The following is a 121,896-nucleotide window of genomic DNA, read 5'->3' on the forward strand; positions in this document are numbered from 1 at the left end:
CTTCGTGTAAACCAGCAAATGGAAAGCGGTCTCGATGGAAGAAGTCTACTCTGTTGTTTTGGCTGGCTTTGGGTGGGTCAGTATTAAAATATATGTGCAATTATGGTCATTCTAGGTGACTTGTTGCTACTCACTATGACACAGTGATGTTGTGGTGGAGAGTCTGAGGTTTCCCACTTCTCAAAATTTGTCTGACACCTAAGTAATCAACATGGGCAGCATTTGACTATGGGACTGAGCTTTATCTACACTACTAATGTTTTTCCATTTTAAATAAAACTCATTGTGTGACTATAATTATAACCTCCCAAAAAAATAGCACGACTTTGTAGTTGCCCACCCCCAATTTTGTGGAGAAGTGTTTTATTTGATAGTTGGATCCCACATTCAGGTTTGCCATCCCTCCAGGATTTGCCCAGAGTCTGCAGGAATTAAGAGTCAGGATAGACAAAATGGGCCAAATGGCCTCTCTCTCTCTGTGCTTTAACATTCTATGATTATATGATTCTATAATTAATCTCCCAGAGACTGCAGTCAAAAACCCGGTAGAAAACAATAGGCGTTTTAGAAAATAAATTCTATGCTTTCTTTGAACAATTGTTAATTAAGTATAAAAATATTGGAGACAGGGAATGTTGACTTTCCAATTGGTTTGCAAACACAGTAAGCTGGGAGGATGGACAGGTGACCAATGGCGGGTGAGTGGAGATGCCAGGATTTGAGGTGGGAGATCATGTGATTAAAACCTCCTGGAATAAGTCCAGCTGGAGTTGGCAACCCTATGTTTAATAGGAGTTTGTTAAACTATGCCCATGCAGCAAAAAAGCAAGGAAAGGGGGGCCATTTTGACTGGGAGTAAGTGAGCTGAGGCAGAGGGAGCATCAATTGTGCTCAATGGTATCAGTTTGAGGTCCAGGCTATATTTACTTCCAGGCCTCAGTTTTTTTTCCCAAAAATATCCTTTATTTATAAAATTGGTAAAGCTACAATGTATAGTTCAAATTTGACTTTACATAAAGTGCAATACAGGTCAGTTTCTTTCAATACTGTACATGAGGTTCCTCACTACACTTACCAGGCTATATTCAGAGTGTACATGTACATCTCATGTCAAACATTTTTTGGTGCATACAGTCCAAGGCTTTTTACATGGTTTCCAACCTCTTGGTTTACTACGGCGGGAGGGTCTTATGCAGTGCCATTCCTCTTTGAGCCTTTGCACTCAGCCCCAAGCTTTAATGTAGCCCTCAGCTCGTATTCCTGGACCTTAGAATGTGCCAGTCTGTAGTCAGCTGTGGATTACTTCCAGGCCTCATCTGTATTCTGTCAATCGCCTACTCACCCAAAAGCGCATGGAAACAGCTAACTGGCTGACTTCAGATATTGTGTAGCTCAATGTTGTCACTGTCACAAGGTAAGCCATGGGAGTGCAAGGGGAAGCCATTTTCGGAGTGGGACTGAGGGGAGCACAAAGCAGCAGATATCCAGACTTTCCTTGCGGGGTCTAGAGGAGTACTCCTGTTTATCCTGGCCATATTAAATAAAGTTTTTGAATGACCTTATATGTCCTTATCTTCTTCCCCACTTACCCCTTTGACCAAGTGTTTGGTCACATGACATGTTTCCTTGGTCTCAATTTTTTTCTGACTACACTACTGTGATGTTCCCTGGGATGTTTTACTTCTTAAAAGTGCTGTATAAATGTAAGCTATTGTACTTGTTGTTTCTGTCCAGAGGTATTCGGTCAATTCAAAATCCACTGCAGCAGATTACCATTAATTCCAGAAGATTCTATTGTACAGTTCCTTACCAAAGGCTTTCTGAAAATCCAGGCAGATGATGTCTAGCGGATCCTCAGCCACTAACCTGATGAGTTCTTCAAAGATTGAATTAAATTAGTAAAACGAAAGAAAAATTAAAATATAGCGCCTTTCATAACCTTAGGACATCCCAAAGTGCTTTACAGACAGTTAAGTGCTTTTGAAGTATAGTCACCATTGTGATGCTGACTGGATTCTTTTTAAGCAACAGCTGGATTGGTTTCAGGCTGAGGCAGAGAGGACCTCCCACAGAAGGTAGGTACCAGAAGGAATGATCAGTGCCAGAGTGATCTTGTTCTGATTGCCTTAGGAGTGGGGAGGGTGGTTTGGAGAAGAATTTCCCAGATTTGTTTCCCCTAAATTAACCAGGGCTTTTATCTGTTTCTTCACCTCTCCCAGGAGATCACATGTTTTGGGGTTGAGATGGAGAGTGTATTTATTAAGATACACAAAGCACCCACAATTGTGTGGAATAGGCTAGATGGACCAGAGGGTCTTTTGCTGTCCGTCATTGCTCATTTGCTTGTCTGAATCACAGCAGCCAATTTGCACACAGCAAACGAGCAGCAAAGTAATAATGAGTGGATTATCTGTTTTATTAATGTTGCTTGAGGTAAGACTCAACCTTAGTTTTTGGAATCTATGTTGAGTGTCCCTAATGTGGGCATCTCTTCTATATCTTATTCACATGCTGCAAAGCAAACTGGGTAACTGTCATTGAAATCTGGAATTATTGTCACACTTACGTCTGCATACAAAATTGTGTTCCCAAAGCAAGCTTCTAACAAGCGGCAGATGCAATTGCATGTTCATTGGTTCACACATCATGTTGGGATGCACCACGGACATTAGGGGAACCGTTGTCTATGTTTTTCAAACTTACAATATCTCTAGGCTCTTTACTGCGAGCAGGAAGGAGGTCACACAACATGGAGAAGTTAAGGCACGTGGGATGAGGGCCTTGCAATGTTCAGACTGCTGCTAAGGAGACCTTGGACTTCAATCTCGTCCAGATCCAACATGCAGGAAGTTGGATGAGAAGATCTGATTGTGCTCAGTCGTCTGTAGAGGATTTATAACATATGCCAATGGCCAGGATGAGGAAGTTCCCAGGAGCAGGAGCTTGTGTGCAGTAGGCGCCGATGATACTGCTTTCACTCACATCTGTCCCATCCTGCTGAAATGGCTCAAGATGTGGCAGGAAATAAGCAGGACTAGGGAATCACCACAGCATCAGACATATCATGACCAGTTGCAGAGTCAGATCATGATTGGGGATATGGAAATACAGAGCCATGTCCATCTCAGGAGGCGTTCCCAACAGGCAGCTGCTTCACTTAAGTCTCACTGAGGTATCACCTACAAGGAGTGCTAAGAAATTGTGTAACTCTATGATTGCTTCCCTGACAAAGGCAGGTTTTCTCAGGTATATGCATCATACCTGAACATATTAAACTTAATTTGTCATTGTTCTACCCACTTACTTATTTCCTCCTACTCATTTTGTGATTTCTAAGCAGCATCATTAGATTGGACTGACCATCGTAGTTCGATATCATCTACAAATTTTACAAGTTTGTTCTGAGTTTCTGAATCCAATTCATTGATGTGAATTAGAAATCAGGGTAGACCCTACATCGATTCTGGAACATCCAATATCTGGACATAAATCCTTTAATGTGTGCTCATTATTTTCTGCCCTGTAGCCTATTTCTTACCCGTTCTTAAGATTTACCATTGATCCATACAGGTATAAACTTAACTAATAGACTTCCCTGTGAAAATTGGTCAAATTCCTTTCAGATGTCTAGGTACACTACATATCATATTACACTTCATATGGAGCAACGAGAAAGGGATAGTAATTCAGTCCTGACATCTAACAGTAATCTTGATGCCAGGCCTCGGTTCCTTTATGACTACAGAGCTAAGAACACCACGTGAGAAAGATGTAAATGTGGGTGAATGATAAAGAGAAGGTTGCAGAGGAAGGGAGAAAGTAAAGTTAGGATAGAGAAGGTGTGGTGCTGGTAATTCGAAACGCTTGTATACGCAAAGTAAAGGAGCACAGAATAAGACAGATGGCAATGGTCACAAAGGGGAAAGGGCGGGGTGGAAACAGAGACCACAACCAGCAAGATGATTCTTAGTGAGTGTACAAATAACAATGGGCAGGAGTTTCCCCTCGTCGGGTAGGTGGGCCCGGGAACAGCTGCGAGACCAACCGCTGCCCACGATCGGGCTCCAACCACGAATTCACACTGGCTGGCCAATTAACAGCCAACCAGCGTGAAATGTGCGCTAAGAGCCTTAGCGTTGCCGGGGTGGGGGGCTGGCAGAGTGCGAGTGCTGAAGTGTGCGCGCGCATGGGGGAGCGCTCAGTGAAAGCTCCCTGGAGGCACAGAGATATCTCAGGGAGCTGAAGAATTTTAAATACAAAAATAAACTTTTTACAAATGATATAAACATGTCCCCCACATGTGACTCAGTCACGTGAAGAGGAACATGTAAAAAAGGATGTTAAAAAATTTTTACTGTTTTTTTTAGTAACCATCGAAGACCTCATCGCGCCCGGATGAGGTTTTGTGAAAAATGCAAAGGCCTCCTGGCCTATTTGCCCACCTGACAGTTGAGCAGGCAACAAAAAATGCTACTATATTCATTTCTTAAGGGCCTTAATAGGCCTCTGAATTGTCGGCGGGCGCACTGCCACCTCTGGCACAGCCGCCGACTGAAAGATCGCCAGAGTGCGCGATGATGTCAGGACGCTCGGCCGATATCACCGTGCACTATTTCACTCCCGTTCAGGTCAGGCACATGCCTGCCCGCGGGACAAAAAATCCTGCCTAATATTTTTCTTAAGAAATCAGTGTTGGTCTCTAGTTCCATCTACAGGCATGCTTCAGTTGTGAATTATTTCCTTTAAGAAGCTACTGAATTGCTGTTTCTGACATTTATTGACACAAATTCAAATGTTTCAAAAGGTGCTCAAATTCCTTAAAATCGAGGTGTTTGGAGGTTTGCGCACTCTCTCCAATACCTCGTCTTGGCCTCTGCAGGCTCCCGATCTCCATGTGCTCGGTGCCTTCCAGTGTGTGTGCGTGTGTGTATGTGATGGTCCTACTAGATAATGCATCTGTGTCTTCCTTAATACATCTCCAGACAGCAACCTGTTTATACTGCACATCGTCCAGTGATAGTCCAGAAGCACCTCATTGGCCTGAATTTTTCAGTTGGCGGGCAGGCTCAGCGGGAGAGGGCAGGGGTGGTCAAGGAGCCGACTGCTGCCTGCAATCGGCTCCACGCCGCCATTTTACATGGGCAGGCCAACTAAGGCCTGCGCAGCGTAAGATGTGAGCCGTAGCACTTAGCGCTACCTGTGCGGGCGGGGGGGAGGAGGGAGAGTCGGGGCGTGAAAGAGCACTTCAATCTCCCTGAGGCAGCCGCACGCACACTTCTCAGTGATTGCAGCCCAGGATTGCTCCAGTGAAGACATTACGCCAAAAGCCAAGAGGAGTGCAGCCCCCCCAATTCAGTGATGTATCCCTGGAATGCCTTTTGGACACCATGGAGGTTCACTGCGATGTCCTCTACCCTGGCTCTGGCCGCAGGAGGTGGTGGCAGTGGAGGTCAGTCCCAATGCTGCACACAAGAGGTCGGCCATCCAGTGCAGAGAAAGGATGAATGATCTCATCCGTGCCGCCAAGTTAAGTCAACCATCTCATCACTCTCAACTCACCCACTCACAAGGCCATCACACATTCACTCGCACCTCACTCACAGTCAGCTTAAGGGACACCATGCAATCTGTCACTCAAATCCTCACATTTCCATCTAGCCTTATCTCCTCTGGAGATCGCCTCCTCATCCCTTCCATGCCTCCACTCAGCACACACGCATGCCTGACGTCCTTCTCATTTGGTCTGGCATGCACCGAGAGGTCCCAAACCGGGGGGGGGGTGGAGTGCAGGACATCAAGGTCCTCGCTCTGTTCGAGAGTCACGCGTTGGAGCTGGCTGAAGAGGATGTGTACTGTTCCTGCAGTGACGGTGAGGTTACCGGCAAGCATCCACGTGAGGATTCTGCACTAGATCATCCTTCTGTCAATGCTACTCTGAGTCCACTGTTCAGTGTGTTACGCGGCTACCAGCCGCTAATAATCTCTACTTTCTCTCCCAGGCACATCTGCCACATTGCCCTCAGGCAACTTTGACCTCGACCCCAGCGCCAAGAGTACCTCAGATGAGGACCCTGAGGACAGCACCATTGAAGACCCATCAAGCACTCACCCACACCCTCCACCAGCGCAGTGACACACACCTCGCTGGGACATAGATGTACAGCAGCCTCAGGATAACAATCTGGTGAGCACAGCACACAATCCGTTCCACAGCTGGCAGAGGCAGGGATATCCAGGGTTGCCGGCACTCAGAGGATGGCTGGAGGCAAGGGAATCTGCTGAGTCTGAGTCAGATGATGAGCCTCTGGACTTGGTCCTCAGTCAGTTGGTGGAGCTGCAAAGACAATCACAGGAACATCAGGAAGGGGTGTCTGGTTCACTCCTCAGATTGCAAGGGACAATGGAGGAGTCCACCCGCCTTAAGTCCGGCACCGTCATGCCCACACAACGAGGTCAACACTGGCAGGATGGTGGCCGCCATGGAGACCTTGATCCAGGACATCAGTCCTGCACAGCTATGTGGGCTGTACTCCATCACTGACACCACAGCTGGCCTCCAATAGTGTCAACGTGAGAGGGGTGTGGGGCAGCTCGATCTCACTCCAGCTTCCCCTTCTGCTCAGGGAGTCAGCCATGGGCCATCGGGCACACATAGACAGGAGGACCAGCAGCTCGACACCCCAGGACCATCCACCCAGGTGACTCCGGGAACGTTCGGCCAATCAAAACTCCTCTTCCTGTGAACCCATCATCTACAGTTCCACAGGCCAAGGAGGGTGTGCCTGGCCCACAGCAGGATACCCAAAGCAAGCCAGTGCCCTCCATGTCTTGGCCCTCCAGCGGACGCTTGCCAATGTTATCACAGACAAGGTGTAGCAGGCAGCAGACTATCTCCACTTCCATTGTGGATGTCAGGCGATCATGAAGATGTAGTGGCAGGGTTGGGAAGGTTAAGAAGATGTAGTTGCACTACGTGGGCACAGATGTTAATCACTTGTACATAATGTTCACTATTGTAGATAAACTCCAAGAGTTCATGTCATTCAGGTGTGAAACCTTGGTTTCTGCACAAGTTAAAAGCAAGTGCCTCAGTCCAGGGCCTCTACCCTGTGCAGTGTGTAACCTTCAGAGAAAAGTGATGGTCCAGCCTCACACTCCCTGGACACATTAGTGATGCCTGCACTTTGATGGTGCTGGTCATTGCTGCCAGGATGTTGTGGGCAGGCATCACAGAGTTCCGTCATTCTCTCTGTGTGCTCTCAGTGCCTTTGATGTGGGGCTGGCCCCCATCTCTCCAGCATCTGTGTCCAGTGATGGTGTGTTTCTGAAGGTGTGAGAAATGGATGTTTTTTTTAATATATTTTGGGGGAATATTGTGCTGTTCTGTAAAGAAGGCTGGGTGTCTGTGTGTGTGTGTGTGTGTGTGAGAGATGTAATTAAGCTGGGCAAGAGTTTGATAGGAGTCAGGTTGTCTGGGCATTTGGAAACATGAAAAGAATAGAGGTGTTAAATTGAGGTACTAGTGAATAGATTAGATCTAACATTTACATTTTTAGATAAATTGAGAGGTTGTTTGAACATCAAAGGGGAGTCAGAGGTAGCAAGGGAAATGTTTGCATTCTGCAGGAGTTCATAGGTTAAACAAGTAGCGGGGATATGATATTTTATTGACCCAGGACAAGGTGAAAACATGAAATAATTTATATTTGGAAGGGTTTGAGTTTCAAAGGAGCATAAGAACAATGGGGCTGAGATGAAAGGGAAAAAGGTATAATAGAGTTACGGTGTATAGCTCGAGATAGCTGTTGAGCTAGAGATGACTGGAGATAGCTGGAGCTGTTGAGATAGCTGGAGCTCTGTGCTGGGAGAGGATGCAGTTTGAATCACCCATCCAGTCAAGCCAGGAAAGTCTTGGGCTGTAGCAAGCAGTTTTATTCTGAAGTGGATTCCACCACAGAGTGGAAGAGGGTAAAGGTCATTTGGTACACCTTTATCAAAGCTACAGCAGTTTTCCTTGTGTAATATTACTGAATTTCATATTTAAACATCTATAAGGGAGTGTTGCCTGGAAATTGGTTACTTGTGGGGTTTGACCAAGTAAAGAGTTTTTGGGGGAATGTTTGGTAAGACTAACCTTAATTGTGTAATCTTGTGTGTTTAAGTTTTCTTTTATTTTTTATTAATAAAACATTTAACTTTTAAAAAAAACCTAAAAATGTTACTGGACATCTTACTGCTGAGATCAGTATGTCATCTTCTCGTTATCAGAATACAAAAAAAAAGGTTGTGGCCCATAAGCCAAGTTTCCCTCCGGGATTGGTTTGTGCAGCATTAACATCGTCTGTGGTCATATCAAAAGGTACAGCTGATGAAGGCTGCCAAAAGATCAGGTGAACTTAAAGTTTCGTGGCTGCACAATAGAGCCATAGAAAAGTTATGGTGCAGAAATAGGCCATTCAGCCCATCATGTCTGTGCCAGCCAAAAAGAGAAAAAAGTAACTAGCCGCTCATTTCAACCCCACTTTCCAGCACCAGGTCCATAGCCTTGCAGGTTACAATACTTGTCATGAAGAGATATTAATGTCTATAATGTTATTGCAAATTATTTTTTTAAGTAGAGGTTTGGTCTGTGCCTGTGAGTCTGTGTGTTAATTGGGTTAAAGCCAGCTAGACTAGGTGCTTTGATGTATAGTAGTTTGGAGATGCAAACAGTACGATATAGAGTATATTTGCATTTTGTTGAATAAACCATTCAAAGGCTGGGGGTGAAATCCTGCAACTAGCTAGGAGACACCAAGCAATATGTTTATATTACTGATAAAATTGGTGCTATGAAAGAGGTTTTATTCTTAGAAGAGGTGGAGTACAAAGGGCCTGGCGATACAATGAGAATTTACATTCAAAGGGAAAGGCTGGGTATAACAGAAAGGAGTTTGTGTATGCAGGGCAGAGGGTGTAATATTTAAGCCTGTAAGCCTACCACGGTGTCTTCAAAGGAACCAAATTGAAAGGAACCTCATTTTGAATTTGTAAGGTGAAAAATGTTTTGCCTGGTGTCTGGTTAAGTCAATTGGTTATTGTTGTCTTAATGGAGATTAATTTGGAAATTTGTTAAAAGTTATGATTGTAGTGATTTGTAGACATGGGCATGTGTTTAATACCGTGTTGTAAATTAATAAATGTTTCATTTAGTTTGATAGAAAAACCTCTGGAGGCTTGGTGGGTTAATTTCTGAATTCAGAGTTGCATCTCAAACATTTATGACAGTTGTTTAAAGTTTCTGGGATTTTAAATAACGGCCTTTACCACCTGCTGTGTCGTAACACACTTCAGGTGTAGATCCAGGTACCTTTTAAATCAGATGATTATTTCAGCCTCAACCACCAACTTAGGCAGTGAATCCCAGACGTCCACCACCCTCTGGGTGAAAAAGTTTTTCCTCATGGCCCCGTTAATCCTTTTACCAATCACCTTAAATCTATGCCTCCTGGTAATTGACCCCTCAGCTAAGGGAAACAAGTCTTTCCTATCTACCCTATCTAAGCCCCTCAAAATTTTGTACACCTCAATCAGGTCACCCTTTAGCCTCAAACAAAAACAAAAATTTCTGGTAAACTCAGCAGGCCTGACAGCATCAGTGGAGAGAAAGACAGTCAATGTTTCGAGTCCAGATGACTCTTGAAATTCCGTTGAGTTTTTCCAGTAATTTTTGTGTTTATTTCAGATTTCCAGCATCCGCAGTATTTTGCTTTCACCCTTTAGCCTCCTCTGTTCTAAGGAAAACAATCCTAGCCCATCCGATTTCTCCTCATAGTTGCAATATTCAAACACTGGCAGCATTCTTGTAAATCTCCTCTACACTCTCTCCAGGGCAATTATGTCCTCCCTGTAATGTGGTGACCAGAACTGTACACAAATTTCCAGCTGTGGCCTAACATACATTTTATACAGTTCCATCATTACATCTCTACTTTTGTATTCATTACTCCATGCAATAAAGGAAACCATTCCATGTATTTTATTGACCACCTTGTACACCTGTCCTACCATCTTCAAGGACCTATGGACATGCACTCCAAGGTCTCTCACTTCCTCAAACTTTCTCAATAACTTCCCATTTATTGAGTATTCTCTTGCTTTGTTTGCTCTTCCCAAATGAATTACCTCACATTTTTCCGGATTGAATTCCATTTGCTTCTTCACCGCCCACTCACCCAAACCATTGATATCATTCAGAAGACAACAGCTATCCTCTTCACTATCAACTTCACAGCATATTTTTGTGTCATCTGCAAATTTCTCAATCATGCTCCCACATTTAAGTCTAAATCATTAATATATGCAACAAACAGCAAGGGCTCCAATACTGAGCCCTGTGGAACACCACTGGAAACTGTTATCCATTCGCAAAAACATCCATCGACCATTACCCTTTGTTTCCTGTCACTGCACCAATTTTGGATCCAACCTGCCACCCTCTCTTGTATCCCATGAGATCTCACTTTCCTGACCAGTCTGCGATGTGGGACCTTGTCAAATGCCTTACTGAAATCTATGTAGACATCGTTCAATACACTACCCTCGTTAATCTTCCTTGTTACTTCCTCAAAAAATTCTATTAAGTTAGTAGGACACAATCTTCCCCTAACAAAACCATGCTGACTGTCCCTGTTCGATCTGTGTCTTTCTAAGTGACAGTTTATTCTGTCCCTCAGAATTGTTTCCAATAATTTTCCCACCACCGAAGTCAGACTGACTGGCCTATAATTTTCTGGCCTATCCCTCACACCCTTTTTAAATAATGGTACAACATTCGCAGACCTCCAATCCTCTGGGACCTCGCCTGTATCTAGTGAGGATTGGAAAAAGGTCCTTAGAGCATCCGCCATTCCCTCCCTGGCTTCTTTCAACAGCCTGGAATGCAATCTATCTGGCCCTGGTGATTTATCCATCTTCAAGGATGCCAGTCCTTCCAGTGCTTCCTCTCTCACCATGCTTATTGTATCTAATATCTCACACTCCTCCTGATTAACTAGAATGTCTGCATCATCCCTCTCCTTGGTGAAGACAGAGACAAAATAATTATTAAGAACCCTGCCCACATCTTCTGCAACAACCCACAAATTACCATCTTAGGCCCTACCTTCCCCTTACTTATTCTCTTACTCTTAATATGCTGGTAAAACACCTTAGTATTTTCTTTGATTTTACCTGCCAATATTTCTTCGTATCCTCGCTTTGCTTTCCTAATTTCCATTTTTACTTCGCCCCTGTACTTTCTATATTCCTCTAGGCTTTCTACAGTATTAAGTCTTTTGTGACTGTCATAAGCTTTATTTTTCTGCTTTATCTTGGCCTGTATGCTTCTGGATAACCAGGGGGCTCTAGATTTGGCAGTACCACCTTTTTTCTTTGTGGAGACATGTCTACACTATGCCCATAGAATATCGTCTTTGAATGCCTCCCACAGATTTGACACAGGTTTTCCTTCCAATAGCTGTATTCAGTCCACTCTCGCCAGCTCACCTTTCAGCTTTGTAAAATTTGTCTTCCCCCAATTTAGAACTTTTAAACCTGTTCTACCTTGTCCTTATCCATAATGATACTAAATCTAACTATATTGTGGTCACTGTCTCCAAAATGGTCCCCCACTACTACTTCACCCACTTGCCCAGCTTAATTTCCCAAGACTAAATCTAGAATTGCATCTCCTCTCATTCGGCTTGTTACATGCTTTCTAAAAAGGTTCTCTTGAATGCAGTTCAAGAATTTTGCCCTTCACAATGTTCATATCCAAATTGATACTCGGGTAGTTGAAGTCCCTAATGATTACTGCCCTATTGTTTTTGCACTCAGAAATATGTCTATATATTTGCTTCTTCTAGCTCCCTTCCACTATTTGGGGGTCTATAGTACACTCCTAGCAGTGTGGCTGCCCCTTTTTTATTTCTGAGCTCAACACAAATGGCCTCATTTGATGCTTCATTTAGTATATCATCCCTCCCCACAGCTGTAATTGATTCTTTAACCAATAATGCTACATCACCACATTTTTTATCCCCCCTCCCTATCCTGCCTGAAAACTCTATATCCAGGGAAGTTGAGCTGCCATTTTTGCCCCTCCTTAAGCCAATTTTCCATTATAGCGATGATGTTATGCTGCCATGTGTCCATCTGTGTCCTCAGCTCATTGGCTTTATTTACTATGGTCCTTGCATTTACATATACACCTTTTAACACTGCCAAATTCCTATGCTGTACACTTCTTAGCCTGTGCTGCTTCTCCATCTCACATTCCCTGCTCTGAATTTGCCCTCAGGTTCCCATCCCCCTGCCAACCTAGTTTAAACTCACTCCCTCCCCACACTCCCCCCCCCCCCCCAAAAACAGCACTACCAAATCTTCCTGTGAGGATATTTATCCCAGTCCTGTTCAGGTGTAGACCATCCAGCTTGTACAGACAGGTCCTACGTTCCCAAAATAAGTCCCAATGCCTCAGAAATCTGATGCCCTCGCTCCTACACCAGTTTTCCAGCCATGTGTTTATTCGCTCACTTGTCCTATTTCTATACTCACTTGCACGTGGGACTGGGAATAATCCTGAGATTACTGCTTTAGATGTCCTGCTTTTCAATATCCTTCCTAGCTCCCTAAAGTCTGCTTTCAGGACCTCATCCCCTTTCCTACCTAAGTCATTGGTGCCAACGTGGACCACAACCTCTGGCTGATCACCCTCCCCTAGAAGAATGTCCTATAGCCACTCCATGACATCCTTGACCCTGGCATGAGGGAGGCAACATACCATCCTGGAGACACGTCTATGACCACAGACACCCCAGTTTGTTCCCCTAACAAATCCCCAATTACCACTGCTCTGCCCCTCTTCTTCCTCCCCTCCTGTACAGCAGAGCTGCCTGTGGTGCCACAAACTTGGCTCTGACTGTACTCCTCCAAGGAATCAACGCCCTCACTGGTATCCAAAATGGAAAACCGATCGGTGAGCAGGTCCCCAGGGGACTCCTGCACTACCTGCTTAATTTTCTTGGACTGCCTCGTGGTCACCCATTCCCTTTCTGCCTCCAGGATCCTAAGCTACGGTGTTACCGCCTCCCTGAACATTCTATCCACGTAGATCTCAGCCTTGCGTATGCACCACAGTGACTCCAGCTGCTGCTCGAGCTCCGAAACCTGGAGCTCAAAGTTCTGCAGCTGGTGACACTTACTGCACATGTGGTTGTCTAGGACACTCGTAGCATCCACAGCTTCCCACATATTATAAGACACGCATTCCACACAACCAAGCTGTCCTGCCATGGCTTCAATTTACTTCCCTTGCTTTGGTTTACTTTGGTTTACTTATGCAACTTTATGTTGCCTGGCCTTGACTTAACTTTATTTCCCTATTGCTTGTGTTTCTTACTTAAACGTAAGTAGTCCCTTCTTTTAAAAAGAATGTGTTTTTCTAATTCTCAGCTACTTGATGACATTCTCTAAAAGCAGTTTCTCAGCAACCAATGAACTTGAGCTTCTCCTGTGATGTTACGTGCTAGGTGCTGCTGACTGCCTGTCCCAGGGTCCTCTGATCGCACTCTCCTCTCTCCATGACATGACCCTGATGACAGAGTGCAAGCAAACTGCCAACAGCCACACAGGAGGCAGGCGTTCACAGAGGCTATGTGAAGATCTATGGAGCGTCCTCACTGCATGTCGTTATCATCCTCCTGCAATCTAGTGACTATTAGGGCCTCCGCTGCGTCTCCATGACATGAGCCTGAGCACTGAGGGTATGTGTGCTGCCATCAGCCACACAGGAGTCAAATATTCGCAGATGCAAGGTGAGGATGTCAGGACTGTCCTCATTGTATCTCAGCATCATCCTCCACGAATCTTGTGGCTATTAGGACTTCACAAATGCGCCTGCATGATCTGGCCAGTGCGATGTCTTCATCGCTGACATCCTCGCCTTCGAGGACCTCTCATCATCATACAATCACATCAAAATGCCTATTATTTGCTCCACCAAAGTCCGGGTCATGGTATGAGCTTCATTGTACTGTCGCTCTGCTGCAGTCAGAGTCTGCCACACGGGCATCATCAGCCACGTCCTCTGTGGGTAGCCCTTGTCCCCGAGGAGCCAACCCTGCAGCCTCTCTGGAACCTGGATAATTTCAGGGATCTGAGACCTGCTAAGGATGTATGAGTCATGGACACTCCCTGGGAATTGTGCACAGACCTGCAGGATGTGTTTGTGGTAGTCGCAGGCTGGCTGAACATTCAGCGAATGGAAGCCCTTGCGGTTCACATTCTGGACTTCTTGTTGCCACGGAGATCTAAGTGCCACGCGAGTGCAGTTGATGGCACCCTGCACCTGTGCAGAACCAGAGGTTGCCGCACATCCCAGCTCGCTTGCTTCCTGGCTTTTCTGATCCCAGTCAAAATGCACAAAGATCTGTACCTTCGTGAAGGTGATGTCCATGACATCCTGGATGCACTTGTGGGTGGAGGCTTGTGTGATCCTGCACAGCTCAGCTGTGGAGCCCTGGAAGGAGCCACTGGCATAGAAACTGTGTACCACAGTCACTTGCACAGCCACTGGCAGTGGATGCCCTCCATGTCCCCGTGGCACCAAATCTTGCAGCAGGTGGCATATGTGACCGATGGCATATGTTAGCCCAATGGCAGGTGAAGGGGGCTCACTATGCAGAGAGTATGACAAGTAAGCTCTGACCTGTTTCTTACAGACACCCAGAAGGGGCCCCTCGTTTAAAGGCCCACATTGCCTGATCAAGGGACCCTACATCAGGAAGGGGGAGCCACCGAAAACCATCCCCTGCCCTTACTGCCAACCCCCTCACCCATGCACCCCGCCACCCCACCCACCATTGGTCCCCCACTTCGATCCAAAGCTCTGGCTGGGTGTAGTACCAAGGGCAGCCACTGCCTGCTCAGTGGTACTGCAGAGTACAGGGGAGCTGCTGGCTTCTGATTGGCTGGCAGCTCTCAATGGGCAGGACTTCGACCCCCGGGGTCCTTGACCCTCAGGCAAGACCCGCCGCTGGCCTGTTAAGTGTCTGAGTGGCACAAGACGCAGTGGGCCTTCTCGAAATGAGGTGATGCAGGTGGTCTCACCGACTCTTCAGCCGGCAACGGAGGCCCCTGCCGCCTTCACGAGATTCCACACTGTGATAGGGTGGAAGGCAAGAGAGATTAAATGACAAAGAGGATGATGGTGCAAGGAAAAATGAGATGCTAATGAGATAAATAAAGAAACGAAAAATAGGTCTAGAGGAGGCATAAGTGGCAATAGCAGCAGAATCAATATCAACAGGTGCTACTTGAAAAAATGTAAGTCGCGGTTAAGAACTGAAATTGTTAAACTCAGTGTTGAGTTAGGAAGGCTATAAAGTGCCCAATTGAAATATGAGGCATTCCATTGAACAGTGTCAGAGGTCAAGGACAGAGAGGTCAAAACGGGACTGGGACGGATAAGACAGCTTGAATTACTTCCTTCCATGCTGTAAATTTCCATGGTTCTGATGTCATTCCTGTAAATTGAGCAATACAACTGGACTTTAGTGAGTTCAAGTAAATATAAAAATATTAGTGTACAGCCTCAGCATTTAAAATTTGTGCACTACATCATTTGACCATTAAAACTGCTGAGCACCATAAGTGGGTTCTAATGTACTTTACAAAACTTTGTCCAGCGCATTACCTGACTTATGCAGCCTGGAGCTAGCTGGTTCAGCCTAATTGATCCATTATCAAATTTTAATTGTGGTAAGAGTCTCCGAAAATGCTGATATTCAAACTGATATGAAACGTTGTCACTTACTGAAGTAAGGGAGCTTCTATAAATGGTCATATTTAATAATACGGAAATGAAGCCAGAGAAAGGATTACCCTTGTAGCTACTATTATTAGCCTTAAGGAAACATATAAAGGACGATGGCACACAAAGAGGTCATTCGGCCCATCATGTCTGTGAGTTATCTGGCCTAAACCCACCTCTTGGTCCGTAACCTTGTAGGTTATATCATTTCAAGTGCGTACCCAAGTATTTTTTAAATGCCTCTACCACCTCTTCAGGCAGTAAGTTCCAGATCCCCACAATTATCTGGATGAAAATATTTCTCAATTCCCCTCTAAACCCTCCACCAAATACTTTAAATCCATGCCCCCTGGCTATTGGCTTTGCTGCTATGGGGAATAGATCATCCCTATCCACTCTATCTTGGTCACTCATAAGTTTATAACCTCAATTAAATTCTCCCTCTGCCTCCTCAATGCCAAAGAAAACAACCTCAGCCTATCCAATCTTTCCTCACAGCTAAAGTTTTTCAGTCCTGTGTTTTGATCCCCAGCTGAGGTTACCCCTGGACAAGCCTAATCCTAGCGTGGACCCAACTTGGTGGATTGTAGCTTTTATTTTGTTTGTATAGATATGTGGAGAGCAGCTACTGAACAAATGCACAGGAGGCAGCTGATAAACTTTTAACAAAAGAAAAAAACATTTATTCTATAAGAAAAGATGAACTATATTACAATACTCCTTTGCCCACTACTATAGCTTTACAGATGTATACAAATTTGTAAGGATAACACAAGTTACAAAAGCTATCTTATGCTCTAATTTTCACAGTAAGTACACACTCCATGTACACCTATAGCATCCTGTGTTCAGACAGACCACACTCTGAAACTAAGTGACAGATGCCACCTCAAACAGATGCTATGGATCTCTCCCCAACCCCCCCCAGGCGCTTGTCACACTGTGAGCCAACCGGTCTCACTGAACTGTGTCCTTTACATGAGGGTTTCCAATCTCCATTCTCCAGGACTTCACCTTGGAATCTTCTCCCAAACTGACGTTTTCACTCAGACACCTTCCACAAGGGTTCAACTCCAGGGTTTTGAACTCCCCTTCTGACGTTCCTCTTCCCTGGGTCACCACATGCACTCAAGCTGTCTTCCATGCACTCTCTCTCACTAACTCAGCCAAAACAGTGCATCACTGCTTCACACGCCCATAGCAAAGAATTACAGACCTTCAGTTGTCTCTTTGAACCATCTTGATTCTTGCAAGCTGTTCTCACTTCAAATCTGAAGCTTGGAGCCTTTCCCTCTGCCCCTAACTCTTAACTTCACTTAACAGGAACCTTTTCCCAGGTTCCTGTCCTTCCTTTAACTAGAAGGCCTTCTTTGGACTTTCTCTTCTTCCACTCCCCTGGACTATTGAGGTTTTTCTTAGCTTGGGACCTTTTTGTTCTTTTGGGAACTATTCAATGAACGGCATGACACTAGGAAGTCTAAGGAACAAAGGGACCTTAGCATGTGTGTCCATAGATCACTGAGAGCTGAGGGGCATGTGAGTGGGGTGGTGAAAAAGGCATATGGGATACTTGCCTTTATCAATCGAGGCATAGAATACAAAAGTAGGGAGGTCATGTTGGAGTTGTATAGAACCTTGGTGAGGCCACAGCTGGAGTACTGTGTGCAGTTCTGGTCGCCACATTATAGGAAGGATGTGATTGCACTGGAGGGGGTGCAGAGGAGATTCACCAGGATGTTGCCTGGGATAAAATATTTAAGTTATGAAGAGAGGTTGGATAGACTTGGGTTGTTTTCATTGGAGCTGAGAAGACTGAGGGGTGACCTGATCGAGGTGTACAAGATTGAGGGGCATGGACAGTGTGGATAGGGAGCAGCTGTTCCCCCTAGTTGAAGGGTCAGTCACTAGGGGACACAAGTTCAAGGTGAGGGGCAGGAGGTTTAGGGGGGGATGTGAGGAAAAACGTTTTTACTCAGAGGGTGATGACGGTCTGGAATGCGCTGCCTGGGAGGGTGGTGGAGGTGGGGTACCTCACATCCTTTAAAAAGTACCTGGATGAGCACTTGGCACATCATAACATTCAAGGCTATGGGCCAAGTGCTGGTAAATGGGATTAGGTAGGTCAGGTGTTTCTCACGTGTCGGTGCAGACTCGATGGGCCGAAGGGCCTCTTCTGCACTGTGTGATTCTGTGATAAAGCGCTGGTTTTTGGTGTACGTTTTATCATGTACACAGGTCATAAGTCCAAGCAGAGTAAAAGAAATTATAAAGGCGACAATAATATAAAAGCGAACTACCGTGGATGCTGAAATAAAAATGGAAAGTGCTGGAAAAACTCAGCCATGTCCGTGGAGAGAGAAACAGAGTCAATGTTTTGAGTCAAATCGGACTCGAAATATTTACTGTTTCTCTCTCCACAGATGATGCTAGGCTGGCTGAGATTTCCCAGCACTTTCTCTATTAATTATAAAGACAACATAGCTGTTTTCATACTTAATTTGTATGTTGTCAACTGGATATAGGAATTTTTAAATCATAGCTGTACTGTAAACACATTTACAAAATACTGTTTTGTCCCACATTTCTTCTTAATTCGCAATGTCCCTCCTTCTTCATGCTTCTTTTCCTTTCCTCAGCCACTGTTCTTCAAAATAGTGCCATGGAATCTTTTACATCCACCCGGTCAGGCAGAAATTTAGTGTCTCATCCAAAAGATGGGCCTCCAATAGTCCTCAGTGCTGCACTGGAGTGTCAGCCTAGATTTTTGCACTCAAGTTCTGGAGTGGGTCTTGAGCCCAGAATCTTGTGATTCAGAAGCAAGAGTGCTACCAAGTGAGCCACGGAGAAAAGAGTAATCGGCATAATAGAGGCGGGCATTTTCAGCACTACCAGGACACCAAATTTCTTATCAGGGGAGCAAGTGCTCAATTATTTAATGTACTCATAAATGGGTTACTGACTGCATAAAAACATGCACACAGGAATATAGTAGGAGTACAGGGACTTTCCTGGTCAAAGTCCTATCCTGTAGTGTGTAAAAAAACAAGATTTTTGCTGAGACTTAAAAGGATTTAAAAGTTGAACACTACCCCCTCAAGTTTAAGTTTAGCTGTCATCTAAAAGCTAAACATGCATAAGTCACAAAGAAGTAGATGCAAAACTGTATTTATAAAGTGTTATTTAATGAAAGATAGCATGATTCATAGAAACATTTGTTAATCTTGCAAAACAGCTTACTTTGTCTAACCCATACATTGGGTGGAATTTTATCAGCCCTGTGATTATGGGCTTGGGGGTGTAGAGGGCTAGTAAAATAGGGGGGAGACGCATCAAGACAGCTCCATCTTGCATTCCCGCTGCCGGAGAAATTTCCCATGGGTGGGCGAGGACCCTGGTCGTCTGTCTGCACCACGCAGATGAGGCAATTAAGCTGATTTTGGATCCAATTGTGCAATGGGCGCTGGTGTTTTGCCATCAGCAAAGTGGCCCCCACGCTGCATGCGGAGACCACCATCTCCATGGAGGAAACCTCCCTGCACCAGCCCAAGGGGCCACCAAGGCTCCACCCCCTAAAAGGGGGACACCAGCCAGAGGCTGCACCCTTGCCTAAACGATGCACCCAGAGGGCTTTTCCCTCTGCTTTGGGGATTCTAAGAGCTTCGCCCTAATGATTTTAACTTTAAACACATATCTCAGAGGGCACCTCCATGTTGAGGCGCCCTTGCAGTGTCCAACCTGCCTCAGCAGCACCCACCTTCCCTGGTGGACTGCCAAGGCTCCGGAGCTGCTGGTCCTCTGATTGAATCGGCAACTTAGCGAGCCCGCCCGGCTCCCTTAATGGGCCCTCAAGCGTGGAAGCGGCCAGTTAGGAGGGCCATCTCTGGGAAGGTTGCTCTGTTGGGCACACTGCTGGCAAGTGTGGGCACGGGACCCTCACTTGGTCCCACATTGGGATTCCGAAGCCCATGGGAAAATCCAGCCCATACAATCTGACCCCAAAGGATAACCTATTGTCCTGGAGAAAAGCTTTATAACTAGGATTTTGTCCTTAGTTCCAGATGTCTGCCCTTGCTTATTTGTTCTGAAGGTTATCCATTTACAAAGAAACCACTCTTTAGTTTTCTACTTTCAGAACCTTTCTTAAACAGCAGAATGATTTCATACGATTTTACTTTCATTCCCCCACACTTCAGCATGATAGTCTCTTCATCCTCTAGGACAGAATGTTCCTAGTGTGCCAATCATGTGCTTTGACCTTGTGTTTCTATCTGATTTTAAACACTGTTCTATTTTAGTTCTTCAGACTCAAGCAGGCATCGTTAAAAGATATATTACATTAACTTTTTCACCTGTAAAGCGCTTCCAAAAACAGACACTCCTTAGTCAATACCAGTTACAACCAGCTAGTCACAGACTTCAGCAACATTAAACAGCATCCTAGAATTTGTAAGACATGCACTGTCATTAAAAAAGACATCTCTGCATATATCTAGTGATACCTTACTACAAAAAAAGTCTCTAATCTTTCTATAAACCCTAACGGGGAGGCATGGGCTCTGTAGAATCAAGTGCATTCCCTTCACATTGGGTTAAAGACTTTAAAGCCCCAAGGGCATGGTGTAAAAAGGGCTACTGACTCCGTCACCTGTATTACACTATCATACAGAGTTTCAATCTACCCCAATAAGTGAGATAGAAAAAATTAGGAACAACCTCAGAAACTGCCTCAAAGGGGAAAAATTTAAATAAATTCTGTTTTTTAATTATGCAAAAAATGGCTCATTTTTAACTCTAAAAGGGGTTGGATCAGGAAGCTGTTGTCTTGGAGAATAAATTGTTCCATAAACAAAGAAGTGGAAGAAAACACAACAAACAATGCAGTAATAATAGTGTGGAGGCAAAATTCGATAGCAACTGAAAATGGGCAGAAAAATGGTACAACATGGGAGCGAGAGAAGGCTTCAAGTTATTTGAATGCTGGATGAGAGGCCTTGGAGAGGAGGTGCAAAAGAGGAGAGATGTCTTGTACCATAGAGGGCCAGGAGCCCCTCCAGTCACATGTTTAGAAGGCAATGGGAGCAGATAGACGTCAATGCCAAGAGCCAAGATATGAGGACCTGGATGCAATACTGTAAGAAGTTCAATGATCTCACACGAATGATCATGGTCAGTGAATGCATCTTCAAATGTCATCTCCTACTAAATGCACCACTAATATAAGCCACTACTCAATTTACCATGCCTCCCATCACTTAGCAACCAACAATCTCTACCAATCAGGACTCATACCTGACATTCATACACTTCATCACACCCTCACTCACTTGGCAATGCTGCAAGTATTGCAACAACCACTCACAGCTTGCACACACGGTTCAACCAGGATCACCACCTCAACCACATTGTACCGTATTCACTGACACACAAAGGTGGCGAGTCACCTGCATTTCATCAATGGGTATGACTAATTGGCATTACAATTCCCAGGCCCATTTTTGAGGGTTATCCAATTTAGCACCCCCTGTGTGCTAAATAGTATCCATCTTCTCCAGTTCTACTTCAAAACTTTATTTTTTGTTAAATTAATTACTTGCCTTATGAAGGGTTCTAACTTGTTTTGCATTAACTTCTGCTTTTATCGTTATCTGAATTTTAGTTTTTCTATTTCCAAGTGGCTGTAGGTAAGAGAAGAGCTCATTATGCAGGCACTATAAAACTCACTAGCCGATGACTATTTTGCTAGAAATTTGAACTGCCAGAATTAAATTGTGGCCATCTTCATTCTTTGAAATTAATCTGTCCCTTGTCACAGTTAAATGAGTAATGATTGCCATGTTATTATAACTGTTGTAACCCAGAAGAGTTGGAATTTCATGTGGTCTTCAGCAAATGAATGACAATATGTTATGATAAAAGCAAAATACTGCGGATGCTGGAAATCTGAAACAAAAACAAAAATAGCTGGAAAAACTCAGCAGGTCTGACAGCATCTGCAGAGAGGAACACAGTTAACATTTCGAGTCCGTATGACTCTTCATCAGAACTAAGAAATATAGAAATGAGGTGAAATATAAGCTGATTGAGGGGGGTGGGACAGGTAGAGCTGGATAGTTATGTTGTGGCTGCTTATGAGGTTTGGTTGAGTGGCTTTAAGATCTGTCTAGTATATGTTATTCCTGCACCAATTCAATCAATGGCAGAGAAATACAGATTACATTTCAGTGCTTTATCTGAAGTTTTGTACCTTGGCCCAATTTTGACTTTCCCCTTAAACTGTTCTTGCCACATGAGAACAATCTCTCTGGGCTGTTCCTCTCCCTCTCTCTTTTACTTTTGGTATTGACTGCCAAGCTCTACTGTGCAACAAGCTGAGCAAGACTGAAAGTGTGTAGGACCAGCTCATCAACAAATGGAATTTTCCAATGGAAAATCTGTAGATGCTTGTTTCTGTAAATCAAAATGATACTGGATTCCCCTCAGATCTGCTCTTAGATACTAAGGAATACAGCTGGTGGCCAAACTAATGCTATCTGCTACCACCTGTATCACTCCATTGCAGTGGTTATCAGCCTTTATAAGGAGGCCCTGTAAACACACTGACACCTCTAGGGAGAGCAGCTGACATATCTTTTAAAACACAGTGTCATCTACCCTGATAAAATTTGAAAACTTATACAACAGGCCACTCAGAAACTAGACTATCTGGTGCAAACTGTACAGGTGGCAAGCTGGCATCTTCCAACTTTGCTCTACCCTGTACAAACCCACAGAAAAAATTCTTGCATTGGACTGAAAAGGCTGCTTTGAAATAAATCTTTCCACAAAACTCTCTTTTAATACAAACTTGTTTGGACCAATCTGCAAAAAGAATGATTCTAGGATTTATTCAGGCTACAAGATGATGATTTAGGCCTCAGTGGGTATTTTCAGAGAAGCAGCAAAGGAGGAAAATCAAGGTCATTCAGGTTGATCCTTACTTCTGAGGCATCTATTGACCAAAGTAGAACTTAGGAGATGTGCATATTGGAATTGTGAGTAATTCAGGGACTGACTGACACATGCATGTGTGACAGCACACAGTTCTACCTCACCATTCCCTCTCTCAATCCCTCTGATTTGTCATCCAGCTTTTCCATCATCTAGCAGACGAGCAGAAATTTCTTCCATATATTGGGAAAACCAAAGGCATTGTCTTTGGTCCCCACCACAAACTCTGTTCCCTAGCCACCGACTCCATTCATTCCCTTGCCCACTGTGTGAGGCTCAACTAGACCCTTTGCAACTTTGAAAAAATGAAAAAAAAGATTTGCATTTAAATATCACTTTTCACTACCACTGGACAGCTCAAAGCGCTTTACGACCAAAAGTACAATTTTGAAGCGTAGTCACTATTGTAAGGCAGGAAATGTGGCAGCTAATTTATGCACAGCAAACTCTCAGAAACAGCAACTAAATAATGACAAAGATAACCTATTTCTGTGATATTGATTGAGGAATAAATATTGGGCAGGACACCAGGGATAATCCCCCCACTTTCTTCAAAGTAATGCCATGGAATTTAAAAATCCACCCGAACAGGCAGATGGGGTCTCGGTTTAACGTCTCACCTGAAAAACAGCACCTCCCACAGTACAGTGCTCCCTCAGTACTGCACTGGAGTGTCAGCCTTGATTTTTGTGCTCAAGCCCTGGAGTGGAATATGAACCCAGAACCTTGTGATTCAGAGGCAAGAGTTCTACCAATAGTTCACACATCTTTGATATCCTATTTGACCCTGAGATGAGGTTCCGACCTCATAACCTTTCCAGTATCGTGACCGCCTACTTCCATCTCTATAACATCGCCCATTCGGGCCCCTGCTTCAGCTCATATGCTGCTGAAACCCTCACCATCTTACGGCTAGACTTGACTATTCCAGTGCTCTCCTCCACAGCCTCCCATCTTCCAATTTTTATAAACTTGAGCTCATCCAAATCTCTGCTGCCCATATCCTAACTTCCAAGCCACATTCACCCATCCTCGCTGGCCTACATTGGCTCATGGTCCAGCAACATCTTGATTTTAAAGTTCTCTTCATTGTTTTGAAATCCTCCCGTGGCATTGCCCCTCCCTAACTTTGCAACCTCCTACAACACCTCAAGATCTCTGTGCTCCTCCTATTCGGCACATGCTCAGTTTTAATAACAACCCTTGGTGGCCATGCAGCAGCCCAGGCCCTAAGCTCTGGAATTCCCTCCCTAAACCTCTCTGCCTCTCTCTCCTCCCCTATGACATTTTTAAAATCTGTCTTATATCCTAGTATCTGCTTATGTGGCTCAGTGTTAGATTTTGCTTGATAACACCTCTGTGAAGTGCCTTGGGAAGGTTTCTGTAGCGTTGCCAACTCTCCAGGATTGGCCTGGAGTCTCCAGGTATTGAAGATCAATCTCCAGGACACTGCTGTGTGCAACCCTGGAGAAATATCATAGGGGCATTAAAAAAATATTTTGTTCTCATCTTCTTTGAACAGTTCTCTTTACCCAGATATAAAAATATTGAAAATGGGTAAAAAGGCTGTTTTGGCTGATAGTCAAGCATCATCCAATTGGGCAATAAGTCTTTTTGCTTTCCAATTGGCGTAGGAAGGCAGTATGTCACAAGGATGGATGTATTGGCTGACTAATGGCTGGTGCATGGGGGCAAGTCCTGAGGTGAAACCTCCAGGAATACATTTAATTGCAGTTGGCAACCCTACATTAAAGACGCTATATAAATGCATATTGATGCTGCAGGAATCATACTACTGGAAACAGCATAGCTGAATATTAATTATGACCACTTGATAAGAGTCCTGCTCGAGGACATGCTCATCAGCTGGCTGAAACTTCAATTCAGTACCGATGGAGCGCTGCTCTCTGGGAGATGCCTCCTTTTAAATGAGACTTTAAAGTCAACGTCCTATCTACCTGCTCCAGTGAATGTTAAAGATCCATGCCCTGCCTCCTCTTCTCATCTGAAGGCTGAAAATAACGTTGTTAAGCCAGTGATTAGTTACACTAATGGCTTAAATAAAACACAGAACACAAAAACGCAATAGAAAAAAAACTAAAATCAGGATATGTCATAGAGACTGCTGGCTAATTCACCTAGGAGCAATTCCTGGTTTGAAAACATCCCCTGCTGTTCTCAAAATGAATAAGGGTTACCCTGGCTAATGGTCTGGTATGGGAAAATTGGCCCTTGTCTTTTCAGTTTGAAGTAGTTTTGATTATTAAGCAGATATTGATTATGCCTCACAAAATTGACTTGTGTTTTTTAAGAAATTACTCAACTTCCAGTTGATATTTGGATTTTCAATAAATGTTCAGTTTCACATAGGTGTTTATTAGCAAAAATGTTTATTTGGTACCAAGTTAATGATATATTAAACAGTGCAAATGGAAGCAGAAAGTTGATAAATTAAATGAAAACTGTGGCAGGTGGAAATGCTCTGGCTATGAATGGGTGCAAACAAGAGAAGTTCCAGTCAGCTGGGCAATTCGGTATCAAAAGTTGCAGAAAGGTTGAGAAGGACTGGGAGGTACAGCACACCAGCCACAGCAGATGTTATTCAGACTTTCATTAGGGCAGTTTCAATTCTGTGGCAAGGGTAAAAATCTGACTGGAAATTCAAGAAAGGAATTGCAGATAATATGGGCATGGATTTGGTGGCATCACATTGAGGGACGTGAAGAGAGATGGGGGTGGGGCACAAGATTGCAAGTACAAAGGTACAGAGAGTGTTGATTACGATTTTTAAAGTGAGAGGGCAGTACCTGAGAAGTACCTTACAATGTCAGTTAGGATGGGGGCCAGGAAGGCAAAATGGATGGTCAGATTGGTGTGAATGGGATCAAGAAAATAGGATATGGATCTTGTGAATAAGATGAGCTTGAAAAGGGCATGAAGGGATATAGAAGAGAAACTTCATCTAGAACTAGATGGCTTTACAGTGCATTTGACTGAGACAACAGCACAAATAAGAAAGAAAGTTGTCACAAAACATTGGGTGAGGGTGGAGGAGAAACATTTGCATCAGCCACTACAAAACCATTTTCTTTTATCCAAAGACTGTTGCAAGTTGGTATTTGATATCTCATTATACAATAAACATAAAATATTCTCACAGAAATACCTGGAAAAACTCAGCAGGTCTGGCAGCATCGGCAGAGAAGAGCAAAGTTGACGTTTCGAGTCCTCTTGACGCTTCAACAGACCCTTCTGTTGAAGGGTCATGAGGACTCGAAACGTCAACTTTGCTCTTCTCCGCCAATGCTGCCAGACCTGCTGAGTTTTTCCAGGTATTTCTGTTTTTGTTTTGGATTTCCAGCATCCGCAGTTTTTTGTTTTTATAAAATATTCTCACATGCTGCAAGAACCACTTGTTGTCAAAAATGGTTCCATTGGCCGTTTCATTGAATCAATGGCATTAATAGTTTGGTGTCCTTAGGGAAAGTGCTCAGCAACTGTTTTTCCTTTTGAGGTAGAAACTGAGTGATACAACTCAATGATCTAGCACAAGAATGATGCACTTTTGACGATTTACTTCATCTTATTACATTTCTCAAAACATTATCACAAGACAGCATTTTTCAGCTTCTAAACTATAACTCATTATACTCATTCTAGACTATAACTCATTAACATTATAAATAAGTAAACCATCCAAATCCTTCCAACACATTCCAGCCTAACTTACTCCTAACATTATTGGTATAAATTTGTTCAAACTTTCATTTAAATTCTAGCTAGCTTAAATCATTCCAGAGTATTTGTTACTTTATGCACAAATCACCCAAACCTGCCATTTAGATTTTACCCTATAATTTACCCCGCTAGCCATTATTCTAGATTTTTTTTTTATTCATTCATGGGGTGTGGGCGTCACTGGCTAGGCCAGCATTTATTGCCCACCCCTAATTGCCCTTGTCCAGAGGGCATTTAAGAGTCAACCACATTGCTGTGGGTTTGGAGTCACATGTAGGCCAGAACAAGGCAGCAGATTTCCTTCCCTGAAGGACATTAGTGAACCAGATGGGAACCAGCGATGGTTTCGTGGTCATCATTAGACATTTTAACTCCAGATTTTTATTTCCCTATTGAATTCAAATTCCACCATCTGCCATGGCAGGATTCAAACCCAGGTCCCTATTACAAAAACAGAACAGAAATACCTGGAAAAACTCAGCAGGTCTGGCAGCATCAGCGGAGAAGAGCACAGTTGACGTTTCGAGTCCTCATGACCCTTCAACAGAACTAAGTAAAAATAGGAAAGGGATGAAATATAAGCTGGTTTAAGGGGTGGGGAGGGTTGTTAGGACAAGCAGCCAGTAATAGGTGGAGATAACCAAAAGATGTCACAGACAAAAGAACAAAGAGGTGTTGAAGGTGATGATATTATCTTAAGGAATGTGCTAATTAAGAGAGCAGGACAGACAAGGTACAGATAGCTCTAGTGGGGGTGGAGTGAAATAATACTAAAAGAGCATAAAAGGTAGAGATAAACAATGGGTGGAAATACATTTAAAAATAATGGAAATAGGTGGGAAAAGAAAAATCTATATAAATTATTGGAAAAAATAAAGAGGGGGAAGAAACAGAAAGGGGGTGGGGATGGAGGAGAGAGTTCAAGATCTAAAATTGTTGAACTCAATATTCAGTCCAGAAGGCTGTAAAGTGCCTAGTCGGAAGATGAGGTGCTGTTCCTCCAGTTTGCGTTGAGGTCCCTATTATCCTGGGTCTCTGGGTTACTAGTCCAGCAACAATACTGCTACGCCATCACCTCGCCATATAACCCATTTGGATACAAGTCCTCACTTAGTATTCCTGAAAATCACAACTTTAAGTGAAACTAATTTAAGCAAATCACGTTTTTCCATTAAAACCAATGTAAAAGCAGAAGTCTGGTTCTGTAGCCAGAAAAAACATTATACCATTTATCATCTTAAGTACAATACAAAGTACTTTACATTGCTAAATTCCTATATCAGTAAATAACTTTGAAAGTAAAATAATTTAAAAATATAAGAAATAAGGTAACTTTCTACTTACAGTACCTCCCATTCGACACAAAACCCACTATCCAACCCTCCTAGTCGCTGCGAACCGACTTGTGGCATATCCAGCTCCCAAACGCACCCTCTTACTAGCAACCTTCTGACTTGTGGCCTCATCTGCTCCAATTCACCTCATCAAATCTCCCACTTCCCTCTCCTATACCCTCACTGTGAGAAAGAGCTCTGGAGACAAGCAGCCAGAGGCAGTAGCAGCAGCTTTGACTTGAAGGAGGCAAGTTCTCTTCAAGTGGGTTTGTCATCAGTTTCACACCTTTTTGATCAGAAATCTCCCTTTCCACCTTTACGCAGGTTTTAAAGGCACCAGGAGCAGCTCCCATGTCCATAGCATGAGCAAAAGGGAGGCTTTACCACAGCAGAGAGGGGTCATGTCCCAGCCCTTTCCTGAACATATTCAGCCCATTGTTGTGTATGTTGCCTGTTGGGGGTCAGGGATCTGTTACCAGATTTCTCATCAAAAAGGGGTGATGATCACTATCCCATTTGAAGAGACCCATCAGGTCAGGTGGCCCTACATGAGAGCAGCACGAAACATTAAAATGAAGGTCATGCTAAATGAGAATGCAAGCCCCATTAACAGACCAATGTTAAAGCAAAATGCGCTGTTAAATGGGGACTTATTGTAACAAATGCCCAATTAGATTCTATGCTGTAACTCACATTCAGGGCCCACTGCTTTGAAAAAATGGAAAACTAGCCCTTTATTTAGCTGTTGAATTTGGAGCGGCATAATGCACTGCTCAGCTATGTATTCTGAAGGTAACAAAAAAAACTACCATTTAATATGCTTACTACATGCTCAACAAAATATAAGAAATCTAGCTGAGGCAGATGTAGTGAATAAGATATTAAATGTGCCAGATTTTAGTTTTGGAAAGAATAAGTATATTGGAGGATGTAAATCAATTGCTAGAGACGTGTAGAAAAAAAATTAGTACTGGAAAAACTGAAATCAAGTAGATCGCACAAGTTCTTGTTTGATTACCCAACTGCAAGAGGGCAGAAATCAGGGGCTGACCAGTTTTAAAATCCTTAGAGAACCAGAGGATAGCTGCTTTGTGGAGGATTAACTTGGTTATTACAGAATTAGTCCAACTTCAGTTTCAGACACATTTGCCTGCAATAATCCACACCAACCTGATCTCAAATGGATCAATTTTTAACAACCAGCACAGATGTGTCAAAGCCAAGCTGTATTTGAAAAATTTCAGCTTTGAGTGCCTGATTTAATTTCAGAACTTTGATAGGAGTCTCATACAATAATTTAAACAGTATTAGGAAAAGTAAGTTTCCTGTTCATGAGCCAATTATAGCCAATGGATGTTGCTCAGATTGGAAATGATATGTACAACCACGCCTGGTGGATTCACTTCTGTTTCCTGTATGTCTCAATTTGAACATGAACATCAAACACATTTATCAAAATTTTCTATTGACAATGGGTGTTAGAATACTATAAATCTGTAGACTTTTAAGACGACAGATGAAATTACTTGGTAATTTTGAGAAAGCAGGATAGTGTTACCACTTTGGGCACAATGGAAAAATTGTGCAGATTAGGTTATAAAGATTGTACTAAAATGAATTTGTATAATCCAGCCTTCCACCTAGCAGTAACCCAATTTAAAATCACTAATTTCTTAGCCATACTGAACCATTTTATAGTTCCATTGGTGTACACCTGGTCAGTTGCTTAGTAAATTATTTGATATGAAAAATTTTCATGTGCTATGCCCATTAAAATGAGCACAATTTGAAATCAGTGCAAACTTAAAACAGGAACATGGGCAGTTTTGTGGCCACACCTGATTCAGGCAAATTCAATCTTGGACCAATATAAAATGTAGTGTAAAGCAGGGTTATTTTTTTTTTAAAAACAGGATTCTAATGGAATGGGTCAAGTGGAAATAGCCCACACAATAAGTGTAACTCAGCATTGATGGGAGAGTGTTGAGAAATCAGGGATTAAGATATCATCCCATATTTTACCTTGGTTTCAACAATTCCCCTGTGGCCTGAGGCAATGGTCAACAAATTTTTATTCACTCCAAGCTAAGCACATCAACAGTAAAAATAAATTTTATTTAAGATTAATGCAACATGTCAACCAAAACCAAAAAAAAAGTGTATGCTGTTAATTTCATGGTGAGCAATTTATTTGTTATAATCATAACATGCAAATATTTTGAGATACAGTACAAGTGAAATTATCCAACCAACCACCACTGAACCTGAAGATACTCCTGAGGCTGTAATGCCAGATAAGACAGAATTTCACCAATACAACTTCACAGATGGGACAAACGAAAAAAACAAAGAGCAAGATAAAAGCACATGTTTATTCTTCATCAGATGAGTCTCTTTCAAATGTATACACCATGAAGAAAGCATCTGGTCTTTTCGGGACGAGGGGATGTCCAGGTCTCACAATCTCAAAGCCAAGAAAGCTAAATGTGCGAAGCAGTGAAGCTGAAATTTAAAATGAAAACGGTGTTACTTTTATGCAAGTGGTAATTTCTCCACTTTCACTTCTGCATGGAGGAGCAGGAATGGCCATTTTTTTTCGCAGTTGTAAGGAAGGTGAAACAGTCACTATTCACCATCATTACTCAAACTAACAGCTTGCATATGCACAGTTAAATGTGGAAATTCATTACTTGCTATCAATGAATCTCACTACTTCCGAGTGCATTGTTGAACTGTTCAGACAGAAGCGAATTAGAAATCACTGATTTGACCTGAACCTCTGCTTTTTATGCCATTGGTCTCAGTGCAAAAACCTTTGGTAAAATTGTGCCATGTTGAATGAGGTGCAACTGTTTTTAAAAAATGCATTTGATCATAATTACTGAACAACCTCCCACCCTGAAATAATAATTTTATTAATGGAACGTCAAATTTCTCCATTCCATGCTAAATTATTGCCATGTTCCCCAAAAATATATTTAAAGTTTTAATTTTCAGCTTCTACAACAATCCCAAATGTTTGTCCCAATCTTTGTTTTCTGTATAAAACGTGGAAGATGAAACTTGTTTATTACTTCCTGGTTTGCTGTCTGAGTGCTCCTCAATGAGACTGGCTGCTTTATTTACACGATAACACCATTGCGGCTGGGCAGAGATTCCTATAGCTAGCACCAGAATGAGATCATGTCAGAAAAGTTAAAATTCAGATGAGATTGCTAGGTCTTTGTGGAAAGCTTTCTTCAAAGTCAGCAGTGAATGCTATCAGTTTGCCCAACAGATTCATGGATGTTTGGATACCAAGAGAGTTAAGGGATATGAGGATAGTGCAGAAAGGGTGGAATTTAGGTAGAAAATGATCCATGATCATACTGAATGGCAGAGGATGCTTAAAGGGCCTAAATGACCTAGTCCTGTTCCTAAATAAATTCTTACAAATCACAATCCATGCTAATGTCTTTGGCTGACTTGTTATAATATATGAAGCAAAAGCTGCCAAGTTCAGTATGAAAGCATCAAACAAATTAACTATTTCACAAGTCAGTTGCATTAACCATTCACAGCTTAGTTAAGCATTAGTCAATATAAACCGTAAAAGTTTAAAATGGGACAAACACTTGAACTAAGTTGGTTCTGAACACAACATATTCCACAAGTCTTCATGCATTTATAGCTTTGTAGGGGCTTATTTCTTTCATGAAGGGAGTCCAGGCAATGATAAATGTTTTACTTCCACTCAAGCTATTCACTCGTGCAATTTAGGAAAAGGTTAGAAATTGGTTAGAAAACTTGTACATTAACCGCAAAAAGTGTCAGATTTAGGGCCAATCACAACTTTGTGCCATGTCCTAATGTTGAATATAAAGTCTGTTACAGGAAAACAAATGTTCTAACTCAGTAATTTTCTTTGAAGGTTAAGGACCAAAGTCTTTAACCTGAGTTTCACCTTTGGTATCAGCCTCATGACTCTGCACCAACTCAAGGGTGCGAATGCTTATCTTAGGTGACTAAAACCAGGCACAGCACAATGTGCCTGAACACATAGTTTGAGTACATCGACTCTGCAATCCAGTTTGGAATTTAATTTGCTTTGTTGAGTGCTAGTCTGCCTGTACAAATCAGAAATCTACCAATGGGTCCGTCAACTTGCCTGGATCAACCTACATAAGACAATAGGTATGTGGTAGTCAAGTGCAAGTCACATTCTGGCTGTTGTACTTAAACTGACCATGGATACTGCCCCAAACCTTGCTGTTCAGCTCGTTACATCCAATAAAAGGGCTGCCTTTCAGATAGATAGTTGACCATTTGCCTATTTTTGGAGTTTTAATTAGTTCCAAAGCAAATACAGCCAGCATAGAATTCACAGATCATGGCACATCAATTTAATTTAAGCTATTGAAGCCAAACTCTAATCTTACTAACCAAAATCTGTGCACTGGCACATACATAATGTATTCAGCTTCAAGCGCTTTAGCATTGCAGAATTTCTTTAACTGGTCAGGTTACAAGCCATTATCCATTCAAGCCATCACTTTCCACTGCATATCAAACAGCTAAGCACAGATTCTCTATTTCTGCATTCACGTAAGCAACGCCACAGGAACAGCCACCAGTTTGAGTTTTAAACTTGGCAAGCACCAGGATATTTGCAAAACTACTGCAGGACAGTAAGGAAGCAGATGTACACCACTTGCATTGCCACAAGGCACTTCATTTGGCAGTAACAATGTATAACTAAGGTCATATCCAGACTATGGAGAAAAGTACTGCATGACCTAGAAAAGGTCCACAGATCCATGGAGAACACCATACTACATTCCTTTGGCTCACCATAAGCAAGTGCAGTGTTACGTCTAGCTCTTTGTAACCATGTGCACTTTATAAATGGTGTCAGGTTATGTGGATTTCAATTGATATAAAGTTTAGGAGCTTTTCCTTAGACTGATAAACTGGAATTAATCAGTGAAGATAAACTTCAAGATTACAAACAAGTTCAAACTTCAAATCAATTTCAGATCTAATGACATCTAGAAATGTCACCAAGCCTCTGGGAATGTACTTGATTTTACAGCATCAAAGATTGGAATTTCAGCCAATTTTGAGTTCAACAATCAGCATGCTTTGTTTGTCACATTGAAATTTTGGATTAAGGGAAGAACTTGTTCATGACAGAACTATAGTTATTCAGTTGCATCCACCTGCTGCCCTTGTCTATTGCAATTGCAAAAGTTTAGTTAGCAGCCAAAACCAAATGCAATTTGACAAGTACAACTGCAGAATTAATGGTTTCCTTTGGTTAGTCGTTTAAAACTTGGCAAGATATTTAAAACAGATCAGGAGTCTTGCTAGCCAACTCAACACTGTTACTAGCACTTGCACCTGGACCAAAACAATAGTTGAAGCCAACAATGAAGCTAGTGCAGATATAGTCTGAGCCAAAACTCCAATGCAATCTCAAGGGAACACTATTGTCAGAAGTGTAACAATGAAACATGAAAAACTGAAACGTCTGGATTTCCAGGTTAGATGACAACACTAGAAAATACTGTTCTCAAATCAGACTGACTATTCAGGTGGTTGCTTATGGGGCAGTGGCAGTTAGAAATGGGCGCCACAGAAAAACACCTCAAGGGAAACAGATTTATCAACATTACATTAAATAGTACTACTGCACTCACTTACCTCGATCATCCCTGTTCTTGTGGAAGCAAATGAAGACATGCTCAGCTTGAAGATGTTCTTCTGCAAATTCAAGCAGGATGGTAAAACTGAAAAAGAAGTGGATTAGAATGTTGGGTTCAATGCTGGATTTCTTCTTAAACAATAAAGCTCAAACTGGTTAACAGGAAGGTGCTAATAACATTACAGTCTAGTTTGAAAGTATCCATTCGTCTTGCATAGTCAAGGCTTCAAGTAGCATTCATTTCAAAACAAACTTCATTTCAAAAATTTCACTGAGGTTTGTGGCAAGACAATCGGGCTAACTCAATGCATTAGTTGATTTTCAGCTGTAAGGACTGATCATAGGCATATTAAAAGTCAGATTATGATAAAGAGGGGTTAGAATGCAAGCCTATATTTTTATGAGCTGCTTTATCCAACACCCAATGTTTAACCATAAAAATCTGAAAAATAAAATTGGTAAAACTTTATGCATGAATGATCTGATGTACTAATTACATGCTTCACCACATACCTTTCTTTGCTTCCCTCGGGCAAGATCCCACCTGGGAGTTCAATGTACAGATTGCTGTTGTTCAATACTACTCTCCAGTGAACAATTCTTGCATCAGTAAGCTTGGACTGGAAGTGGAGAATTTTAGTCCTGCTGTTTGCACTCAAATCTTCTGTTACACTCAGCCGATTATCCTGGGAGAGGAGGTAAACGAAATATTTCTAATACCCTTTGAAGTATTTCCAAGCAATCCATCCTATTAAATTCTACACAGACCAATTGTTAAATGTGCTAGAGCAGCTTTAACACAAGCACTATTGCTGTTGTCATCTAACTTACAATCCAGGAACCCAATTGCCATGTTAATAGTAACCACTCACCAGTTTCCAAATTTTGTATTCTTTCACAGAAATTATAACTGATTGATGCCATGTGCTAGCTTCCCTAGCTTGAGCTACCCAATAATCCTATCTCCCAGCTTTTATATTTTATCTAATGCCCTTTCAAACATCATATACGCTACCTCAAAACTATTTCCCTCTGCACTGAACTGCATCTGTCACATTTCTGCTCACTAACTCTCACCCTCCTGCATTTTTCCTTAACTCTGTACTATGTATAAACAAGGAAGATTACAGGACAAATAAACACATTAAAAGTCACTCACCCAAGGAGCATTCCCATCTCATTAACCCCAGGAAAGATCCATTCCCTGCTTTCCACCACCTAGTCATGTAACTACATTCCCTTCATTCTTGTGCCATTTGAAAATAATTCCAACAGATTAGTTTCAAATTTTGCAACTTGAAAGCTCAATACTTACTGAATACAGTAAGCTAGCTGCAAGATTGTGATCCCTTTGACCATTCCCTCGCCCACCTGGGATCTTCAAGGGTGGGTGAGGGACATCAGGAACACCACAGAGGCCCCGGACCAGGGTTACGACAGCAACTGGAGGACAGCCTGGGACTGAAAAAAAATAGACGTTAAATGCGATTTCGCACATCTGGAATCAGATAAAGAGAAAAATCAGAACTCCACAGAACCTCTACCCAACTGTCTACACCCAATATCAAGTTTTGAGCTCAAACCATCTAACTAGTAACAAGATAAAGTTCAGATTAACCACAGCTTTCCACTTTCCTCTCCTGCCTCATGCAATTTTACTGATCACAGGTGCTGTATTTTCTCACTAAAGCCAGTGGGGTGTGATTCATCATATTATGAAACAGATCAAGTCAAAGGGGGTAATTAATTATATACCATGCTCAATTTTCTGTTCTATTAAAGTGAACAGAAGGAGAAAGAACTTAAATCAGTCAGGTGTACAATGGACAGCCAATGCAATATCAGAGTTGACATCAATCACCAAAAATTATAACGCATTTGGCCCACTAGGTCTTAGCACCTCAATTTGCTTTCCATCTTTCATTTACCCAAACTTTCAAAAAAGACCCACTTTAAAAATAAAAATCTGAAACACATGGATAAAATGAAAGGCACTCCTTTCCTGTCCTTCCATTTTCTCCCAAGTGCCATTAGTGTGAAAAACAGTGATTAAAAAGAGTGCAGGCCATGGAAGGAGTTAGATGTAGGGGGTGTGGGGTCAGAGAGAGGGAGTTAGATGTAGGGGGTGTGGGGTTAGAGAGAGGGGGTTAGATGTAGGGAGCGTGGGGTTAGAGAGAGGGAGTTAGATGCAGGGGGTGTGGGGTTAGAGAGAGGGAGTTAGGTGTAGGGGGTGTGGGGTTAGAGAGAGGGAGTTAGGTGTAGGGGGTGTGGGGTTAGAGAGGGAGTTAGGTGTAGGGGGTGTGGGGTTAGAGAGAGGGAGTTAGATGTAGGGGGTGTGGGGTTAGAGAGAGGGAGTTAGGTGTAGGGGGTGTGGGGTTAGAGAGAGGGGGTTAGATGTAGGGGTGTGGGGTTAGAGAGAGGGAGTTAGATGTAGGGGGTGTGGAGTTAGAGAGAGGGAGTTAGGTGTAGGGGGTGTGGGGTTAGAGAGAGGGAGTTAGATGTAGGGGGTGTGGGGTTAGAGAGAGGGAGTTAGGTGTAGGGGGTGTGGGGTTAGAGAGAGGGGGTTAGATGTAGGGGTGTGGGGTTAGAGAGAGGGAGTTAGATGTAGGGGGTGTGGGGTTAGAGAGAGGGAGTTAGATGTAGGGGGTGTGGGGTTAGAGAGAGGGAGTTAGATGTAGGGGGTGTGGTGTTAGAGAGAGGGAGTTAGATGTAGGGGGTGTGGGGTTAGAGAGAGGGAGTTAGATGTAGGGGGTGTGGGGTTAGAGAGAGGGAGTTAGGTGTAGTGGGTGTGGGGTTAGAGAGAGGGAGTTAGGTGTAGGGTTAGAGAGAGGGAGTTAGATGTAGGGGGTGTGGGGTTAGAGAGAGGGAGTTAGATGTAGGGGGTGTGGGGTTAGAGAGAGGGGGGTTAGATGTAGTGGGTGTGGGGTTAGAGAGAGGGAGTTAGGTGTAGTGGGTGTGGGGTTAGAGAGAGGGAGTTAGGTGTAGGGTTAGAGAGAGGGAGTTAGATGTAGGGGGTGTGGGGTTAGAGAGAGGGAGTTAGATGTAGGGGGTGTGGGGTTAGAGAGAGGGGGTTTAGATGTAGTGGGTGTGGGGTTAGAGAGAGGGAGTTAGGTGTAGTGGGTGTGGGGTTAGAGAGAGGGAGAGAGAGCCTGGTGGGCCTCCCAGTGAGTGATCGGGCAGTTGACAGGCGGTGTCAATGCTACGAGACGACTTCCTGTTGCATTCCCAGTCTCCAACCATCAGAGGCACCACGTCAACTCAGCAGATATACAGCCTCCGGGGGATTTCCCAGCCTCTTATCCCTGACACACAGAAAAAAAAAATCAACCCTCGGTCCTGTTTTCCACTTTTAATAGAGAAAAAAAAACCCAGTCGCCATTTTATGAACCTTGTACTCCACGTTTCTCTCTCCCCCACCCAACCCCCATTCTTACTGTGGGTTGGGACAGTAACTCACCCAAATCATTACAATAAAAAATTAATAATAGGAGATCGTTACATAAAGACTTACAGGGGGTGGGGGGGGGGGGGGAGCTTTTCACTTATTTTTTATGGAAGTAGTGGGGGGGGGGGGTTGTTTAGACACGGAAATAACTACAGCCGCAAATCAATACCCGGTTCCCAGCCGAATGGGCTGAAATGAAGAGAAAATTCGTCGACGGTTATATAATAAAAAGGCATTTTTGACCGCAACCTGGTGCTGCTGCCAGCAAAATATTTGGCCTATTGCACCCCGTGTAACGGAGAGCGAGGATATTTAAACCTGGGCCTGAGCTGAAAGACGGTGTTTTAAAGAAGAACAACAAAGTAGTAGTGAAGTCAACCTTGGCTCGCGGTTTTTTTTTAATAAATTATTATCCGAAGCGGAGAAAACCCCCTACCTTCCGGCACTAGTATTACTACTAAACGTCATGGATGGCATTTTGTTTCCTCCTTTCTCTCTAGCAAAACAGTGACTATTCAAAATGCGCTGGAGGGAGATCTTGACCATCCGGCCTTAAAAGGGTTGGGGGGAGGGTTGGGGTGGGGGGCTTTCCACCGCGGGAAACACCAGGTGAAAGGCTCTGCGGTGCCGGACACGCTGGTCTGTAAAAAAAAAAATAATAATAGGGAGAGGGGGGGGGGAAGAGAGGAAGAAACTTAGAAACACAGGAATCGCCTCCTCACACGCAACGTCTGGCAACCAGAGCGACTGTGACGCAGCTGCTGGCGAGGCGGGGCTATTTATAGACAAGGAGGGGGGAGGGGGAGGGAGGCGCGCCGCCTCATGGGAGATGGCGCTCGCGCTCCCCACCCCGCTCCCCGGCCCCTCCCCTTCAGCCGTTTAACGGCTCCTTTTTTAAAAAAATATTAATTCCGATTCAACCGACTCCCGCCCAGGGGTTTAATCCCCACCCACCCCATCCTCTCACAGAAATGACTCTCCGCTACGGTCGGTGGATTTTTAAATATATATATTATTATAATTATTTTTAATAAAACACGGTCGTGGGCCGCCCGCGTGTGGAATTGTGGGAAACACCGTGGGGGGTGTTTTTTTTAATTGTTAAATTCAACTTTTTTTTCCTTCTTGAAAAGAACCGTTTCAAATGTTAACGACGACCGTCGGTTTTTTTTTAAATATATATATTTAATATGAATTTCGATGGCGCCGTCTGGTTAATGGACGTATTGGAGCTTTTTTTTTAAGTTTTGTAGTTTTTTTTATATATATGGATTGGAATAAAATGGCTGAAACCAGGGGAGGGAGGATAAAAGCAGAAAGTGCTGGAAAAGGTCAGCAGCTCTGGCTGTAGAAAGAAAGAGAGAGAAACAAGAGGTAGAGTCATTATTAAACTCCCAATGTTAACCCTTGTTTCTCTCTCTCTCTCTCCACCTGCTGAGCTTTTCTGTTTTTATTTCACATTTCCAGCTTCCGCAGTATGAAAACACCTTCAACCTGTTTCATTTTTAAGAGCATAAGAAATTAAAACACCATCCCCACAGGGAACCCTCAAGCCTGCTTTCCCCCCCATTCAATTAATATAAAGGCCATGGCTGATCTTCAGCCTCAACTCTTTGTTTTCCTGCCCAATCTTCTGATGAAAGGTGACAGACCTAAAGCAAAAATAAAAAGCAAAATATTGCGGATGCTGGAAATCTAGAACAAAAACCTGGAAAAACTCAGGTCTGACAGCGTCTGCGGAGAGGGATACAGTAGATGATGACCCTTCATCAGAACGAAGACCTATAGAAATGAGATGACCTCTCAGATGCTGCCAGACCTGCTGCGTATTTCCCCGAGTGTTTTCTGTTTATATTTCAGATTTCCAGGCTTCCACCGTGTTTTGCTTCTGCTCAGTGACGGTCTTAAAATCCATGGATCTCAGTTTTAATTAATACTCATCCATGGCCCTCTGGGGAAGAGGAAACTGAAGATTCACAGTCCTCTGAATGAAGAAATTTCACCTTGCCTCAGTTCCAAATGGCTGTCTGCTTATCCTGAGACTAGGCACCGAGCTCTAGTTCTCCAGCCAGTGGAAACAACCTCTTCCCTTTAAAATTACATCCTCAAAAAATTCATTCAGTTCAACTTTCAAACATTTCCACCCTTGCAGTGCCATATTGGCAAAGCCCAGTTTTCCTCTACTCTCCCTTGCACCATTCCAAAGGGACCAGACTGTGTCACCCTGGTCCACTCTTCAACCATCCCCTGCACCTATTCCCTTTACTCCACACCCGCAATCCACAGCACCTTCCCAGAAAAGCCCACAAAAAAATAACCTGGCCTGCTGCAGTCCTGGGACCACCACCCTTCAGCATCACAAGCCCTTTTCCCCCCACCATTCCCCAACTTTTTCCTCAGCCGCCTGATCATGAGGCCCTCAATATGTTTGGGCACCTGACTGCTTGTCAAATTTAAGTGAAGCTCAAAATTATAGAGACCTTTTTGATGCTGGTCAGCCATACAAAAGACAAAATCATGGCAATACACCTGCCACATCCCCAACTGGATAGATACTAGATTTCTTAAAGTTACTGTTCATTTACAGCAAAGAATCCCTCTTCAAGGATGAAACAATCTGGCAACTCAGCTACTGTCTTTTTTTTTAATTCATTGGATGTGGATGTCACTGGCTAGATCAGCATTTATTGCCCATCCTTAATTGCCCTTGTTAGGTCAACCATATTGCTGTGGTCTGGAGTCACATGTAGACCATAACAGGTGATTTCAGCAGATTTCCTTCCCTAAGGGACATTAGTGAACCAGATGGTTTTTTATGACAATTGTTTCATGGCCATCATTAGACTTTTAATTCTAGATATTTACTGTATTCAAATTCCACCATCTGCCATGGTGGGATTCAAACTCAGGTCCCCAGAGCATTACCCTAGATCTCTGGATTACCAGTCCAGTGACAATACTACAACACCACCGCCTCCCCTTCAAGAAATGGTTCAAACCCCGACCTTGCAACAAATGGGATACAAACTTGTCATAACTTAAACTACAAGTACACCCTTCATCCAATCACTCTTATAAGAGGAAAAATAAATAATGAGTTTAGAAATTATTGAGGAAGAGTGCAATTGCTGCAGGCAGGGGATTTATTTGGGTCTGGAGGCAGAACATTTTATTTTTGACACTTTATCAGGTGTAATTACTGGTACTTGCCAGATGGATATCCAAAAGAGTTCCTGAGTCAATAATGATCAATACATTGTTTTACCACCACTTGCACATTGGCACAAGTGGAGTTCTTATTGGTAGCATTAGGTTTAATGGTCGCCTTCTGTGTTTTAATTGTCTATAGTTCTCTACTTCAAGGGTAATATTGGATTATCCTAGTGAAGAGCTGGCACAGACACCACACTGTGGACGTTCCTGAAAGCTAATGCCAAAACAACGGTGTCAGGGCAATTTTTAGTGCAAAGAAGGCAAATGATTTGCACCTACATTTTCTTGATCAGTAATGCCGATTCTGTGAAACCTCCACCGGAAACCTCTGCAGCTCATTTACTTAGTTCTGCCCCCTCATACAAATGTCTAGCTTACACGCATTCCCTGAATTTACACTACTCTCAGAGGGTTGTAAACTTAAGACTAAAGTTTTAGGTGCAAGAGAACCTAAAATCATATTTTGCTGCTTTATGATGTGCGTTTTCAGTGATCTTTTTAAAAATTCTCCTCACAGAGACCCAAAATGTATTTTCTATATAATTGAATATATCTGGCATCAGAATAGTTTGCATTAAAAATTGAAAATTTCAATGATTGCAATTTCTTAAACATTCTGTGGTTAACATACATGAATGATGGTTTCATGGCTTTAAACTTTTTCAATTTGGGGATTTAAAGACGTAATATGGTGTAGGTTTGGCACTTGCCTCAGGCTCCAATTGGTTTCACTGATTAACACTTATTTTATATGGTTTTTACATCCCAGGAGTTTTGGCGTAATTTGCCAACAGGAAGATCAGTGTAAATATTGGCATAACTTGGCACTTACAACATTTCAGGAAATTATAATGACCTAACAATTTTAACAAAAATCTGTCTCATTTTGTGTCTATTCTTTTGTTCTTCCATCCAATGCTATGGGACATCTTTGTTAAATACATTTGTTCTTTTCCACTAGAAAGAGTCTCAAAATTGCTTTCTGAAGCCAGAGGATATATGCTTCAACAATAACTACATCCTCAATTGGAGGATATTTCAAATTCATACATGACTCTTGATTTTTATTTCAAGCTTTGCTCAAGCCAGGTTGAAAAAATGATGGGAGCAATTGTTCAATAAATCCAGCAAATCCCACCATTTATGAAACACACTTCTTTTTAAGATGGAAAACTGCAAAGCATTGTTGTCTTTACACCAATGTCAAATATCAACTTTAAAATGATCCTGTCACTTTAAATGGTCTTCAAAACAAAACAACCAAGATAAGCTGAGTCCAGCGACTGTGCATAGTGCTGAAAGTAAGCATGACTATAGAAACCATTCGATTTGGACACCAATGCAGACTATTTCCTCAGAGCTTCCTCCACTCCACTGTATAACTCTAACAGGTTTTGCGGAAATGTTCATGCACATAAAAGTTACAATGGCAGAATGGGGGAAACACCAACCTTCCCCCACAGTAAATTCTTACCATAGCAACTTCTTGGGGGTTTAGCAATTGAACAAGCCAACTAAAATTTTCATTACAGCCTAAAAGCATTTGTATTACTCCGTAAGCATTTGTCACTTCTTCATGTCCTGCAGATGTTTGCATTGTGTATGGAGGCAGGCTTTGATGTTGTCCAGACCTTGCAAAAACCTATTTTGCCATTTCTAAAAATATCACAACAATGGTCTAGATTGCAAGAGCACTTAAAGGGATCATCTACATGGAAATGATCCTGAAAGAGTTTTCTTTGCTTTTGCAATTCATAAAATTTTTAAAGGTACATAACAGTGCAAATATCAGGATAATACAGTTATGAAATAAATTATTTTACCTGAAACATGCAGTTCTCAAATAGTATTGCTTGTTCTGTTTTATGTCTTGGAGATATGCAGAGATGATACAGCAGTTTCTATGTCTGAACAGAAGCTTTATTTTCAATGCTTTTAAAATGTCTGCTCTCATGCTAACAGCTCGTGCCTTTCAGTTTAGTTTCAGTTTCTCTGTAACCACATCTAGACTTAACTAATAGCAGAAAGTCAAAAGTCATCAGACACATATAATCAAACACTGAACAATGGAATACCACATTGCTCACGGTTAGTCTGGGTTTTGCAGCATGGCTGTAAAAATTAGCTAATGACCTGGCTTTTTGTTGTACAATCACTGCTCAGGTACTCCCTGTGGGGAAGTGACCTAAATAAGCCTGGAAGTCAGTCAGGGTCTAAGGCCTTGATAATATATCAAGGCTGGAACTGTGTAAAACCCCTTGGGTGGTATGCACAAAAAATTGTTTGACATGAAATGTAAATATACATTGTAAATATAACCTGTAATGGTAAGTATAGTGAGGCACCTTGTACTATATTGAAAGAAAATGATATTTACTATATATACTTTATATATTGTCAAATTTGAACTGTTGTGTAATGTACCTTCAAAAAATTTATGAATAAAGTACATCTTTGGGGAAAAAAGTCAATTAGGGACTAATTGTTGTTGAAAATTTCCCGACATTAATACCTGTTTGGCTTGTCTCTTTGTTATCTTAAACTCTCCAGGTTATTCCAAGGTTAGAAAAACAACAGAAATAACTTTCTTCCTCCTATTGTATATTTCTTTTACAGATTGGTCAGTTCTGATTGGCTGATGTTTTATATGGAGTAGAGACTGAAGAAGGACACCTGCATGTATGATGAACACTTTCAAGACCTTTATATAAATAGGTCATGTGTCCAAATTCTGAGTAGGATGGTGCTACCAAAACACTTTCAGAAGTACAAAAAATATTCAGAAGAAAATAATCTCCACTCAATTGATAAATGATTACTCCTCCACATTGAACGTCACTTGGAGGAAACTCCAAGGGAAGCAAAGGCACAGAATGTACTCTGAGCGGGAGACTTCAATGAGCTAGCCAAGTCCTTTGTTACAATGGGGTCAACACTTCAGTTTTTTCTAATTTCAGTGGAAAAGTCAAAATGAGTTTAAAAAAATGGTATTTCACTCTTGTTTTCTTTCTTGGTATAATTAGCTAAGTCAGGATTTTTTTCTCAATTGAACTCATTTGCAGTAGCTCAAAGCTGTTTGGTGCTCTACAAATATACCATAAAGAACATCTAGAATTTGCAATCTGGTTTCCATTTTAAGAGAATCACAAACAGAAACGAAATAGATTCAAAATCTCATTATATGACATTATTAAAATAGAAATACTGTATCTCTCACAATTAATCCCATGTAGAGATGGCTAGAATGATGGATTCACAACAGATCTGACTTTGAGCTGTAGAAATTCCTGGAAGAATTTTGTACCATTTTGCTTCGACTTAAGGATAAACTAATGTTAGTCTATAAGAAGAAAAGGAGAATTAAAATGAGAAATATATATACATATACATAGGTAAGTAGAGTAACATCTACTGGTTTTTATTGTGCACTGCTTCAAAGGATGATGGAATTGGAGATCTTACTGCCAGGAATACATACTTCAATCCCAGGCCATTCCAAGTCCCACCCGTCAATTCTAGAGTTACTTTCATTAGAGACTCTGCTGTAGATCATTATCACACAGGATTGGTTGATATTTTGATTCTACCGGAGCTGGCACCTGTTGCCTCTCATCAGTCCCAGACTGAGACAGAGAAGACGAGAGGGGTAGCCAGAGACCTCAGCACTGCACAAAATCAGGACTTTTATACACAACAGCTTTACTTCTGACAGTATGTGAGTCGCTTTCGATGATATATGTATTTTCATTTAGTTTACTAATTTATTAGTTAATAAGATTTTTACTCTTTTTTTGATTTTTATTGCCCCTGGGTTCTGTTACTATTTCTGGAAGTGTTGCGATGTAAAACTGGAGTCTGCAGATCCAGCATATTAATGCTGAGTTAAAACAATTTTGTCAAAATGAACAAGGCAATTAAAGTAAAGGAAATTAGGTTTTTTTTGTGTCTTTGTACAATTTTATTCTATTTCATATGGAAAGTAATATTTTGTATGTATGTGCGTATGTGTGCACCTATATGTATGTATGGAGAGGATGAGGATTTATCTAAGATAAACTTAGTCTTGGTCAAGGAAGCATGATTATCTTACTAAATTTAAACAGTGAAAATGACTCTTTAGAAGAAAAATCTCTATACCTAAAAGACACATGTTTGAAATATTTTACCTAAATGCTTGAATGTCATTGTCAATTGTTCAATCAAACTAGATACCTAATCTGGTTATTGTAGGTAATTGACCTCTGCAAGATTCAAAGTCCATTCACTAGAGATCTCAAGTTAGCAAAAGGTGTGTCAGTGAGTTGGTGTCAATATAAAGATCATATGTATTATATAGGTCAACATCATCATATAGTACTGCTGTTGCCCTTTTTAAAGCTAACTGATTATGTTACAGTGATTCTTTTGTGGCCTTACTTGTATCCTTTTTATTCTCCATTTACAACCAGGACATATCTATCCAAAAATGTACCTATCTGTGTAACTGAATTTCCCCTGTATCCATTTACATGTACATTTTGGCTGCCTCTCTGGACCTGAGCCTATTATTTCTATCTTTTCTTTTGTCTTTCTCTCCTCTTCACCCCTCTTGGGCTCTGCACTCCTGTTCCCTTCCCTTCCTATTATCCAGTCATGCCTCCTTTCATTTCTACCCTCTCAGGTACTTTGCCAAACACAAATCCCTGGTCCATTCTTCCTTCACCATTCTTCTGATTTTCTATTCTTGTGCTGTTGTCCCAGGTTTCATTCCTTCCTGGATGAGCTCCTTACATGCAACAGACCAGGCACCCCATCCTCCTTTCTCACCAATTTTCCCACACAGCATATCTCCTGGGGACTAACCTTGCCAAGCTCTGTTTTGTTCTGCTCACCCCAGTCCATCACTGAGCCCATTGAACAGAATCTGCTGCAATGGGTTCACTTCTGACTTCTGCACCATTACTTCTGGAGTACACCAAGGACTAATCCTTGGCTCCTAAACATTTCTCATTGGCACGAAATTCCTCAGCAACATCCGAATGCAGACACATGTATGTTGACAACACCCAGCTGTACCTTACCACAACCTCTCTTGACCCTTTCACTGTGTTGTCAGACTGATTGCCTGACATCCAATCTTGGATAAGCCACAACTCCCATAACTGAAGAAGATTGCAGACAATTGTCTTCAGCCCCTGTGCAAATTCTGTTCTACTGCCATTAATTCCATATCCCTCCCTAGCTATTGTCCCAGGCTGAACCAAACTGTTTGTAACCTCACCATCCTACTAAACCCTGAACAGAGCTTCCAGCTCTATATCCTCTCCATCGCAAGGGCAGTCTGCTTCCATCTTCATAATGTCACCTGATTTTGCTCCCAAGGCAGCGTATCTACTGCTGAAACTCTCATCCATACCTTTTTATCTCCAAACTTGACTATTTCACTGACTGGCCTCCCATTTCCAACTTCCATAAATTTGAGCTCATCTATAATTCTGCATCCCATATCTAAACCTACAACAAGTCCTGCTCATCCATCAGCCCCGTGCTCATAGACCTGCATTTGCTCCAGATCCCAGTGTTCAAATCCTTCCATTGGGTCACTGATCCCTACTTTATAACTTCTTCCACCCTTATAACACTCCAATAAATTTGCATTTTTCTAACTCTGACTTTTTGTGCATCCTCTACTCTCTTCGTCCTATCATGATGGCCTTCAGCCACCCTAGGCAATTTACTCTAGAATTCCCTTCCTAAACCTCTCCACTTTTCCACCTCTCACTTCACTAAAGGACTCTCCTTAAAATCTACCTCTTTGACCAAGCTGTTGGCCACCCATCCTAGTATCTCCTCCTTTCATTGGATCTTATGTTTAATTATGCTCTGGTGAAGCACCTTGGCACTTTTTCCTATATTAAAAATGCAAGGTTTTTTTCAATGTTAACTGCTAATTTTATTGTTACAGTTTCAAAAACATTATAAAAATTCCCTCAGTGAGTAACATGTCAACATAGCTGTTGACAGTGGCTGGCTGTTTGGTGTGCTCACGTACTTTACCAGGGACAGGTTAGATGTGAGTTAGTATTCCAAACTTCCACCTACAGTCTATTCTTGATCTTAACACTGGAGACAAGCTGAGATCAGACTCCAACCAACAGAGAAATAGAGTGAAAATCAGAGGTCAGAAGCACAATATTAACATCAGAAGTAATCATATATTAATTATCATGCTGACCTTGTAATTTATTTGCTGTGTTCTTTAGTAGTAGTGGACAATATTAGACTATGAATTAAGTATCTAAAAGCTTGTTATTAATTTTTCCATAATCTGCTATAATTGCTGTCCATTAAGTTTGATGCTTCAAATTCTCAATTGCAATGCAGTAACAATTCTATAATACTGTAAAATTTTAACTCACAAGTCAGTAAATTACGTTTAATGGCAAATTCAGGTAACAGTGTGCATATAGGAAATAATGTGGAACAATATACATATAACAAAATAAAGCAAGAGAGGAGAGAGAAAGGGAGGAAAGATCAAGCAGATAGAAGCTGTAGTGTCCTACATTATATCAGTGACTACACTTCAAAAGTACTTCATTGGCTGTGAAGCACTGTGAAGTGACAGTTTTAAATAAATACTGATAGTAAGGAAAAACAAACAGCACTTTATGGTGTCCAAAATATTTAATCAATGGAAAGTATAAAATAGTATTAAAATAATTGTTTTTACTGTAATCTTCTGATGAACATTTTGATAATGAAGATATGTAAGTTCCCCCAAAGATGTGATCTAATAAGAGTTGGCACAATTTACTATGAGGAGGTTCTTAACTGCAATCTGTCTGTGAGTGAGCTAGATCAAAGTATGTAGAGAATTTATTCTGCTATAATAAACAGATGTGACCTTAAATCTCACAAGTGCTTATTCCGGGAGTAAGAGTGCTGTATGAATTGCTAGAATTTAAAACTAAATGTAGTTTATTGTATGACTGTTGCCTAGTAATTGTTTAATTCAGTAACACTTGGCACAATATAATAGTATAGCTGAGCACTGTGCCACTGTGCATTGATGGTCATTTGTTTGTATCCACCGTTTCTGAGATGGTTGTTCGTCATGGATTGCACAGCAGCTTCATTGGAAGGGAGGGAAATATTGGAGGGTAATACTTGCAAGGATGCTCTAACATCCCCATAACGAGATTTAGTTCAGCAGTGAAAAGCCCTTGGGACATGTTACTTGAATTCCATCTTGCTCAGGCAATAGTACAATGTGCAGCATACAGGATACATTGAGACTGAAATGGAGGGGAGCGTATTTTGAATGGGACAGAAAGAATGACACAGCGTCAAAGCACACTGGAAACTCTGTGCTGCAAATAAATATGGGTTTGCAGCAGGAATTCTCTAAATGATGAGAACTATAAATCAATATTGTTGCAATGGGAGAAGTTGAGCTGAGCCTTTTGACACTGGAATGAATAGAAAATAGGTAAAGGGATAATTATTCTGAACGCTGTTGTAATAATTGGGCAATGGCACCAATGAAGGATTGAGAGCAGTGAGAGAAAACCCAACATTCTGTGTCACAGTATCATCCACCATTTTTGTTAGTTTGTAAATGTTAAAAATTTTACAATTCCCACAGATTTTCTATGATTGCATTGTAATAAATGTTATGAATTCCAGTAGTTTTACGATTAGTAGAATATATAAGGCAATTTTGTGGTAAAGTATTTTCCTCAAAAAAAGTGAGTTACCAAATCCTAACTCGAATGTTCTTCAATTGCCTAAATAGATTTTAAAAATACTGCAAAATTATTAGCAGTATTACTTTAGAGAGGTCTTCTCTTTAATAATTCAATTGGAGATTGGTTTCTTCATTACTGATGCTTAAAGCCTGGGAATCCGCTTTCCGTGATAAATGTCACTTCATGCAAACAACAGAAGAAGTTTTAATACCTAATTTAGAGTTCCTGCATAAACATAGGCGAGTCATTTGTTATATGATATTTTGCAAAAGTCACTGAGCAATTCTGTGTAAAATGGAAAAGATTATTCTTTCTGGGCCTTACAGCACTCCATAACTTGAGTCTGTAATCTAAACTGACAGTTGCTGCAGTTTTGAGGACATATAGCTTTGTTATTTGGATGTGATGTTAAACCTAGACCCTATCTACCTGTTCAGGTGGACATTAAAGATACTATGACAGTTTTCCAAGAGTTTCACCACGACTAACTTTACCCCTTAACCATTGTCACTGAGTAGATCGTAAGTCATCTCAGTGCTATGTGCAAATTGTAAAATAACCCATCGACCAGATTACTGGCAATAAATTAACCAATTTGCCAATCCATTTAAGATTTTTGTTTTGCAGCAGCCCACTAGCTCAATATTCTTACCCTCCAGATTTGTGCAGATGTAACATGATTTTTTTAAACTCCTACTATCACTGAACAAAAACATGGCCATCACTGTAGATTGTAAAAGTAACGAGACTATCATGAATCTGGCATGATAAAACACTAATCTTCATTACATGTATTAAAACACTTGAGTCACTTCCTGCTTTGTAGCTACAATGTCTCTAAGTTTGGAATCATTTGTCTGTTCTCAGGCCTTGTATTCTCCAATTAATTGAAACTGGAACATGATGCTCATAAAATAGAACTAACAAGGGAATATTCCTCATGTTCTATCATCCCCATAGATAACCATCATAATTCACTCGTCCCTTTGAAAATGTAAGTTATAGAATCATTGACAGCACAGAAGGAGGCCATTTGGTCCATCACAGAGTCTGTGCCGGCTCTCTAGAGCCACCTAGTTAGTACTTCACCCCTTTTCTTGCCCCATATTCCTGCATTTCTTTTTTAAGTATTTATCCAATTCTCTTTTGAAGGCTACTATTGAATCTTTATCCACTCCCTTGTCAGGCAGTCCATTTCAAACTCTAACCACTCGTTGTGTAAAAAGGTTTCTCCCCCATGTTTTCTCTGGTTTGGGATTTGTGAAAGTACAGCAGTAATGCCCCAGTAATAGTACAACATCTTCTGCCTTTTGCTTTGTGAAAGTTTGGTCAGTTGGAATGTTTCATTTTATTTTCAGCTTCAAGAATTGGGCTAGATTCAGATTTTTAAAGTTGCTGATTATTTATTGTTGCAATTTATCTGATCGCCCATTATGATAATCATATATCTGGTACTTTTGAAATATGCACCAAACCCATCAGAATGCCATTAAAAGGCATGAAGACAAGCCAGTTGGAACTAATTGCAACAGATTTGTAAGAGAATAAATGTCTGAAAAATGCTTCTATGATCATATGCAGTTAGTTTCTCTAAGGAGGAAACTGGCATTCAATAGAAACAGTCGCCAACATGTAGAACAAATAAATTCAAAATCAATGGGTCAGTTTCAGTAGACTCTATTATAGCTAGAAATAAGAGTAATGTTAAAAAAAAGTACCTTTCACGATCACTGGATATTACAAAGTACTTGAAGTATTTTTGAAGAGTGGTCATTGCTGTAATGTAGGAAAACCAACAGCCAATTTGCACACAGCCAGCTCCTACACATAGCAGTGTGATAATAACCAAATAATCTGTTCTTGTGATGTTGATTGAGGGATAAATATTGGCCAAGACAGGCCATGATGTCAAACAATCTCAGGTTATGTCCATGCCCAGCATTAGTTCATGGAAATCAATGAGTTATTCTGTTATCTGTTTATTCTGTTATCAATGAGTTTATTCTGTGTAACCACAGGCAGCACATCATACAGGTGAATGCATGTTATCCTGGCAGCAGTCACAGTTCCTCCATTATTCTGCTGCAGTCCTCTGTGCCCAGGGTGATCAACCTTCCTGGGTTTTCCAGGATTTTCCCAGAATTTGTTCCAGGGAGGTGTTTGGCAGGCCTAAGGGGAGGGGAAGGAGTCAGGCAGGCCTGAGGGAGAGGAAGGGGAATCCGGGGAGGGAGAGAGGGTTTGGAGAGGCCACTCTTCAGTCCCATCTGCCCCCTATCCCTGCGCCTCAGGTCCGCACACCACCACCACCACCCCCACCCCACCAACTGGCTCATTAGGTCCAGTCTGTACCCCAAACTCCCCCACCCCACTCCTCATTCCTCAGGTACAGTCTGCACCACCCCCACTCCTCAGGTCCTGTCTGCACACCCCCACTGCTCTGCAGGTTCTGTTTGTACCCAGCTCCTCTAGCAGACTGTCCCTTATCTTTTTCCCCCAGAGTTGGTCACTATGTCTGTGCCATATATGTTTGACCTGTCACAGTAAGTCAAAGACTAGCTACTGCGCAACAAGGCTCATGACTTCCCCACATTATCCCCATATCTCTTGATTCGCTTGGTGTCCAAATCTATTAATATCAGTCTTGAATATACTCCATGACTGAGCATCTACAACTCAATGCACAATTCGCCCATGGACAATTAGCCGATACCTATTCTTTGGATGCAGGCAGATTTCCAACTTCATGCCATGATTGTCGGGTGCAGTCAGCTCTAAGCACTGTTGAGTGGCTGCACACCTCATGAGGGGGCCCAAAATCCTGAGAGGCGATCATGAGTTAAAGTTAGTCTGCAATACTTAATGTCAAACTACACAGATATGCAGTATACAGCAGACCCCCAAAAAATCTTGGGACCCACTCTTTTGGCTTTTGTTCTATACACGCTGCATACATGTGTGGGTTGCACACTGGAGGCATGAGCCATTTGTCAGTGGACAGCCTTTGTCACCCAGTAGCCATCCTTTGGTCTGCCACAGTGGCTCAAAAGCAGATGACACAGCAGACTTGTGCAGAATGAAGACATCATGACTGCTGCCAGGATACGGAACATTGACCTGCATGATTGTGTATAGTCATGCACCAGCCAGATGTTGAAGGAGTGGACTCTGTTTCAGTTTCAGTATATCTCAAGTGTTTACATGCAGCACCCATAAAGTGATATGTATGCAGTCAATGACACCCCACACTACAGAGAAGCCTGTAATCCTTGCAAAGCTCCATGCTTCTTCTTTTGCTGCTCTCAGGCAAGACATGGTGAAATGTACTAAGGTCTCTTTCAATAGAGAGTCTCAGCCACCTCCCATACTCAACAGTGCACGCCAAACTGCAAAATGTAGCAAAATCTCTAAATGCAGCCTGGAAGGAGCTCGACAAGATCACCTTCACAACCACTGGCAATGTGGCCCTTGCTTTACTCTAAGGCTGCAGGTGGCAGATTTCAGTGAGAAGTTTCTTTTCTGAAGCGCAGACACTTCACATGCTGTTCCTCACTGAGGTTCAGGCAGGAGCATGCTCCCCTAGCATTCTCAGTGGATATGGATTCCTGCTAAGAGTCGTCCACCCCCTCTTCCTCCTCTTCACCCTCCCCCTCCTTCATCTTCCAACAGCTTGCCCTGCTCTGCATACCCTCTTACTCATCCTCCTAATCATGCTGCATTCCAAGAGAAATATCTATTACTCCACCCATGTCAGGGAGCAACTGATTTATGCAGAAATCCTGAAGTCTTCAGCATCAGCTACACCACTCCCTGTAGATCTTAGCAACTTTAAAGAACTCTAAAAAGCACCAAACACTTGCACAATTGTAGCAACAGTCAGTAGGAATCAATTGGCAATTAACTTGAAAGTGGTCGATACTTCATTGTGCACACTCTGACGCCCTCACCATTATGACTCACACCAGAAGTGTGCACATGCTGTGGACACAATCTTGGACCTCTAAGGATACTCGTAGCACCCAACTAAAAGGCACTATGAATCTGAATTTTGTGCCCTCGCACTTTAAAATGGGGACTGAATTACATTTGTGTACTCTGGTCCAATTAAACCCCTGTCCTCTAACTCCACTTCAACTGAATATAATACTTGCCCTTGACTTCCCTTGTGCAACACCATGAAAGATATACCAGCATTACATCTCACTGAAAAACTGTTGTCCTAATATATAACCAAAGTGAAATTTTCACCATATTCAGCAATTTCCTGAGAAGAATAAAGTTATAATCACCCATTAAGATTTTATTTATTTTGTAAATAATTCCACTCCAACCCCTTTAAAATGTTTCTCACAAGAAAGGTGATTTTCCTCTCTTGTTACCAAAATAGATATGCAGAATGAATCACCGAACACCATATTTATTTATATGGTAACAATCTCCAAGGGGTCTGTACAAGGCAATATGTGTCCAGTGTCGTGGAGGGACTTTTCACCTATGACTCAGTATTGTGCACCATGCACACAGTCAACCAGTGATTATTCAGATATTATATTTAGCTCAGAAAAGATTGGTCTAGAAGGTACAGCTGTCATTAGAATACATGTTTTACAGCATTCAGCACAGTATAAAGTGACATGCATTAATTTCAATCATTCACTTTTGCTTACCTACAAAACAGAATTTCAATCTGTGAATGGAAAGCAAACCTTAATTCTTGCAAAACTGCTTTTGATAAAAGAAGCAAGCTATCCACCAGGAGCTGAACTTTTAGTACTCACTGTGCTCAGAACTCAGAGTACTTATAATAATCATTTAGCTTACTGAGTCACCTTGGCAACTATGATATAGGCCTCTTCCTTTGTGGTTTTATCCTAAATTCTCTGTGAGGCCCAGTAAGGAGATCCGATTATTTGAAAGTTACGGCATAAATGCTTTGGGACATTGGGATTTAAAGAATTCTTTTTTTCTACTTTCAGCATTAGTATCATGATAATATTTTTCCCCACATTTTGAGTACATAACCTCCCGCAGTCATACACTGTTGAGATGATACATTAAACCAAGGCCCTAGCTGCTCTCAGGTGGAAATGAAAGATCCCAAGGCACTATTTTGAAGAAGAGCAGGGGAATTATCCTCGGTGTTGTGACCAATATTTATGCGTCAATCAAAGTCACTAAAAATAAATGGATTATCTGGTCACTATCATGTTGCAGTCTCTGGGAGCTTGCACAAATGGTTTGCCATATTTCCTACATTTCATTAGTCACTGCACTTCCCAAGTGCTTCATTGGCTGTGAAGCACTTGGGTGCTTCCTGAGATTGTGATAGGTGCTATATAAATGCAAGTCTTTCTACATTCATTCAATATATAATATCTGTGTTTTACTGTGTGATGTGCACATGCCACCGTGTAGTAAATGTATTTCAGTGGAGTCTATAGGCCAAATTTTTGCTCTTGAGTTGGGAGCACAGAGATAGGAAAATTCCTGACTCCGCGAAATTGACTTGGGAGAAAGAGCCCCAGATGTTCTCATTTTCGTTCTGGGGCGGGAGGAGGGTGGTGTGGGGTGGAGGGGTTGCGAGTGCTAACTGGAGTCAGGCCCACCACCCCTGGAAGGAGTTCGGAGGCTGCCATGGGGGCTGCCAGATGTGGAAACCATGTGTGAAAGGTCTGTCTTGGTGCTCTGGGACTTGTAAGAAAGCGAATAAAGCAAAAAGCAGCCCTCTAGCCCTGGCCCCTCATGCCCCTTATCCCCCATACAATCTCATGCTCCATCCATACCAACTCATGCCACCTCTTGCCCCCACCCACTCCCCATAGCCTCCACTTCTCTTATGCCAACGTATTCCCCTCTACACACCACCCATGACCCCTCATATCCCCTATGCCAACCTATGCTCCTCTACCCATCCCTATAGCCCTTTACAGCCCATGCCAATTCATGCCAACCCATGGCCCACACCTACCATCCATTGCTCCTACACCCTCCATCCACCATGAACAGACCTCAGGAGCCATGGTGAGATGAAATAAAATAAAGTTCTATGTGTCTCTTACAGACTTTAGTTTTAAAAAGACACTCTCATTCATAAAAACCCATTCAATGCATTTAAATTGCTTAAACTTCTTAATTCCTTGTAAAAACAAACATTTCATTGAAGTGCTTAACCAGCACATCAAAGACTTTATAACCACTTGGAGCTGTCAATCAAATTGTGAACTGACAGTCACCTCTCTATGATAATGATAGGTTATGGAATCAGTCATGCAGCACAAATCCTATAATGATAACCCTCAGGCTTACATCAACAGACAGAGTGAAATTCCAAGCATTGATTTTGTTTTTAAGCTACAGACTGTGTTTTTAATTTAAATGGCAGGAGATTTAAATGCCTTGAAAACTTGACGTTCGACTGAGCTTTTCCACTTTTTATGCACATTCAAACCTTCTCTTACCAGTCCCCACGGGCACCCGACATCCCCAAAAGGGTACCTGACCTCTCTCAAAGGCACCTTACCTTTGCAAAAGGGGTATCTGGATCCACAAGGGTACCCTACCTCTCCAAATAATTTCGGCAGCTTTAGACCTTTTCCTCAAAAGTCTAAAGTCTACCAGTTGTGTTTTAGACATCTTACTAATGAAAATTGAATCTGTTTGAAGGCAGTTGCACTCTTCAATGTGCAGTTGCCTCCGTGAATCATTGATGTGCAAAGTACAACCTTCCCCACACTCCATGCACGCATAGCCCCACACCCAGCAAAAACTGTGAGTGCTGGGTTCGGGCACCATTTTGGCTAAGCTGGAGACCCTTTCTGACCCCGCAAATGTTCCGGCCTCTATGATTTCATTCTAGGATGCATATGAGCTCACACCTTGAATTATAAAACCCACTAACAAATCTTCACATTATTTGATATGCATCTCTTCTAGATGATTTAGACGTGAAACAATTCAAAGCCATTTTAGCTGAAGTTGTTACAGAAAATAATGCAACGCATGTTCTTGATGCAATACATGTTCTCAAGCATTTTTTAAGAAGACACTTAGTTGAAAGGTATTTAATACGCTAATGGAAAGTCGCTTCTCCCAGAGACTAAACAGTAAGCAATTTGTTGGTTCGTCTAGTTGTTTAAAAATACCTCTCTCACTGTTGAAAAATAGTTTGATCTCTGTTAATCTGTAAAAGCAGAAGGATTTTTGACACAAAGTGCAAAGCTTTGAGAACCAAATAGAGACAACAAGGAAGGCAGTTGGGCTTTTGGAAACAGGATGTTGCATAGGCAGGCAGCAACAAGTTGCAAATGACAGGAGGGAGAGTAGTTATGCTCCCAGCTGTGGGAGAAAATGTAGAGAGATTATTCTGTTTATGTTAAGTAAGATGACCTGAAGTGGGAGTAGTGATGTATATGTTCTTTATTTTGTATCATGATACAAATATGAATTGTACTGATTAAACTAACAAGCTCAGATCATAGCTGGGTAACAGGATTTTTTTTATATATGCATTCATAGGATGTGGGCTTCACTGGCTTGACCAGCATTTATTGCCCAACTCTGGTTTCCCTTGAGAAGGTTGTGGTGAGCTGCCTTCTTGAACCGCTGCAGTCCATATGGTGTGGGTACACCCACAGTGCTGTTAGGAAGGGAGTTCCAGGATTTTGACCCAGCGACAGTGAAGGAACAGCGATATATTTCCAAGTCAGGATTGTCATGATTCACTGGGGATAGTGCGCTGTAATATCAGTCCCACTGTTCCCCAAGCCACGACAAATGTAAAAAAAGGTTTGATCAAACCACCAGATTGCCCCAATTCTACCGAACTGTTTAATTTAGGTTAACAGAATGTGAGAACCAGGTTTATAAACTTAATAAGTAAATAACGGTTTATTGAACAAACTGTCATTAACCAGTGGCAAAAGAAAGAAATATGAACTGCTAACTTCTAACTCTATAACCTAAACTCTACCCCTTCTTAAATCCCTATGCACACACGTACATGGTACGTAAGACACACAAAAACATGGATTTTAATGGTGGGATAAAACATTTAAATAGCACCAATTCCAGAGTACAGGATTCAATGGGTTGATTTTGATCGATGTCTTCCAAATTCTTTTCAGTTCTTGTTGATGACACGAGGACTGCATACCACATGGACTGCAGTGGTTCAAGAAGGCAGCTCACCACCACCTTCTCAAGGGAAACTAGAGTTGGGCAATAAATGCTGGTCAAGCCAGTGAAGCCCACATCCTATGAATGCACATAAAAAAAGAATACCTGTTACCCAGCTATGATCTGAGCTTGTTAGTTTAATCAGTACAATTCATATTTATATCATGATACAAAATAAAGAACATATACATCACTACTCCCACTTCAGGTCATCTTACTTAACATAAACAGAATAATCTCTCTACATCTTCTCCCACAACTGGGAGCATAACTACTCTCCCTCCTGTCATTTGCAACTTGTTGCTGCTTGCCTAAGCAACATCCTGTTTCCAGCACTTTCACTGGTTGAGCACTTGCCTTTCAATGTCTCTAACAGTGATTTTCCCCTTTGCCTCTTGACAGGGGTTTTCAGAGAGAAAGCAAGCTATAGAGATATGAGGAGGAAAAACCAGCTAGCTATTATTGTGGAATTACTGAAATCTTCCACACATAAGAGAGAGAGAGGTTTTAGGTCTTGTTCCTTTCAGGGTAGGAGTTATTCAGCTGCACTGCCATCACACAAAATCTGGTCACCTGGTCAGGAGCCAATTAAAATGTTGTTGTCAGGCAGCTTCCTTGGTCCAGGACTCCTTTCTGGCACCATCCTGTCTTTCATGGCACACTCTGATTCAGGACTGCAACATTGTATATATCTCTCATCCTGTTCCAGTGGACATTTCTTTCAACCTTCAGTCATTGTAATTCTAATCCACAGTCCAACAGAAAATAAAACTATATGTTCTTTACAACAGTCCAACAGAAATAAAAAAGATATGTTCCTTACAGGATGGTGAGTGACTTGGAGAGGAACTTCCAGATGGTGGTGTTCCCATCTATCTGTTGCCCCTGTCCTTCTCGATGGTAGTGGTCGTGGGTTTGGAAGGTGCTGCCTAAGGAGGCTTGGTGAATTTCTGCAGTGCATCTTGTAGATGGTTCATATTGCGTCAGTGGTGGAGGGAGTGAATGTTTGTGGATGTGATGCCAATCAAGCCAGCTGCTTTGTCCTGGATGGTGTCAAGCTTCTTGAGTGTTATGAGAGCTGTACTCATTCAGGCAAGTGGGGAGTATTCCATTACACTCCTGACTTGTGCCTTGCAGGTGGTAGCCTTTGGGGAGTCAGGAGGTGAGTTACTTGTCACACAATTCCTAGCCTCTGACCTGCTCTTGTAGCCACAGTATTTATATGGCTAGTCCAGTTCAGTTTCTGGTCAATGGTAACCCCCGGGATGTTGATAGTGGGGGATTCACTGATGGTAATGCCATTGAATGTCAAGGGGTGATGGTTAGATTCTCTCTTGTTGGAGATCATCATTGCCTGACACTTGTGTGGTGCAAATGTTACTTGCCACTTGTCAGCCCAAGCCTGGATATTGTCCAGGTCTTGCTGCATTTGGACATGGACTGCTTCAGTATCTGAGGAGTCATGATTGGTGTTGAACATTGCGCAATCAGCAGTGAACATCCCCACTCTTACCTTATGATAGAAAGAAGGTGATTGATGAAGCAACTGAAGATGGTTGGGCCGAGGACACTACCCTGAGGAACTCCTGCAGAGGTGTTCTGGAGCTGAGATGATTGACCTCCAACACCACAACAATCTTCCTTTGTGCAAGATATGACTCTGACCAGCAGAGAGTTTTCCCCCTGATCCCCATTGACTCCAGTTTTGCTTGGTCTCCTTGATGCCACACTCAGTCAAATGCGGCCTTGATGTTAAGAGCAGTCACTGTCACCTCACCTCGGGAGTTCAGCTCTTTTGTCCATGTTTGAACCAAGGCTGTAATGAGGTCAGAAGCTGAGTGACCCTGGCAGAACCCAAACTGGATGTCAATGAGCAGGTTATTGCTAAGCAAGTGCCGCTTGAAAGCACTGTTGATGCTCTCTTCCAATACTTTACTGATGATCAAGAGTAGACTGATGGGGGCAGTAATTGGCTGGGTTGGGTTTTCCCTGCTTTTTGTGTACAGGACATACCTGGGCAATTTTCCACATAGCCTAGTAGATGCCAGTGTTGGAGCTGTACTGGAACAGCTTGGCTAGGAGTGCTTGGCCTTTGCAGTATCCAGTGCCTTCAGCCATTTCTTGATATCATGTGAAGTGAATCGAATTGGCTGAAGACTGGCATCTGTGATGCTGGGAGCCTCCAGAGGAAGCCAAGATAGATCATCCACTCGGCACTTTTGGCTGAAGATTGTAGCAAATGCTTCAGCCTTATCTTTTGCACTGATGTGCTTGGCTTCCCCATCATTGAGGATGGGGATATTTGTGGAGCCTCCTCCTCCAGTGAATTAGTTTAATTGTCCACCACCATTCACGACTGGATGTGGCAGGACTGCACAGCTTAGGTCTGGTCTGTTGGTTGTGGGATCACTTAGCTCTGACTATCTCTTGCTGCTTATGCTGTTTGGCACGCAAGTAGTCCTGTGTTATATCTTTACCAGGTTGACACCTCATTTTTTGGGTATGCCTTGTGCTGCTCCTGGCATGCCCTCCTGCACTCTTAATTGAACCAGGCTTGATGGTAATGGTAGAGTGGGGGATATGCCTGTCCATGAGGTTACAGATTGTGTTCGAGTACAATTCTGCTGCTGCTAATGGCCCACAGCACCTCGTGGATGCCCAGTCTTGAGTTGCTAGATCTGTTCGAAATCTATCCCATTTAACACAGTGGTAGTGCCACACAACACGATGAAGGATATCCTCAATGTGAAGGCGGGACTTTGTCTCCACAACAACTGTGCAGGTGATCAGTCCTACCAATACTGTCATGGACAGATACATCTGTGGCAGGCAGGTTGGTGAGGATGAGGTCTAGTATGTTTTCCCTCTTGTTGGTTCCCTCACCACACGCCGCAGACCCAGTCTGGCAGCTATGTCCTTTAGGACTCGGCCAGCTCGGTCAGTAGTGGTGCTACGGAGCCACCCTTGGTGATGGACGCTGAAGACCCCCATCCAGAGTACATTCTGTGCACTTGCCACCCTCAGAGCTTCCTCCACGTGGTGTTCAACATGGAGGAGCACTGATTCATCAGCTGAGGGAGGGCGGTACGTGGTAATCAGCAGGAGGTTTCCTTGCCCATATTTGACCTGATGCCATGAGACTTTATGGAGTTCAGAGTCGATGTTGAGAATTCCTTGGCAACTCCTTCCTGACTGTATACCTTGTGCTGCCACCTCTGCTGGACCTGTCCTGCTGGTGGGACAGGGCATACCCAGGGATAGTGATGGTGCTGTCTGGGACATTATCTGCAAAGTATGATTCCATGAGGATGACTATGTCAGGCTGTTGTTTGACTAGTCTGTGAGACAGCTCTCCCAATTTTGGCATTAGCCCCCAGATGTTAATAAGGAGGACTTTGCAGAGTCGACAGGGCCGAGTTTGCTGTTGTCGTTTCCAGTGCCTAGGTCGATGCCGGGATGTCCATCCAGTTTCATCCCTTTTTTGAAACTTTGTAGCAGTTTGATACAATTGAAGGCTTGCTAGGGCATTTCAGAGGGCATTTAAGAGCCAACCACATTGCTGTGGGCCTGGAGTCACATGTAGGCCAGACCAGGTAAGGGTGGCAGATTTCCTTCCCTAAAGTACATTAATGGAGAAGGAAAAAAATTTTGCCTCATCTTCTGTTGACTCAGTCTGCGATCAGAGAGATTAAAGAGATACACATGCAAAAGATGTGTATATACTGCCCACGTTGCAATGGGATGATATTATTATGTTCTCAGGTTTAAGTGGATATATAGTCTTGTGGGTGAACTCCCATAAACATGAGGCCTGCTGTTGTGATATTGTACGTATGCCAATACAGACAATGACATGTACCTTTAAGAAGCTGCCTAGTCATCACTGTTACATCACCGTGTGAACAGCTAGAGGATAAAACGTCCAACCTCCTTGTTAGATGTCCACTATTACCTGTGATCTCCACTCCAGATGTTCATTACTGTCCATGACTCTGTATCAGTAAGGCGTTACATATAATTTATGAATCAGGCATATAGACAAGTAATCAGCCTATATAACTCTTAGAATTCAGGCTAGACCAAGGCCTATGCAGAGCTGTATATAGTTGTTGCAAGTAATAAGCTCCAAGTAATTGTGTTTGACCAGAACCCTCATCAGTCTCAATATCTTGTTTGGCACAGATAGTATAGAGACAGATCCTTTGAGATCTACATCGAGACGCCCCAAGATATATGGTGACAGCAGACCATAAGAGACCATGACATGGTTGGCACCTGTGGTCGCTGCTGAAGATCTCGCAGCCACGAAGATAATTTCTGAAGATACCAGACACAAGGCAGAAAGCTCCTTAAGCAGCAACACCAATGGTGGTGATTCCACTTTCCCGGTTCCAATCCAGTCTCCCCTGAGGGAAGGAGAGTCTGTAAGTACAGCATTGTAAAGGAAGTGACTCACAGGGAACCTCAGTCCAGGTGCTTTGATTTAAAAACAAAAATGGGCCAGCTCGTCCAGCACAAGAACTTGGCATCTGACATTGGGCACAGAAGCTGGTTCCAACAAACACCTGAGTTCAGAAGCGAGTGAAGACCTCACTCCAAGCTCAGTGCTTTGGGCAGCAGGCTTCAGTTTATCTGATCGATGAGCTCTGCTATCTGTAAGCCACTCTTCCTAACAGTGAAGGCTAGAGTGTCGAGTTTGTTCGAAAAAAAAACAAGCATACCCCAGGCTGAGAGGGCTGGGAGAGGCAAGTTCCTCTGGCTCTCAGCAGAGCTCAGCATGACTGTCAGTCCATTCGACCATTTAGTTTTTTCAGTTTCAGCAGCAAAACCAGCTCTGACAATCGAGGCTTGTGTGCGACCCAGCAGAATAAAACAACACCGTTTCAATACTGCAACAGAAACTTCAAGGCACAATCTAAAGATCTGCAATTTAAAATTCTTTCTCCTTATTTCAAGCCAGACTAGAAGAAGCCAAGCATCTAAAGTGCTACTTTTAAAATGTACAGCAAAAGGAGAAGCAGGCTTTTTCCCTTAGCAGCACACTGTTATGAACTCACAGTGATACAGTGTTATAGCATCTGTTCCCCAACAGCACAGGGACAACAGACAGTAAGTGCAAATTCTCATCCAAAGGGACACAGCACTCAGCACTACATTTGTGTAGTACCCAATGCAGTCAATAACCAAGAACATCTCAATGGTGAATAGACTTGACTATGAACTGGCATGCAGGAGATCTTGCAGAATTTCAACTCTTTAGACAGACAAAGTGCTTACACTTTGTGGACCAGCAGCTACAGGAACAAGAGAAAAAGGCCACCATATTATTAATGGCTCTTGGCAACGAGAGGCTAATGTCTTTCTGATGAAGACCAAAACAACCCCGATAAAATCTTCAAGCTCATCGAAAATCAACTAAAGGTCCGAGTTAACTTTAGAGTTCACAGGCTAGAGTTCATGTCGTATTGACAGCAACCAAGTGAAAGCATCGACCAATTTATAAACAGTGTAAAGCAGCCGAAAGCGATTCCAATGCCAATGACCTGGTGGAGTGATTGATGGAGCTTGTCACCGTTTCAACTCCCCTCAAGTCTTTCCGGAAAACGCTACTAGACAAAGCCAAAGGTTAGTCAATAGGTGTACTACTGGACGAGGTAGAACATTTGAGGCAATAGAGGATGGTGAACAGCACCTTCAAACCCTCGATCACAAATCTATCATTGTCGTGGTAACCACAACATCAAAGACACCCAAAACCTGCATGTGGTGTGGTCTTACACACATATCCAGGTAATGTCCAGCATTTTTCAACATGCGAAATCCACTTTGTCAGAGGGCATTGGGCAAAAATGTGTCGCACAATCTGACACCAGTGACAGGTCCAGGGCTCATCCCACAAAGCGTAAACATGTCAATGAAGTGCAAGACACCCCCGATGCACCACAGTATACAGATCCAAGCCGAAATGTACATATTGTCAACCTCACTCATCATGTGGACGGAGCCAGGCAAGCTGAAGCATTTGCCACTGTAAACGTTAAATACCCACAACACTATGGACAGTATACCATACATGCGGAAATCAATACTGGTGTATTTAACATTGCACATTCTCATCCTATATACACAGGACAATGACACAGCATAGTCCAGTCAACATCTGACAGGATTACCATCTATAATGGGTCTAACATTCCATGCATTGGCACCATATCACAATACAATGCCAACACGGAAGGTCCAGGTGGACATTTATGTTGTGGAAACCAGCGGCTTGACAATCATTGGTCTGCCAGGGTGCAGTGACATGCACATGGTTATATACACGATGTGGCAGAGACCACAATCACCACACAGGAAAGCGCTGAAGGAGGCATTGACTTCATAAGAGACACACAGGTAACTGCTGACACCTTGAGTCAGCTACCCAGCCCAGCCAACAGGAAAGATGTGCCTCTAGACCTCCACATGGACAATATCGACTATGAGGTGGAAGACAATCTCCACATCAACTTGTTCCATTTTGGGCAAGGTCAAGCTGAAATGATACAACAAGCCACCCAAGAAGACCCACAGCTTCAATAGCTGAAGCAAGTTATTATCGCAGACTGGCCCGATCACGTCACAGGCGTTCACGAAAGTATCCAATCATTTTGGCACTACAGAGATGAACTGGGCATCTACAGAAGCATTGTATTCAAAAGCAAGCAAGTCCTCACACCTCAGGCAATACGTCAAACTATGCTAAACGTCAGACACATGGGCGCAGAATGAACAAAGCACCTTACCAGAGAATTGGCCAGGTATTAATAAGGGGCGGAATTATCCCAAGTTTGCACAAAGTGCGGTAGCGGGCAGGAAAAAGTTCACTTTACCCACTGGCCACAATGCTGGTCTTTTGTGCCATATTGTCCCATTCCTGGCATGTGCCGCCTTATTAATAATTCATTCCTGGGAAACACACCGGGTCATTGGCAGGGCAGCTTCTGATTCACCCGCCCTGGCATCACCTCAGGCCTTCAGTAATCCGGGTGTCATATTTAAAGAACACCCGGGCACAGAGCCAGCTCTCTCGAAGACATTAGAAGCTGCTGCAAAATCATGGCTGCCAAAGGGAGGAAACATGCTGCCCCCAAATTTAGCGACGTCTCCCTCGGGCACCTATTGGATGCTGTGGAGGCCGGCAGTGAAGTTCTCTACCCGCCCCCTTTGGGTGAAGACCAGCAAACAATGTCACCAATCCAGCATGGGAGGCAGTGCCAACACCCTGCAAAAGAGGACAGCCACCCAGTGCCAAAAGAGGATGAATGATCTCTTCCGTTCCGCCAGGGTAAGTCATTCATCTCATCACTCTCAACTCACACACTCACAAACCCATCGCACATCCACAGGGATCTCAATCACTGCCAGTTCAAGGGACATCACCATTCACTCTCTCACACACACCCTCATCTGCCCTGTGGATTGTGTCCTCATCCCGTGCATGGCACCACTCACCACCTGCAGTGCCAATACAGAACATCCAGATGGACACACAAAATTTCTTGTGTTGTGGAAACCAATGGCCCGGCAATCATTGGTCTGCCAACGTGCAGTGACATGCACATGGGTTACTATACACGACATGGCAGAGACCACAATCACAAACAGGAAAGCACTGAAGGATGCATTGACTTCATAAGAGACACACAGGTAACCTCTGACACCCTGAGTTGGTTATCCTTCTCATCAGGCATCCTTCTCATCTGGCCTGGCAGGTGTCCTGCTTACACTCTCTCCATCTCTATTCATGCAGGACAAGCTGGCACACAACAACAGGGAGAGGTCGCAGGCTGGTGGAGGAATGCCCGACATCAAGGTCCTCACAGACTTTGAAAATAGAGCCATCCAGCTGGGCGGCGGTGATCAGGACTGTTCCTGTGCTGACTGTGAGGTCGGTGGTGCTCAACCAAGTGAGGATCCAGCAGTGCAACATCCATCAGACAACCATGCTGTGAGTCAGTTCCCCTGTTCCGCAGTCCCCTGCCATGTATTAATTATCTCTCCTCGCTTTCGCAGGCACATCTGGGAAGCAGCCGAGGGGGTCCATGACCCAGGTCCTCGACTCAAGCCCTGAAGACACCTCAGAAGAAGAATCTGATGACACCCTCATTGAAGACCAGTCACAGCGCTCACCCACACCCTCCACCAGCACAGAGACACACACCTCGGTGGGACCTAGTTCTAGAGTAGCCTCGGGGTCACAATCTGGTGAGCACATCGCACTGTCTGATCCACAGCAGGTGATGGCAGGGACTTCCCAGGTTTCTGGCACTCGGAGGACTGCTGGAGGCCAGAAATCTGCTGAGTCTGAGTCAGATGAGGAGCCTTTGGACTCGGTCACACTTCAGTTGCTGGAGCTGCAAAGGCAAGCCTGGGAACATCAGGAAGGGATGTCCACTGCACTCCTCAGGTTGCAAGGCATGATGGAGGAGTCCGTCTGCCTTCAGGCTGAGGTGATAGCGCCAGCATGCCAATGCACTGAGGGCAACACTGGCAGGGTGGCGGCCGCCGTGGAGACCTTGGTCCAGGACATTGCTCCTGCTCTGCTGCACGGGCTGAACTCCATCGCTGACACCATAGTTGGCGCCCAACAGTGTGAACATCGGAGGGGTGCTGGGCAGCTCAATCTCACATCAGCTTCACCGACTCCTCATGGAGTCAGCCAGGGGCCCTCAGGCACCCATAGGGAGGAGAAAGAGCAGGTGCACACCCTGGGGCCATCCACCCAGGTGACTCCGGGAGCGTCCAGCTCATTCAAATACCCTCTTCCTGTGACCCCAGCAGCTCCAGCTCCACAGGCAGAGGAGGCTGCCGCTGCCACACAGCAGGACCCCGAAAGCAGCTGGGACCCTCCAGGTCTCAGCCCTCCAGACGACGCCCATCGAGGTCATCATAGACAGGATGTAGCAGTCAGCATGCCGCCTCCACATCTGGTGTGGATGTTGGGGGAGCACCAACATGTAGTGGCAGGGTTAGGAAGGTGAAGAAGATGTAACTCTTTTAGAGTCAACCAAATAAACTAAATTAACAAAATCAGGGACAAAGTAAACACTGGCCCTAAATTAGGGAACTGTAAAACCAAAGACAAATTTTAAAGGAAACTTACAAACATCAAATCAAAATGTGATTAAAAGGGTCGATAAAGCACCCCAGATCCTGGTCACCCCGGCAGCCACAGCCCTCCTCTCCGCCAGCCACTGAAAAGGACAGAGGGGCGGATTCCTGAGCAGCGGCTCTCTGACGATAGCTGTTACTCCTGATGGCGGAGAGCTGCGTCGCAAGGCGACCATGTTCCAGACATTGATCAGGTCCTGGTAAAAGATGGGCAACATCTGCAAGGAGCCATGAAGGCCCCTCAGGTCTACAAACAGGAGCTGCATGTCATAATTCAGGCCGTGCATGTGGCGAAAGGAATATGTTGCCTAGGCACACCATCTCGGAGGGGGCTCTATGTAAAGGTATCGCTGCAGGGCCTGAAGGCGGAAGGTTACCACTTGGGTGCGTAGGCACACGAGTGCCTGACCACCCTCCCTAAGCGGGAGACTCGGAACCTCAGCAGCGACCCAGTGCAGCCTTTTGTCCCAGAAGAAGTCAACGAGCATTCTCTGGATTTTAGTGACAAAGTCCAAGGGAGGGGTCAAAGTGACCAGCCAGTACCACAATATGGCGGCAATCAGCTGGTTTATGACCAGAACTCGACTCCGGTGAAAAAGGTGTAACTCTTTCAGAGTCAACCAAGTAAACTAAATTAACAAACTGAGGGATAAAATAAACACAGCCCCTAAGTTAGGTCGGCTGTAAAACCAAGGACAAAGTTTAAAGAAAACTTACAAACATCAAACCAGGATGTGATTAAAGGGGTCGATAAAGCACGCCAGACCCCATGGTGCCCACCGGGCACGGAAGGCCTCGACGGTGCCGGCCCCCTCGATCACCTGCTGCCTGGACCTGTTAATGGCTAACTTGGCCAGGCCCAGGAGCAGGTTCACGAGGAGGTCCTCCTCCCTCCCGGACCCTCTCCACGCCTGCTGCCCATAGATCAGCAGCGTGGGACTGAAGTGCAAACAAATTAGTAATAAAAGGCTTTTCAAATAACTGAAAAGGGAGTGCAGCCTACACACCCTATGTAAACGTGGTCCACGGACTCCACAAGACCGCAAAAAGGGCAGGTATCCTGGGAGTCCGTGAACCTACACATTTTTCCATTATAGGGGACTGCTGCATGCAACACCCTCCACCCTAGGTCCCCGATGGAAAGAGGGAGGACACCTCTGTAGAGGGCCCCCCAGCGGGGACGTCCGCCACCGGGCGGCAACAAGGCACGCCAGGTCCGGGCGGCGGGCGAGGGCAAGGAAGTGAAGGGTGTGCAGCAGCAGTCCGTACAGGAAACTCCTCTGCGCTGTGCTAAAGGACACGGAGGGCATTTCCTCAAGGTGGCTCATATTGCAGGGCACCGGCACCCGAGGGAGGGTTCAGGGCTTGGGGCCAATGTGGAATTCCGTCCGAACAGGGGAACGTTCAGACGGAAGGTGAAGAAGACGTAACTCTTTCAGAGTCAAACAATTAAACTAAATTAACAAACTGAGGAATAAAATAAACACAGCCCCTAAGTTAGGTCAGCTGTAAAACCAAGCACAAAGTTTAAAGGAAACTTACAAACAACAAATCAAAATGTGATTAAAGGGGTCAACAAACCACCCCAGTCCTCCTGGTGCCCACCGGGCACGGAAGGCCTCGATGGTGCCGGCAGACACCGCGTGCTCCCTTTCCAGGGACACCCGGCCGCGAACGTAGCCGTGGAAGAGGGACAAACAATTGGGCGGGTCTCCCCCCTCGATCGCCCGCTGCCTGGACCTGTTGATGGCCAACTTGGCCAGGCCCAGGAGCAGGTTCACAAGGAGGTCCTCCTCCTTCCTGACCCCCTCCACACTGGGTGTCCGTAGATCAGGAGCGTGGGACTGAAGTGCAAGCAAAATAGTAACAAAAGGTTTTTTAAATAACTAAAAAGGGAGTGCAGCCTACAACACCCTATATAAACATGGTCCACGGACTCCACAAGACCACAGAAAAGGCAGGTGTCTTGGGAGTCCGTGAACCTACACATTTTACGATTGTATGGGACTGCTGCGTGCAACACCCTCCAACCCAGGTCCCCGATAGAAAGAGGGAGAACACCTCCGTAGAGGGCCTCCCATCGGGGGCCTCCGCTGCCGGACGGCAACAAGGCACGCCAGGGCGTGTCCGGGCGACAGACCAGGGCGAGAAAATGGAAGGTGTGCAGCAGCAGTCCGTACAGAAAACCCCTCCGCGCCGTGCCAAATGGCACGGAGGGCACGTCCCCGAGGCGGATCATATTACTGCGGGGCACCGGCACCCGAGGGAGGGTTCGGGGCTTGGGGCCAATGTGGAATTCTGACCGAACTGGGGAACGTTCAGACAGAAGGTGAAGAAGATGTAGTGGCACAGCCGGGGCATGGATGTTAATCACTTGTACTTAATGTTCACTATTGTAAACAATCTCCCAAGCATGTCTCCCTGCCTATGGCTCCTTGGTCTGACGAACTGTGTTCATGTCACTCGGATGTGAAACCTTGGTTCCTGCACAAGATAAAAGCAAGTGTCTCAGTCCAGAACCTCCTCCCTGTGCAGTGTGTAACCTTCAGTCCAAACTGATAGTCCGGCTTCACACTCACTGGGCGCATTACTGATGCCTGCACCTCGATGGTGCTGGTCATTGCTGCCAGAATGTAGTGGGCAGGCGTCACAGAGTTCCCTCATTCTCTCTGTGTGCTCTCAGCACCTTTAAGGTGGGGCTGGCCCCCATCTCTTCTGCATCTGTGACCAGTGAGGCTGTGCTCCTGAAGGGCTCAGGTGCTGAAGGTGGACAAAGTGTCAGGTGGATATAAAGTTTCATGGCTGCATCTCCATGATGATGCTGATCACAGAGAGAAAGCGAGCTGCCCTCAGCCAGACAGGAGTCAGACAGTCTCAGAGAAAATGTGAAGATCTTTGGAGTGTCCTCACTGCATGTCGTCATTATCTGCTGGGTCAAAATCCTGGAACTCCCTCCCTAAAAGCACTGTGGGTGTACCTACACCACAGGGATATCAGCGGTTCAAGAGGGCAGCTCACCAATACCTTCTCAAGGGCAATTAGGGATGGGCAATAAATGCTGGCCCAGCCAGCGAAGCCTGCATCCCGTGAATGAATAAAAAGAAAACGCTCCTGGAATCTAGTGACTATTAGGGCCTCCACGGCGTCTCCTTGACATGAGCATGAGCACTGAGGGTAAGTGCGCTGCCATCAGCCACACAGGAGTCAAATGTTCACAGATGCAAGATGAGAGAGTCAGGACTGTCCTCACTGCACCTTGTCATCATCCTCCACGTACCTTGTGATTATTTTAAGGCCTCCCGAGCGCACCTGCCTGATCTGGCCAGTGCAATGGCCTCATCGGCAGCATCATCGCCTTCGAAGACCTCATCACCATCATTCCCTTTGACATCCTCCTCATCAGAAGATAAGTGCAGGTCCTCCATCTCTTCCTCAGCCAGGCCCTCCACCTTTGCAGTGCAAGGTTGTGGAGCGCACAGCAAGTGACAATGATACGTAACACCCTCTGGGGACTGTGTTGCTGTGCTCCACCGACTTGTCGAGGCACCGGAGCCTCATTTTCAACATGCCTATCGTTTGCTCCACCAGAGTCCAGGTTGCGGTATGAGTCTCGTTATACCGTCGCTCTGCTGTAGTCTGAGCCTGGCACACAGGGGTCATCAGCCACGTCCTCTGTGGGTAGCCCTTGACCCTGAGGAGCCAACCCTGCAGCCTCTGTGAACTCTGGAAAATGTCAAGGATCTGAGACCTGCTAAGAATGTTGGAGTCATGGACGTTCCCTGGGGACCATGCGCAGACCTGCAGGATGTGTTTGTGGTGGTCGCACACCAGCTGAACATTCAACGAGTGGAAGCCCTTGTAGTTGATATAGTTGACCACTTGTTGCCATGGAGATCTAAGTACCACGTGAGTACAGTCAATGACACCCCGTGGAAAACCAGAGATCTGCGCAAACCCAGTGCTCTTGTTTCCTGGATCTCCTGATCCCTGGCGAAATGTACAAAGTTTTATGCCTTCGCGAAGATGGTGTTCGTGACCTCCTGGATACACTTGTGCGTGGAAGCTTGCGAGATCTCACAGAGATCAATGTGGAGCCCTGGAAGGAGCGACAGATGTAAAAATTGAGCACCACGGTCACTTTCACGGCCACTGGCAGTGGTTGCCCTCCATGTCTCCGTGGCTCCAAATCCTTTCAGATGTGACTGACCAGCTCCCTAGACATGCGCAGTTTTTGGCGACACTGTTTCTCGGTCATCTGCAGGAATGATTGGTGCTGCCTCTAGATCTACAGCAAGCTGCCTATGAGTGACGGCTCCCTCTGGATCTTCAGCTGTGTGTGCAGCAGGCCCTGTCCCCCCTTCATCTTGAGGGAGGTGCTCCTCCCTTTGCTGAGCCAGGCACCTCCACCACTCTCTTCTTCTTCTCTGCTCCCTGTAAGCCATTAGGCAAACTGTTAAATCACCAGGCCCATGATCCTGATGTTCGCCTCCTGCAGGATCAAAGAGACACATGTATTAGCATAGGTGCGCTAAGAACCTCTCTTGGTTAAGTTTGAAAGCCCCTTCACACATGTAGGAGTGCTGGCCACCAATCGAATGGCCAGTGAGTAGTGCACTCATTGACTGTCCAAAACCCCGCCCACCTCCACCCCACTCCACTTGAGTGATTGGTGGCAGCCTCGGCTATTGGACTGCATCCAGTGCTTTCAACTCAGAAGCAGGCATTCTCTTAACCTGCGCTGCAAGGCTGCGCTGTTAGCTTGAAGCTTAAGGGATACTGATCCAAACCTTTATAAAGATATTGCAAAGGAAAGGCACTGCGACAATGCACACAGCCAACGTCATATGAGGTCGAGATGCCAAATGGACAGGTCCTCAGAAGGAACTGTTGGCACATGCACATTGCACGTGCTGAGCCACAAATTGATCAGATTGACAATGACTCAGACATGGAGAGTATGACTTCAGTTGCAGAGAACCACGCAAGTACCAACGATCCCAGGATGTACGACCAAGAAACACACGCTGTGAATGCACAATCACAGGACACAACACAACACCCAGGGCAGAATTTTGCCCTTGTTGGGCAGGCTCGGCGGGTGTGGGCAGGGGCAGTTGGGAAGCCAACCGCCGCCCGCAATCGGGGCCGGACCACAATTTCACACTGGCTGGGCCAATTAAGGCCCACCCAACATGAAACGCAAGCAGCAGTGCTCAGCGCTGCCTGTGTGGGTGGGGGAGGAGGGTGAGGGTGAGCTTCCAGTACACACGCGAGTGGGCACTTGAAAATCTCCCTGAGATGCAGAGCTTCCTCCAGGAGATGAACAGTTTTAAAAATTAGAAATAAAGATTTTTAAAATGTTATAAAACATGGCCCTTCGTGTGACTCTGTCACATGAGGAAGGATATGTTATAAATTAAATTTTAAAAATGTTCTTTTATTTTTATTCGAGGTTGGAAACCTCATCCCGCCCGTGGGTGAGGTTTCCAAAAAAAAATGCGACCACAGGGTTGGACGGGCAGTGAAAAGTTTGTTCCAATGACCTTGTTAATGGCCTTAACAGGCCTTTCAGTTGTCGGCAGGCGCGCGCTCACCGTCCGAAATATCGTGCGACTGCGCGTTGACTTCGGGACGCTCGCCTGACCTCAACGCGCATCATTTTACGCTCGAGTGGGTCGGTGCGTGCCCGCCCACCAAGGTAAAAATTTTGCCCCCAGAAAACTACATGAGAATAAGATACAATCTCGTCATAAGCCCACAAACACATTATTTTCATGCATAAAGACTCTACACCATAATTCAATCTTGTTATGCCTGGTATTCGCTTTCATGTATGTTCTCACAAAGTTTTTCTTTTTATCAAACGGGAAAAGGGGGATGTTGTGATATTGTTTGCATGCCAATGCAGACCAAGACATGTACCTTTAAGAATATGCATAGTGACATTGCTATGACATCACCGTGTGCAAGGCTGGAGGATAAAAGGTACAGCTTCCATGTTTAGATGTTCGCTATTGCCTGTGATCTCTATTGCAGATGCTCACTGCTGTCTGTGACCCAGTATCAGGAAGGCTTTATGTATATTTTATGAGTCAGGCATATAGTCAAATAATCAGCTTATGTAACTGTTAGGACCCAGGCCAGATCAAAGCCTGTGCAGAGCTGTATATGGTTGTTGCTACTAATAAGCTTCACGTAATTGTGTTCAACCAGAACCCTTGTCAATCTCAATATCTTACTTAACAATAGATAGCATCTAGATAGACCCCTTGACATCTACATCGAGACCCTCAACATATATGGTGGGTCTCCATATATGACCATAAGAGACCATGACACCTGCAGACAGCTTACAGGAGCATCTACTCCCATTGAGCCTGAGAAGGTATTTACAGCAGAAACAAATTTGTACAGTATGGAATGAAAATGCAACAGTATATATATTAATTTTCATTTCAAAATCATATATAGGCTGGCAAATGGAAGAATGTTATGAAGGTTCATTAAAAACATCTAAAACCCAAAGTCGTAGGACTCAAGCATCCTATAGTGAAATTGCATTCTGTATTTAATTGTCTATGCCATTATATATGTTCATTATATAATGAAATATATAAAATATGTAGTAAAGCCAGTCATATACTGACAATGAATGTCTGTTACAACCCAAATCCATAATATATTAAAATTCTTATGTCTGGATGCTTTACATGCCTGTGCCACATCCTATTGTCATGTTCTTGTCATATGATTTGGGACAACTCTCCATTATAAATTGCTATATTCTCATTTACAGTGTTAAATGCTTAATCACTTTGTATAACATTTAGAATTCCACAATTATCAAAATCTTTTCTGCATTCCTTTCTCTCTTTAAAAATTGACACATTTTTTCTCTCAGTAATGTCCAAAATAATGGTTAAAGTAAGGAGATATACAAATTTTCTCTTCATAGGTTAAATGTATCTGTTGAACTGTCTTTCATTCTCCTCAGTGCCTTCCCAAAAAACCTTTGATCTGGTGGCTTAGATATTTGATGGTGCTAGTCAGCCTCCAATGTAGTGCGTAGAAAACATGTACTCATTACGAGCCAACATGCCAGCAGCCACACTGGTATGTGCAAAAAGACTTTCAAGCCCTTTGCATACACCCCCTCCCTCCCCACCGCAAATCTAGCTTGCTCTGAGGCAGCCAGCATCAATGCTATTCTACATACATCCTATAACCAGCAGTCCTTAATCAATGGCCACCACCAAAGAGGTAGGTTTGTTAAAAATATTTACCTGAAAGTGGAGCCGTGAGTTGCAGGAGGTCCACTGAAGCCACAAGCTGCTGCCAGGTAATTCAGTCAAGTGGCTAAGTCAATTTGATGATAACGAAGGTATATGTTCAATGTTAGGTGGACCTTGGGCCTATTCATTCAGGCAGAAGAGTTCCCTGTCTCCCTATTTTTGATGCAAAAAAATTTATACAACAATGTTTTTGCCCAGAGTTGTGATATGAAATTAATTTGATACAGTTTGAACAATTTCCCAGGCTACATGATTACTATTCAGTTAGCTTTGCTGGCCACCTTCTTTACCTTTCACCACTAGCAGCTTTTGCACAAAAGGTTTTAAATTTTCTTTGGAGAAAAACTGGAGGATAAATTTCAAAAGCGTTACTGAGGTAAAATTCATGGAGGAGGTGAGTGACAGCAGAGTGAAGTGGAGGAAAGAATGGGGAGGTTGAGTGAATAGTTTAAAGGGAGATGAGGTAGGGATTTTGGTGAGAGTGAGATTGTGATAGAAAGGAGTATGATGGTAGGAAGGTAGGGAATATATGGTGCGTGGGATTTCACAGAATTACAAAATTGTTATGACACAGAAGGAGGCCATTCGGCCCATTGTGTCTGCACTAACTCTCCAAATGAGCATTATGACTTAGTGCCATTCTCCTGCCTTTTCCCCGTAACCCTGCGCATTGTTTCTATTCAAATAATTATCTAAATCCACCTTGAATGCCACAATTGAACCTGCCTCTGCCACACTTCATGGCAGTACATTCCAGACCCAAACCACTCGCTGTGTGAGAAAGTTTTTTCTCACGTCACACTTGCTTCTTTTACAAATCACTTTAAATCTGTGCCCTCTCGTTTTCAATCCTTTTATGAGTGGGAACAGTTTCTCCTTATCTACTCTATCCAGCCTCCTCATGAATTTGAACACCTCTATCAAATCTCCTCAGCCTTCTAAACTCCAAGGAAAACAGTCCCAGCCTCTCCAATCTATCTTGGCAACTCAAGTTTCTCATCCCTAGAACCATTCTTGTAAACCTCTACTGCACTTTCTCCAATGTGTTCACATCCTTCCTATAGTGTGGCGCCCAGAACTGTACACAATAATCCAGCAAAGGTCTAACTAGTGCCTTATATAAATTCAGTATAACCTCCCTGCTCTTGTACTCTGTGCCCCTATTAACAAAGCCCAGGATATTGCATTCTTTATTAACTGCTCTCTCCACCTGTCCTGCCACCATCAATGATCTATGCATGCACTTATACACTTAGGTCCCTCTGCTCCAGCACACCCTTAAGAATTGTACCCCTTACTTTATACTGTTTCTCCATGTTCTTCCTACCAAAATGCATCACATCACACTTCTCCACATTGAACTTCACCTGCCCACTCCACCAACTTATCTATGTCCTTCTGAAGTTCCATACTGTCCTCACAGTTTACAATGTTTCCAAGTTTCATATCATCTGCAAATTTTGAAATTGTCCCCTGCACACCAAGATCTAGATCATGAATATATATCAGGAAAAGTAAGGGTCCCACTACCAACCCCTGGGGAACTCCACTACAATCCTTAATCCAGCCTGAAAAATACCCATTGACCATTACCCTCTGTTTCCTATTACTCAGCCAATTTTGTATCCACGTTGCTCCTGCCCTTCTTATTCCATGAGTTATAACTTTTCTTACAAGTCTGTTGTGTGGCACTGTATCAAATGCCTTTTGAAAGTCCATGTACACCACATCAACAGCATTCCCCTCATCAACCCTCTCTGTTACTTCTTCAAAAAACGCCAGCAAGTTAGTTAAACATAATTTCCCCTTTAGAAGTCCATGCAGGCTCTTCCTAATCAATCCACATTTTTCCATGTGACCACTAATTCTATTCTGAATAACTGTCTCTAGAAGCTTCCCCACCACTTAAGTTAAACTGACTGGTCTGTAATCGCTGGGCTTATCCTTACAGCCTTTATTGAACTAGGGCGTAAGGTTTGCAATTCTCCAGTCCTCTGGCACCTCCCCTGAATCTAGGGAAGACTGAAAGTTAATGGCCAGTGCCCCACTCTCACTTCCTTCAGAATCCTTGGATGCATTTCATCTGCCCCCGACACCTTGTCAACTTTAAGTGCTGATGACAGTTCTTTCTAGTGACAGAGTTTCCTCCTCTGTCACCGTGACCTCAGTAGCATCTGCTTCCTTGGTAAAGACAGATGCAAATATTCATTTAACACCTCACCATGCCCCCTGCCTCCATGTGTAAATCCCCCTTTTGGTCCCTAATCAGCCCTACTCTTCTTTTTACCACCCTCTTACTATTTGTGTGCCAATAGAAGACTTTGGGATTCCCCTTTATGTTGGCTGCCAGTCTTTTCTCATAATCCCTCTTTGCTTCTCTTATTTGTTTATTTGGGGGAAGCATGTTTGAATGCTGGGGTGAATAGGAAGGGTGTTGCTAAGGGCCACTATTGTAACTGTAGCTTTAACGAATGTAGTGACTATAGCTTTAAGACTTATTGTACTGTGTAGTGGCATGTGACAGAGTGAACAAATCAGCCTTAAGCGCGGGGAACCTTAGGGGTGGAATTTTTGTATACTTGTGGATCTTGATGGAAGCATGTAACTGCTGATGAAGTCCTGTAGAGTTCATTGTTTCTTATGAGAAACCTGTCTGGAAAATCAAGTCTATAACAACTGGCGACAAGGATAAACTGGTTCTGGCACTGTCCCTCACCCAGTGAATGTGAGTATTTTGTTTTAAACAGAAGGGAAAATATACTCGCCGGGTTTGCCACTTTTTGGCAGGATCGACCCCTTCAACTCATCCACAGAGGATTGGAGTCAATATATGAAATGCATCGATTTCTTCTTCCAAGCAAACGAAATAACAGTGGAGGAAGAAAGGAAAGCAATTCTCCTAAGCATCTGTGGGAGTAAAATTTATAATTTAATCCATAGTTTGACGGCCCTGACCGCTCCTGATTCAAAGACCTTCAGCAAAGTGGTAGACCTCGTAAAGGGTCATTTTCAACCCAAACCTTAGGTAATCATGCAGAGGTTCAAATTTAATTTGAGAGTAAGAGCCCCGGGGGAGACCATAGCAACATACGTAGCGAAGTTGAAACAGCTAACTGAACATTGTGACTTCGGGGAGACCCTAAACGATATTGGTCTGCGGTGTTGATGATGATGTTTTTAGCTGAAGTAATTATCGATTTTGAAAGAGCATTGGAAATAGCGCTTGCGATGGAAAGCACCGAGTGGGATTCGCAGACCTTACAAGGTGTACAGTATGGCGTCGTTTTCCAGTGGGGGTGGGAACAGACCACTGGGCATAGCGCATAAACCACGGGGTCAGCCACAAAGCAGGAGACAGTCCCTGCTACCCAAAACTTTTTAAAATATACAAGAGATAGCTCAGCAGAAAATCAGGAAAATGAATTGTTACTGATGTGGAAGTAACCATATCCCTGAAACATGCCATTACAAAGAGGTGGAGTGCCATTATTGTCATAAAAGAGGCACATACTGAAGCAATGTAAAGCGAGAGAGACTCCCAGGCAGGAAACTTAACTGATCGATGTACATAACGTGGAAGAACCAGAAACCACTAATTCCAATGTTTTTCGCTATTTACTGTGAATGTAGGGAAAACAGAGCCAATCATGTTACTCTGCAGGTCAATGGAAAGCCTTTGATTATTGAAGTAGATACCAGTGTATCAACCACTGTAGTGGGGGAATACATATTCAAATATTTAAACAAGGGTACTCAACAATTAAATGTGGAGCAGACTTCAGCCAAATTGAAAATATATACTGGTGAAGCCATACAAGTGAAAGGTATTACTACTGTGCCTGTCTATTACAAGCACCAGACAGCACAGCTCCCTGTGATTGTAGTGGAAGGTGAAGGACTAAGCCTTCTAGGTCATGATTTCTTAAAAGAAACTAAACTAAATTGGTATGAATATTTTCCAGCTAAGAGCTGGAGGACTGCCAAAGCTGTTAAAGAAATATGACAAGGTGTTTCAAGAGGAACTGGGGAAAATCAAGGGCCTGCAGGCTAAGATCTAATGTTAACTCTGAAGCAACACCTTACTTTTTTAAAGCCAGGCCTGTGCCTTATGCCCTGAGATAGAAGGTTGACATTGGATTAAACCATTTAGAGAAGCTAGGCACTATTCAGCCGGTTCAGTTTTCGGAGTGGGCAGCACCCATAGTCCCTGTCTTGAAACCGAATCAAACCATCCGTATCTGTGGGGATTACAAGTTAACAGTAAACAAGGCTGCCAAGTTGGACAAGAACCCTATCCCCAGGATCGAGGATCTGTATGCCAAATCAGCAGGAGGGAGAACTTACACTAAATTAGATATGAGTCATGCATATCAGCAGCTGGAATTGGATGATACATCCAGAAGATTTGTAACCATAAAACCCCACAAATGGTTGTATCAATACGCGTGCCTACCTTTCAGTGTTTCTTCATTGTCTCCAGAGGACAATGGAGAGCTTGCTGCAAGGACTACCTCAAGTCCTGGTTTACCTGGACGACATCCTAATAACTGGGCTAACTGAAGCGGAACATTTGGTTAACTTGGGAGAAGACTTAAAACGATTCTTGGAAGCTGGTGTGCTTGAGAAAGGAAAAGTGTACCTGTCAGGCAGGTGACGTCACTTACTTGGGCCACCGGGTGGATGCCCAAAGGTTACACCCAGTAGAAGAAAAAGTTAAAGTTATTAAGGAGGCACCCTCACCTACAAATGTCTCAGAGCGGAAGTCATTCTTGGGCATGGTAAATTTCCATGGTCGATTCCTACCCAACTTATCACGGTCCTAGCCCCTCTACATTCATTATTAAAGTAAAATCAACGTTGGTCTTGGAAGTCACCTCAAGAAGAAGCCTTCATGAAAGTTAAACAGCTCTTGCACTCTTTGAACTTGTTAATACACTACAACCCGACTAAAGAATTGGTGCTAACTTGCGATACATCCCCCTATGGCATGGGAGTGGTACTATTTCACAAGATGGGCAACAGTTCAGAAAGGCCAATAGGCTATGTAACCAGAACCCTGCTTTTGGCCAAGAAGGGTTATTCACAAATCAAGAAAAAGGATTATCAATTATTTTTGGAGTTAAAAAATTCCATCAGTATGTCCATGGCTAACACTTTACTATTGTATCTGATCACAAGCCGCTATTGGGTCTGGTTAGCGAAGAAAAAACTATCCCTCCCATAGCTTCCGCAAGAGGTTGTAAAGAGGATTCGAAATTGGCTGTGTGGGAGAAGACAGAGAGTGGTAGTGGATGATTGCTTCTCAGACTGGAGGCCTGTGACTAGTGGTGTGCCTCAGGGATCTGTGCTGGGACCATTGTTGTTTGTTGTCTATATCAATGATCTGGATGATAATGTGGTAAATTGGATCAGCAAGTTTGCTGATGACACTAAGATTGGAGGCGTTGTGGACAGCGAGGAAGGCTTTCAAAGCTTGCAGAGGGATCTGGACCAACTGGAAAAATGGGCCAGAAAATGGCAGATGGAATTTAATGCAGAAAAGTGTGAGGTGTTGCATTTTGGAAGGACAAACCAAGGTAGGACATACACAGTAAATGGTAAGGCACTGAGGAGTGCGGAGGAACAAAGGGATCTGGGAGTTCAGATACATAATTCCCTGAAAGTGGTGTCACAGGTAGACAAGGTTGTAAAGAAAGCTTTTGGCGTACTGGCCTTCATAAATCAAAGTATTGAGTATAGGAGTTGGGATGTTATGGTGAGGTTGTATAAGACATTGGTGAGGCCAACTTTGGAGTATTGTGTGCAGTTCTGGTCGCCTAACTACAGGAAGGATATCAGTAAGATTGAGAGAGTGCAGAGAAGATTTACTAGGATGTTGCCGGGTCTTAAGGAGTTGAGTTACAGGGAAAGATTAAACAGGTTAGGACTTTATTCCTTGGAGCGTAGAAGAATGAGGGGAGATTTGATAGAAGTTTACAAAATTGTGAGGGGTATAGACAGAGTAAATGCGAGTAGGCTCTTTCCACTTAGATTAGGAGAAATAAACACGAGAGGACATGGCTTTAGGGTGAAAGGGGAAAGGTTTAGGGGGAACTTCTTCACTCAGAGAGTGGTGAGAGTGTGGAACGAGCTACCATCTGACATGGTAAATGTGGGCTCAGTTTTAAGAATAAATTAGATAGATACATGGATGGGAGAGGTCTGGAGGGTTATGGACTAGGTGCAGGTCAATGGGACTAGCGGAATAATATTTCGGCACAGACTAGAAGGGCCGAATGGCCTGTTTTCTGTGCTGTAGTGTTCTATGGTTCTTTGGTTCTATGAGAGGACATGGCTTTAGGGTGAAAGGGGAAAGGTTTAGGGGGATCATTAGGGAGAACTTCTTCACTCAAAGAGTGGTGGGAGTGCAGAACGAGCTGCCATCTGACGTGGTAAATGCGGGCTCACTCTTAAGTTTTAAGAATAAATTGGATAGATACATGGGTGGGAGAGGTCTGGAGGGTTATGGACTGGGTGCAGGTCAGTGGGACTAGCGGAATAATATTTCAGCACAGACTAGAAGGGCCGAATGGCCTGTTTTTCTGTGCTGTAGTGTTCTATGGTTCTAAGAATTCAAAGATGGGCTTTGATTTTATCAGCATATGAATATACTTTGATGCGCAGACCAGGGATGCATTTAGCCAATGCAGATGCCCTAAGCCGCCTTCCTTTGCAGGAGAGCATTGAACATGCTCCAACTCCCCAAGAGGTCGTATTAACGATAAATTTCCTGGACTCTTTGCCAGTCTGAGCAAGACAAATAAGAAACAAGTCAAACCGTGATCCAGTCTTGCCTACAGTACGAGACCAAGTATTGAAAGGATGGTCCCAGGAACCACTCCCAAAGAATTGATGCCATTCTATACTCAAAGGAATGAATTGAGTAGTCACCATGGTATCCTATTATGGGGTGCATGAGTTGTCGTTCCTTCACAAGGAAGGGAACCACTCTTAACTGCATTGCATAGCGCGAATCCTGGAATTTCCAAAATGAAAATACTTGCAAGAAGCTACATCTGGTGACCAGGTATAAACAGCAATATAGAACAAATTGTTAAACGCTGTCTCCATTGTCAGCAACTACAGAAGTTGTCTGTTGCGTCCCCACTGCATCCGTGGGAATGGCCTGGGTGAGACTGATATAGATTATGTAGGTCCATTTCTAGGCACCATGTTTCTACAAATAATTGATGCACATTTCAAACAGTTAGATGCGTATGAAGTTAAATCACCAATGTTAGGTGCGACTACAGAAAGGATCACAGAAATGTTACGGTGCAGAAGAAGGCCATTTGGCCCATCGTGTCTGCACCGGCTCTCCGCGCATTTTAACTTAGTGCCAATCTCCTGGCTTTTACCTGTAACCCTGCACATTGTTTCTATTTAGATAATCATCCAACGTCCTCTTGAATGCCTCAGTTGAACCTACCTCCACCACACTTCCAGGCAGTGCATTCCAAACCCTAACTACTCGCTGTGTGAAAAAGTTTTTTCTCACCTCTCATTTGCTTCTTTTGCAAAACACTTTAAAACTGTGCCCTCGGGTTCTCCAACTGTTTACGAGTGGGAACAGTTTCTCTCTATCTACTCTGTCCAGACCCGTCCTTATTTTGAAAACATCTATCAAGTCTCCTCTTAGCCTTCTCCTCTCCAAGGAAAACAGTCCTAACTTCTCCAATCTTTTTCCTTATAACTGAAATGTCTTATCCCTGGAACCATTCTCGTGAACCTCTTCTGTGCACTCTCCAATGCGTTCACATCCTTCCTATAGTGTGACGCCCAGAACAGTACACAATACTCCAGCTAATGTCTAGCCAGTATCTTATATAAGTTCATCATAACCTCCCTGCTCTTGCACTATATGCCCCTATTAATGAAGTCTAGAATACCGTATGCTTTAGAAACAGCTCTCTCTACCTGTCCTGCCACCTTTAATAACTTATGTACAAATACACCCTGGTCTCTGCTCCTGAACACCCTTTAGAATAGTTTCCTTTATTTTATATTGTCTCTCCATGTTCTTTGTACCAAAGTGTATCACCTCACACTTCTCCACATTGAACTTCATCTGCCACCCATCTGTCCACTCCACCAATGTGCCAATGTCCTTTTGAAGTTTTACACCGTCCTCCTCACAGTTTACAGTTCTTCCAAATTTTGCGTCATCCACAAACTGAAATTGTCCCCTGCACACAAAGATCTAGATCATTTATGCATATCAGGAAGAGCAAGGGTCTCAATACCGATCCCTAGGGAACTCCACTACAAACCTTCTTCCAGCCTGAAAAATACCAATTAACCATTACTCTCTGTTTCCTATCCCTCAAAATTTTCTATACATGGATTGCCAGAAGTCATCGTCTCAGACAATGGTACTGCATTTACTAGTGCTGAATTTCCAAGATTCATGAGCCTAAATGGTATCAAACACGTAAAGACAGCATCACATCATCCACCATCTAACAGGTTGGCCAAGAGAGCAGTACAAACTTCTAAAACAAAAACAAAAATACCTGGAAAAACTCAGCAGGTCTGGCAGCATCTGCGGAGAGGAACACAGTGAACGTTTCGAGTCCGTATGACTTTTCAACAGAACTAAGGAAAAATAGAAAAGAGGTGAAATATAAGCTGGTTTAAGGTGGTGGGAGGGGTGGGGTGGGGGGGGGCGGTGGTGTGGGACAGATAGAGTTGGATAGAGGGCCAGTGATAGGTGGAGATAACCAAAAGATGTCACAGACAAAAGGACAAAGAGGTGTTGAAGGTGGTGATATTATCTAAGGAATGTGCTAATTAAGGGTAGAAAACAGGACAAGCAAGGTACAGATAGCCCTAGTGGGGGTGGGGTGGGGTGAAGGAATCAAAAAAGGCTAAAAGGTAGAGATAAAACAATGAATGGAAATACATTTAAAAATAATGGAAATAGGTGGGAAAAGAAAAATCTATATAAATTATTGGAAAAAACAAAAAGGAGGGGGAAAATCGGAAAGAGGGTGGGGATGGAGCAGAGAGTTCATGATCTAAAATTGTTGAACTCAATATTCAGTCCGGAAGGCTGTTAAGTGCCTAGTCGGAAGATGAGGTGCTGTTCCTCCAGTTTGCGTTGAGCTTCACTGGAACAATGCAGCACGCCAAGGATGGACATGTGGGCATGAGAGCAGGGTGGAGTGTTGAAATGGCAAGCGACAGGGAGGTCTGAGTAATGCTTGCGGACAGACCAAAGGTGTTCTGCAAAGCGGTCACCCAGTCTGCGTTTAGTCTCTCCAATGTAGAGGAAACCGCATCGGGAGCAACAAATGCAGTAGACTAAGTTGAGGGAAGTGCAAGTGAAATGCTGCTTCACTTGAAAGGAGTGTTTGGGCCCTTGGACGGTGAGGAGAGGGGAAGTGAAGGGGCAGGTGTTGCACCTTCTGTGGTTGCATGGGAAGGTGCCGTGGGAGGGGGTTGAGGTGTAGTGGGTGATGGAGGAGTGGACCAGGGTGTCACGGAGGGAATGATCCCTACAGAATGCCGTCAGGGGGGGTGAAGGGAAGATGTGTTTGGTGGTGGCATCATGCTGGAATTGGCGGAAATGGCGGAGGATGATCCTTTGAATGCGGAGGCTGGTGGGGTGATAAGTGAGGACAAGGGGGACCCTATCATATTTCTGGGAGGGAGAAGAAGGTGTGAGGGCGGATGCGCGGGAGATGCGCCGGACACGGTTGAGGGCCCTGTCAACCACCGTGGGTGGAAAATCTCGGTTAAGGAAGAAGGAGGACATGTCAGAGGAACTGTTTTTGAAAGTGGCATCATCAGAACAGATGCGACGGAGGTGAAGGAACTGAGAGAATGGGATGGAGCCCTTACAGGAAGTGGGGTGTGAGGAGCTGTAGTCGAGGTAGCTGTGGGAGTCGGTAGGCTTGTAATGGATATCGGTGGACAGTCTATCACCAGAAATTGAGACAGGGAGGTCAAGGAAGGGAAGGGAAGTGTCAGAGATGGACCATGTGAAAATGATGGAGGGGTGGAAATTGGAAGCAAAATTAATAAATTTTTCCAGGTCCAGACGAGAGCATGAAGCAGCACCGAAGTAATCATCGATGTACCGGAGAAAGAGTTGTGGGAGGGGGCCGGAGTAGGACTGGAACAAGGAATGTTCCACATACCCCATAAAGAGACAGGCATAGCTGGGGCCCATGCGGGTACCCAAAGCCACACCTTTTATTTGGAGGAAGTGAGAGGAGTTAAAGGAGAAATTGTTCAGTGTGAGAACAAGTTCAGCCTGACGGAGGAGATTAGTGGTGGATGGGGATTGTTTGGGCCTTTGTTCAAGGAAGAAGCGGAGAGCCATCAGACCATCCCGGTGGGGGATGGAGGTTTAGAGGGATTGGACGTCCATGGTGAAGAGGAGGCGGTTGGGGCCAGGGAACTGGAAATTGTTGACATGATGTAGGGTGTCAGAGGAATCACGGATGTAGGTGGGAAGGGACTGGACAAGGGGAGAGAGAATGGAGTCAAGATAGCAAGAAATGAGTTCCATGGGGCAGGAACAGGCTGACTCAATCGGTCTGCCAGGACAGTCCTGTTTGTGGATTTTGGGTAGGAGGTAGAAGCAGGCCGTCCCAGGTTGGGAGACTATCAGGTAGGAAGCTGTGGAAGGAAGATCTCCAGAGGAGATGAGGTCAGTAACAATCCTGGAAACAATGGCTTGATGTTCAGTGGTGGGGTCATGGTCCAGGGGGAGGTAGGAGGAAGTGTCTGTGAGTTGACGCTCAGCCTCTGCAAGGTAGATGTCAGTGCACCAGACAACAACAGCACCACCCTTGTCAGTGGGTTTGATGACAATGTCAGGGTTGGACCTGAGAGAACGGAGTGCAGCAAGTTCAGAGAGAGACAGGTTAGAGTGGGTGAGAGGAGCAAACTTCTAAAGTTGGGCTGAAAAAATTATCAGGAGGATCATTGGAGACTAAACTTTCACATTGCCTGTTTCACTATAGAATGACCCCCCCAGCACCAGTACTACAGGTTCAACACCTTCAGAATTACTTTTGAAGTGCCACCTTCATATGAGATTAAGCCAGGTACTTCCCAATTTGGAGGGGAAGGTAGAGAACAGTCAAGGGAATCAAAAGTGATCCATGATTTGCATAGTCGAGAGTGAGAATTTACTATCTGAAATTGTATTTGTATGAAACTTCGGTAGTGGATCGAGTTGGTTACCTGGTGTAATAGTTCCTGTAACTGGACCATTGTCGTACCACATAGAAGTGGAGGGTCAGATCACCCGAAAACATGTGGATCATTTGAGAAGAAAGGCGATACTCCAACAAACCAATGTTCCACCTGTAACCATTGCAGAACCTGTGGGCCCCGTTGTGATTGATCGACTAAGGATAGACATACCAGATGTCTCTGTCGGATTGGATAACATTGACCTGCCTAGGCCTAAGCAGGTACTTGATGTTGCTGCAGCTCCAGATTCAGTAAGAGATTCTAGAGTTGTGGAGCTATGACGTTCCATCCGGGTCAGGAAACCACCCCGGAGACTGAACTTATAATTTCATAAAGATAAAAACAAAAAGCTAAAAGCTACTGCGGATGCTGGAAATCCAAAACAAAAACAGAATTACCTGGAAAAACTCAGCAGGTCTGGCAGCATCGGTGGAGAAGAAATCAGTTGACGTTTCGAGTCCTCACGACCCTTCGGCAGAACTGAGTATAGTTAGGAGAGAGGTGAAATATAAGCTGGTCTAAGGTGGGGGGGCGGGGGGAGAGAGAAGTTGAGGGTGGGGTGATTGTGGGGATAAGCAAGCAGTGATAGGAGCACATAATCAAAAGATGTCACAGACAAAAGGATCAAAGAGGTGTTGAAGGTGCCTTCCATTCTTAATTAGCACTTTTCTTAGATAATATCGCCACTTTCAACACCTCTTTGATCCTTTTGTCTATGACATCTTTTGATTATCTGCTCCTATCACTGCTTGCTTATCCCCACAATCACCCCACCCTCAACTTCTCTCTCCCCCCGCCCCCCACCTTAGACCAGCTTATATTTTACCTCTCTCCTAACTATACTCAGTTCTGCCGAAGGGTCGTGAGGACTCGAAACGTCAACTGATTTCTTCTCCACCGATGCTGCCAGACCTGCTGAGTTTTTCCAGGTAATTCTGTTTTTGCTTATAATTTCATAACCTGCGTGTGTATTTGTAATGTCATGAATGTAGTTGTTCTTGTAAATACAAATTGTAAAAAAAAAATTAAAGGGTGAGGAATGTAGTAACCGTAGCTTTAAGGCTTAATGTACTGTATAGTATCACCTGACAGTGTGAATAATTCAGCCCTAAGCGCGGGGAACCGTAGAGATGGAGTTTTTGTCTATGTGGATCTTGATGGAAGCATGTAACTGCTGCTGAAACCCTGTAAATAAAGTTCACTGTTTCTTATGAAAAACCTACTTGGAAAATCAAGTCTATAACAGCCACATTTTTCCTGTCATTGCCACAACAAATACTGGCTGCAGCCCTTGATGGCTCCTTTCCTCACTACACCAAGCCATACCATCCACTAAATCTTACTAAAAAGAAAGTAGAGAAAAGAGAGTGAAAAACTAAAAGAAGAGCCAAGGGAAGGGAAGGATAAGAGCAAGACAGTACCAGAGAAGGAAAAACAAAAAGAATCAGTAACACAAGGACAGTAGAGGCAAGTAAGAGAACAATTCTCTAACTTAATATGCTCAGCTCTACAGGAGATTCTCTAGTAATATGTTCAAAAATCTTTTTATCAACTTCTTCCATTGTGAGATTGTATGTCCACATTTATAAGGGAAACAGACTGTGTAAACTTGTTCTGCTGTATTTGGCCTGTCACGCCTGTACCATTACCACAACCAGTAGGGTGTAGCTACAGCATGACAAATTTGCATAGGCCATTTCCATTACAAATAAGTACTTTGGAATTTAAAATGGTAATACAAAAATAAGGACAGAATGCATGACTTTAAGCTGTTGGCTAAATTACTTCTGTATGCTTTGGTTTGATTGTCCACCACGCTCTAACCCAGCTTCACCTGAAATCTAAACTTGGTCTTGATTCCTCATTACCATTGTGACATGAGCTAACAGTGTGGCATATATACCCATATTTGCACTACTGCCAAAACCAAATCACTTAACCAGTTTACCATTTTGTCCTCCTATTATAAAGCACTTTATGTACAGGGGCAGCAAGGTTAAGCTGCTTTGAAGCAGCTACAGTTTGAAGTCTCCCCTTTCTCGTTAGTATTTGAGTTCCTTGTCAGGATGGCCTCTAAATCAGGCAACCTGTCTTTGAATGGTTACCAGTTCCAAGTTGTCACTTGAAAGAGCTGAGATATCTAATCACGAGCAAAGTGACACTAATAGTGACTTTGACCCAATTTGTTCCCAAGCGCAGCTGCACAAGCTGCAGTGTGACAAGTGAGCCATAGGAATAAAAAGAGTTAAGAATTTAATATTCCGAGAGCCAAACTTTTCTACAGCAAAATAGATGTAAGATTAGAAAAGATAAATTAAATATGAAAATAAGTTGGTGTAAATGGGACACTTCAAATAAATTTAGACTACCATCTCTTTAGTAAAATATCTGCAGGTGCAGTTTCACAGTCCTCTGGAAAGAACCACACTGTCCATACTTGCAAGAGAAAAGGTCCTTCTGCACATCCATAGTTAACAGCTTACCTTCGTAACTTTGTTGAAGCCGTAGAAATACAAAAAGGGATACAAAATTTTCAGAATTCCTGATTCCTGTTTTGAAAAGCAAGGTATGAATGCGAATTTCTTATAAGCTACTGCATTTGAGGGTGCCAGATTTCAAATCCTACAAATTCAAAGGCTGAATTTATTTGAGGATTGCAGTTGCTTAATTTATTTCAAGTACGATGAAATTAAGAAGTTCCTTTACCTCTGTCTATTACTGTAATTCTATTTTATAATACACACCATTAGAAATGAAAATGCCCTTCAATGGATCAATTATTATTATTCATTCTTAGGATATGGCTGCCACTGGCAGCATTTATTGCCCATCCCTTGTTGCCTTTGACAAGACGATGGTGGGTCGCCTTCTTGAACCACTGCATATCATGAAGGTGCTCCCACAATATTGATAGGTAGGGAGTTCCAGGATTTTGACCCAACGATAATGAAGGAATGGCAATATATGTCCAAGTCAGGTTGCTGTGTGACTTGGTGGGAAGCTTGGAGGTTATGGTGTTCCCATGCACCTGATATCCTTGTCTTTCCAGCTGGTGGGTTTAGGAGGTGCTTTTGGTTGCTGTTATACTGACTAGAAAGGTACAGCTTTGATCACTAGCCTGTGCTGTTGTATTGTTCTGGACAGTGGCGGGATCACTGCAACAGGTCTCAGAACTCTTGGGTAGAGGTGGTGACTAAATATTGGACCAAAAAGATGGAATTATAGCAAAGTAGTGAAGTTTCTAGCAGGAACTGGAAAGGGTGGCTTCAGTCTTCCCAATGTTCACTGAAGGAAGTTACGTTACCCAAGATTTGACAGGCAGTCAAGTGGTCATGGGATCGAGTTAAGTGGTGGAGAGACGGAAACATATGTCATCAGAATATATGTGGAAGTTGACCCATTGCTGGCGGATATCACTGCCAAGAGGCAGCGTGTAGATATGGCAGAGAAAAGCAATCAAAAATAGTTCTGGGGGGGGGGGCTGCAGAGGAAACAATGCCAGGGAAGGGAGAGAAATATTGCTGAACTTGCATTGGCTTTGTCCAGATGGGTAGAGTAGAACCACCCCAGGGCAATTTTGCAGGTCTGCGCATCAAAGGTCAGCTAATGGAGAAGGATGGCATGATCCACGTGCCAAACACTGCAGAGAAGCCAAGGAGGGAAATGCACCATCACCACTATGGCTTGAACTAATTTGTGATTGTAAGATAAGCTAAACTGTGATAGAGGGACTTGGATACAGGGTTGTGAGAGAGATGGGCATCAGCATGCATGAAGCTGGATTTATGAAGGTTGGTATTTCTATCTCTCCTTGTAATTTCCATATGACTGCATAGTTAAGCCATAAAGAAAATAATGGTCTCTCTAAACATAGTCATATTACCAACAAATGCTGCCATTATTGTACCACAACCGTAGCATTTTGCATCAAATTCTAACTTGTTTTAAAGAACTAATTAAAGACTTTTGTACCTCATAAGCCGCACATAAAAAATGGCATTCTCAAGGAGAGTCCCATTTTATCATTGTGTGCCAGCTGTGGCTCAGGTGGTTGCTACATCAGCAGGTTCTGGGTTCAATTCCCTCTCCAGAACTTGAGCTATAACAATCTAGGGAGTGAGGGAACACTGGGCTGTCAGAGATACTGAGCGCAATTTCCCATTCTGGGACTAAGTCCCATGGCAGGGGTGGGAATGACAAGTATTTCGCATCACAGAGGCTGCTGGAAATTTGTGCTACATTGTGCGAGTCTTGGCCTCGTTAATTATGCGGTCGGGGGTTTCTTGACCTATCGTGCAGCAGGGCGGGGCTGGATGGCTCCCGCCCACCTTCATATCCAGGCACCATATTTAAAAGGTGACCGGACATCAACTGACCCACCGTGGAAAATCCTAAGGATAGAAGGTGGACCTCCTTCAGGTAAGTGCCAACACGTACATGCAACGTCGGTCCAGACGTGCTCTGAGCCAGCTTGATCTCCCGCTGGCGGCACGGACAATCGGGCGGGGATGGGCGTTTCTGGTCAAGCATTCACCTTCATCCCATTAAAGGGATGCAAAATGGTTTCATGTCAGCCTCTGGCAGGAATGGGGACCTGCGATGGTGGGTGGGAACACAAGTTCCCATCGTCAATTTACACTGGCAGGAAACCCATTTTTTTTGTTCCTGTTGCATTGTTCCACCCCCCCACCGCCCGCCATTAAACACGTTACCGGGGGTGACTGGAAAGTTCCGCCCACTGCCATTCAGATGAGACAACAAACAGATGTTCCACCTGCCCTCTCAGGTGGATATACAGCTCCCATTACACTATTTCAAAGAACTGCAAATGTTATTATCCCCAATGCCAATGTTTATCCTTCAATTAACATCACAAAAACAGGTTGCCCAGTTATTATCATGTTGTTGTTTGTGGGAACTTGCTGTTCACAAACTGGCTGCCTTGTTTCCTACATTACAACAGTGGCTACACTGCAAAAGTATTTAATTGGCTACAAAGTGCTTTGGTTGTGAAAGGCATTGTCTAATTGCAAGTCTTTCTTTCTATTGTTGTAATATTAATACCAAAATTCTTTTAAAGCTATGCTGATTTTGAAAGACAATAAAATCTTGGAAAATATAAACATCATTGTTACTATACAGACTTTTCCCAACACTTGCTCTTGTGTTCGCAGTTTGAAGGCAGTTCCCATAAACAGACCAAATATCCTATGAACCAGAATCTAGGTCTTGATTTCCTAAAGTGTGTAGAGGTTGGAATGTCCATGTTTAACAATTAGATATTAGTTATTAGTTGTACATCACTCATTGGAGAATGCATAGAATGTCTATCTCTTTCTCCTATTAATTGGGAACAGGCTAAAATAATGTGGTCAAATTTATTCACAGGTGAAATAACATACAGAAAGAAAAAGACACAACAAGATATCAAAACTAAATTAAAGCATTTAGAATCAGCTAATTTATCCTTTTAACACCGAGTTTATTTTAACAATCTCTGACAAGCAACGGAGACTTAGTTTGTCTCCTTCATAGACTTTCAAGAGGAGATCTTGAACATAGGTGATATAAATTCCAGTTCATCCAGCAGAAGATTTAAAATTAGCTCTTTGGACTTGTGGTTTTTATGCCGTTGGGCTATTTTTACGTTACAACCAGTTTTCTTGAATTAAATAATGAGATGGCTACAGTCAGTACCTGTTGAGGGTTAAGGTGTTAATCCCCCCGACATTGTAAATTTCTTAGTGTATTTCCTTCCAGACTGAATTTTGCACCTTGTAATGGAGTTTTCAAAGGGCTCAGTAAGCAGTGCTGTCTCTGTCTATTCATGTTAAGCTATAGTCTGCAGACTTGTTGCTCAGCCATCCAGGAAATCAAAGGGAACTTTTATCAAAATCTGTTTTGCTGCTGACTACCATTTTAGTGATATAGTGATAATCTGTATTTTAGATGTATATATTTACAACGTATGAAATAACATGTTTCTGTGGCAATCACATTCTCTTTTGATCTGTGCTTTTTCTCTATGACATGATCCTCACTAGAGATTGCAAGGAAGTTAAGCAATTTTTAAAATATCTTTTCAAAGATCTGACATGGAAGAAGACATCTTTAAATCAGTCGAGGAAGATCTCGCAGACGCAATACAAGAAATAGTACAACAAGAGGAGCCGCTGCTACATCAAGGTGTATTAAAGTCAAAATATTGTTTAGTGATACTTTGCAGCAATAGCCTTAAAGGGGTTCTGTTTCTGTGACTGGGAAGTAATTTAGAATCATGACCAGGTATCAGTTTAATTACAGCAGCAATTGGAAGACATGTTATCGACTTAGTTCCACCTGTTTCAGCAATGCCATTTTCTCTCTCACAGCAGACTGTATCTGTGTTACTCTTGATTTAGGCACTGAGAGGTGTGAGGGTGATGGTTGGGAAAAACTTCCCCACCAATGATTCTCTCCCCTCCTTTGCCCCCCACCTCCCACTGTTGACATAGTTCAGATTGAGAACTTGTGTGAGTAGTTATATGTGTGAAGCTATGTTCTTCCATTTGGTGGTGCATTGGTGTGCTTCACCATCACATCCTCTTGTCTCTTATGTTCAAATTCATGCCCTTCCATGTTCTCCTTCAATATTCTCCCATATTTACTCGTCACTCATAGTTACTAATCAAACTCCTATGGCATTGAACACTGAGAGCCAAGGCCAAGCATAGTTTTCAGATGAAGAACGAATGGGGACAGTGGAACTATTAAATTAAGGGCACAAATATAACTCAAATTATTTTATATAACATAAAGGCAAAATACTGCGGATGCTGGAAATCTGAAGCAAAAAACAAAAACAAAAAATGCGGGAAAAACTCAGCAGGTCTGACAGCCACTGTGGAGAGAACGACAGAGTTAACGCTTCAAGTCCGTATGACTCTTCTTCATTTTATATAATGTTTGATTTGACATTATTTAGCGTTAAGTACAAAAATAGACAATTTGGGAGGCTGGGAAATAAAATGGGTTGGAAGAAGGATGTTTCTCTGCTATGAAAGAAAAATACTGCAGATGCTGAAAATCTGGAATAAAAACAGAAAGTGCTGAATAACTCAGCAAGTCTGGCGGCGTCTGTGGAGAGAAAAACAGATTTAACATTTTGAGTTGAATATGACTGTTCTTCAGAACTGAAGATGAGTCACAGTCAATTGGAAATGTTGACTGTGTTTCCCTCTCCACAGATGCTGCCAGACCTGCCGAGTTTCTCCAGTACTTTCTGTTTTTGTTTTTTTATAATACAAGCTGAGAAGCTGGTAGGTACAGAATTGAAGCATTATACTGCCTGGCAAAAGGTTGTAATTACAGTGTAACAACATAAGAACAGATGAACATATGAATTAGGAGCAGGAGTAGGCCACTCGGCCCCTCAATCCTGTTCCACCATTCAATAAGATCATGGCCGATCTGTTTATAGCCTCAACCCCTTATTCCCCCCTACCCCTGATAACCTTTCACCCCCTTGCTTATCAAGAATTTATCTACCTATGCCTTAAAAATATTCAAAAACTCTGCTTCGATCGCCTTTTGAGGAAGAGAGTTCCAAAGACTCTGAGAGAAGAAATTTCTCCTCACCTCTGTCTTAAATGGGTGACCCCTAGTTCTATATTCTCCCACAAGAAGAAATATCCACCTTGTCAAGGATCTTAAATGTTTCAATCAAGTCACCTCTTACTCTTCTAAACTCCAGTGCATATAAGCCTAGCCTGTCCAGCCTTTCCTGATAAGACAAGCCACCCATTCCAGGTATTAGTCTAGTAAACCTTCTCTAAACTGCAAGCTGAACAAGCTAACATGGGTAGATTTTATTATAGATGTAGACTTAGGAATTTATAATGACACAAAAATATGACAACAAAATGTAAGATTTATGGACAGGAAGAATGTGTCAATAGAATGTTTAATACATGATAGATTTTATTTTGCTCCTTTCTTAGATTACACTCTTTCCATTTTTTCGCCACATTGCCAATTATTGATTGTTTATTTATCCTCTTTTTTCACATCAGTTCCTTTTTATGCTCTTCCATTTTCTTTTTCTACATATACTCACAACTGTACCATGGTGCAAATGAATAACTGTAACAATTGCAGTGAGGTGTAAATTCACACAGAGGAAAGGCTCAGCACTGAGCTACCTTGGAATTATGTAACAGTTCATTCTTTCACTGCAGATGTCCCTATTTTGAAGAAAAGTAAAAAGATCAGTGAAAAATCAGATGTAAGTGCTTATTTTTTGTATTTAAGAATATTGTTTGGTATGCTGAACTATAGCAACGAACACATGATCAAAATGGATATAAGGATGCACATTAGATTTCTGTTGGAGTGGGACTTGAAGCCACAACTTTCTGCCTCCAAGTTGAGAGCTTACCACTGAGCCAAAACTAATAGCTCAAGTCAAACTGACACCGCTCATTCCCTCTCCCTCAATATCATGCAAGTGGTAAACTTCTACCACAAAGAGATAATGCCAACTTATACATGGAATAAAATGTTTGTGCTCATAAGAAATTCTTCCATGGGTCTTGTCCGTTGAGGTTTTATGATACAATTATGTACTTTTTTGCAGGACACAGAAAAGGAAAAAGATGAGTTACAAATTGAGGAAATAAAGGCAGAAAAACCTCAAAGTGCAAGTGATCGACAAATGGCAAAGCAGAAATCAAGTACAGAAGCACAAAAGGATAAAAAACTGAGCAGCAAGAAGACTGAGGAAGGTAATGCAAAGAAGGAGTACCGCATGATTTACAATTAAAGACAGAAGTGAAAGATTATTGCATAAAGGAACTGTTGCATGTTAAATTTAATCACAAATTGAACTCCAAGTTGGAAATGACCTGAATTGTGCCAGTTCATATCCATTTGGAACCTGATTTGGTTCAGTATGCTCCCTTTCAATGCAAGTCATCCTTCGATAATCAGGTAGGACAAGACATGGGGTTATGGGGAGGGATGGTGCCATGGTAGGTGATGGGGGAGAAATTCTTTTGTGCAGCAGCCTCTAAGCAGAGTACATCAATTCACCATGACAGGCAGCACCACAGGCCATTATTTGCATGGCCCACGCAGCACTCTTCATTGATATTAATGAAGAATGCCATGCAAGCCACTCAGGTAGCAACATATGGCACTACCACTCGAACAAATTTCTCCCCCAAGGGGCCCTGAACCTTGATAAAATCTCAATACTTTTATTTCTAAGACATGATGGTCTTACTGACTGAGTAGCTAGATTTATATCAAAGATGGCAATAAATAGGTTAAGACAATGACAATCATTATATCATGTAGAACAATAATTAGCCAGAGAGTATATATCTTTTGGATTAAAACATGTATACAAGTATCCTACTTCTGACATTTGAAATTAAGTTTGACAGTAGCTTGCTGCTGACATCTTTGATTTTGTAAATATGTATTATTGTTTGCAAGTCTGAAATTCCTGATACCATCATGTCTTTATACAGTAAACATGTTGCAGAAATGTAAAGCTTTTAATTAAATACTTGTTAAAGGATTTTCAAACATTCAGATGCAAATTATTTCTTGTAGAATTAGTGTAGTGTCTTAATAGTAAGACCTTCAGTATGAAAGCCCTATGAGCTTAATGATGTGAAGCACACTGATAATTGAAGAGCTGCGCTCACAGTGGTTTGGGCTCGAGAAACAAATCTAAAATAATAAAGTGAACAGTGTGCCTTCTAAAATCATAACGTAACTGACAACTTCCAGGCCAGTGATCTCATTTCACAGTTCAGCTGACAGTAACAAATGGCTACGACTTCCCTTTGAAAATCATGACATCATTTCAACTTCTCAATTGGACTCAACCTTGTAATCGCCACCTGATCTGAAGCAAAGGAAGTAGACCTAAGGGTAGAGCTGAACATTATTCCTCTGACAATGCTGCATGTTAGCTGGAAGTGTATTTGCAGTAGATCCCTGTCTAGACCTGGAGTCCCATTCAGCTAGTTTTGCATGGTTATTGCTGGATAGTTGCACATCTACCGATAAATGTGTTGGGAGAATACTGGCAGGCTGTCTAGGTTCAGTGCAGTAGCTGAACCTACCCGGCTGCCTCGATCTTCCATTTCTTCTTCCTCCAAAAAGCACAAGAAGAACTGCCACCATTAATTTCCCAAGTTGATATAGGAAAGAAGCAAGAAAAAAGGCAACTTCAGAAAAACCGCAAAATGCTGCTACAAATCTTGCTGTAGGACACATTAAAACCACTTCCATTAAGAAACACCCATTTTATCTGGGCAGGCAGATCCTTGAGCGCTGCACCAATGTAGACATTGCGAAATTGAATCCATATCTAAACATGCAGAATAAAATACATTGGCCAGAATATTGCCTTGGGCATGTGGGGACGGGCCCCACACGCTGACGTGTAAAATGACACGCCATGACATCAGGCATGTGTCCCGATATCATTGCGCGTCATTTAGATATTTTGTTCAGCAGTGCCCGCCGGACTGTTAATGGCCTATTAAGGCCATTAAAAAACCAATTAAAGTTGCTAACAACACTGCCCGTCCAACCTTAAGGCTGTCGGGCAGGCGAAAAGCCCAAGCGGCCTTCGCGTTTTTCAGGAAACCTCAACCACGGGCGGGATGAAGTTTCCTGAAGGTTTCATAAAATTATTAATTAATTTTTTGCAGAACTCACAAACATGTCGCAGCTCATGTGACACTGTCACAGGATGGGACATGTTTAAATAACTTTTTACTTCCTTTATTAAAAAGTTTCACTCTCAACTCTGTGCCTCAGGGAGATTTCTGCGCTCTTTTGCATGCATGCGCGAAAGAGCACAGGCCCCAACTCTCCCTCCTCCCCCCCGCCCGCACAGGTCGCGCTGAGCGTTTCCAGCTTAATTGGCCCGCCCAGGTAAAATGATGGCGTGCAGCCAATCGCGGGTGGAGATCGGCTCCACACCCGCCCCCCGCCCAGCCCGCCCGACACAGGTAAGTTTCTGGCCATTATATTTTTTTAATAGACAATTATTATGGCATGAAAAATATAGTGATTCATTTTATATGGAGGGCAAATTTTTTGGCACACCACCAGTGTATTTGCGGGCAGGGAAGCCACCATCTTCCCACCCACCCCTGAGCTGTTCCCCATAATATGGTGGACAGGTAAGGCATCAAGCCTGCCCACCCTTAAGCCTGTTGAGGCCCCTAAATGGCCAATTAATGGGCCGTTAAGAGTCTCATTCCACCTCTGCTGCCATGATACAGTGAGAGGGAGAGACAGAAAGAAGGAGGCCAGTCTGCTCCTTCCCACACACATTCTAAAAGGCAGAAAGGAAGGCAGGATAATACCTCTGCGGACTTCACTGTGTCCATTGGGGGGACCCTTCACCCAAGATGGTACCCTCCTTTTGAGCCTTGCCCCTCCCCCCCACCGGCCTCCAGAATCCAACCCCCCACCCCCCCTCCCCACCCCCCTAGGGACCTGATCTCTCCCTGACCAAACAACCCACATATACTTGTAAGTCTGACATTCATGTTCTACCTTCTCAGGACTCCTAGCCCCAGTAGTGGCCACTGCTGAGTTCAGGCACCACTGGGACTACTCAGCTGCCAGCCAATCAGATTGGCCAGTAGCTCTCAAGTGCAGGTCTTCCTTTCCTTGAGGGGCAGAAGTTCCAGTCTCAGCTCATTAAGGCCATCCCCAGCGTATTATCACTGCAGGACAGCCTCCTTTAAAGTCAGTCGGCTCAAGGTCAACTTTTCTACCGGGGAGGCAAGCAATATTCCACCCCCCATAAAACTCATCCCATGAAGTTGATTCTAGCTTCTCTGTCTAGCCTCTAAATCTGGGCATTAAATTGCAACCATCAATATTGGCAGCCTATTTAACATGCAGTTAAATAATTTGTCAGCATTTTGCAATAAATAGGGTCTGTATGTTATGTGATTTCTGAACACTGGGCATCAGTTTTTAATGTTCTTTACAATAAATTGGCATAACCTTAATTATGGTAATCCATTTCTTGGTAAGTTGAATTTTAACATAATGAACCATAAACTGATAAGTGTTTCCCATAAACAGTACAAAGCACGGTCTGAAAATTAAATAGGGCCACAAAATGAATTGAGTGGGAATCGTGAGGGACAAATTGTGTCCCCACTTTTCTAACCCAATGTGAAATGGGTGTAACTGATGGGAAAGTCTACCTGGGAAAGTTAAAATACACTTTTGGAGCACTGAATTTGTTATAATTTTCTGTGGATATGAGCAACTGTCCTCCATATATTTTATACAAACTATTTGTTGAAAGCAGATTGCTTTAGTTTTTTTTAATTCTAAGGAATAATTTTCTCTCTACCACCGTTATCTCTTGTGCAAGAAAGCAAAAAGAAAGCACGGTGACCAACATTATTTGGGGGAAAGAAAACAAATTTTTCTGTCTTTCCTTTGTCAGTGAAGTTGCAAAAACCGGTTGTTGAAAAAATTCAAGCAAAGCAGATTGCTGATGAGGACCCTTGGGCACAAATCACCTTAAATCGATGCATTATAGTTGCTGCAGCGATCGTGGTTTTCAGCATGGGTGTTCAGCTGATTGTGGGTAAGTACTATCACTGGATGATCATTTTTGAATTTTGAAGCCTCTGAGTGGATATAGCAGTTCAACCTCTTCCTACTAACATAGGGTTACACGGACATAGATGGTGTGGTGTGGAAACTCTTTCGAGTTATCAACAGTCACAGATTGCAACTCTTTCGAGTACAATCACAGTTCTTAGTTTCCGGGAGTGGGACATGAACCCACAACCCTCTGATTCAAAGGCGAGGGTGCTATGAACTGAGCCACAAGAGGTACCTCAAGTTGTTAGTTGTATGTTAATTGTATGTGATTGTATGCAGGTGGTGGGAATTAATTAACACTTCACTTGTGCTCCTATAAATTTGAATTGTGCTGTTGGGTTAGAAGGTGCATGTTTGTAATGTGTATCTCTGTAAATAAATACTTATGAAAGTGTGTAAAGATTGGCTCCAACTCTCTCCTTCACCACCTAGTTTTCTAGAGTGGAACACAAGTAACACTGGGGAAGTAATTCCTAATAGGTTATAATAACAATCTGTATTAATACTTAGATAAAGAGACAGAGTAATATATCCAAGTTTGCTGACAACACAAAGCTAGGTGGGAATGTAAGCTGTGAGGAGGATACAAGGAGACTGCAAAGAGATGGAGGCCAATTAAGCAAGTTGGCAACAAGGTATCAAATGGAATATAATATGGAGAAGAATTAGGTTATTCACTTTGGTAATAATAGAAAAGTAGAATATTTGTTAAAAGACTTATAAAAGAAACTTTTAGATGTTGAAGTTCAGATAGCATTGGGTGTATTTGTACAAGGAACACAGAAGGTTAACATGAAGGTTAGTACAACAGGCAATTATGTAGGCAAATGAAATGTTGGCCTTTATTGCAAGGGGACCGGAGTACAAGAACAAGGAAGCCTTACTACAATTGTATAAGGCTTTAGTGAGGCCACACCTGGTTTCTAAATCTGTGTGTAGTTTTGGTCCCCATATCTAAGGAAGGATATACTTGCCTTGAAGGTAGTACAGTGAAGGTTCACTAGATTTGTTCTTGGAATAAGAAGCTGAGCAAATTGGGCCCATACTGTCTGGGTTTTAGCAGAATGAGAGGTAATCTCATTGAAACATACAAGATTCTTAAGAGAACAAAAACAGAATTACCTGGAAAAACTCAGCAGGTCTGGCAGCATCGGTGGAGAAGAAATCAGTTAACTTTCTTCTTCTTCTCCACCGATGCTGCCAGACCTGCTGAGTTTTTCCAGGTAATTCTGTTTTTGTTTTGGATTTCCAGCATCCGCAGTAGCTTTTAGCTTTTTGTTTTTATAAGATTCTTAAGAGGCCTGACAAGCTAGACACTAATAGGTTGTTACCCATGGCTGGGGAATTTAGAACAAGGGATACAACCTCAGGATATGGGGGCCAATCGTTTAAGGCTGAGATGAGGAGAAATTTCTTCACTCACAGGGTTGTGAATCTTTAGAAATCTTTACCCGAGACGACAGCAGATGCTCCATCATTGAATATATTCAAGGTAGGGATAGATAGAATTTTGAACCCTGAGGGAATCAAGGGATATGGGGGTAGGCAAAAAAGTGGAGCTGAGACAGAAGATAGCCATGATCAAATTGAATGGCGGAGTTGGTTCAGGGGCCCTATGTTCTCCTCTTGCTCCTACTTCTTATGTTCTTAGCAGCAGGACGATATATAACAGGTTCAGGGTTGTGAAAGGCAGATTTAGGATAGTAATGTATTTTACACAGAGGGTGGGCAACAGTTGGAACAAGTTGTAGGATTGATCCTTAAGACCAGGACATTGATCTGTTTGAGATACAGAGGATCCCTGTAATAGGAGCCAATAAGGTTGCTATTCCGAAATAAAAAATTGGGCTGAGAGACTCCCTTCGTCAAAACTTATATGAATAGATGAACAATGATGGACTGGAAAAGATCCCATGGTTCATCAAGACTGCTCCACACTATTGTGGTACCTTGTGTATGATAATATATAAACTCACCACCCCACTCAAAACCAGTGTCATCTCTTGGGAATAGGGTTGTCAACTCAGAGTGACGTTATTCTGGGAGATTTTTTTTCCCTGAACATGATGATAACATCGATTGATCTACACATGTCATTTCTAAACCTGTGCACAATAAAACCGTTACTTTTTATTTTAGTGTGAGGCTCTGAGTCAATTCTCTTGGCGGAAAGATTTCTGAGTCTGGCTTTTAAGCCTTTTTAATCAATACAACGTTTCTAGCCCAGCAACAAAACTGGAAGCTGGAAGCCACATTTCCTCTTAGCTCTCAGCCTGTTGGGACTCCCTTTTCAGTCGGGGTCTGGGGAGCTGCCATGGCTTTCTAGGCTGGGCTGGACTGAGGGGTATGACCTTTCCAGGCAGGCAAGGGGCAGTTGAAAGTTCAGACAGTTGCCCTTAATCGCTTGCTCCTTTACCTTCTGGGTGGGCCGGCTCCTTTGTTCTCTAGCTTCTCTCTCAGTCTCGACTGGAGACTCGCTCGCTCTCAGGCTCAATCCTGACTGCCGGCAGGAAAAGAACAGGCGGGGGCAGCAAGCAGTGATATTTGTAAGCACAGTACGCCTGCCAGGCCACGGCGCAAACGTTCTGTCATCACACTTTGCAAAAGTGGGAGTGCTGCCTGCAAATCATCCGTCACCATTCAGCTAAACGGGCTCTGTGACTGCCTAGAGTCGTTTAAAGGAATTCTATCATTTTAAAATCTTCCAGACTGCTTTTAAAGCTGCCACCAGAGGGAGAATCCAGTAGTCTCCAGGCTATTCCGGAAGGGTTGGTAACCCTACCTGGGGAGAGGTGAAAAACCAGCTAAAAATCCAGATCAATTTAGCGGAACAAAATCTGTGAAATTCCTTTCCAACCCACCTAGGCGATCGAAACTAGTCTAGGAGATCATTCTGGCCCAGAATTCCTTGAAGCATTGCTGTTTTGTAAGTGGGAATGTCCACATGAACCAGAAACAGGTCCACCTCTCACTTGAAGGAATTCAGCTAGAGCGGTGATGTAACATCATCATGAAAATACATATGAAAAAAGAATGTTTAAAGAGAAAATAATGGATAAAATGGTGGAAATGACTATTCTGTAGATTGAACATTGCACTTAGACCTCAATATGAGGTACAGATTGCCTATAACATAGTTATCTCACACAGACTATTTTAACAGGTGTCTTTGAAGTAGACGACGCTTTGGTGTATTCTGACAGTGATCTTCTTGATGATGAAGATTTGAAATTGGTAAGAAGGTTCCATTAAAATGTTACTATATACTTTTTTTAAATAGCCTTGAAAGGTTCCCTGACACTCTACATTTTCCTAAAAGGCAGAAGCTCATGTTTTGATTGCTTTGAGCTCATTAAGAGATACGCCAACCAGACAATCCAATATTTTTTACTGATTGATATGTTATAGTTGACTGTATTTTTAATAGAAAATTGACTGTCGGACTCTTTTTAACTGACATTGATTATAGTTACGCTGTCAATGTTTTTAACTCTAGACATGAAATTGTAGCCATCAATAATGTCAGCCCATTTACATGTGATTAAAAGATTGTAGGTAACCTTCAGAATATTGATCCACTATGGAATTTTTTGATATATGTTAATGAAGCCAGAAAATGTAATCATTAACTCTTCTACTAACAGAAGATATGTTAGTTCACATTTTAATTAGTTTTTCTGAATTTATTGACAAATTCCATAATTTTGGTGATAAAGCAGCCAAAAAACCTTCCCCTACCATCACATAATCCAGTCAATTAACAGAACAATCAACTTTGTCACTACCGATGATTTCTTGAATAGGATCTGTGTGTGTTGATTTATGAACATTGGACTTCAAAGCACTTAATGTTCTTTGCAATAAATTGTCATAACTTGAAAGATGTTAGTCCATTTCTTAATAAGTTGAACTGGGGTCAGGAAGGGAAATCTATACTAGGTTATTTAAAGCAGTTGGCTAGGTATGAAATTAGGATAAATAGGGAACAAGAAGAGCTAAGTAAGAAGAGGAGAGTCTCAGCCTAAGGGGAAAAGCACACACTAGCTGCAAAGGACAAAGATTGAGATTGTTAAATAAAAATTAAGGTATGAGTGGGCAAACCAGGTAATAGAATATTAAACAAAATTGGAATCGGTAGATGTTCAATTTTGTAGATGGCCCAAGAGCAGATCCAGTGCTGTTTCACCTAGTAAGACTAAAGGTTAAAGGAAATGAGATTGATGGGTAGAAAAGATTGAACAGATAGAGGAATAATTCTGTGAGGAACAAAAATGGGCCAATTTATTGTCCAGTTGTCTGGCAGGAACATTGCAGAAAAGGGGTGGAGATGGGAGTGGGAGTTAAGATGCTGTTTTATATGTCAAAGCCATACTGCAACTATCCAAGATGCAAGGGCAGGAGGAAACTAAGAAAATCCTGCTGTAGAAACTCATCATCAAAAGCTTCTTAAGTCCCTACTGGTCTTCTCAGTGGTCATCCTTGTATATGTGCATGTGTCTCATTATGGTCCTCTGCTGCTATTCGGGTCACTCCTAGCAAGAGAACAGAAGGAAGGCTTTGTCATCCAGTTGCCATCTAAAGAGATCAGGGTGAGATGCTTTTCAAAGTATTAATGCATCATCACACCTTCCAATGTATCTGGCATTGAAGTAGGATCTTGTAACATTACCGGACTCAATCCATACATTCAGGAGTGGAAACCTTATCTGCTGAGGAAGTCAAAATGAAGAATAATCTGTAGGTGAAAAGAAGTGGAGGATGGGGGTAATTGGACAATGGCACACAGACAGAATACAGTCTCCATTTCAGAGTCACAGGGAGGAATTTTACAGCCCTGCTGCAGTAGGGGCAGGGTTGTAAAATGCAACAAGCCATTCAAAGCTTCATTGACTTTGGCGGGACCATAAAATCCCCTTGGCATAAAATTCCACCCATATATTCTGTTAGAAAATGCTGGAAATAGCCAAAGAAGTTTTGCGGCATCTGTAGAGAGAGAAACATGTCGGATCAGACCTGCTGGATATTTCCCAGCATTTTCAGCTTTTATTTTAGATTTCCAGCATCTGTGGTATATCCCTTCCTTATTTTTATGTATAAGTTTTATTTTATAGTAGTATTTAGTTAAGTTGCAATGCTTACCACAATTTGAGAAGTAGAGTTCAAAGAAGTTTCTCTATAATACAAGCTGGGAAACACAAAACAGAAGTGCAACAGTGACACCAGTGGCAGAGGCTGTAATTACAGTGTGACAGGCTTACATAGGTACTTAACATTTAAAAGGTGAAGATAGTGATTAATAATGGAAAAGTTTGTGTCAAGAATGTGACAAAAGGTGACTACAGGAAGTGACATTTTGTAGACAAACATATCACATAATGTCTTGAGATCAACATGTTCGTAACAAATAAACCTTCTAAGATCTACTCTCTGACCTTATTTCATTTCAGTGTACTTTTCATCTTAATTATATCTGCATTGAATTTCACTTTTCATAGTTCTGCCTACCTGTAAATATCACAGAGGAGATTCTGTCATTCCGTAACTACTGTATTAGTTTCTAGGTTCTTCACTCCCAGCTCTCTCTCAGTTTAGTACCATTGTCAAAGTTAACCAACTTGCATTGCATTTCTGGCTCCAGGTCATTTATGTAGATCGAAATGTTAGGGGCTCCAATGCTGACCTTGGCACACTCCATTCAGTACATTTCCACAAACCGTTCACTTTCCAAACAAGAGCCTAGGATTCCTACTGCCTTAAGCTTGTGGAGTAGCCATTCATTTGGAACTAATGCTTTCTAGAAGTCTAAGCATACAATATTATCAGGATTCCAGTGTCCACTTAGGATGTTAGTTCCTGAAAAAATATCAAACAGTTTAGTCAGGAGGATCTGGCCCTTTTGAAGTTCTATACAGAATATAATGAAGAATTTGATGAACTGACATTTTCTTTCAATAAAACATGCTGTTCTGGAAATAAATATGATCCTACAGGACCAGATGCCTTTATACCTAAAGGACTAGCATACAAGAGCGTAGAAATCATGCTGCAGCTATACAAATCCCTAGTTAGGCCACACCTGGATCACTGTGTTCAATTCTGGGCACTGCACATAAGGAAGGATATATTGGCCTAGGAGAGAGTGCAACGTAGATTTACCAGAATGATACCCGAATTCCAAGGGTTCGATTACAAGGAGAGATTACGCAAACTAGGGTTGCATTCCTGGAATTCAGAAGGTTAAGGGGTGATTTGATTGAGGTTTTCAAGATATTAAGGGGAATTAATAGGGTAGATAGAGAGAAACGATTTCCTCTGGCTGAGAAATACAGGGCTAGAGAACATGTCATAAAAATAAAAGCCAGGCCTCCCAGCTGTGAAATTAAGAAACAGTTCTACACGCAAAGGGTGATGGAAGTTTGGAACAATCTGGGTCAAAATCCTGGAACTCCCTCCCTAAAAACACTGTGGGTGTACCTACACCATAGGGACTGCAGCAGTTCAAGAAGGCAGCTCACCACCACCTTCTCAAGGGCAATTAGGGATGGGCAATAAATGCTGGCCCAGCCAGTGAAGCCCACATCCCATAAATAATTTTTTTTAAAAATCAGTTGACGCTGGATGAATTGTTCATTTTAAATCTTAGATTGATACATTTTAATGAACCAAACGTATTAAGAGATATGGGGTCAAGGTGGGTAACGACTTAGATTACAGATCAGCCATGATTTCATGGAATGCTGAAACATACTCAAGGGGCCAAATGGCCTCCTCCTGTTCCTAGTTTCCTTTTAGCATAAACTGAGTGATAAATGTTTAGTGAGGATCTGAACCAAAGTGAAACTGTGGACTTATTACTGGTTTTACAACCATGCTCCTCCAATTAATGCTTTTCCTCTTTGGCCTACCCTGTAAATTAAAGAAAAAAGACTTGCATTTTATAGCATCTTTCATGACCTCAGGAAGCCAGAATTGCTTTACAGCCGATGAAGTAATTTTGAAGTGTAATCACTGTTGTAATGTAGGAAACACAGCAGCCAATTTGTGCACAGGAAGCTCCCACAAATAGCAAAATGAAATAACTAGATAGCCTGTTTAGTGTTGTTGCTTGATGGACAAATATTAGCCAGACCACTGGATGGTAAGCACAATTTCTTTCAGAGCAAATAACGTAAATTTTTTATTCACCAGGCAGAAAGGACTATTCTAGAGGATCAGGCATTGATTACAGAAACTGAGAAAACCATCAGTGAATTTGAGAAAAAGCTTCCTCCTCACACTCCTGTCAAAACAGATTTGAAAAAGACGTGTACCACACAGAAGGGCAAGCCTGGAGGCTGCAAGGCTGAGACAGCTGACAAAAAGCAGATCTCTGCATATATTAAGGAGATCAAAAGCATTAAAAGTGGTTATAAGCCAAGAGATAAAGACTCGGAGCCCAGGTCCAACAAGGACAGGAAAGATCACAAGCCCGAATTTGAAAAGAAAGATGATAAGTACTTCAAAAAGGAGCACAAGGAGGAAAAACACAGGGGCCACAAAGGCTACCAAGAGCAGCACATCAGAGAAGGTGATGACAAGAAGCTTTCCAAGGGCAAAGAAGAGGGATGTGATAAGGGGAGTAAATCCAATCAGCTCAGTTTTCTAAGAAGACAGGAGAAAAATGCTAAACAAGGAACATACAACAAACACCAAGGCCATTACAAAGACTTTGAGAAGCACAAGTATTTCATTAAGCAGGATGACAACAAAAACCATGATTTTAAAGTGCATAAAGAATATAGTAAGTACAGAGTGTTCAAACGCAGTAAACATTATGGAGGTGAAAAGATTTTTAAGAAAGGTGGCGTGGGAAAACAATTTGGTAAAAAGAAATTCAAAGAAGGTAGAAAACACGACTAGTTGGCTTCATGTTCCAAGTTACATGCATTCACAACTAGCTGCAGTGACTAGAAAATATTTGCACCTTACATGAAAAGTCTAAACAGAAATGTTAGTTTATATCAGTGAAGTGCAATGTTTCTAAATAAAAGTACAGTTATTATTGCACCAAATAAAAATCTCCTTTGCATCAAATAGGGTTATTTACTTGTATGTGAGGCTAACATTTTTTAATAAAACTGCTGCCTGAGAGCCACTCTAATTATTTGAAGTAAATACAATTGAATAATGAGGCAATAGTTTGTGACTTCATAATCTCCACACTGGAGTAAGGAACCTTGGAGATGGAATAATTTATTCAGTTTGAGATCCCAATTTGTTGAAACACAATATGTTTTGTGTTCTGATATTCTGTCGGTGGACTAGACAATAGTAAACATTCTAGCTAAAAGTGTCTTTATTCCTTTTCCCAATGAGTAAGTCTCTAATAGAATATCCTTACAGGGTAACCCGGTAGTTCCAGCACTATAGCACCGTACATCCAACCAAAGGTTTAGAATTAGAATCCTATCCCCGACCTTCATATTTTTTTGCAGCAGTAAATATATATTGTATGTTTCTACATCATGCATGTTTTACATCACAGGGATGAGTAGGGATAATAAATGTGAGGGTTTCTTTGTATAATATTGGTACATTAGAGTCTGCTGAAGCTGAATCCATTGTTTTCGTGTTTTTATGTTCTCTCCTTATGGATTACATAGTTTCACCTCTATTCTCTTCGTCTTCTTTGGTGTACACTTTTCTGCAAACGTGTTGAGACTGATATTTGTGTCATCAGACTGTTACCCATAGGGAATACCAGTAATCAATTGCTCCTAAATGTTGTAATGCTTTCAAAGTAGATTAATGTATGTAAAAAATGCTTTCTCTTATAAGCACCTTAAAACCCTTATAAAGAAAATCTAGATATCAGCGATCTGAAACCTGTCTGAGAATGTTGATGGATACTCGAGTGTTGCCTGTTAACTGGATCCACGATGGTTGGTGCAGTTAAAACTAAGACACAGCTGCTTTCCTTGCCGGAGAGAGTTTAGTGAGTTAGTTCACAGTCAACACCCCAAACGCCCACCCACCCCCCGGTACTATGGTCCTATATCAGTGTCACCTCATCGTCACCTGAATCTGAATTGATCTGAACTGTTGAATTCTAAAGTATCCAAATCCAAGTGGGTGGTTAACTACATTTGGATCAATTCCCAAATGGACCAACCATCAGTGCAGAATTTTAACAATGGAAAGGGATGAGTCAGATACTGATGTGAATATATACCGATGTTTTTGTCAAGCTTATTGTTAGGTTTTCTGTCCATATATTTATGTGAAATATCCCCCTTGCTGCATATTACTATTAAGACTGTCACAAGCATATATTTTCACAGTGTAAAGCCAAGGCACCAGGAGCATCACACCATGGCAACCTGAGTCATGCCCTAGATTCCTATTATAAACTTCTATTATTACCTGACTTAAAGCCATTGTGCTGACTTAAAATTAAGTTGCTGCATTTTATTGAAAAGCTGGAAGATATTTTCAATAGCATTGTTGCACAGCATCATGGAACTGATAAGACAATGATTTCATCATATGCAAAGTGGCAGATATTAAAATAGTAATTCTGAGAGTTTAAAATGTTTTACTATGCAAAGTTTATGTTAACTTGAAGAGAAATATTTGCTTATTAATTATTTATCACAGTCAATATAGGATTAATTATGTTCATCTGACTCCAAGTGACTCCAAAGACCATTCCCAAACATATATAAGTAAAATTTTATTGTTAACTATTGCATCATAATGTAAAATACAAAACAAAGATACAATAACAGAGAACTTGGTGACTTTCCAGATTAATTGGAAAATAGCAGTCATTACACGTTTTTCCATGGAATACTTAAAAAAAAACTTGTTCTCACTTTAAACCATTATCTTGAGTGATATGTTGACCTGGTTCCATTACTGGACCTGAAATGATTATGAGGAGGTTTGAAAAAGCGACGTGAACTTACCCACTTTCCCTCTTAATAGAAAGCACTCAGTTTCTGCTTGCCATCTCCCCTTCAATGCACTGACAAGTTCAGGAAATTGCTACATAATTTTCTACCATAATTCCTTTTTATGCAAACCTTTTTCACGTTCAACAGCAAAGTATAGGGTCAAAAGCATATTCATGCATGAGAGATTATTAAAATAAGAGTACATGGTTGTATATTGGAAAATAAAGTCAGTTAAAATGAATGCTTAATTCAAAGAAAACCCTTTAAGACTATCACAGAGCTTACATATCAACCAATACATTTCATAGAGATTACACAATATACAGGTAAATAACTTGTTAAACTTTGTGGTCAGTTACAGCATCATTAATTAGAGAGCAGTATTTTATGTTGCTTCTTCATGGAATGTATGCAAGACCATGTCCACTCTAGCTTAATATGCACTAAAGCAAAGAACTGAGCTGTCAGTTCAAGTGTATAGAAATTTCCTGTCTTTCGCTTTGAGTTACAATCCATCACAGGTACAAGCAAAGTTCTCACACTTTTGAAGGTTTCCACAAAGCAGTTATCATATAGGGTTAGATTTTCACAGAGTCAGGAAGACTCCATGGACCTTTAAAAATGGCAGGCAGGCAGGACCCGAATGCCAAAGTCCAGCCCCCACTTTCCGACAGATCCAATTTTTTCCATTAGGGGAAAGGAGGGCAAGGAATTATTCACACAGGCAGGAAACCCGGACTCAGCAGAGCCATTTCAACTCAGTGCGGCTAAGAGATTAACTAATTGAGGACATTTAAAAGCTTTGAATGGATTTTATGAATGGGAGTTTTTTTTCACTATCAAGTGTGTAGGAGTGAGAGCTGTATTAGATTTCTAGAAGTTTATTTTTTCTCATCTCCATGTGGCCCCTGAGGTCTGCCCAGAGTGGCTATTGGATGAGTGGCTATGGACATGGCATGAACGATATGAAGGGTCATGGGTGGGGACATGAGTTGGCATTGAGTTGGCATGGAGGGTTTGGGAGGGCCATGCGGGGTGGGGTGAGGGGTGAAGGCTAGAGGACCTAACTTCTAAAACAACTGAGACAACGTCCCAGAGAAGTGAGGTGGGTCTTCTAACCAGCCTGCCTCATCACTCCCACTCCCCCGTGGCTGTGTGCACTCTTTTCTTGAGGGCCTAATTCCATCCTGCATCTACCCGCTATCCGCCTTGGTAGCCAAAGTCTGGCCCATTATATTAGAGGTGGGTATTCTAGTAAGAAGTATTGTGTGTAACATAAGCATACTTAAATATGCATACACATAGATCTCCATAACATTTCACGGAATGGAGAATTTCAAGCTGCTACTGGTAATTTACTTTTCCATCATTCAGCAAACAGGAATGGAGAGATTGATTCCCATTGGTTTAGAGGAACTGTTGAGAGATTCAGATTAGAATTCAGTTAACTTTATTGTGAATATCCGATTTCATTTACACTGCTTTTTTGCAGAAAGCAAATTGTGGTGGCCCATCTTTTAAGCACAATATAGGTATAAATAAAGTCAAATGAGATACAGCTATCCTAATTTCAAAATCAGTGTCAACAATTTGAATCAATCGGGATGTGTGAAATGTTTGGATTTTCCATTTCTAACCCATTTAAAAACTGATTAGCAAATCATGATCCAAACTGGACTGATATAAACATCACCTGGGTTCCAGAATTAATATATGAAGTATAGAAAATACTTAACTTGGTTAAGAGAATGTGTAACCCATAGGTGTTTATTCACAAGTCGGTCTTTTCAGTCAATATTTTGATTATGAAATGTGCCAAGATGCCCGGGTCATCTACACTTACATTCTTCTGCCACCATGTTCTTGTACACAGTAATCATGCTGCTATCACCATTGACAACAGCCAGGAGCAGCTCAGAATACTCCACTGGGACGCAACATGGCTCTCGTTTTGTGGGAAGTCCCTGCTCCTGCATTTTAATAAGTAAGACAACATGATTAGACACATTTCCCATTAAGGGAATTCTACAGGATCCAACACAATTGTGTATATTGTACAATTTTGGAACCAAAATCCAGTCATATGACAAACGATCAAAGTCAATGCTGAGCTCCTCAAGTTTGCAGATTGACCGGTTGGTTGCACTCCTGTTTTGCCTAAAAAGCTTTTGCCTCTTATCCCAAAATGTCTTCACCGTTTGTAATGTCTTCAGTAACAAAAATGTGTAATATGTCCTTCGTGTGTGGTTTTTTTTCTTTAGGCTGTCCTGTGGTGAGACACTGACCTGGGGGAATTGAGGCAGTGGTATGGGATAATTACACTCATTCAGTAGGTGAATGAGCTTTTTCAAAACCTTCTCATTCTGAAAAATAGGAATTTCCAATACCCTTCTGATAGTGTTTTGAAGCTTAGTAATAAGAAGTTGCTGCATCTTTTTCTCAGTTTCCCCAACATTTTCATTTTCTGTCATTTGCTTCAAAAAGTTCTCAGCATTCTCCGGCAGTAAAAATATCAAGGGCTCATCTGACTGCACCAACAGCTCTAAGACATAGGCGTTTGAAATATTCAGTGATTGGTGGGGAAGATTCTCAATGGTTTGCTTGTCGAGGTGAAGCACAGGCCTGGAATTTTGGTCAGCGGAGTAATCTAATACCAAGTTCAAAAATCTACTGAGACGTCGTAGGAACTCACGCGGAGACCCATGTGTTGAGGACGGCGTATTAAAGGAAGAGTCCAACGTTTCCAAATAATCGCTCTCTGTTCTTTTAACTGCCTTGGCAGCTTCTCTAAAAGTAGAATTGACTGGATTAGGCTGTGTGCAAAATCACATTTATATACATACCAGTGGGTCTCTTTTGCATTGCTCAGAAACAAAGGTTAGGAGAAGCATTTAGTCCAAAAACTGTTTCTGACTGAATTTCAGAGTGAAGAACATTCTGTCTCCCTCTAACTTTCTGTTTGTCTCTCTTTTTTCTCCAAATGATTGTCACACTCTCCAATTTCAGTTTGTCTCTTGACTCTTCCTCACGCTGTTAAAAATGAATCCTTTTAAAGTAAATTATTTTAACACAACATTGCTGTTATCCCATTAGAGTTGCGACAGCCACCATTGTGACTTTGCTACGTAGGTTTCCTTTCAGCTACTAGGTACACCTATCCAAATGTTACTTTATTGGGTCTAATTGCTGCATATATTCCCTATAATCAGAAGGGGTTAATTGATAAATTGGATCAGCAACCGTTTACTGCAGGTAAATATTAGCTCACAGGCACTCTACAAAATTACACAATTTATGCTTAGTGTTGGGACTGGGCTCAGGCCTGGAGCAGGGGCCACTGATCACAATTTCACTCTTCCTCTCACTATACTGCCACTCAAGCTTGTTACTATGTGTAGGATATCAGACCTTTGATGTAATATGCTACCATTACATGATGGTAAAATGGAAAAGGACAGTGAGTGAGGTAACCCATTCTGATGAAAGGTCATTGACCTGAAACCCAAAACCGCCGAGCATTCCTGGGCTGGGCGGGAAAATTTGGAGAGCTGTTCAAAGTCAACAGCTCTCCAAAATTTCATGTCCAGCCCACGACAATGCCTACCAGTGTAAGGAAAATCCCACCTATTAAGTCTTATATTCCACCCCCCCAAAGATGCTGCCTGACCTGCTCAGTGTTTCCAGCATTTTAATATTTTTATCTCAGATAACTCTGGAATAACATTGTTTTTAGGAATGTAGAAACTGATTGGCTATATAGGTCTTTCTAGGTGGAGAAAATAGGACCAATGTCATAATATTCTTGGGTTTGATGTATTTCATTTTTACTTTCACAAAGTGTCACTTGTTGAAAATTATCTTTAAAAAAGAAATGGCTGTCAGTAACAAAGTGGGATTGACTGTGGCCATTAAAGAACGTGGACTAAATTGCATTTTTCTGCCATTCTTCCTCTATACTATTTACTTATTGATTAAAGGGTCACAAAGGTCTTAGCAATGATGCTCAACAACGATGTGTTCCAAATCTGATCAAGTATCTGCATCATGCAACAAAACTAGATTGGTCCCTGGGATGAGGGGGTTGTCCTATGATGAAAGGCTAAGTTAATTGGGTTTTTATTCTCTGGAGTTTAGAAGAATGAGAGGCAAACTAATTGAAATCTACAAAATTCTGAGGGTGCTTGACAGGGTAGACGCTGAGAGATTGTTTCCGCCGGTTGGAGGGTCTAATACACGGGGGCACAGTCTCAGGATAAAGAGCCAGTCATTTAGGACTAAGATGAGGAGGTATTACTTCACTCAAAGGGTTGTGAATCTTTGGAATTGTCTACCTCTGCGGATGCTCCATCTTTGAATATTTTTAAGGCTGGGATAGAGATTTTTGGACTCAGGGAATTCAGGGATGTGGAAAGCGAACAGGAAAATGGAGTTGAAGGCCAAGATCAACAATGATTGTATTGAATGGTGGAGCAAACTCGATGGGCCATATGGTCTACTCCTGCTCCTATTTATGTTCTTGTCTCCTTGTGACAGACCACATCAAGACTTGCCTAAAAAAATACTTGCACTTATAATAGCACCTTATTGCGTTTTGGAGATTTGTTTTGACGTACAGCTTGATATGCAGCAGCTATTATATGCAACACAAGAGCTTATGAACAGAAATTGGATGAATGGCCAGTTGATCTGTTTTGACGATTTTGATTATGAGATGGTTGGCAGCTTTAGAACTCCCTGGTCATTTCCAATTGGTGCTATGAGATCTTTCATGTGCTTATAAAGTCTTGGCTTAATATATCGTGCAAAGGCTAGCACCTCTGGCAATATTTCACAGAAGTATAAAGTTAGATATGCTCAAAGCCAGGAATAGAGTTTGAACTCACAACATGACTCTGAGACAAGAATGCCAGTAACTTGAACCTGTCTGACTTTAAATAAATTTGTGTAGAGAAAAAATGATACAATTACATTTCAATAGTTTGAATGGTCTATTGCACTAAACTCTCTCTGTATGAGCTTCCCCAATGCAGATCAGTCTAGATTGGGTAGATAAAAGCAAAATACTGCGGATGCTGGAAATCTGAAACAAAAACAGAAAATGCTGGAAAATCTCAACAAATCTAACAGCATCTATGGAGAGAAAAAAAACAGAGTTAACGTCTCGAGTCCGTCTTCTTCAGAGCTAAAGAGAAGTAAAATGTAATGAAATTTATACTGTTTAAGTGGGGTGAAGCAGGTGAAGCTGGATGGAACGTCAGTGATAGGTGGAGGCAAAGGAGAGATTGCCAGAGACATCAAGGACAAAAGGACTTAATGATAGTGGTACTGGCTAAAGGAGGTACTGATGGTGGCATTAAGGTCAGAAAGCAGCATATAGTAATAGCAGGACAAGGGTAAGCACTCTGGAAAGAACAACATGAACTAGTGACAGACGGCCCTAGTGGGGTGGGGGGGGAGGGGACGGTGGTAGGAAAAAAGATTGAAAATAAGTTAAAAGGTGGGGATAAAACAATGAATAAAAATGAAAATAAATAAAAAATATGGATAAAAATTAAGAATTTAAAAATGAAAAAATAAAAATCTAAAAATGAAGATGAATATTGAAAAAAGAGGATTAAAAAAGGGTGAGGATGGAGGAGAGAGTTCACGGTCTGAAGTTGTTGAATTCAATATTCAGTCCGGAAGGCTGTAAAGTGCCTAGTCGGAAGATGAGGTGCTGTTCCTCCAGTTTGTGTTGAGCTTCACTGGAACATTGCAGCAGGCCAAGGACGGACATGTGGGCATGAGAGCAGGGTGGAGTGTTGAAATGGCAAGCGACAGGGAGGTCTGGGTCATGCTTGCGGACAGACCGAAGGTGTTCCGCAAAGCGGTCACCCAGTCTGCGTTTGGTCTCTCCAATGTGATTGGGAGCAGCGAATGCAGTAGACTAAATTGAAGGAGGTGCAAGTGAAGCGCTGCTTTGCCTGAAAGGAGTGTTTGAGCCCTTGGACAGTGAGGAGGGAGGAGGTAAAGAGGCAGGTGTTGCACCTTCCTGTGATTGCATGGGAATGTGCTGTGGGAGGGGGATGAGGTGTTGGGGGTGATGGAGGAGTGGACCAGGGTGTCCTGGAGGAGGCAAGTCCTAAACCTACCTCAGCCAGAATGGAGATTGAACCCCAATGGCACCAATCTGGTCCACATTGGCTGTTCAGCCAACTAAGCCAACCAGCCCCAAAAGGAGTCCAAGTTGCTGTGGCAAATGCACTTTTACATGCATGTTGTAGTCCAGAGCTATGGATAGTGATGGTAGTGGCACCAATGTTTTTTCCATGACATGGCTGACCAGGAATCTCTCTTGCTCTTACCGCCTGCCATTGGCGTATGTTGGAAGGATTTACTGGTTGATACTCAACCTGGTTGGCTGCGTTATGAGTGCACCTTCCTTGGCCACCAAGTCCTGAAATGGGACTTGAACCCAGAGCTTCTGGCTCAGAGGCAGGGCTACTACCTGCTCAGCCATAAGACCTCCCTCTTTCCAGTAGGCATTGTATTTGAAAACAAGGATTATCATTTGAAAAGTATAGTTGTCTCAAAATTATTACTTGCCAATGAATATGTCTAACATAGCCATCAATACAACTTAATTAGGCTATCACCCATCTTACTGCCTCACTGTCCTGAGTTCTCCAGCGATACTTACTCATACATGGGTGGTGGAGGCAGTGAGTCCTGTGGGGTGCTACAGGATGGCTGCATCAGTTTGTTCTTCAACTCCTTGATGAAAAAGAACAAGGCTGGTGTCATCCTTGTGAAGCGTTTTTCATCAAAGCCAAACAGGAACTGCTGGAGCTCTTCCTTCTCCATTGGGACATCTGTTTAAATCATTAAATGTGAGCAAATCAATTTGAATATCAGCATGAATCATTATTAAGCAACATATTTCTTAATGAGCAAGGCATTGTGTAAAACACCCTAAACCAAACCTTTGACTACCCGTATGGGAAAAAACACAGAGTGAAAAGCAGTTTCAGAGTCACAAGGTGGAACCTATCTGGTCCTGTGGGGCGGGCTCCTGAACGGGACCAGGAGGAATTTCACAAAAGTTGGTGTCAGGCTAGCAGGCCAATGTGTTCCTGCTTCCGGGCAATCTTTCCAAGTTCGGGCCATCACCTGCAGAGGCTAAAGGCTGCCAGCAGCAGATAGCTAATCCGCCAAATTAAGTGTCTATTTGTGGGCTGATTGGGGAGCCCCTCCTCACCCCCCAAGAGAACCAAGCCTAGCAGCTGCCTAGAGGTGATCTGTCAATGGCTAACTTGAGGTCCTGCTGGACCTACACTAATCCCACCCTCCACCCCACCCGCCTGACCGGCATGACAGCCATCAGCAGGACACAGCTGTCATCGGCCAGCCTGGATGACCTCGCAGCTGTGGCCACTGCTAATTTTATTAAATTCCCATTTCTTCAGAGAGCACTTAAAGGTGGAGGCACCCTCATGTTCTGCCTCCAACACTGGCAACGGCCACCTCTGCTACTGGGGCTGCCGTCCTTCTAAGGTTGCAGGCTCTCTTTTGGGCCTGCAGCCTTAGGGACTCACCCACCATCCTAAATTGGATGGCGGCCCTTAAGGCAGCCTCTTAATTAGCCAACCCCAGGCAGATCCCCCAGGCGGGCGGCCTGACAGGCAGCAGAGTTCAGGACCCGGACGTGATCCGGACTCAGGCCCATAAGAAGATCCTGCCTATAGAGCCATTATGACGTGGGCTTTTTGGCCCATCGTGTCAATGCCGGCTCACTGTAGAGCAATCCAGTCAGTCCCATTTCCCATCTCCTTGGCCCTGCAAGCTTATTTCCCTCAAGTGATCATATAATTTATTTTTGAAATCATTGACTGCCTTCGCTTCCACCACCTTCATAGGCAGCTGTTTTCTGACTTGTGTAAACTCTATGGTTGCCCTAATGCAATTTTTACAAAGTTCCTCATGCCCACTTATGTGATTGGGAACAATACAGCTACAATGTATTTTCTACATGGAGAGAACTTGATGAACTGGCATGAAAATGCAAGCAAAATCTACAGTTCAAACTTCACAGAATTTTGAAACTCATATTATAGCTTATTGTGCTGCTCATACAGACCAGCAAGATGCAAGGTTTGATCCCAAAGTCAGTATTGCACCAAGAGGCTTGGTTATTGTAGCAGTTGGGGTTCTACAATTGGTCTCACATTCTTAAGCTAAGAGAAAATAAGTGGGCCAATTTTCCAATTCCAATTCCCATCATCCTGCTGGATCAATAAATCACTTATGGACATCAGGTGAGAACAGGGTCAAGCTCAGCTGTGATGCTTTCCACTGTTGAATAGCCTGGTGATGTTCACATACAGGCTCACATGAGGATTTCCCACTAGGGTGTGATACCAGATAGTTGATAACATCAGTGGAACTTTGTTCTTGGCAGGAGAGAAACAAAACTGGAGAAACATAGATGCTGATATTTGAAACAATGGAAGAATTACAATTCAAGCAGTAGTCACATTTAAATGCATCTTGTTTGTTCATCACAGATATAACATTGTCATGGTAGCCATTGTCTTTGGTCCCTGCTACAGACTCTGTTCCCTAGAGCCTAACTTCAGTCTTCTCCCTGGCAACTGTCTGAGACAGAAACAGGCTCTTCTTAACCTTGCTGTCATATTCACCCTGAGATGAGGTTCCAACCACATATCAATGCATCACTAAGATTGCCTATTTCTAGCTCCGTAACATGGCCCAGCTTCGCCCCTGTCTCAACTCAACTGCTACTGAAACCCTCATCCATGCCTTTGTTAATTCTAGTCTTAACTGTTCCAATGCACTCCTGGCTGGTCTCCCATATTCTACCCTTCATTAACTTGAGGTCATCTGAAGCTCTGCTGCCCATGTCCTTATTCCCTTTAAATTTCATCAACTGATCACCCCCTTGCTCACTGACCTACATTTGCTTCCGGTTCAGCAGCACCTTGATTTTAAAATTCTCATCCTAGATTTCAGATTCATCTATAGCCTCTTCCCTCCCGATCTCTATAACCTCCTTCAGCACCACAACCTTCCGAAATTGCTACCCTCCTCTAATTCAGGCCTCTTGAGCATCCCTGATTTTAACTGCGCCACCATTGGTGGCTGTGCCTTTAGCTGCCAAGGCCCAAAGCTCTAGAATTCCCTCGCTACACCTCTTCACCTCTCTACCTTCCTTCCTTTCTTTAAGACAATCCTTAAAACTTACCTCTTTGTTCAAGCTTTTGGCCACCTGCCCTTATATCGCCTTATATGGTTCGGTGTCAAACTTACGTAACACTTGTGTGAAGCACTTTTGGATGCTTTACTATATTAAAGGTGCTATATAAACACAAGTTGTCATTGTAATCAGAGACCTATTATTACATTGACAGTTTAATAATATTCTTCACTAGCAAAATGTATTAATTGGTTGCGAAAGTATCCAACTTGCACAAATTATAAAATTCTAGAGCTAGTTTCCGTGCATGCTTCACTTCGCAGGCTGAGATTAGATCACTGAGCCCAGAGTAGGGGGTCTAGCCTGGGAATTCCCTTCACTGTATGTGTCACTGCTAACCACTGGATATTTACTGAGCCACTGGGGAAGAGCCAGCACCAAATCTGATTGATATGTTTGGGTGATCTTAAGGAATCTGTCTAGTGGCGAGTGCAATTAATGAAGTATTTTTAATTGAAGAAATGACCATGGATGTTGCATGTTGTCTGCCAGGAAATAAGGAGAGTTAAACTTCCAGTTCTTCTTTCAGTTTGTATTGAGTGGCTTTGGCTATGTAAGCATTTCATAGTTCCTTTTTAAGTCTTTTGGTATATAAAAATATAATGCTACCTCCTATCCAATGAACTCTCTTCAATGCAAGCTTCTTCTCTTAAGCAGAGATCTTGTAGCATCTCTGAACTGTAGATAACTGTTAATTGGTTTCTGCGAATTTGAGCTTTCCTCAACTGGATTTAGCTCCAAGATAAGACACCACTTGAACTACTCTGATCTGGTTTTACTTTCGTAATTACCAAAGGACTAGGGCCGGAAATTTCCTCTGAGGTTCTTCTGACTGACCACGTAACTTACTAGAAACCCCCCCAAAAAAAAGAGACAAATTAGGGCTTTGGCCAATGTTCCACTGAATTTACAGCAGTCAGTTAGGAGAATCCCAGAAGAATGTCCTGGTGACTGGGAAGAAAGGAGTAACAGATGTTTCTGAGTCTTGGAAAACAGCCCAAGGAAACAAAATGAAGGGAGAAATAATTATTAATGAACTAGAATTAGTTAGCAAACGCAATGGTGCATGAATATTTATCTAACAGCAATTATAATATGATGGAATTCACTATTGTATTTGAAAGGGAGAAATGCGAAGGAGCTACTGAGATTCTAGATTCAGGTGAGGCCGACTCAATGGGAGGAGACAGAGACCATCTAATTAAACTGAACAACTTTGTCAATGGGTAAAATAACAGATCAGTGAGAGATGTTCAAAAGAGAATTTAAAGTGATAGTGAACCAGTCTATACCCATAAGGGGCAAGCGCTCTACTTGCCAAAAGAAGTAGCCATAGAGAACTAAAGACGTAAGCAGCCTAAAACTAAAGGGAAAAACATAAAAGAATACAAAAAAAGCACAGATCCTAGTGAATGGGAGAGAGAAAGAACAGCAAAGAATAATAAAACAGATAGTAAGAGCTACAAAAAGGAATATGAAAAGGAACTTACAAGGGATATCATAATCAACACTTTTACTTTTACAAATATATTAGGAAAAAGGGGCTTTTACAATTATATTAGGAAAAAGGGGCTTTTACAATTATATTAGAAAAAAGAGGTTGATCCAAGCAATGTGGGCCTCTGAAAAACTGATAATTGTAAACAAAAATAAGGAAAGGGCATGCTCATTAATAATTACTTTGCATCAGTATTTATAGTGCAGGAAGAGGATAACACTTCCCAAGGAAACTAATATTGAATCAGAGCAAGATCTTAGCATAATAAATCTAAGCAATTTAACAGTGCTGAAAAATGTAATGGAAGTAAAGAGTGATAAACCCCCAGGATCAGATGGTTTTCATCTCAGGGTTTAAAGGAAGTAGCTGAGACCACTGCAAAGTTATCTTGATTCAACAACTGTTCCTATAGATTGGAAAAATGCATGTTACTCGTCTACTTAAGAAAAGTGAGAGGGAGTGCAGGGAATTATAGTTCAGTTAGCCTAACATCTGTTGTTGGTTAATTACTAGCGCCTATAATTAAGGATAGAGTGATGGAACAGTGAGGAACCTTTCAGCTGTCCAGAGAGAACCAGCAGGGATTTATAAGGGGTAGGTCATGCCTGACAAACTGGTTGAATCTTTTGAAGAGGTGACTAAAGCAGTGGAGAGGGAAATGTCTATTGATGATACTTATATGGACTTCCAGTAGGAAATAGATAAAAGTCCCTCATAAGAGATTGTTAACTAAAGTTTAAGCTCATGGAATCGAGAGCAAATTATTGATCTGGTTAAGAAATTGGCTGAGTGACAGGAGAGAGAGGAGGATTAATGAGCAGGCGCTTTAATTGGCAGGACACGACTAATGGCATTCCACAGGGATCCATATCGGTGCCCCAAAACTATTAATTGCATGCACTAACGACTTAGATGATATTACATCCAAGTTTGCTGATGACACAAAGATAGATGACATTGTAAGGGGTGTAGACGGAAGCTTAAAATTACAAAGAGATATTAATTGATTAAATGAATGGACAAAACTGTGGCAAATGGAGTTCAATATAGACAAGTGTGACATCATCCACTTATGAACTAAATGGGATCGATCAGAGTACTTTCTAAATGGTGAAAAGCTAGAAACAGTAGAAGTTCAAAGAGACTTAGAGTTCCACACACATAGGTCATTAAAATGTCAAAAGAAAGACTAGTGGAATGTTGGCCTTTAAAAATAGAGGACTAGAAAACAAAGGGTTAGAAGTCATACTACAGAAATGCAATTTCAGGTCAGGTCACGCCTGGAGTACAGTCTTCAGTTCTGGGCATCACATCTTAGAAAGGAAATATGACTTTGGAAGGAATGCAGAGTAGGTTTGCTGGAATGATTAGACTCCAAGGGTTAAGTTATAAAGAGACGTTACGCAAAACATGGTTGTATTCCCTGGAATCTAGCAGGTTAAGAAACTATTCCCACTGGTTGGGTAATCTAGCACCAGGTGACATTGCCTAAAAATTAGAGTCAGACCTTTCAGGAGTGAAATTAGGAAACACTTCAATTCATAAAGGGTCAGACAGTTTGGAACTCTCTTCTGTGATAGTTGGTTCTGGGTCAATTGTTAATTTTTAACCTGAGATTGATAGACTTCTGTTAACCAGTAATATTAAGGGATATAGACTCAGCAGGTCACATATCAGCCAAATCTCTTTGAATGGCAGAACAGGCTCAAGGAACTAAATAGTCTACTCCTCTTCCTATGTTCCTACAATATAATCTTAGTTTTTAAAATCAGAAAAGAAACCAATAAGATAGATGTGACAAGGTTCTCCATTTGGACCAAGACAATAGAGTTTGAAGATGTGAAAATGCATTCTGGAAAACACCAAATAAAGAAGGCATTTTTAAAAAAATAATTAACTTGTCAACTTTTGGACTAGACTGCCACCTAGTGCAGTGAATATTGACTTAATATTCAAAAAGGAAATGGATATCATGGTCCAAATGTTCAATGGACAAGTGCCTTATAGTGTGGTCCATAGGCAAGGGTTTTTTAAGCTTTAATCCCTCATCTGATCGAAAATCCCTTATTTCAGTACTGGGCTGTTACATTCGAGCTCAGTGCCCATCCTCTGGGAAGAGAACTGCACACTTTCCAGCACACTCCAGCCAGCTTTAGTGAAAGTGTGCAGGTATTGATGAGGAACAAATTGTATAGAACTGCAATGTTCCTAACAGTGAAGTAACTCACTGACTAGACACAAAAATGCATAACAATCACTTGATAGAGATACTGAAGAGCTGCCAGTAGCCCTTTAAATGTTCTACAATATGAATTACTACAATACTGAATTATCAGGAGGACAAAAAAGGAGAAAATTGTGGAGCCAAAGGTCAAGGAAGAGAAATGGGCAGATTCCTAATTTAAGAAGAGAAGCTTACGTAGAATGTGTAAATCCTGAACACGGACTCATAATGGCATGAGCTGAATGAGATGAAAAGCCTTTTTATTTTTACCATCTTATGATCTTGATATTGTATCGGACCTGAATGTTCTTAATGTTGTGCTAAGTGTGTGTGCGCAGGGGAGTTGGAGATGGGGGGAAATTTTGGTCTGGTCTCATCATCCATCGGCTTGATTCATGCACCCTGATCTTTCCCTGTGCAGAAAAAGGTTGGGGAGGTAGCATGCAGGCACCTAGTGGCAGAATCGCCACCTATCATACATCCTGCCCAATGGGATGGGAAATCAGGTGAGGTGTTTAAAAAGGCTGTCAATCCACTAAAGCTTGCTTCCATGTCCCAGCAGAACTTGAATTTCAACCCCCGTTGCATACATCTGGCAAGCGAATGCAATAGATCTTGCAGCACATCTGTTGTTTTGTCTGAAAATATCATTTCAAAGTATGGTAGCACAAGGCTTTCTCATAACTGAACACAAACAACTGATAAGTGTCACGTTGCTTTTCAAAGATAATTGCCTGCCAGATGGATTGTTTTCAAAACATATCAAGGGCAATATTACATCGGCTCATTTTCTATTAATGCCAAGAACAAATTCTATTAATACCAAGAACAAATGCTTCAGTCCAGCTCCATGTATACCACAGTCGCTGATAACACTTGAGATCCCTATTAATCCAAGTTTGCAAATTTCAAAGAGCATGCGAATGTAGTCCTGGATAGAACAAAGGCCTGGTGAGGGTCACAGAGAGGGCGCGGCCATGGTGCCATTTACACACAAGGGCTAGAATTTTAATTAACCCATTAGGAAACCAGAAGCCAATGTAGGTCAACAAGAGGTTAGTAAACAAAATTAGAGCATGTGGGATAGGTGGTAATATACTGGCATGGATTGAGAATTGGTTAACGGACAGAAAACAGAGAGTAGGAATAAATGGGTCATTCTCAGGTTGGCGGGCTGTGACAAGGATCAGTGCTTGGGCCCCAGCTTTGCATAATCTATATCAATGATTTGAATGTGGGGACTAAAATGTAATATTTCCAAGTTTGCTGATGATACAAAACCAGGTGAAAATGTGAGTTGTGAGGAGGATGCAAGAGGCTTCAAGAGGATTTAGACAGGGTTAGTGAGTGGGCAAGAATATGCCAGATGGAATATAATGTGAAAAAATGTGAAGTTATCCACTTTGTTAGGAAAAAAAGGAATGAAGAGTATTTCTTAAGTGGTGAGAGATTGGGAAGTTGATGTCCAAAGGGACCTGGGTGTCATTGTTCATGAGTCACTGAAAGCTAAGGTGCAGCAAGCAATTAGGAATATAAGTGGTATGTTGGCCCTTATTGCGAGATAATTTGAGTATAGGAGTAAAGAGGTCTTGCTGCAATATATAGAGCCTTGGTGAGACTGCACCTGGAGTATTGTGTATGGTTTTGGTCCCCTTGTCTAAGGAAGGATATACTTGCCATACAGGGAGTACAGCAAAGCCTCACCAGACTGATTCCTAGGGTGGCAGGATTGTCATAAGAGGACAGATTGAGGAAACTGGGCCTGTATTCTCTAGAGTTTAGAAGAATGAGAGGTGATCTCATTGAAGTACAAAATTCTTACAAGTCTCAACAGGGTAGATGTTTCCCCTGGCTGGTGGGGTGGGTGGGTGGGGGTGGGGGGGTGGGATCTAGAACCAGGGGACATCATCTCAGAATAAGGGGTAGGCCATTTAGGGCTGGGTTGAGAAGAAATTTCTTCACTCAGAGGGTTGTGAATCTTTGGAATTCTCTACCCCAGAGCGCTGTAGAAGCTCAGTCATTGAGTATGCTCAAGACAGAGATTGATAGACTTTCATATACTGAAGACATCAAGGGATATGGGGATAGTATGGGAAACTGTTATTGAGATAGAAGATCAGCCGTGATCTAGTTTAGGGGTCAGCAACCTTACAGAAGTAGCCTGCCAAGTCTTCATTTATTCACTCTAATTTAAGGTTTCGCATGGCAGTAATACATTTTAATATTTATAAGGTCTCTACATATAATTACCACAATCTCTCCAGTTTAGTGTGATCCTTGCCCTTGCTTTTCCTTGATGAGTTTAGCATGTATTTGGATACTTTAAGCAGCCCTAACATCCCCCACCCCAATCTTCCCTCCAAACTCCCACCCCCCCATATCCCTCCCCACCTCCCCCCCTCTCCCCTAGCCCCAAGCCCCTGACCGACCACATACAGCATCCAATTGGGTCAAAATTGCAGTGATTTCACTTCCCATTTTTCAGCTGAGTGTTCTCTCTTGACAGCTGCTAACC

The 121,896-nt window shown here is 42.7% G+C and overlaps 3 protein-coding genes across 5 annotated transcripts; 1 reads left to right on the top strand and 2 right to left on the bottom strand.

Annotated features, from left to right (window-relative positions):
• Positions 1–29,987: 29,987 nt before the first annotated feature.
• Positions 29,988–37,586, bottom strand: oaz1a (ornithine decarboxylase antizyme 1a). The gene is given in 6 exon segments (XM_078555896.1): positions 29,988–30,393; positions 33,574–33,659; positions 34,088–34,260; positions 34,890–34,976; positions 34,978–35,035; positions 37,456–37,586. Coding segments are annotated over 6 exon segments (645 nt in total). The 5' UTR covers positions 37,566–37,586; the 3' UTR covers positions 29,988–30,262.
• Positions 37,587–42,853: 5,267 nt separating this feature from the next.
• On the top strand, positions 42,854–105,124 carry LOC144688890 (uncharacterized). 3 transcript variants are annotated; one of them, XM_078555907.1, is made up of 7 exons: positions 42,854–43,947; positions 89,918–90,015; positions 92,046–92,092; positions 92,444–92,591; positions 96,308–96,451; positions 99,635–99,705; positions 103,660–105,124. In XM_078555907.1, the coding sequence occupies exons 2-7, from the start codon at positions 89,925–89,927 to the stop codon at positions 104,368–104,370; spliced, it is 1,212 nt and encodes a 403-aa protein (XP_078412033.1). In that variant the 5' UTR covers positions 42,854–43,947; positions 89,918–89,924; the 3' UTR covers positions 104,371–105,124. The 3 variants fall into 3 exon arrangements, with proteins under 3 accessions (XP_078412033.1, XP_078412034.1, XP_078412035.1); XM_078555908.1 differs by having other exon boundaries at positions 42,854–43,943; XM_078555909.1 differs by lacking the exon at positions 92,046–92,092 and having other exon boundaries at positions 92,451–92,591.
• Positions 105,125–108,235: 3,111 nt separating this feature from the next.
• amh (anti-Mullerian hormone) lies at positions 108,236–113,249 on the bottom strand. Its single transcript, XM_078554749.1, has 2 exons — positions 113,086–113,249; positions 108,236–109,193 (listed from the first exon to the last, which is right to left on the bottom strand). Exons 1-2 carry the CDS (start codon positions 113,247–113,249, stop codon positions 108,236–108,238), a joined length of 1,122 nt encoding a protein of 373 aa, XP_078410875.1.
• Positions 113,250–121,896: the final 8,647 nt, after the last annotated feature.

The sequence above is a fragment of the Cetorhinus maximus genome, chromosome 13, assembly GCF_964194155.1.
Source record: "Cetorhinus maximus chromosome 13, sCetMax3.hap1.1, whole genome shotgun sequence".
Classification (NCBI taxonomy): Eukaryota; Metazoa; Chordata; class Chondrichthyes; order Lamniformes; family Cetorhinidae; genus Cetorhinus; species Cetorhinus maximus.

Coding starts and splice junctions, on each gene's coding strand:
- amh (XM_078554749.1), bottom strand. CDS start 113,249: ATGGAGAAGGAAGAGCTCCAGCAGTTCCTGTTTGGCTTTGATGAAAAA. Junction 109,194..113,085: donor CCTCCACCACCCATGTATGA/GTAAGTATCGCT, acceptor TTCTACTTTTAG/AGAAGCTGCCAAGGCAGTTA.
- LOC144688890 (XM_078555907.1), top strand. CDS start 89,925: ATGGAAGAAGACATCTTTAAATCAGTCGAGGAAGATCTCGCAGACGCA. Junction 92,093..92,443: donor AGATCAGTGAAAAATCAGAT/GTAAGTGCTTAT, acceptor ACTTTTTTGCAG/GACACAGAAAAGGAAAAAGA. Junction 92,592..96,307: donor CAGCAAGAAGACTGAGGAAG/GTAATGCAAAGA, acceptor TTCCTTTGTCAG/TGAAGTTGCAAAAACCGGTT.